Source organism: Drosophila novamexicana, unplaced genomic scaffold (assembly GCF_003285875.2).
Source record: "Drosophila novamexicana strain 15010-1031.04,08,12 unplaced genomic scaffold, DnovRS2.1 tig00004555-arrow-pilon, whole genome shotgun sequence".
Classification (NCBI taxonomy): domain Eukaryota; kingdom Metazoa; phylum Arthropoda; class Insecta; order Diptera; family Drosophilidae; genus Drosophila; species Drosophila novamexicana.
In genome coordinates, this window is record NW_020825052.1 from 4,417,752 (window position 1) to 4,531,484 (window position 113,733).

General features: G+C 40.2%; 10 protein-coding genes and 1 long non-coding RNA gene across 13 annotated transcripts; 7 read left to right on the top strand and 4 right to left on the bottom strand.

Annotated features, from left to right (window-relative positions):
• Positions 1–13,616: 13,616 nt before the first annotated feature.
• Positions 13,617–14,753, bottom strand: LOC115770175 (venom allergen 5-like). The gene is made up of 4 exons (XM_030715335.1): positions 14,591–14,753; positions 14,269–14,535; positions 14,040–14,212; positions 13,617–13,954 (listed from the first exon to the last, which is right to left on the bottom strand). Exons 1-4 carry the CDS (start codon positions 14,738–14,740, stop codon positions 13,729–13,731), a joined length of 816 nt encoding a protein of 271 aa, XP_030571195.1. The 5' UTR covers positions 14,741–14,753; the 3' UTR covers positions 13,617–13,728.
• A 9,335-nt stretch (positions 14,754–24,088) lies between these two features.
• Positions 24,089–27,794, bottom strand: LOC115770193. 2 transcript variants are annotated; one of them, XR_004018822.1, is made up of 5 exons: positions 27,384–27,794; positions 27,179–27,306; positions 26,209–27,108; positions 24,250–24,430; positions 24,090–24,190 (listed from the first exon to the last, which is right to left on the bottom strand). It is a non-coding gene; the product is annotated as an uncharacterized LOC115770193 (long non-coding RNA). The 2 variants fall into 2 exon arrangements; XR_004018821.1 differs by having other exon boundaries at positions 24,089–24,190; positions 27,179–27,794.
• A 10,019-nt stretch (positions 27,795–37,813) lies between these two features.
• Positions 37,814–43,902, top strand: LOC115770341. Its single transcript, XM_030715579.1, has 3 exons — positions 37,814–37,864; positions 42,441–42,707; positions 42,781–43,902. The coding sequence occupies exons 1-3, from the start codon at positions 37,814–37,816 to the stop codon at positions 43,900–43,902; spliced, it is 1,440 nt and encodes a 479-aa protein (XP_030571439.1).
• A 297-nt stretch (positions 43,903–44,199) lies between these two features.
• LOC115770409 (sugar transport protein MST8-like) lies at positions 44,200–46,606 on the top strand. Its single transcript, XM_030715670.1, has 3 exons — positions 44,200–44,930; positions 45,112–45,284; positions 45,351–46,606. Exons 1-3 carry the CDS (start codon positions 44,558–44,560, stop codon positions 46,491–46,493), a joined length of 1,689 nt encoding a protein of 562 aa, XP_030571530.1. The 5' UTR covers positions 44,200–44,557; the 3' UTR covers positions 46,494–46,606.
• Positions 46,607–47,109: 503 nt separating this feature from the next.
• On the top strand, positions 47,110–49,168 carry LOC115770342 (arabinose-proton symporter-like). The gene is made up of 3 exons (XM_030715580.1): positions 47,110–47,476; positions 47,696–47,868; positions 47,931–49,168. The coding sequence occupies exons 1-3, from the start codon at positions 47,110–47,112 to the stop codon at positions 49,029–49,031; spliced, it is 1,641 nt and encodes a 546-aa protein (XP_030571440.1). The 3' UTR covers positions 49,032–49,168.
• A 749-nt stretch (positions 49,169–49,917) lies between these two features.
• On the top strand, positions 49,918–51,848 carry LOC115770262 (D-xylose-proton symporter-like 2). Its single transcript, XM_030715479.1, has 3 exons — positions 49,918–50,093; positions 50,396–50,571; positions 50,634–51,848. The coding sequence occupies exons 1-3, from the start codon at positions 49,919–49,921 to the stop codon at positions 51,747–51,749; spliced, it is 1,467 nt and encodes a 488-aa protein (XP_030571339.1). The 5' UTR covers position 49,918; the 3' UTR covers positions 51,750–51,848.
• Positions 51,849–53,030: 1,182 nt separating this feature from the next.
• On the top strand, positions 53,031–55,303 carry LOC115770244. The gene is made up of 3 exons (XM_030715452.1): positions 53,031–53,364; positions 53,441–53,622; positions 54,052–55,303. The coding sequence occupies exons 1-3, from the start codon at positions 53,271–53,273 to the stop codon at positions 55,222–55,224; spliced, it is 1,449 nt and encodes a 482-aa protein (XP_030571312.1). The 5' UTR covers positions 53,031–53,270; the 3' UTR covers positions 55,225–55,303.
• Positions 55,304–66,198: 10,895 nt separating this feature from the next.
• On the bottom strand, positions 66,199–66,666 carry LOC115770412. The gene is given in 1 exon segment (XM_030715673.1): positions 66,199–66,666. A coding segment is annotated over 1 exon segment (336 nt). The 5' UTR covers positions 66,568–66,666; the 3' UTR covers positions 66,199–66,231.
• A 401-nt stretch (positions 66,667–67,067) lies between these two features.
• Positions 67,068–95,027, bottom strand: LOC115770265 (Down syndrome cell adhesion molecule-like protein Dscam2). Of its 2 annotated transcripts, XM_030715484.1 has the most exons (22): positions 94,718–95,027; positions 90,084–90,416; positions 89,818–89,979; positions 88,787–88,933; positions 88,540–88,657; positions 86,960–87,408; positions 86,720–86,864; positions 82,340–82,491; positions 80,646–80,918; positions 79,834–80,121; positions 75,944–76,063; positions 75,697–75,870; positions 75,484–75,634; positions 75,143–75,423; positions 74,597–75,085; positions 73,221–74,537; positions 72,865–73,152; positions 72,683–72,805; positions 72,463–72,623; positions 71,868–71,994; positions 70,833–70,923; positions 67,068–69,794 (listed from the first exon to the last, which is right to left on the bottom strand). In XM_030715484.1, the coding sequence occupies exons 1-22, from the start codon at positions 94,764–94,766 to the stop codon at positions 69,368–69,370; spliced, it is 5,865 nt and encodes a 1,954-aa protein (XP_030571344.1). In that variant the 5' UTR covers positions 94,767–95,027; the 3' UTR covers positions 67,068–69,367. The 2 variants fall into 2 exon arrangements, with proteins under 2 accessions (XP_030571344.1, XP_030571343.1); XM_030715483.1 differs by lacking the exon at positions 79,834–80,121 and adding an exon at positions 78,994–79,278 and having other exon boundaries at positions 69,720–70,923.
• Positions 95,028–97,416: 2,389 nt separating this feature from the next.
• Positions 97,417–97,977, top strand: LOC115770343. Its single transcript, XM_030715581.1, has 2 exons — positions 97,417–97,452; positions 97,510–97,977. The coding sequence occupies exons 1-2, from the start codon at positions 97,417–97,419 to the stop codon at positions 97,975–97,977; spliced, it is 504 nt and encodes a 167-aa protein (XP_030571441.1).
• Positions 97,978–98,319: 342 nt separating this feature from the next.
• LOC115770344 lies at positions 98,320–98,949 on the top strand. Its single transcript, XM_030715582.1, has 3 exons — positions 98,320–98,385; positions 98,482–98,601; positions 98,737–98,949. The coding sequence occupies exons 1-3, from the start codon at positions 98,320–98,322 to the stop codon at positions 98,947–98,949; spliced, it is 399 nt and encodes a 132-aa protein (XP_030571442.1).
• Positions 98,950–113,733: the final 14,784 nt, after the last annotated feature.

The following is a 113,733-nucleotide window of genomic DNA, read 5'->3' on the forward strand; positions in this document are numbered from 1 at the left end:
CAAACGCATTCTTCTTTGGTCAAAAACTTTGTATTACCCACCGATATTTAATTTGTTTGAATGCCAATTGATAGTAGGGATACGTACGAATTCAAAAAGGTATAACATTTATTTATAAGACGATAATTACCCGAGATATTAAAAAAAAATCATCAAAAAAATTTTGATTTTCGAACCGATTCCGATTTTCAGAAAAAAACGTGATGTAACCCCTTGCTTTTTGGTCAATTTGGGTCAAAATTTAGATTTTCATTTCTTTGATGCCAATTGATAGTACTGATCCTTACGAGTCAAAAATGGTAGAAAATTATATAATCTGACATTATTTGGCCGAGATATGCCAAAAAAAATTATCAAAAAAGGTTGACATTACAAACGCATTCTTCTTTGGTCAAAAACTTTGTATTACCCACCGATATTTAATTTGTTTGAATGCCAATTGATAGTAGGGATACGTACGAATTCAAAAAGGTATAACATTTATTTATAAGACGATAATTACCCGAGATATTAAAAAAAAAATCAGCAAAAATGTTTTGATTTTCGAACCGATTCCGATTTTCAGAAAAAAACGTGATGTAACCCCTTGCTTTTTGGTCAATTTGGGTCAAAATTTAGATTTTCATTTCTTTGATGCCAATTGATAGTACTGATCCTTACGAGTCAAAAATGGTAGAAAATTATATAATCTGACATTATTTGGCCGAGATATGCCAAAAAAATTATCAAAAAAGGTTGACATTACAAACGCATTCTTCTTTGGTGAAAAACTTTGTATTACCCACCGATATTTAATTTGTTTGAATGCCAATTGATAGTAGGGATACGTACGAATTCAAAAAGGTATAACATTTATTTATAAGACGATAATTACCCGAGATATTAAAAAAAAATCATCAAAAAAATTTTGATTTTCGAACCGATTCCGATTTTCAGAAAAAAACGTGATGTAACTCCTTGCTTTTAGGTCAATTTGGGTCAAAATTTAGATTTTCATTTCTTTGATGCCAATTGATAGTACTGATCCTTACGAGTCAAAAATAGTAGAAAATTATATAATCTGACATTATTTGGCCGAGATATGCCAAAAAAATTATCAAAAAAGGTTGACATTACAAACGCATTCTTCTTTGGTCAAACACTTTGTATTACCCACCGATTTTTAATTTGTTTGAATGCCAATTGTTATTAGGGATACGTACGAATTCAAAAAGGTATAACATTTAAAAATCAGACGATAATTACTCGAGATATTAAAAAAAAATCATCAAAAAAGTTTTGATTTTCGAACCGATTCCGATTTTCAGAAAAAAACGTGATGTAACTCCTTGCTTTTAGGTCAATTTGGGTCAAAATTTAGATTTTCATTTCTTTGATGCCAATTGATAGTACTGATCCTTACGAGTAAAAAAGGGCAGAAAAATTTATAATATGACATTATTTAGCCGAGATATGCCAACAAAATTACCCACCGATTTTTAATTTGTTTGAATGCCAATTGATAGTAGGGATACGTACGAATTCAAAAAGGTATAACATTTAAAAATCAGACGATAATTACTCGAGATTTTAAAAAAAAATCATCAAAAAAGTTTTGATTTTCGAACCGATTCCGATTTTCAGAAAAAAACGTGATGTAACCCCTTGCTTTTTGGTCAATTTGGGTCAAAATTTAGATTTTCATTTCTTTGATGCCAATTGATAGTACTGATCCTTACGAGTCAAAAATGGTAGAAAATTATATAATCTGACATTATTTGGCCGAGATATGCCAAAAAAATTATCAAAAAAGGTTGACATTACAAACGCATTCTTCTTTGGTCAAAAACTTTGTATTACCCACCGATTTTTAATTTGTTTGAATGCCAATTGTTATTAGGGATACGTACGAATTCAAAAAGGTATAACATTTAAAAATCAGACGATAATTACTCGAGATATTAAAAAAAAATCATCAAATAAGTTTTGATTTTCGAACCGATTCCGATTTTCAGAAAAAAACGTGATGTAACTCCTTGCTTTTAGGTCAATTTGGGTCAAAATTTAGATTTTCATTTCTTTGATGCCAATTGATAGTACTGATCCTTACGAGTAAAAAAGGGCAGAAAAATTTATAATATGACATTATTTAGCCGAGATATGCCAACAAAATTACCCACCGATTTTTAATTTGTTTGAACGCCAATTGATAGTAGGGATACGTACGAATTCAAAAAGGTATAACATTTAAATATCAGACGATAATTACTCGAGATATTAAAAAAAAATCATCAAAAAAATTTTGATTTTCGAACCGATTCCGATTTTCAGAAAAAAACGTGATGTAACCCCTTGCTTTTTGGTCAATTTGGGTCAAAATTTAGATTTTCATTTCTTTGATGCCAATTGATAGTACTGATCCTTACGAGTCAAAAATGGTAGAAAATTATATAATCTGACATTATTTGGCCGAGATATGCCAAAAAAATTATCAAAAAAGGTTGACATTACAAACGCATTCTTCTTTGGTCAAAAACTTTGTATTACCCACCGATTTTTAATTTGTTTGAATGCCAATTGTTATTAGGGATACGTACGAATTCAAAAAGGTATAACATTTAAAAATCAGACGATAATTACTCGAGATATTAAAAAAAAATCATCAAAAAAATTTTGATTTTCGAACCGATTCCGATTTTCAGAAAAAAACGTGATGTAACCCCTTGCTTTTTGGTCAATTTGGGTCAAAATTTAGATTTTCATTTCTTTGATGCCAATTGATAGTACTGATCCTTACGAGTCAAAAATGGTAGAAAATTATATAATCTGACATTATTTGGCCGAGATATGCCAAAAAAATTATCAAAAAAGGTTGACATTACAAACGCATTCTTCTTTGGTCAAAAACTTTGTATTACCCACCGATATTTAATTTGTTTGAATGCCAATTGATAGTAGGGATACGTACGAATTCAAAAAGGTATAACATTTATTTATAAGACGATAATTACCCGAGATATTAAAAAAAAATCATCAAAAAAATTTTGATTTTCGAACCGATTCCGATTTTCAGAAAAAAACGTGATGTAACCCCTTGCTTTTTGGTCAATTTGGGTCAAAATTTAGATTTTCATTTCTTTGATGCCAATTGATAGTACTGATCCTTACGAGTCAAAAATGGTAGAAAATTATATAATCTGACATTATTTGGCCGAGATATGCCAAAAAAAATTATCAAAAAAGGTTGACATTACAAACGCATTCTTCTTTGGTCAAAAACTTTGTATTACCCACCGATATTTAATTTGTTTGAATGCCAATTGATAGTAGGGATACGTACGAATTCAAAAAGGTATAACATTTATTTATAAGACGATAATTACCCGAGATATTAAAAAAAAAATCAGCAAAAATGTTTTGATTTTCGAACCGATTCCGATTTTCAGAAAAAAACGTGATGTAACCCCTTGCTTTTTGGTCAATTTGGGTCAAAATTTAGATTTTCATTTCTTTGATGCCAATTGATAGTACTGATCCTTACGAGTCAAAAATGGTAGAAAATTATATAATCTGACATTATTTGGCCGAGATATGCCAAAAAAATTATCAAAAAAGGTTGACATTACAAACGCATTCTTCTTTGGTGAAAAACTTTGTATTACCCACCGATATTTAATTTGTTTGAATGCCAATTGATAGTAGGGATACGTACGAATTCAAAAAGGTATAACATTTATTTATAAGACGATAATTACCCGAGATATTAAAAAAAAATCATCAAAAAAATTTTGATTTTCGAACCGATTCCGATTTTCAGAAAAAAACGTGATGTAACTCCTTGCTTTTAGGTCAATTTGGGTCAAAATTTAGATTTTCATTTCTTTGATGCCAATTGATAGTACTGATCCTTACGAGTCAAAAATAGTAGAAAATTATATAATCTGACATTATTTGGCCGAGATATGCCAAAAAAATTATCAAAAAAGGTTGACATTACAAACGCATTCTTCTTTGGTCAAACACTTTGTATTACCCACCGATTTTTAATTTGTTTGAATGCCAATTGTTATTAGGGATACGTACGAATTCAAAAAGGTATAACATTTAAAAATCAGACGATAATTACTCGAGATATTAAAAAAAAATCATCAAAAAAGTTTTGATTTTCGAACCGATTCCGATTTTCAGAAAAAAACGTGATGTAACTCCTTGCTTTTAGGTCAATTTGGGTCAAAATTTAGATTTTCATTTCTTTGATGCCAATTGATAGTACTGATCCTTACGACTAAAAAAGGGCAGAAAAATTTATAATATGACATTATTTAGCCGAGATATGCCAACAAAATTACCCACCGATTTTTAATTTGTTTGAATGCCAATTGATAGTAGGGATACGTACGAATTCAACAAGGTATAACATTTAAAAATCAGACGATAATTACTCGAGATATTAAAAAAAAATCATCAAAAAAATTTTGATTTTCGAACCGATTCCGATTTTCAGAAAAAAACGTGATGTAACCCCTTGCTTTTTGGTCAATTTGGGTCAAAATTTAGATTTTCTTTTCTTTGATGCCAATTGATAGTACTGATCCTTACGAGTCAAAAATAGTAGAAAATTATATAATCTGACATTATTTGGCCGAGATATGCCAAAAAAATTATCAAAAAAGGTTGACATTACAAACGCATTCTTCTTTGGTCAAAAACTTTGTATTACCCACCGATTTTTAATTTGTTTGAATGCCAATTGTTATTAGGGATACGTACGAATGCAAAAAGGTATAACATTTAAAAATCAGACGATAATTACTCGAGATATTAAAAAAAAATCATCAAAAAAGTTTTGATTTTCGAACCGATTCCGATTTTCAGAAAAAAACGTGATGTAACCCCTTGCTTTTAGGTCAATTTGGGTCAAAATTTAGATTTTCATTTCTTTGATGCCAATTGATAGTACTGATCCTTACGAGTAAAAAAGGGCAGAAAAATTTATAATATGACATTATTTAGCCGAGATATGCCAACAAAATTACCCACCGATTTTTAATTTGTTTGAATGCCAATTGATAGTAGGGATACGTACGAATTCAAAAAGGTATAACATTTAAAAATCAGACGATAATTACTCGAGATATTAAAAAAAAATCATCAAAAAAATTTTGATTTTCGAACCGATTCCGATTTTCAGAAAAAAACGTGATGTAACCCCTTGCTTTTTGGTCAATTTGGGTCAAAATTTAGATTTTCATTTCTTTGATGCCAATTGATAGTACTGATCCTTACGAGTCAAAAATGGTAGAAAATTATATAATCTGACATTATTTGGCCGAGATATGCCAAAAAAATTATCAAAAAAGGTTGACATTACAAACGCATTCTTCTTTGGTCAAAAACTTTGTATTACCCACCGATATTTAATTTGTTTGAATGCCAATTGATAGTAGGGATACGTACGAATTCAAAAAGGTATAACATTTATTTATAAGACGATAATTATCTGAGATATTAAAAAAAAAATCAGCAAAAAAGTTTTGATTTTCGAACCGATTCCGATTTTCAGAAAAAAACGTGATGTAACCCCTTGCTTTTTGGTCAATTTGGGTCAAAATTTAGATTTTCATTTCTTTGATGCCAATTGATAGTACTGATCCTTACGAGTAAAAAAGGGCAGAAAAATTTATAATATGACATTATTTAGCCGAGATATGCCAACAAAATTACCCACCGATTTTTAATTTGTTTGAATGCCAATTGATAGTAGGGATATGTACGAATTCAAAAAGGTATAACATTTAAAAATCAGACGATAACTACTCGAGATATTAAAAAAAAAATCATCAAAAAAATTTTGATTTTCGAACCGATTCCGATTTTCAGAAAAAAACGTGATGTAACTCGCTTTTTGGTCAATTTGGGTCAAAATTTAGATTTTCATTTCTTTGATGCCAATTGATAGTACTGATCCTTACGAGTCAAAAATGGTAGAAAATTCTTTAATCTGACATTATTTGGCCGAGATATGCCAAAAAAATGATCAAAAAAGGTTGACTTTACAAACGAATCGTTTGTTGGTCAAGAACTGTATATAACCCATCGATTTTTAATTTGTTTAAATGCCAATTGATAGTAGGGATACGTACGAATTCAAAAAGGTATAACATTTTAAAATCAGACGATAATTACTCGAGATATTAAAAAAAAATCATCAAAAAAGTTTTGATTTTCGAACCGATTCCGATTTTCAGAAAAAAACATGATGTAACCCCTTGTTTTTTGGTCAATGTGGGTCAAAATTTAGATTTTCATTTCTTTGATGCCAATTAATAGTACTGATCCTTACGAGTCAAAAATGGTAGAAAATTCTTTAATCTGACATTATTTGGCCGAGATATGCCAAAAAAATGATCAAAAACGGTTGACTTTACAAACGAATCGTTTGTTGGTCAAGAACTGTATACAACCCATCGATTTTGAATTTGTTTGAATGCCAATTGTTAGTAGGGATACGTACGAGTTCAAACAGGTATAACATTTAAAAATCAGACGATAATTACTCGAGATATTAAAAAAAAATCATCAAAAAAGTTTTGATTTTCGAACCGATTCCGATTTTCAGAAAAGAACGTGATGTAACCCCTTGTTTTTTGGTCAATGTGGGTCAAAATTTAGATTTTCATTTCTTTGATGCCAATTAATAGTACTGATCCTTACGAGTCAAAAATGGTAGAAAATTCTTTAATCTGACATTATTTGGCCGAGATATGCCAAAAAAATGATCAAAAAAGGTTGACTTTACAAACGAATCGTTTGTTGGTCAAGAACTGTATACAACCCATCGATTTTGAATTTGTTTGAATGCCAATTGTTAGTAGGGATACGTACGAATTCAAAAAGGTATAACATTTAAAATTCAGACGATAATTACTCGAGATATTAAAAAAAAATCACCAAAAAAGTTTTGATTTTCGAACCGACTCCGATTTTCAGAAAAAAACGTGATGTAACCCCTTGTTTTTTTGGTCAATTTGGGTCAAAATTTAGATTTTCATTTCTTTGATGCCAATTGATAGTACTGATCCTTACGAGTCAAAAATGGTAGAAAATTCTTTAATCTGACATTATTTGGCCGAGATATGCCAAAAAAATGATCAAAAAAGGTTGACTTTACAAACGAATCGTTTGTTGGTCAAGAACTGTATACAACCTATCGATTTTTAATTTGTTTGAATGCCAATTGTTAGTAGGGATACGTACGAGTTCAAACAGGTATAACATTTAAAAATCAGACGATAATTACTCGAGATATTAAAAAAAAATCATCAAAAAAGTTTTGATTTTCGAACCGATTCCGATTTTCAGAAAAAAACGTGATGTAACTCCTTGCTTTTAGGTCAATTTGGGTCAAAATTTAGATTTTCATTTCTTTGATGCCAATTGATAGTACTGATCCTTACGAGTAAAAAAGGGCAGAAAAATTTATAATATGACATTATTTAGCCGAGATATGCCAACAAAATTACCCACCGATTTTTAAATTGTTTGAATGCCAATTGATAGTAGGGATACGTACGAATTCAAAAAGGTATAACATTTAAAAATCAGACGATAATTACTCGAGATATTAAAAAAAAATCATCAAAAAAATTTTGATTTTCGAACCGATTCCGATTTTCAGAAAAAAACGTGATGTAACCCCTTGCTTTTTGGTCAATTTGGGTCAAAATTTAGATTTTCATTTCTTTGATGCTAATTGATAGTACTGATCCTTATGAGTCAAAAATGGTAGAAAATTCTTTAATCTGACATTATTTGGCCGAGATATGCCAAAAAAATTATCAAAAAAGGTTGACATTACAAACGCATTCTTCTTCGGTCAAAAACGTTGTATTACCCACCGATTTTTTATTTGTTTGAATGCCAATTGATAGTAGGGATACGTACGAATTTAAAAAGTTATACAATTTAAAAATCACCAAAAGAGTTTTGACTTTCGGACCGATTCCGATTTTCAGAAAAAAACGTGATGTAACTCGCTTTTTGGTCAATTTGGGTCAAAATTTAGATTTTCATTTCTTTGATGCCAATTGATAGTACTGATTCTTACGAGTCAAAAATGGTAGAGAATTATATAATCTGACTTTATTTGGCCGAGATATGCCAAAAAAATCATCAAAAAAGGTTGACTTTACAATCGTTTTTTGGTCAACATCTTTGTATAACCCATCGATTTTTAATTGGTTTGAATGCCAATTGATAGTAGTAGCATCGCGACCATCGCGGACTTACGTCGTTTTAGAACTACATGATTCCGCGCTCGGCACAAAACCACGATACCCTTTCAACGCATTTTTATTAAATTCAGGGTATAAAAAATGAGTTTGTAATTAACCATTTTCTGTTTGCTTAAATTGATATTAAAAACATTGTGTTGTCATCGCTAATCAAACAACCAGAAGAAAAGAGAAATAGCTAAAAGTTCTGCTTTGTGTTTATTTGCGTAAATGAGCAATAACAACTTTGAAATAAACGATAAGCTAAAAGGCAAATCAGTAACAAAAGACTAGACAAATGAATATGCAGATGATTTTTAGTTGAAGTTCTAATCAAAGTCTGAACTATTTGCCTTGCGTAACAATTTTACGAACGAATAATTTTATAGCAATTTCAAAATTATATTTAATCTACACAGCTATCGTTCCTTTATGGCACACGAGTAGCCCAATTTATCGTTTATTTGGTTTGGTTCAGTGGGTGTTCACACCCTCCTATACTTCATGACACTTGCTCATTTTCCGTAAAACGCTTCAAGGTAATGTCGGTCCTCTGTTGAGGCTTTGTACGTCTTTCTATTAAACGTGGTTACCAGCTGCTCATAAATTTTGAACCACAGCGGAAAACTTGCCTTCAATTTGAATTGATTACTGTGGCCGACAGGTTACCGGGATGGCCCTGTAATATCAATAACTATCTCACTCCTATCATACTTAATGGAGCAACTTGCTTTAAAGTGCACGTACATACAAATGAATACAGTGAACTGTTACTTCAGACCTGCAATTTTCATTTAAGTTTCTTAAATTTACAGCTAAGTTGCTTTACTGTTTTTTTTTTTTTTTTTAATTTTGTACAATGTGCATGTGTATATCTATGCACATATATATGTATATTCACACATTATCAGAACTTAGTAAATTAATATGGTTATTCGGGCGTTTTTATTCCACTAGCATTTACGAGTATTTTCAATTTGCGTGGAATGCTTTTAGGCGCGCACGTCCAATACCTTTGTTGGGGGCTTTCTTTCCTTTTCTATCAATCTATATTACGCTTTTATAAGAGTATTTATATGCGAGTGTGTGTGTATATAAATGATTGTATGTGTGCGGTATTTAGTTATGTTTAGCCACAATTTTGGAGCCGAATTCGGGGAGGGTTTGCCGTATGAAATGTTTGTGAGCGGCGTTTGTGTTTGGAATATTGATTAAACTGAAACGCTGTCTCGAAACAAAGAACAGCAAAAGGCAAAATTGAAATGTCAAACAATTGCAAGCTTGCATTTAATGTTGGTTGTTCATATGAAAGCTCAAACAAATGCGCCAATTGTGGGGTCGAACTTTCAAGGAATCTATTAAACACGTAACTGTTATTTGTTGAAAAGTGTGGTGTTTTTTTTTTTCATAGCTGCGTGTATAATTAAGCGCAAATGTGCTGAGTTTAAAGTTAAATGACGAAAGAATAAAACATTGACTAAATCATTTTTGCTGGGCAGATTGTGGACTCACCACTCACGGCTCTCAGCTGGCCAACACGCGGCTTTGGGCTACCCATTAGGAGACGCTTAGAGGCGCTCGTTTGCGCATCCTGCCGTTTAGCCAGGCTTTCAGCAGCAACGCCAAGGAAGTTGTTTGTTAAACTCAGACACTGTCTGCCTTTGGCTCCCCTCGCCTCTCTTCACCGGCGCTCCATTAAAAATGCATTTATCATTTGGCATTTGAAAAGCTTCCTTCCTGTTGGCAAGCGACTGACACCTAAGACCAGCACCGCAGCCTTTTCTATATCCAGCTTTAGCAGTCTACTATCTTTTTCTCTCATTTTAAGGAGCAGCTATAACAGCTGCCTCTTTTTGAATGTTTCTGTTTTTTCTTTAACTATTTGGGTGCAGTACAAATTGTATTTGTTATCCCAAAAACTTCACAAGTGCCTTGCGAATTATGCGAAAATTTAGCTTGCAAAAGTAAAAACCAAACACACACAGACATGCACTACATGTGCTGCATGTGCTATATGTGCGTGTGTACGTGTATTATTGTGCACTTGAGTTGAGCGAAGCTTGGGCATGTTTAAGCGTTAAACTGTTACTTCCACATGCGCGCGCACTCAGCAAGGACGAAGCCGGAGTTGGAGGGTCGTGCATGCGGCTGCGGACGGACTCCAGTTGGCCATCAATGCAGTTTTAACTAAGAGCCAAGACAAACGCGGCCCCAAAGTGTTCATAAAATGTTCGAAGCCATAGACGAAGCCCAGTTCCATAGCTAAAGTGAAAGCGCGCCGCGTCCTGTGCCCCTGAAGTAGGTCAGCAGCAAGCACACAAAAATTCACACACACAAACCAAATGGCGCCGCATTGTAAATTGCGGCCAACGACAGGTAAAAGTTACCGCCATGTAGTGCATGTATATCTGTGTATGTGTGAGGTCTACATGTCCTGTAGTTGCCATTCATGTGCAGCCGCATTGCAGCGCCTGCATAAATTTCATTAGATTTTAGCTGTGGGCTCTCTTAGCTGTTCCATTGTTTTCCCAAACAGAATTTTATGTGAAATCAATTGGCTTTCAATGGCTGCATAAAGAAAGAAGTGAAGGGAAAGACGTAGAGCGATGCAAAGAAAGAGAGGCACACAATCTCGTAAATGCCTATCTAATGAAGTCATAAAAAGCCGTCAACAACTAGATGTCCGTGTGTGCTATTATACGCACCTTGCGCCTAGAAGTATGTTAATAAACGTAAACCTTACGCCATCATGAAGTTGCTCATAAAAACATAGGCAGCTTTCGACCAGACCTTCAAATGTTCTTCAAATGAACCTGAGAATGCAAAAAATATGAATACTTTATAGAGCAAAAAGAAGTATTATAAACCTGTCATTAATTGAACATCATTTTTATAATATTCCCAGTTAGGTGCCTTTCTTCTTTATTTAAGTATTAATAGAACCCGAAGTGGACTTTATTTTGAATGGTCCTGAAGGAGGGTTTCAACGCTAATCAGCAGTGTAAATGTTCCATGGGCTCGAATGAGTTTGCTCCATTAAATTTTATACACTCTTCAATACCCGCTGGCTGCAGGCGATAAAAAGCAAATGGGGCCAAGTGGTCGGCAAAAAGCTCGCTTCAGCGCCAGCTTTACGTTTTACGCATTACGTATACGTAAAGTGAGTTGTGTGGGTCAGAGCCCAAATGCAAAAGGAAACCACCGAGAGCGCTCAGCGGACATGCAAGCAGGCTTATAAACGTGATGTGTTGCTCTACAATGATAATGATGTTGGTTGAATGTCTTAATGGCTTTGCGAGAAAGACCAGCGGGAGATGAGCAGAGTTGAGACTTATGGTTGACAGACGTTCTCTAATGCTAACAGTCCCCCAACTTCACCCCACTGCATACCGAGTTGTGAGTAGACAAAAGTGCATTCTAAAGCGTTGCACACTAATGCACCATTATCAAAAGCTGCCCTACAAGACTCGTAAATCTTCACTTGCATCTGACTGCAAAACTTTAATAGATATTTATGTGTGTTTGGGTGTGCGTATGTGCAAGTGAAAGTTGGGGGAGATCTTCAAATAAGCAGCATTTGTAGTTGATCATAAATTATGATAAATTGTTAAACTATTAGTGGCCAAGCAAAGTAAAAGCCGTTTCTTGAGGCGCTTTAACATTACAAGTGCAACAAATGTATCCATACCAAAGCCAAACAAATGGTGGCCTAAACAAAACAACAGCACCTTGGCATACATATTTTGGTGTAGTTGCCCGAAGACTGTTAGGAATTTCTTTTTATCCGACTTTTGTTGTTGTTATACCCATCATGTATGTTACTATATAAGGTTGTTAGTACTTTAATAGTTAAAGCAACTGAAAATGTACACAAACCATATTGTTACTCTTTCTACCTAGGCGAGTCACAGACTGTTGCATATACCTCATACCACCAAATTATATCTCTAAGCAAATTTCTAATATCCATATGTACTCTAAATAGTGCCCATTAATTTGATAACAGGTTTTCAATACGATTAAAGCTTAGCCTGACAAATTAATAATACAATAAGGTTGAAAAAGAAAACCTAAGCAAAGAGTATTTTTAAGTCGAATACGAAGTGCAGTGCTTTTTTATTTGGACTGCAGGAAACCTTTAAAACGAGCAGCGCTTCGAATTTATGTGCTGCGGAAGTGGCGACTTTTAGTTTTTCCAGGTGCTGACAGTATACGGCAAAGCAATAAGGTGAGCAGTTGAGGGAAAGCGAGAGAGATAGTTCAAGAAACCTCTCTAGAGGGTAAGTCAAATGCAATCCAAATGCGCTTTTCACTGGCTCAGCAAAAGGCGATTTAAAAGTCAGAGCTCGCATCATGTTCGCTTTTTGTTTTTGGTTCGCTCTCAGTTAATCTCGCACTTAACTGAAGCGCATTTCACATGCATTTCAATCAAATGAAGTCGCATAATATAATGAAATGAAAATGCGATTCAAGCGCTAATCGGATTGCTCTTAACGGCTTAATTAATCAATTCAGAGATTCTAAAAAAAAATGAAAAAGAGGCTGCACAGTAAATACATCAGTGGGTAAGCATTTGTGTAGTTCATTGGACCATAGATAATCGCGCGTTTTATTAAATGATCCACTGCCTTTAATTTTTAATGTTATGTATTAAACGCGTTACGTTTGACTTTACTTTTGACTCCTCTAGTAATGTCCCTGGCCTAAAAAAATTGTAGAAAATAATAATGCAGTTGTCCAAATTGGGTTAGTATTGAAAATAGATTATAAATAATAAAAAATGTATAAAAGCTAAATAAGATTATATTAAATTTTAGTTTTAAATTTGTGTAAGCACCAACTGCAGCTGCCCCTATGACCCACTGCATATGCTATAAATTTGTTTTACTATGCATATCATTTTCAAAATTATAATGTCTCTGCCTCTAACTGTCTCTCTTTCAAATCCTTTGGAATTCCACACAATTATGCAATCATAAATTTCCTCTTCCTATGCACATCATATTGACTGGCTGGACGCTTTCGTCCAGGTAATTGCTTCAGCATACAACAGCGCCAATTCCCCGTTTCCTGATAGACATTCCAATGCTCATACTCATATCCAGACCCCCTGCCTCACTAGTCCTCATTTCAGGGTATCCCCACCAGCTGTGCTGCGTGCAAAGTTTATTGCAATGGGCAGGAAATTTGCAGAAATTCCATTTTGATGCTGCGCCATTTGAATTTTGCATGCGTAATGATTTCATTTTGCAGAAAGACCGTCGCAGTGGCTTTTGTTATGCGGAATTTATCTATTGCGAATGAAAGCACGGCACGCGCCATAGAAATCGCCAATTCAAATGAGATAAATATGCATGGCGTTAATTTTACAATTATACATACCAAGCGGATGATCATTGGATTTTATTTGTGGCTTGACAGGGGTATTTAGGGGTTATATATAGTGTGAAATATGGCTATTTAAATAGTTCCGTATTTAAGCAAATACTTCCTTTTTGGAACAGAGTCCTTTATATTGTGTGTTGGATCCAGTCAGACAGCCCACGGCACGGAAATGATAGATCGGCCTGCCGCACATATAGTTCTCAGCATAGTTGCAGGTCAGCTTGAAGTAGGTTTTTTCTTTGGACACATATCGCAGCCCAGCGCAGCCAACATGAGTGTTGTTCTCCACGGCCATCACCGCAAAGTGACGAAAGGGTCTGTCGGAGTAAGTGGAGTGGCGATTGCAAAACGGATTTTTGTAGCAGATAATTACTCCCCGAAAAATAGCAATTGGCTACTTACTGATGCTGGTTGGGCTTCTTGACGGAGCATGGATTGTGTTCCACATCTGCTGCGGTCATCATCTTGCTGCTGTTGTTGTGCTCGGACCACCAAGTGCGAGCGCCGATGACGATTAACTGCGGATACATCTTTTCCATCAGCTCATCTTCCACCAAACGCGTCATGTTGAACACCTACAGAAATCGGATATTACTGATTAAGAAGACTTTGAGATATAATCCCCACTTACAATAATGTTTTGACCAGAGTTCTTGTAGTTAGCCGTGTTGTGGCAGTCGTCGTGCTTAGCCCGACACAGGCGTACATTGTAGCTAGCCATCAATGCCAACTCCTCGCTCCACTGCATCACAACCAAGCGCGCAGCTCGTGGCAGAGTCATATTCTTGCCGTTGCCCAAGCGCTGGCGGTGCTCGTTGTGCGCCTTAAGAATATTATTCGAGTAGTCGGTCAAATTCACTAGCTGGCTCTGCTGAATATTACAGGATTTGTTGATGTCCTGGAATTGATGCGAATATTAAACTGTTGACCAGTACGTAAAGTGCAATACTCACGATTGGTGGCTTCTCGCAGGCCACATGACGCTTGCCCCTAGGACAGAGATGCTGCACGCAAAAAGGATTCTTGGGGCCTGTAGTTGGCAGCTCCTGGGCAACTGCAAGCAGCAAGCACAACATTGGTGAGAACAAAAGCAAAACATTCATGTTGATACACTAACTCGATGCAACAGTAACACAAAAGCTCCATACTAGGCCGTTTTATAGAAAAAGGCAGCCACTGGGGCACAGCTGAATCAGTCGATGTGCTTTGGGCTTGCAATTCCAAAGCAGTTGTCAATTGGTTTACATTTGCAGTTTCAAACTTCTGTTTTAAATAGATGAATAAGCAAGTACGTCAGTTATTGGTAGTCATTCTAAATATAACAATCGTCAATTAATTGAGTTTAAACGACAGTTGAAACATCAAAGACACCTCTGGTTGAGAGAGCTGGTCGTAAAGATACCCTGTTTGGGACGTCCATGTATACACTTAGCAAGAACTGGCTTCTCCAAGAAAATCCCGTATTGATTAATTCTTGATGCAAATCTTTTAATTTAAGTTGGCAGCTGCTTGGCTGAAAGCTAAGATGTCGATTATACAAGAGCGGACCACCTTTTACTGGCGTGGGGCTCAAATTCGGAAAAGGTTGAAACGTGTCTGTATTAATATTTAATTAAAAGTTACTTTTGGCCGTACAACCTTCAACCCGTTTGGAGAGTAAAATACTTCATTGAACAAATTAATACATTGCAGATAAAATCCAGATAATTCTTACTAGGTTACAAATACACGCGAAAATCTAACAAATAAATTCGTACATCGAAGTATCTCGTATCGTTAAACCTAGTTTGCATGCGTTTTATTGTGATAGAAGACATTTCCCATTTTTTTAGCTTTTTTAAGATCTTAGTCTATTCATTCAAGCATTTGACATATTCTTAATTCGGCCACAATTTAGCCGCAAAACACTTAGAGAAACAAAATCGTCTTTCACGGATAATTTTCGATCCCATGTAACCATCGAAGTGCCGTCATAGCCTTCGTTGTTGCTGTTGTTGTTTTTTTTTTTTGGTTGTCGTTGTTAACGCTTGACTGCCTGAATTGACAACATCTACGTTTCCGTTTCCAATTCTCTTTGAGTTTCGAGGGCGAAGCGAATGCCAATAGGGTTCACAGTGGGCAGCATTGGATGGCACTTCATGAATGCAAAGGCAAGCCTACAAATTTTTCCTGATAGTCTCGAGTGCCAATAACTCAATATCGCACAATTAATTTAAGAAAGGGTCCTTGGCGCAAGGCATCTAACTTCCTGCCGTCTTGTTTACGAATACAGTAATTGTTCAGCAACAACAACTGCTGCTCAACTGATTTGTCTAATTGGTTTTACCCAAGTCGGCTTAATTAGACATGGCTACTCGTGGAAGACCGTATCGCTATTCCCGGCGAGTCCAGTATTGATTTAAAGTTCCACAGCTAAAAGATATATGCTAAAATTATTCATAATTATTCATGTAGGGAAACTTGCGCGTGCACCCGTCAAGTCTTGGTTGCGTTGCCTTGTTTAGTAGGTTGTAAATTTTAATGCAAAAAAAGATAAACGAAGGGCACAACATTTTTGTGTGATTTATTGTTTGGGGCGAGTCATGTGAAGGGGCATACATTAAACAACAGACAAGGGCCAGCCTCTGGACAGTGAATGCCTCCCGGAAGCCAGAACCATAGCTGAAATCAACAGTATCCGAAGCCGACGCTCGAGGCACGCGCTGCACCTGTTGCCTGTTTGGCCTGTTTGGCACCCAGCCCCACCTCCCGTTTCGGTGCTTGTGCCATAAAGTCAGTTTTGTTGGAAAATTTATGGCTTAATACGTAACCCCAATACAATTTTTTCATACTTTGTATATAATTCATTTTTAATAGAGAAACGAACGTGGTTTCTTTGGAGCTTTGCAGCTTTTGCATCTCTGTTAGCGTATTTCTACTGGGCACATAAATTTTGGAACACCGAATGGCACCTCAAAGTGCGGCTATTGTGCAATTATAATGCCATTATCCAGTCAAAGGATGCAGCTGGAGCTGCAATGCGCCCAGACATTATTGCCCTCTGATATCTGGGCAATGCATCTAAGCATTTCCTGGAAATTGCCGCTGTCTGAATTTTGCAATTGAATAATCAAACCGAATGCCATTGTTGTTAAGGTCTTTGTCTAACCTGATTTATTGTTTAGACAGGTCGCCATAAATTAAATCGGCTTGCGCTAATATTTGCTCTAATAAAATTGAAGCAAACACATTGCGGATTTCAGGATACCCTTGTCAAAGGATTGGCTTTTAGTTTGACTTTGAGCAGAGGCTGTCGCCGGCCCATCAATATGCACATAAAGTTTAATATTTCTCGCAATTCACTGAATCCTGTTACAATAAGCCTTAATTTTATGCAAATCTCGTCAGAGTAACCGCCGCCTAAGTCCCGCATCCCAGACACCCACAACACGCGCTGCCACCGCACTGGCCCTTGCGATGAGCTTAGTTCGCGCAATCCTCTCTGCAAGTCGTTCGGAAAGTTTTTAAGCGGCGCCGTGGAAAACTTGTTCGTGTCCTGCATGACAAAAATGTGTCAACTGCGCTAAGATACTCCCAACCTCAACCTCAACTCAAATCAAATAGAGTTTGCCCTAGTCGCGCCCTTAAAGTACTTCACAGCCGTAAACTTAAAAATCTAGTGCACTATCGTTACAACTTTTAACTCATTTCCTTAAACTCGTGGGCAGAGTTGGGAACCTGCAGAGTAATTTAGATTAATTAGTTTAATTGAAATGAAATCGTTAGAAATTCTGTGGCTATTTTTGTACCCTTCACCAACCGAAAATTTGTAAAAAGAGACCTTATGGACGCTTCAAATAAATAAATGATAAAGGCAACTCGAAAAGTAAATGTGGTATGTATTTTTATATGAACCTCCCTCAGGAATGTGTGAGTGAGCAAGGGATAAGAAATGTTCTTTGTTGGTTTCGAAAGATAAGGACCTTTCGATTATTTGTAATTATGTTGATTTTGTATTAATGCTGCCCAGGATTATATAATCCTAATGTTTCGTTGAAGGTTTCTTCTGGAATTTAATACATTTACACAACTTCAATATACACACATATTATATGTAAATAGGGTATACTAATAGTACTTATATTTATTTTGGATTCTGGCTTCATTGAACTATCTAAATTGTATACTTCAGAAAGTACCCAGCAATTAAATATGTTAAGCTTCGGTTTAACTGTAATTTTTTTTTTAAACTGCAAGCATATCAAAATATGTACGAATTTTTAATTATTTTTTTGGTATTTTTCTTTCATTTATAGGCACGAGCTTTAAAGCCACGCGAAATATGCAAATTTCTGTGCTATTTTTCGAATTCAGCGTGGAAAAGTATATTTGTATGCGAATGTTTTGTTCTTTCACATATATTTTAGGCAAGCGCACATCAACACTTGTGAACACACACACTCGAACGTCTAAATACACATAAGCAGCTACTGGTTTATTTGGGTGAAGGCCGTGCACATTCAAAAAAGCAGCAACAGAGGCAAAAAAAAAATGCAGCAGCTCGCAAACACAACAAAAATCTGAAAATTAAATGCAATTTAGTGCAGCAAAGTGGCAGCACACACAAGCAAGCAAGCAAACATAGACACACATGCCGACATGCCTGGACGCTGGCAACAATCTCACAAAATCAACATAGGCATCAGGTTAACAACAACAACAAGATTCTACCAAAAATGGCAAAAAGAACATTTTTTGTTGTGCTTTTATCGGATCTGGATTGCAATTTGTGATGTATTATATTATGTATGTTTCCCCCAATCAATCCCATCAAATTACGCAATTCATTTTTAGCATAACATGTCAATTTGTATGCTTAATACCAAACGATAGAATTGGAGAGGATTGGGAGCGGCCTCTTGAAAGCCCATGTCATTTGAAAATAGTAAACAAAATGTACCAGCTTAGACGCGCTTACAATGCCATTAGGCCCAAAAGCAGAACATACCAGCAGCAACAGCAGTAGCTGAAAGGCAAAAAAGGGCTTCGTATTCCAAATGCCGATAAGATCCAAGCAATTGGCATGGCCAGCTTAAGATTTTCTATAGATGCTCAGTTTTTAACAATTTGGTTTTCACATTTGAATGGAAATGTCAAGTGGCAGGTGGGGAAAAGTGGGCATAGTACAAAAGACGAACATACACTACATTGAAGCCGAATACAAGTCAGAGCTTATGAAATTACATCACAGATTCAATCACCTCAATCTTAGCTCACCTTGACTGCAGTGTATTTCATAAGCCAAACGCTAAGCCTTTAGCTGTACAATCAGCGTAAAAAGTAAACATCAAGAGATGAAAAACACGAATTGAAAATGCAAATCTTTGGTAAATCTCAAAAATGCAAAGTAAACAATATAAATATAACAATGCCAAAAACGACTCGCAAACTGAATAAATTGTAGCGCACTTTACGGCTGTAATAACGGCCAAGCAGCTGGCAAGAAGTCTTAACCGTTTACTCACCTGGCAGAAGTTTTGAATTGCAGCTCCTTGGCCATGCAAATTTGTGCGTCTTCAGTCAGCTAATTGGTTAAATAAGCTGTGTTTAACTTTGAATTCTTGAATAACGTTACCAGCGGCCAGCAGTGAAATAAATATAATTGCAATTTTATAACGACAAGTTGGAGGACTCCGAACGCGGAGGAGACTACGAAGGTCTCACCCAATAGATCTCCCAGATCGATTTATATAGTTGACACTGTAAATTTGTATATAAGACTTACCAGTAGAATAAGTAGATTGTAAATATTCATACAAATTTAATTTAAGTTGTTCCAGATAATAACAGAAAAATTAAAATAAAGCTAAACTTAATAATAATAAAAAAAAAAAAAAATAACGACAAGCATTGCGCAATGAGCTTGTAAATGTTGGCTTAGTTAACGCGTCGGCCCTGCTCTGCCCCATCGCGTTGCTATCTGCCTCTTCGCTTTTCACAATGTGTATGCTTAAGTCCTTTTTTCCCGCTTCTATTGTGGCTTTGTGTGCGGCCACTTTTTATTGCTTTTTTGCTTTGCTTTTGACACAAATGCTGCTTAATCTTTAGCATTTACCAAAAATTATGCCCCGAGGAGCATTACAAAATGAATTGCATTGTGATTATCATCCAGGGCGCAGCGCTGCCTTAAAACTTTAAGGCCGTCTTTCTCCTGAAGGTATGCAACATAAATTATCAAAACGCAAAATCTTAGTATGAGCACAGTAGACTGGGTTCTACCGAAAACCGTGTTACATTAATGTTTGCTTAAGTTGTTGACATTTCCCTTACAAATGATGAGTAACATTAATGCTTGTTCCAAGCGATATATAACATATAGAGGTGTCTCCTTCTGCCTGTTGCGCTGTTAGGTTTAACAGAAGAATAAGTAGCATTGTAAATATTCATATAAGTTAAATTAAAGTTTTTTCCATAATAACATTAAAATGGAAATAAAGCAAACTAAATGTAGAAGAAAAAATACAGAGAATTGGATGTAAGTACTTAAGCACTTGGTTTTCTAAGTTATTCTCATGTAATAATTTGGTTTTTTTGAAAGGAGTTTCAAAACGAGAACATTGCAGATATGTTTATATAACACAATTTAAACTCTAATGCATTCTGAAACTTTAATAAAGTTCAAATAAAACTGAAATTATGTTCAGCAATTCTTATGATTAACATCAAGCACATGCACAACCACACACACGCTCCGCATATGCCTTATCACATTGTTGGCAGTTATTAACCATCATTGTTGTGGAACTGTTGTTGTTATTGTTTTTGATGTCGTCGGTGTTATCGTCAGCCTGCCAGTGGTGCTTATAGCATGGTCAGGCCACTGTTACCGCCTAGTGGTAGCTGGGTAGCCCAGCTATTAGTTGTTTTATGGGCACACGATACTATCAGCTGGATGAAGTGGGCCGAGTGCAGCGCATGGCAATGGCTCGGCAAATTCAATGCATAATTTTGCACTCAATTATAATGGATGGCAACGCCTGTGTTGGCTGGATAATAAAGTGGCAACTTTGGCGCTTCGAGTGGCACTGGGTTGCATGAAATTAAGAAATTGTGCCACACTCTTGTTTCCACGGAAATGCGATTAAGATGCAGCTCGAACACAGCTCAGAAACTAAAATTAAGCACTTCTAATCAATCAATCAGTCAGAGATTGTAGCCCCTGTCGCTCAAAGTTGCCTGGCTCGTGGTTTTATCTGCTTAAAAGTTTGGGTCAAGTGCTATTCGGCTGGGCACGATTTGGGTTAAGTTATTGCATATTAAAAAACATTTCAAGCGTTTTATTGCTTCACAGAAATGAGTCCAACTTTGAGCGATGTTGGGCGTTGAAGTTGCAACTTCAAAGCTGCCAACTGGCAACTTTGCGAGCGTAACTCACCCAAGCCGCAAACTGCACATGGATGATTGAAACTTTTTCGATTTTATACTCATAATTTTGCAATGCTAACACAACAGCCCACAGGGCAACAGGCAGCGAGCACGGGCGACGCCGCGCACAACTTTGTTCGAAATTAGCATAATTATTGTGCCATAAAGTCGAGTTTTGCCAATGGCAATAAGACTGCTAATACTGGGTTTTATATGCAAATAAAACGGGGACACTGAAGCTCGCACATTTACGACTTGAAACAGGTGAAATGTGCTGCCGCTCTAGACTTTGTCCAAACAGAGGCAGAAACATGATGTTGCGTGTAAAATGGAAGCACCTGCAATTGCCGATTATTTTATAAATTGCTTTTTGCTATTTTTTTCAAAAAATAGTTTGACTGCACATATTTCAATTGGAGACTAACATAATGTTCAGTATGTCGTGTGGCTCCTATAGAAGCAATTAGTCCCCAAGGGTTTTTAATTTTACCTGTGCCGAACCTTTTGGTATTTCTTTATTTATGATTATAACAGATTCCAAGCCTAAAGTTTCTCACTAGGAACTCTCTTTCTTTCTTTTCTTCTAGCTATTTAACTTAATTATACACTCTTATTTTGGCTTTCAATGCCACTCAATATTCGCTTGTTGCCACAAAGTCTTTTAAGCAATTTTATTGCCCTGGAAGCGGCTAAAAACTTTAGCTAACATATTATCCATGCGGTTGCAAAACCCACAAAAACAGCTTAGCAGGCGGCAGGACACAGGTCCTTCCAACTCTCCGTTGACACTCAAATGTTTTGTTGCAACTACTGTGCTGACCAACATTTCTTGTAACCCAAATTGTCAGTCTAGCTAGTGGAAAACACACACACATCCAATTGTTACCGCTACTCCTTTCTGCCTAAGTACGTAAGCCTGGCCAGACATGCAGCTGTGTCCTCAACCTCAACATTCATGTGTGGGATCATGTGTATGTGTGTGTGTGTATGTGGTATAGGTTTAGCGTATGTGCCCCTTTTTATAGGATAGACATGGACAGTAAAAGTGTCTCCGGCCAGCCAGGACACTTTTATTGCTCAGCATGTGACCAAAAAATAGTTGCGGTGGATTTTGTGTGCGATTTCTGGACCACACTGAGACATTTTTATGCACAGCTTCTCGGTGCCACTTGAAGCTCGCCCTGTAATATTGCGTATCAGCATAAGCGAAGCCATGTGCTGAATTGTTAAGTATGTGGAATGTAGAATGCGAAATGTCACCATTTTCCGGCATATTCTAGCCCCATAAATGTCAGTCACAACTTGACCTTCGGCTTGCCGGAGTTCATTGCAGCACTTCTGGGCTTGACCAGCAATCATCAGCAACTAAATCCATATAAATGTCAGTAGCATCTTCACATTGAATGATTCGTTTTTGCTAGTTATGGACTATGACTTGACCATTATTCAGTTGAACACATATATCAAACAAAGCACAAGCTGATGGATATAAATATGTAGAGTAAAATTCTTGAGCCGAGTCAATGACCTATCTATGAAGAATATTAACAGACTGGCAACCAAGCAACTTGCAATATATTTTAGAGATGAATAAAAATAAAGATCTTTAAATTTGTTAGAGGCGCAATTGAATACAATTTGACGTGTGGGCAGACGAAAGGACAGCAGGTCTGACATTACACAAATGAAATACACTAGTTCACTTTTTACAATTGTAATGAATACAAATACAATATGCCTACTTACAAAGAGCTGAGGTCTTTGTAAGGACTGCCCAGGAAAAGGACACGGCAGACCGGGCGGACTACTGCATTAGAAAGAGAAAGGAGAAAAGCTGTTGCAAATAATACAATATCCTGACAGTCTGGTGCGCGTGTTTTTAGCTAAACGCCTTGGATTTAAAATAAATTGAGGTCAACTGAGAGACAAAGCCAGTATAATCGCTGCAGTTTATTTCGCAGTTGTTGTTCTGGATGTCATTGTTGTTGCTACTGTTACATGGCTTTTAGTGTGCGCCCCAATCGTAAAGAGAAATTCGGCGTGCATAATGGTAATTGCGTGTTTTTTCCACTCTAATTACAAGTTATATGCGCTTGCACTTACACTAACACAATAGCGAAAGCCTGGCAAATTCAGTGGGGCACATCCTTGCCAACATCCACTTCCGTGCAAGGGAATGTGGCAATGACAGTGCCGCGGCAAACGGAAGATAGGGAGTGGGAGAGGGGGAGAGTGCGGCACAAGAAATGCCAACCTACATTTGCAGGCTGAGCAACGTCATCGTCGCAGCCTCCGCATATAAAAATGAAAATTAAAAGAAAACTGCATATAAAGTGTTGCATTTGCGGCATGCTCTTGGTTTTATCTTGTTGCTCTTCTAGTTTTCTTTTCATTTTTTCACACTCTCGGCTAATTAAAAGCCGCGTATAGTGCCATTAAAGCCAAAAGTTGACTTTGCATCATTTTGAACCTATTCTTTTCGCGAGGCTGTGATAAATTTGGGCAGAGAAGCACAGCCTTAAAAAACGAAAGAGAGAAAGACAGAAGTTCCCCGTTTGCATCCTGCTTACGGCGCAACGTATGCGTCAGCTGTACAGATTATCTCTCTGCTTGTGATTTTAGTTATTTTCTGTACTTTACAGGGGCGAATCGCAGCCATTTTGCGGCCACAGTCCGACCACGTGACTTAAAATGAATTGCGTATTGAGCCGTTGCTTTAGGCCTGCTCTCTTATGGCGCCCATCTTTTGAAGCTTTTCTCGTCTAACGACACCTTTTTATGCTAAGGTGCGACTTAATTATCCTTCGGCAAGCTCATCCTGTTGTTGTTGCCTCTCAGTCTATTGTGCGCCGCTTTGTCTTGACCGCTTTAAATATACTTCTGCTGCGTTCATGACAGCGAACAGTACAGTAATTATCATCAAGCTGCACTTATTTCTTTATTTCACTCTATATTATTTTATTTATTTAAATACACTCTTAAAAATGTAAAAAAGAGTATATAAGGATTTTTATACAGGTAGCAGGAGATTCCTAACATTGGTATATACAGTCCTATCATTAAGCAATTTTCATTTCAGTTAGATTTGACACTTTAAAGAAAGCTCTGCTAAACAAGACTCTACACTTTGACTTATATTATTTTATAGTCTAGATGAGGCTTAGATAAGTGAACGAATGGCTTTATATAATAAAGTGATTCCACTTACCAATTTCATTATTATTTGGTTACACTGTGTTCAACTGTATTCCGCAGTCGGTTATGCCTTGTTGACACCTGCATATTTGTTTTATCCTCTGTTTGCTTATCGCGGTCATTAAAAAACTTGCTTTGCTTTTTGCGCAGCCAAATGCGCAAAGAGTATAAAGTTTCCATAGACACAAACATTCCTAAAAAGAATTTGTATACTTATTAAAAATGGGTAAAGTATGGTATATGGCGGTTGAGTACATGTAATAGGCAGAAAAAAAATTTTACGAACGTGTAAATAAAAATAAATATGAATATAGATATATACTGTCAGCTTAAATGTCCCGATCTAATACAACACAATTTGCATACAAAGTGGTAACCAAAATATTTGAGAACAATATTTCAATTGAATCCAAAGCCCAAAGGTTTTATAATTTTGTCGCAACATGTGTAGCATATATGTCCGTTTAATAAACAAGTTTTAATTAAAATAATTCATATCTAATGAAAAAATCAGTTTATAAAAACAAAAATGCCATTTTGTGTATATCTCAAAACTGAAATATATGTGCCAGGACATTAAAATTGTACTTGGTGAAATAACTATATTTATTTCATTGGAAACGTTGTGTGTTTTTCAGGATATTAAATTAAAAATTAATAAAATGACAAACAGTATTCGCTGTTGCGAGCTGCGATAGTAAGTATTTTTTATATTTGTTCTCCACAAATAATGACAATTTTTATTGCTATAAGCAAACAATTCAGGCGTAAATTCAGGCAACTGTAAATAAAATTGGTTTATTTTATGCGCGTAAAACGTTGAGGCGGCAGGAGCATATAACCACAACCTACAATAAGCTGAGTTGGCCAGCCGAGAGCTCCCCTAGACCATCTAGACCATCTGACAATAGTTTATGGCACAAGTGTTAAATATTTTTGTTTGGCACGCCAATGCCCCAATGCAACCAGCTACCCAATTTAGCAGCCCAGGAATTTACAAATCCAAAGCGACAGCTTGAGCTTTTCTGCTGGCCCCGATCCCGCCCTGACAACAATTACAACGACGCCAAACAGCATAAATAAATGTAGAAATTATTATTAAATACGACCAGTTCGCAATCAGTTCCCCAACCCATCCGACCACGCAGCCCCAACCATTGCCCATTGATTGCGCCATATCGATCTAACAGTTCTTGGAGTGCTCGGGTATTTTACAATAAATAACCCAGCAATACAATCGCAAAATAGATGTACATATTTGGTGGAAGCCCATAAATTAGTTCCCATTCCATGTTGAGTGGGTGGCTAACAAAAATTAGATACATTTTTGCATTCGCACGCTTTAATTGGTAAATAACAAAAATTCAATTGGATAAGGCAGCAGCCGCCGGCCAAGTTTTAAAACTATTTTTAACTTTTTCAATTGTAAACAAATGTACATTATATGCCCGAAAATAATAATAGCAACCAAAACAAGTGCCAGGAGGGGCAAAAAAGGTACTCGAAATTATAATGCTTAACCTTTAAGCCCCTTTTGGATTGCGTGTTAAGTCGTCTGAAAGTTCTTTCTTACTACTTAGGCAAGTTGTTGTTGATGCCCTACCGTATATTGAAGATTATTAGGGTATTCTTATTTTGTCTGCGGCTATGCAACAAGGCGAAATGGGTGGGCCCGAAAAACCGACAACTAAAATTAAATTTTCAGATAAATGTTAGTCATTTCTATAAATGGCCAGTGTGGTATAAATTGATAAAATATCTATCACTATAAATTGATAAAATATCTGTTCACAATGCGCTCGCCCATCCTCTTCGATCATTCATAAAACCTATCATAATCTCGTAACTTACACATGCTCTGCGTTCTTCCATCTAACAATTTAATATGAGCTTGGCTTAGAAAACCTAGCTTTTTTCCATTACCATAACGAACCACGCCACTTCGATTTAAAAGTCAAAATATTCACGTTACCATTTTTTTGTGTAATGCTGCAGTGTGTACCATGGTCGAGGTCAAGCACTTTCTGCCACATCCTTGCCGGTTTTCCATTTTTCTAGCCGCTCTATTCCACGCTTGTTGGCACCTACGAACTTTTTTCCGTCGGGCGGGCTAAGCCTTTCCAGCTGTTAACGACCTTTGCTAGTTGAAACCCGTTTGCTGCCCAACTGTGGGGGCGGGACAACCAACTGGTGGGATGGGGCGTTAAGCTGCAATTGCGAGCAAACTTTATAAAAATGGCCAAGTGGTTCGCGATGTGTATATAAGTTTTCTAAATTTATTACAATTCGCGCGAAAGCTGAAAGCTATAATTTTCGAGCGGTTTTACGACCACGCCCCGAATGTCGAATGTCGATTTTTGATATTTGCTCTTGACACGCAACACGCTTTAAACTTTTACCCAGTCAGGGCCCGTTTCTTCTCTAAAAATATCCATAAATCAATTTTAGTTGATTCGAGTTGAGTTGAGTCGAGTCGAGTCGAGAGCTGTGAGCGCAACGAGTGTCTTCCACAAATTGAAAGCGACGAGCGTCAGGTTGAAGGGGCGGCTTTTGAGGGGGCGTGTTTTCGCATATCTTTACATAAATTTAACAGAAATCCTTGGCATATTTGCTCACGGTGGCGATTGTGGCATGAGAAAGGGGCCGCTGAGTATTTGCTTGGTCAATAGTTTCAATTCGAAGCTGTCAGTTCGCATTTCAACACTTTGCGCATATTTCCCACGCTTAATTGCAATTTTAATTTTATATATTTTTTGTTCGCTTGCATATTTTAAATGCGCACTCCCCACGGCTCTCTGACGCTCCGGTTCTCTGCAATTGGTTGTTCGAAATCCTTTCGTCATCTGTCCATCAGCATCAGCAGCGTCAGGCCCTGTCAAAAGATTTAACAGTTTAATGAGGTTTGGCAGTGCTCACATCTGCGGGTATATGTATATATTCACATGTCGCCGTGTGTATTTATTGTATTTATGTAACACTGCGGTTCGGTCAATCCAGCCGCTAGCAATGCCCTTTCCTCTGCATCCTGATCGCCCTTCGACTATGTGGCCGCCATTGTCGCATGTCAATGCTGCTGGCCATTGTTGACAGTAGGATTTATGTTTCAGCAGTGTCACTCTTCACACACATACAGAGATCTATACACACCCACATGCAGACACACAGGCACGCACACATAGGCACATACACACAAGCAACTGTAGCAAACTTTTGCCCATTAACATATTGATTTTTATGGCCAACAAATTTACGAGCTTTGCTTTGGCTGGGCATTTTTTTATTTAATTTTTTTTTCTTTTGTTTTTTTTGGCTTGCTGGCGTGTATAAAAGGTTTCAAAAGTAAAGCCATTAATTTGTGCCAAACGCTTTGTGAATTATTTGCGGCATTGACTGACATGCCTTTTATTTCCCAAGAAATGACCGGCTATTTTAGATTTCATCACCTGCCTGGCTCATACTCACTTGCAGAAATTGAAATCGCAGTCTAGAAACTGTTAGAAAATCTTAAAAAAAAATGTTTGACATTTTTTTTCCATCCTTATAATATTTCTAATTTATTCGAATAAAAATAATCGAATCGTATGAAAATATGAAATATGTCTGAGTAAGTTTTGAATGAAACCGTAGCTTACTTAAATCATTTCATAAACATTTTACGAAAAGAGTAATTAGAGTTACAGATTTCTAATAACAACTTGAGAGATTTAGTGCTCTGCATTTGCCTAATGAAAACCGCAGCTCATAACAGAACACGCATCAATCGATGACCTCTGCCACATACCCATAACACACTTCCACACAAATTAGTCACTCACACACACGCACCTGCTCAAAGCTTATGTACACCAATAAATAAGCAAATAGTTTGATAACAGTTCAACTGTAACAACACTTAAGCCGAAATGTGGCTCTCCCGCAACAGAGTCTGGCGGGTAAATATTGATATTTGGTTTGAAATTGAGCAAACCAATGCTACACTCATTGGCATACGGCATATACGTATAAACTATTTAATTTGTGTTTGTGGCAACGAATAGGCCTAAGCATTCGATTCGCATTTCCGTTATGCTGACTTAGCCCTTTTGGTATAATTAAAAGCCGCAATGCATGAAAGTGATTTTTTTTGCTTTGAAGCTTGTGTTGCAAAGGACCTGAATATACTATATGCTCGTATAAATCTATACTCAAATGAAAGTAGAAGCAGAAGAAGAAGAAGTAGAATAAGAAAAGCTTACAAAACTATTTCAAATGCTGTGTGTTAACCGCAGACTGAATTTTGTTTTTGGTTAGCTACTCTGTAAATATTTGTTCACAATTATTTGCGTTAAACGTTTTGTGCTTAGGGCCAAAGTCAGTTTGAGTGCGACTAAGGACGCTTTATTTGGTCCTTAAATAAATTATGTGGCATGCCTTTGGGCTTGGCTTCGCCTTGTGAAGATAGACACGTTCCAGCTATAGCAAACCGCATAAACCTTTACAATTACTTATAAATTTCCAGCATTTATAACATGCTTAATGAATTTCCACTGGTGCAGAAGCCCTGCCCCTCCGGCCTTTCGTCCCGGCGGCTTGGCTGGCAGTACTGCCTGGCTGCCAGTCTGCCTATCCGCCTGGCTGGATGCCTTCCACTTCTTTGCCTTGGCAATGTTTTCGTTGAATTATGATGCTTTTAAAATGTAATTTATTTTTTTTTAAATAAACACTCGGCCCAACTGCTTTCACTCTGCTTCCGCGCTGACTCTTTGGCTGTTTTTTTGCGACGCGCGCCGGCCATCAGTAATGAATTTAATTTAATTTTATTATTTCAGTCAAAATTATGTATTGCTTTGGCTTTTATAAAGATTGTTGGGAGCTGATCTATCCCTTTTTCATTAGTATACAGATTTCTTAATGCATAAATTTAATGTAATTTTACATGCGGCTATGCATATTAACGTTAAGCGACACTAATATATTGTATATATCGTTATTATAGTCTATAAATAAAATTGTGTCATGGTGCAAACAGGACATCAACGTGGTTTATGCATCAAATGACATTCTGAAGGATTCTCTGCACTTATGCTAAATAGATGAACGTCAACGAAGAAATAACAAATCAAAATTGTGCACTTCTTCTTGTTGATTTGTTCATTATGGGCATTGGGCAAACAAATATCTCTCACAATTTTTCTGACTGTCTGCACTGAAAGTGCATAAGGCGAAACCAACTTTGTGCAATCAAATTGCGCAAACAGCGCCGAGTAATATATATACAATTTGAGCAACATACGCCAAACTCTCTCACACTCGCCATTCCAAAACTCAAGTTGTGCATATTTATCAAAACATTTCTGATAGGAAATGGAAAAATATCGCACGTGCATGCCAAAAGCAAATACGAAAAAATTGCCAGCACTGCACATATGCCAAGCAAGTGCTAGGCCAAGGAGATGACTTGCTGATGTTGCCGGCAAAGCTGGCAACGCACTCGACTTGCAGCAATGTGTAAAATATTCAGCATATCTGAAATTGTGCCACGCGGAAAACAGAGCCAAACATTATTTATTGTCTGTATATAGAAAATGAATGTGTCCATACGAATGTTGCGCAAGTCTGTCTTTGATTGATGCAAGCAATAACCAATATGGCGTATGCGTAATGTGGCTATAGATACACATGCTAGCGAACTGTTGCGATAGCCAAGGCAGCAACATTAATGGCAACTATTAAACTAATCGCTTTTGTTGCTTTCTGCTTGGCAATTATCCAGGCCAAATGGCGGCGCCAAAAGCATTGGCGAAAGATTGCACGGAGGCAGCCATTTGAAATGACTGCAAAAACAATTTTACACCTGTCAGCAAATAAAACGTTGATACACAAATACAAAAATCCATTTAAGTAGCAAAATTATTGTTGAAAGAGCGAAATCGACGAAACGGAGCGAAACAGGCGAAACAAACTGGCAAAAAGCATCCCAAAAGCAGTGGCCAAAACCGTTGGCCTTGGCATTAGGACGAAGGAACAAAAAAAAGACAGCTCATTGTTCTTGTTGTGCTCACCTTTTGGGCTTTCGCCCTTTTTTATGTTTCATATTCTCCCGTTTTTTTGCTTTTGCTAAATAAACATTTATAAAAACAGCAAAAGTTTTATTCCTGCTGATGCTGCTGTTCGTCCCTTTTTAGCTCCTCGCCCATCTTCGGGTTGGATCAAAATTTAATTTGAGCTTCCAGTGAGCAATTCGCAGACCTTGACGGTGACGCGTGCCAAAGCTACATATACTTATAGAGGGTTCTATACATTTGGTGAGAGATTCAGAAGAATACATATATGTATGCCAGTATATAAATAATTACACTTAGACAAATAACAGGTGTAAAGCTTGGTAAATAAGTTACACTGACAACAGTAAAGGGAATGACAAATTTTGAGTTTTTTAAATATTTTAGAATTTTAATAGATATGTTATAAAGTAAATGCACAGGCAAATTTAAATTTAATCTATATGTAAAGTTTTTAAAAAGGATCATAATAAATAAATTGAATTATGTTTTATATTATAAGCCATATTAAGCACGCGTGAATGGTTATTATATTATAACTACAAAAAAGTCAACTTATCTAGTCGGCTATATATTATTAAATGCGAAGTGTTTGCAAAAGTTAGAGATAAATATATGCGTGGGTCGCGCGTTTGATGTGCGTGCAGCCATTTGCCTCAAGCTAAACATCTTGAACGAGATCTGTGCCGCACAGCAATAGATTGGCTAGGAGCATAATATAGCTAGTGTAATATATTTGTATGACCAAGTACACACTCACACTCACACAATCACACACACACACATTCATAGTCGTAAACATAGACACACGACTTCTGGTCATACATTTGAGCTGAGTAATGGGCCCCATTGTTTGTTTTAAGCGTTGGCGATGCCTTGGCTCTGATAATGGCATATGAATGCAAGCCACTTGGATATGCAAACGAGGCGTGTGGCAAAACGAGCGGTGGGCGTGGTTATGGCGCAGACGTGACGTCTGGCGCGCCTTTAGCATGTGCAGTAGGCGACCACGCCTCCTAAATGTTGTGCACGCTGCATTTTGTGTTTTTGCAAGGCGCTGAACGACATGGCGGCTGTTGTTGTAGCTGTCTATGTTGTAGTTGTCGTTGTTGAGGTTGTTGCTGTTGCTGCGTTCGCTGATAAGCGTCAAGCTCCACGGCTATCAATGCTCGCCGACAGTGTCTCTGTATGTGAGTGTGCTTGTGTGTGAGCGTGTGACTTGTATGTTCCCTGCCAAGTTGATGTCTAATTTAACGCTATCGGAAAATTGCCAACATTTGCTTTTCGTACTTCTTGTCAATGTGTCAGACCAGGCTGAAATCGAAACTAGTAAGCTGACGCTTAAAAGTACATGTTCCTGGATATCTGTAACATTTCCTTATCTATTGCAGCAAGAGTCGTTGCAATAACTTATACACATTAAGTTCTTATAGTCTGATTCACTTTGGTCTAGTGTTGTGTCCGTCATCCTGCCCACCTATCAGTTTGTTCGTATGAACGTTTTTTTCCACGCTATTGAAGCTACCTGTTTGGACGTTTGTTTATATCATGTACTTCCGCCTCAGATATAGTGAAACAAAAACCTGTTTTGGCAAATAACAAAAACCAATATCTCCTCAACAAATTTAAAGGGTATTCTAACAACAACTTTACGTATATATATATTCTTTTTTTTTTAATTTATTAATATATTTTTGTTGGTATCAAAAATGTTCCATATTACATTTTAAATCAATCATGAATAGATAATACATTTTTGGTTAAATTTAAATATCAATTTTGTTGGCTACAATTTTTATCAGTTTTATCAGATAAGGTATATTACTCAAGCATATCAAACGAACACAAATTCACATAGCTGAACAAATGTCCTTTTCTCCATTACTGACTCTTGACACATTCACAACCAGCCCAATAAAAATAAGTAATAAGGTAAGAATTTTGCGGTCGGGTGCAGCCAATGGCGTATACTAGTTCGCAGTAAAATAAGAGCTTAAAACAGATTACCCGCTAAATTGTTAGGAAGATTTAGATTTGATCTTTACATGAAATCATTCGAATATTTTGGTTACTTAGCCGTAAGTCTGTGTAAGATTTTGATTTTCGCGCTTTGCCACATAAGTATTGAAATTTCTCAATAAATAAAACGAATATACTCTTGTTGCTTTGTAAACTTGTATGAAAGGCCAAAATTTGTCATTACCTTAATCAAAACATTAAGACGACAAATTTTTATATGTGCGCGTGTGTATCTGATGTTTCAGCAAAGTGTCGGAAAATGTTTTTACATTTATAAGAAAACAAACTCAATTTAATTTGCTGATAAATTGACAGTCACAGAGTAACGAAATCATCCAGAGCAGAGAAACTTGCAGCATTTTAACTATATAAATAGGCTTAACACTTTTTGGTTGCTAATCTGCTTGAGGAACAGGTTGTGCTTAGGAAAAAGGCAAACTGACCTTTTTGGGATTTGTACGATACTTTCTTTGTTTTTCCTTTGTTGTTGCCCTTAACCCTTTCGGACTACACTTGACTGCGCCTGTGAAAAAATCTGCATATTTCAGTGTTAATCCTACTTTAGAATTTATAAAATAAATTATTTACTTGACACGGCCCTAGCGTGAGGAAACAAAGCAAAGAAAAATGAATCTCAACATTTAAAGTTGAAAAATTGGAAGCTCTTGCAACGGGCGACAGCAGCTTGGCCAATTGCAGGCCCACGAAATATAGTTGGCGTCTATTGTTTTTATTCGTAGCGAACAACTGTTGTCGGGCTTTAAGGCCGCTTTGTCACATGTGTGCGCTGACATAGCACAAAATGAATCGCACTTGATTGTGGCAGGCACCAGTCGCAGTCGCCAGGTAGCAGGCAGCAGCATCAAGCAACCAAACTCAAGCGAATTGCCAGTGCAAAGTGCATCGTTAGCCAAAATTTACGTGGCACCTTTACACACGGCTGCCAAAAACAAGGCAGTGCTCGCACAAGTCTGCCCACCCCCGCCTCTACCATTATACATTTTATGCTGGTGAATTATGAATGGCATCTTGGCCCACACATATACACGAATACACCCACTGAGGAGCTCAACTTTTTGGTCTTTTGTTGAAATTTATTTCAAAGTCAGCTGCACAAAATGTACTCGCTTGTGCTTTTATTATAAATTCATATGCGTCGCCGATTAATTCAGTTTCTTTCACATTTTTTCCATCCTTTTTGCTGCATACACTCCTTTTTTTCTACCTTAGATATTGCCCCATTAGTTATGCCGTTTTTAATTTGGTGCGCTTACTGCACGTGCCAACTGTCAGGCGGGGCTAAATGGGAGCAATGTCTGCCATTTGAGACAATAAGCCATTTAAGTGCCTTGTCTCAATTGCACTAAATAAAAGGCATTCAACACAGAGGTTATAGGTAAAGTACAGCTGCCTTCATCTCAAACTTCATTTTTTGGTACAAATTTCTATGAGAAAAGAAAGTTTGGAATCATTCAGGTAATTAACTTGAAAAAGGTTATTTAAGATACTTATTTCTAGAACGTCTAGAAAGCACATCTCAATTCACAATTCAGTCATGAGCATTAACAAGCAGCATTTTAAGAATCTAGGCATTATTTATATTAACTTAGTAGATCTCAGATACAACTATCCCTACTTTCTACCTCTAGCTTTAGAAAAAAATGTGTTTAGTTTTCTAAAACTCCTCAGGGAACTGTACTCCGTATTGCTAACAGAGTTTTAATAATCCACCAGAGTGTGATTTCCATTAGGATAAGAGATTCAGATAGCTCGAATTTGGATTACATTCTATTTGGGAATCATTGTAAATCATTACTCCCCGCATTCTCATTTCCCCAGGGCATTTGCTGGTGGGCCACTCTTTTTTCTGTATTTTTGCTTTCATTTTAACAATCAAATAAAAATCCAATGTAATCCTTTGGCAGCCAAGCGCAAAAGGGCACCCAAATTGGCAACACAGAAAGTCCCATCAAATATTTTCCATCTTAGGCCGAATTTTTCGCTCCTCCATTTCCCATCTTTGTCTTTCAGCGAAGACAATTGATTTTTTTTGTCTTGGCAAACGTGTCTTAATATTGTCACTTCCGGTTTTCCAGCAATATTCATTATTAAGCAAACATTTTCTGCGCTTGCCATATGCAATAATTTTTGGCTTTCTATGCATAATCGTATTGTGTTTCATTAGCAGCTCAACAGCACATAAACACGCAACCGGAAAACTCTCCAATATACAGATACACCCACACACTCTATTAATCTCAATGCTCTTCAAATAAAAAGTAATAAAAGAAGCACAGAGGATAATGCGATTTTAATGGCAATGAGTTTGGCTTTTGTGCTCTTCAACGTATTTTTAGCTTTTCGCAAGTGCAACTTTTCTTTATTTTTCTTTATTTTTTTTATTACCATTGTACGGTGAGAGCAGATAAAAATGGTTAAACTATATTATTTATTTTTTGAATACATAAAAACTTCTTCAGCCTGAAGTTTATTGGCGAAGCTGGGTGGCAACTGTGTAAAAAATGTAATTAATTTTTCACCACCAACGGATGGGTTAGGGAAAATTTAAAAAGCATGTAAACAAATTATGTAGGTGAAAGTGCAAGAAGCAGGACGAGCATCCTTGTTGCGCTGTTGGCAGACAAGCGGCAGGCAGCAGACAGAGGCAGCCCTTGTTAACGCCCACACGTGTTGATTAAGCGCATTCATTTGACTTTATTAAGGACTCGGGCACGCCTGGCGAAAGTTTAAGTCAGGCGCCTGACAGGGCAGAGCCTAGCAGGTTGTGCCAGATTGCAATTAAGAGTCAGGGGAGGCCCACTTTCTGTTGCCAACATTCATCTGGCCAACTAGGCAACTCTTGCTCTCGACAACAATTTTAATTTTGTGTAATTATTCAAATTTAAGCCGAAAACTTGTCAGGCTTCTGCTATTTCTTGCTGTTGCTGTTGGTGTTTTTGCTGCTGTCGCGATCTCGCGTGCTTCATTACCAGGCAAAGACACTCATACACACAAACACACACGCATAATGATTCTCCAGCGAAAATGTTGATGGCACGTGACTACTCATAAGCCATTAGCCGGCCATGCGCACAAAAACCTGAGCTGACAACTTGGTCCAGCTACCTGCTGCTTGTTGTTGTGATTCCTTGCAGACCAACAGTGACCAGAACAGTTTGTATTGTCGTTGGTAATTGTTGACTAATTGAAGCGGGCTACGGCCAGTGGGCAATGATCAAAGCATTGCCCGGAGCAGCCAATTCATAGCCTGACAGTCCCAGTCCCAGTCACAGTCAATTCGTGTCAAGTAGTGCCGTGTCCAGTGATTTAGAGCGCCGTTTAGTAGTTCGGACATGTGTCCTGTCCGTGGTTGCTAATGAGCTGCAAATCGTGCCAACTTGCGTACGTGGTAAAGCCCTTTAATGCCAGAAAGTCATCAGACGCTTCAGAGATTCCTTGCCCAGATCTACCTTAACATACGAGATAACTCACGCCAATTTTAAATCGCCTCAACACATATATATATACATAAGCAAGGCAGTGGCTAGCTTCTCAATAAGTGTATTTGCCTCTTCCAATGTTCAAGCCGCTATCTCATCCATAGTTTAAACCGCCTCCTCTTTTGCTTAAGCTACCGTCTCCTTTAATAAAGACGCTGCCTTCTTTAAAGTTGAATCCGCCTTCTCCAATGTTTAAGCCGCCTCCTCCTCCTTAATAAGCAGGCTTTTCATACATACATACATACATACATACATACATACATACATACATACATACATACATACATACATACATACATACATACATACATACATACATACATACATACATACATAAATACATACATACATACATGCATACATAAATACACACATACACACGCGGGCGGGAACTGCCCAGCTTGAAACGTGCGCTGGTGCACTAGTTTATGATAATCAGATAATCATATACACAATATTTCTACATAACTAAATTATAGATAACCTAATTAAATAATGAAAAGCTCAAATTAGCCAAATCTCGCAAAATAATCACAAATTATTAAAAATTTGTAGTTCCTATGTATTTTTGATAATTTAAATATGAATTTAAATAGTAGAAACACGTTTTTACAGCTGAGTGCCACTTAATTTACCCTGTACCATTGAAAATAATAATGAACGGTAGCTTAACAAACATTTTAGCAGGCATAACAGCCCACTACCATAAAGTATGAGTTCTTGATAATGGAGTGTGAGTTTTTCTTTCGGCGTTTCTACGCTCAAACATTAAAGGAGGCTAGGAATTTAAATATTGTAGTAGGGTCGAACAGGGCGAAATGAAGAGTGCCGCTTTCAAAACGGAGTTTTTGGAGCGTAACCCATAGACAGGCACGCCCAAATAAAGCAATGATACATATTCTTATTAAAGCAAATAATGCGTAAAAACCAGCTTATTAATTTATGCATTTGATCATTATCCATGCCATATAAAAATGATATTTTTAATGTTCAATGCACAGTACAAAAACAATATGTAGATAAAAAAGCAATCGAATCAATTGATTTTCTGAATTAAATTTTGCTAACGGTCATTTGGCAGGATTTTGTTTCAATTATTCTCTTCCATTTAGGCCATGTAGTCAAAAACACACAGCTATACATTCATTCATGCACATGCACACAAAAACAGTCACTAGTTCAAACAAAGCTGACAAGCAAAATGTTGCTTTGGTGCTTTAGCTTTTGCTTTCACTTTTTATTTGGATTGGGGTGGGCTCGATTTGGCTAGTTTGAGTTTGGTGCGGTCAATGAATTGTTATGCAAATCAGCGCATTGGCAGAAAATCAATTAACTAAGGTAAACACGCGGTGTAACCAGCAACAATGAGACCAAAACCAGACCCTGGTCGAGCTCCTTTTGCAACATGTGAGCCTGTCAAATGCTTTTGTGGGCTTAAAATTAATTAAAACCCATTAAGCCGCATCTTTGGGGCTGACAAGTATTTTGGTAATACATACATACTTTGAAGTTTTGCTCACTGCCAGCTCACAGGACAAGAATTAGAGCCTGTAAACGTCAAGCATTAGGGCAGAGCAACCGCCCAAAATTGACCCAAACTGCACAAGCACACATACGCATTAATTGTACAATGGGTAAGGCATTTGAGATGGTTATGTGAGAGATGGGCAGGGGCGGGTGAGTGTGCGGTTATATATATGGCATGACTGTCATTTGCTTTATGCACGCTGTAATATTCATGATTGTAGTTAACAAGGACAATTATGATTGATTTATGTTCAGGGTTATGCGCGTGCCATCGTCCTGGCCATTAGTTTAAGCCACGGCAACAGAGCAACTAAGTTGAACTTTATGTCAGGTGGCTTAAGATTAAAGTTGTCCATAATGCCAGCCATACATTAAACACAGCCATCATTTTAAGACAATGTGCTCATAAAAATTATGACTTTTACTAGGCCTCAAGACGCAGCATAAAACTTTGAGTACCTCGTTAAATGTCAGGCCAGTGCAAGACCACATGATAGCCCCAACTATGCTGGTACTGAACACACGAACTAACACTACGAGTGTGAGTGTGTGAGTTGGTATATTTAACTTTTAACATAAACATAACATTTAATTAGATTGCTCAAACGCCGCGCACGACGCCGTCGCTGCTTTAAATCAAATGCTACGCCAAAACTAATGTACATTTTGCAGCGCGTAGCTCCTGCTACGAATACTCCAAACTTAAGGGTAGGTGTTTTGGAAAGGTGTTAGCTAATAAGCCTTTATTGTCTTAACTTTATTATTGTCTATGTAAATATGAAGCACATACCGAAGGCATGTGAAGTAGAACTTGTTGGCACAGTAAATTAAACAATCGAAAAGATAGAAATTGCATAAATTACTCAACACTTTGATATGCTACTTTACTCGTGTAAGTATAAATTGTGAAATTAGCATCGTCTTTCTCTCTGGGGTCGAGGGTTCATGTAACGCAACAACTCTTGGTCATCAATTCTCATAATCGCTTCAGGATTACTTTTCAAATATTTGCTCACTAATCCCAGAGGTTATTGGCCTTAATTAGTATAATATCCTAGCACACATATTCTCACACGCACACTGACCTGTTTAATTTGTATATAAATGTTGATTATTTCTTTTATTTCCGGTTCTCTTGGCTAGTTCAATTTTTGCCAACCGCTGTGCACATTTTAATCCGATTGTTTTCAATTATTTCTAAACCTGTTTGGCTGCCCTGCTGTGCGCTCTGTGGGTGTCCTGGCGCCCAAGTCGCTCGTTATGCATAATTAAATAAGAGCAGCAACAATAACAACGGCCACAGCAACGTCAGCCGGAGCGAAGGGATTATTAAAATGTTTACGTGCAACATTGGCCAGTTGTGTGGAAACTAAAATAACATCAGTTGTTTCCACTCGCATAATGCGATTTTAAATGCATGTCCGTACACATTGCATTGAATGTTGCTTGCCATTCCTAAATGCTATTTATAATTTTCGCGGCATCTAAGCTAAAAGCCGTGACATTTATCGGCACTAAAGAGAAGCCGTTGGCCTTTAAGAGGCCAGGACAACCCTTTGGGGCGGATTTAAAATTGGGGCGACCATGTCGTTTGCCACAATCGATGTCGTTTATCTTCTGATTTGTTGCCAAACGAAGCAAAACAAATCACTTGGTCGAACGACTGCTACTCCGGCTGGCAAACTAACAACTATGCGTACATAAGCTACATGAAAACTGAGCCTCGCGAAGGAGCTGCAGCTTTAGACGTAGCTGCTGCTTTGACGAGATTTCCACTGCGACTGCTGTTGGGCATTGCAAATGAATTGTTCCCATTTTTCAGGCATCGTTGGCGCATGGCGAAGTCGCTGCGATTCGCATAGCCGGCAATAAAGACAACAAAAAAATGGCAGCAAGGACAAAGGCGAACGCAAAGGAATTTGGTAGGCATCGCACCGCCTTGTGTTAACAATAAGAGCACGCCCCAGAAAAAAGGTACAAATGTTGCTGAAATTTATTAGCACGCATTAACCAACACACATCCACACACACGCACACGAAGCATGCAAGGACAAGGATATGTGAACATCCATGTATTCCTTCTCATATAGCTTTCACAATTGTTTTGTTTTCCTGGCGGGGAAGCTTCTTGCCCTTTTTTATTATGCGCTGTCGCATATTCCATGCCTTGAAGTTAATCAGGATTTGTGTTGCCTTTTTGAGATAAATTAATTTGTGATCTGACTTTGGGCAACTCCATTGAAATTTGCATAAATAACATTTGCCGTGGATTGCATGTAAATCTCAGCAGGAAACATAAAAATTCTATAGCCTGTCAAATGAAACAGGGCTTGGGGCAAGTAAAATTAAACTCTGCACTCGATAAGCAGGTCAAAAACACGCCCACACGCACACAAGAAAACTACAAAGCATTATTATTTCAGCACATTAAGCTTGGTTTATGGAAGAAGCTAGCGGAATGTTAGCACACATTGGCACCATTTGTCACTCAGTCAATGGTCGCAGGCAAATAAACTTCCCATATACTCTTTCTAGTTCAACCATCTGGGAAAACCGACTGCTATATGAAGTTACCTACACACAGCAAGTTTCTAAATTTGCTGAGATGTTTGAATTCGACTTATTAAGGGCCAAAATAGAGATTGACTTTATATCCTTGCAACTCAGCACCTACTGACTCCTTCTTGCCATGTCCCTTAATCCACCTGAACATGTTTTAATTAGCGAGTCTTCAGATTTGGTGATGAATCTACTCCTTTTGAGAGAACAGATTACGTTTTTATTGATAAATTTCCCGTGTTCCTATAATTATCAACATTTAGGCTGCACTATATAAAACAGCTAACATAGAAAATAAAAGGCAAAATATAATTTAAATATGAAGCACCTTTGGCTCAAGTCAATCAAGCTCAGCAATAACTATACTCCTAACATTAGATCAAGATCGGTAGAAAAACGAGACAGTTAAGTATAGAAATATAGTACACATTTGCAGATATATATCCTGCCCGACTGCCCAGAGAAAACGATTTTTCTTGTTTTTTTCTTTATAAATTGCATTTGGATTTTGCAATGTTTATGATACACATTGAGGCCAAGGCTCGTAAATCTGAAAACCGACAATTGCCCATTTTGTGTTGGCATAAAAATTCTCCAAGAGCAGGCTCGTAGCCAATCAATAAAACATTTATTTATATATTAGTTTGAGTGGTCATGAAAATGCAACAATATATGATGAGTCTCCAGTTCAGCCTAATTAATATATATGTAGGCATCTGCAAATCTTGTACAAGATAAACAAAACATTAACTTTAAGTGTTTCCTATAGGATTTACGGCTTGCAACTCGGTAAATAAAAGTAAAATGTGGCAAGCCACAAGCAGCTAAAACACAGAAATAAAAATGCCAAAGAAACTTCCACGGAAGTGTCACTTGGAGAGTCGATTGGCTGCAAGTCATGGCAGAAGCTCCAAACTGCGAGTCGGTCTGTTGCTGAGCATGTATTTATGTAGCGATAAAATTAAATTTATTTTAACGCCGCACAAGCCCACAAAAGTCGCACATCGCCCCGGACATAGCCATTCCCAGTGCTTGTGGGCGTATCATGTGCTCACATAGTCAAACATTATCGCGAACTTAGTTGCTCGTTCAAAACTTAGATGCCAATGCCCGGCTACGTTTGTCTATCCTTCCTCTGCAGCGGTTGTGGGCGGAAATCGCTTAAATTTGCCGTAAAAGATGCGAAAGATTTCACAACACAGGCAGGAAAAGCACCTGCGATAAAAGTTTCTACGCCATTTTCCACTTGCCTTATATCACATTCCGTGTGTGCAACTCCCTCTGCCTGACACTATTTCGTTGGGTTGGGTCAGCAAACGCATGAGTCCGACACTTCCCTACTGGCCACAGGCTCCTAGCAACGAAGTTGGCTAATGCAACCCATAAACAAGCTGACAAATGCAATGCAATGGCGAATGGAATTCACGTCTGTAATAACACCAAGCGGGCGCAGCTATTTTAATCAACGCTCACCAGACAATATGACAACGCATTGCAGACACAAATGACAACGATTTAAAGACCATCATTTCGAATGAAGTATTAGGCTTGAAGAACTGTATCTCCCACCAATTTGTAGAACGAGAATCCTTCAAAAATAGAAAGAAAAGTTATCTTCGGGTGATGTATGCTTGAAATTCGGTGGTAAGTTAAAAAAATTGCGAACTTATATACAAATTTCATCTTCCGACAAATTGTTTTATATAGGGTCTAAATTATATAGCGGCTTGATAATACTTATTATATTGAGCACATAAGTCTTAATGTCTTGATTAGATTAGAGTTATTTTCTTGATGCACAACCAAGTGACAGATGTTTTATAAACTTTCATAAGTTCTTTGCGAATTATATATAAAACTGTATATAGTTCTTAAAAATATATAATACGAACTGAACTTTCAAACCTATTTAAGCACTCTAAATTAATGCATACAATAATAATTGGATATATTGCTAAGAAACTGCGAGCATTATCTTTTGTACTGCTAAATAACAGTTTATTGTTGGAAAAGCACAATATTTGAATACAACATTATTGCTTTTAAGTATACCTACAAGCCTGCAAAACTTAATAAGACCAAGTATATGCACATATATTTGGTAATTATTTATTAGCAGTCTTTGCTTTGAGCCCAAGCAGTCAATTATCCAAATGAGCATAATTGTTGTGAAGCGTGATTATTCAATGACAATTCCGCAGCGAACTCGTACAGTTGCTCTTCCAGTGCGCATGAGAAGGGCGTAATTCGGAGAGCTTATCGCATAGTAATGCACGTTTATGGCGTTTATGGCCGAAATAGTAGCTATTAATTAAAAGTCTTAATATGGTATTATATTGATTTTTTGTGTTTAGATTGATGAGCTTAACGGCAGCGGGCTTCGCTTTATGGTAATTGCCCGCGATAAGCTGATAGTATACGAACAGCGCAGCGGTCCGTGCGTGACTTATAAATATAAATAGGATCAATGGGTTCCTGGTAGTACGCCAATGACAGGCGATAAGACAGGAACCCCGCGTGGCTCCTTCCAGCAGGAGCAGGAGCAGGAGCAAGAACAGAAGCGAAAGCAAAGCCCGGAGCACCACAGCTGGCTAAGTCGTTGTCGCAAGAATAAGCCGCAATGGAATGCGTTGGGCGCTGGCTCGCTCATCTTTGTTTCAGGCGGCATGAGCCTGGCCTGGGGCGCTGGCTTTGCGGCACAATCCATGCATATGGAACTGCTCACACTGACGCTGCACATGCAAATCTGTTGGTATGGAGCGGCGCTCCTTGGAGCCGCATTGAGCGTCATATTGACACACCGCACACCACAGCGACCCGTTTATGTGAGTATCGATGGATTGATAATTGGTGGTGCAGCTGAGGGTACTAAACCTATTGACACGATGTTATCAATAGGTGTTCAGCTCATGCCTGGTGCTGATCTGTGGTGTGCTCTTCCTTACGCTGCCTGAGCGACCAAATGCCATTATTGCAGCACGCTACTTGGATGGATTTGCCAATGGCTTGGTCTTTGTTCCCACTCTGACTACTGTGGGCGAGCTATCTGTTTGTGAGATGCGCGGCGTGCTAGCCGCTGCCGTGGAGCAGTTGAGCTACAATTTCGGCATCTTCATCCTCTTGTTCTACACGGCCATCTGGCAAAGCGGCTGGAATGTGACTATTGTGGCCGATCAGGTGCATGGCCTACTCAGCATCATATATGGTGTTGTGGCACTCGCCTTGGCACTGACCTGCTGCATCGAGTCGCCCGTGTATCTGCTGCTTCGCCGCAACGAGCAGGCTGCAGTGGATGCACTGCGTCATCTGCAGCGCCCATCGGTGGTGACCAGCGAAACATTCCTGCTGTTAGATGAGCACAAACGCTACGTAGCTGCCAATCGGGATCTGAGTTGGAGTCAGAGCATACAACGCGGTCTGGTGCCGTTGCTGAAGGTCGCCGCACATCGTTCACTGTATGCATTGAGCATGACTCCCATCATATGGAGCGCTCTGTTCGAAACAGCAGTGGAACTAACACCTGAGTTTCACACATGGCCCTATGTGGTATTTGGCACTTTGCGCTTGAGCGGCTGCATCTCTGTTGTCTTCCTAATGGACTCCGGTGGCCGAAAAAAGCCGTCGCTGTTTGGCACCTTTGCTGGCGGTGTCTTTGCCATTGCCTTTGCCACATTATTCCAGCGTTTACCTCGCATGATCGCTGCTTTGTCCCTCTTATTTTGTTTTCAGTTTTTCGCGGGCGTGGCGTATGCAGCTTCCGCTGTGTACCTGACCGAGGCTTTTCCATTGGCAGTCAAACCGTATTTTGTTGCGCTCGTATATGCCCTTGAGTTGCTGATTAGGCTGGGCTTTTGCAGTTATACGCCAACGCACTCGGGCATATCCATCTATTTTTATATATCGGGTGGCATATCCTTAACCTTCTTCTTGCTGGGCATCTTTTGTTTGCCGGAGACGAGGCTGACAACGCTTGCAAAGGGTCATTTTAAGATTCGAAAGTGGTTCAATGAAGATTTCTGATATAAAAGCATATTACTAAACTTAATAAAGCGCGTATTTGTTAAAAGCTCTCCATCAAAACACCACATAAGAAGTGATTCAATTAAAAATCTTAATACTAAACGACCTGAAACCTTACTAACTATAGTTAAATATTTCATGCAACCCTCAGCCGCATGAGCTCACGTTTAGTAAATACTTGAGAAGTCGAACACCGCAATAAATGCCTTAATAAATTTGATAAAAGTGTTTCTCGGATATACTAACCTGCCATAACCTGTCATGACTCAGTTACCTAGAATTTACTGCTAAATAATCACAAACAAAATAGCAAAATTATTAATCGCTTTTAATAAGGGAAAGCACATAAGCAGACATCTAATAAATTAGCCATATTTCAAGTATTAGTTTGGTCTTCATGTCCCGTCTTAATCAAAGTTTATGAACAGCCTGATAAGCTATGTTATCACCAATTCACATTTAAGAACGCGCGTGTGATTTTGTCCATGGTTCGCTTATCGCAGCAGCGATAGGCGTTTATCTAGCCCCCCTATCAATTTACCAACGAGTTTTACCAACGAAAAGTTACAAAAATGACTTGACCGTGAGTTTGAGCATTCAGTTACCAACAGGTTGCAGTTAGAAACTGTTGAGGGAGTGGATCACCAAAACCAAAATGAACGATAAATATTTGCCACCTGATCCACCGTCATATGGCTTCACATCGGCACCACCGGGCAGTTCACAAAACTATCCACCACAAGGTTATCCGCAGCATGGTTATCCACCACAAGGATATCCACCACAGACATCTTATCCACAGCCAGGGTATCCTCCCCAGAATTATGTACCACCGCCACAAAACTTTGGGGCACCACCTCCACAGAACTATGGATCACCACCTCCACAGAACTTCGGCCCACCACCCCCACAGAACTATGGACCACCACCGACACAGCCACTGCCGTCCTCCCCAATTGTGGTGCAGCCCACTGGCTGGTATAACCGAAACCAAAAGAACAAACCACAATCAAATGCCGCGGGCGCGGGTATGTTTAACCACTGAGAATTAGTCAGCTGGCCATAAAAAGACCTGCTGTCGATAAGATAGTCCCTGTCAATCAGCTTTGTAGTTCGCTGACGTGCAGGTTTTGCCCGCGCCTGTCAGTGATCAACTGATTGATCAAAAATGTTCCTGCATTAATTTAAATTATAATTCTATTATTTTAGCTGCACTCATCTTTCTATCGGGCGGCATGAATATAGCGTGGAGCATTGGTTTCCACAATTTTTATGTTCAATACCTTCCTGTACACACGCGCGTGGCTTGGTTTATTGGCGCCATCATTGGAGGAGTATTCAGTTGTTTTCTGGCAAACAAATTGCCAAAGAAAGTTGTTTTGGTAAGCATACGGAATCAGTTCCACACCGCAGCTACTATTTTCTAATGCACTGCATCAATTCTATAGTGTTTCTGCTCACTTCTGGTTATGATTGGTGGAATTGTGATTGCAAGCACTCGGTACAACATCAAAGCCATAGAGGCGAGTCTCTATCTAGATGGCATAGCCAATGGATTGGCATTTGCTCCCACTATGGCACTGGCCGGCGAGGTTTCAGTATTTTATATGCGGGGCGCAATTACCGCGTCCATTGAGCAAATGTGCTACACGCTGGGATTCTTTATTCAGATTATATATGTGTCATCCTGGTCCACGAGCTACAACTATAATAGCTTTAATGCAGAGCAAATGCATGGCGTACTGGCTGGCATCTATGGGCTGATTGGGCTAGTAATTGCTGGTATACTCTGTATTGAGTCGCCAGTGATAACGCTGGCCAATGGTGAAGAGCAGAAGGCTCTCGATTTACTACGCCGTCTGCAGCGGCCGTACACGATCACCACAGAGACATACGCGCAGCTGGAGGAGCACAAACGTTATCTGGCGCAGAACAAGGATTTGTCGACAAGCCAGAGCATTGTCCAGGCCTTGCCAGCTTTTGTAAGACTATGCTATCTGCGAGCCCTAAATGCCATGAGTTTTTCCACCTTTGTGTTTTACGCCCTGATAGTCTCCTTTACGTCCAGCTATTATCTAAGTAGTCTTACTTGGCGGTTTATTGCGTTCGGCGCTGCTCGCTGGCTGGGCACATTCATCAGCAGCTTTTGCATGGAGTCAGCAGGACGCAAGGGCCCAACGCTTTTTGGCCTCGTGGTCTGCGGTGGCTTGTCCTTTGGAATTGCTAAATTAATCGGTGACGTCTATTCTATTCACTACGCTGATGGAGATACAATCCTTGCCCTGCTATGCGTGTTTCAGCTCTTTGCAGGCATTGCCTCTACGGCCACCTCTGCCTACCTCTCAGAGGCATATCCACTGGGCGTTAAGCAACACTTCATTGCATCAACCTTCATAGTCGAAATGCTGGTCTTCATTATCATTTCATCTGTGAAGTACAGCATTCAAGGTCATGCCATTTTCTTTTACTTTTTGGGTGCCTTGTACCTGATTGGTTTTTTCCTGGGGATCTTCTGTCTGCCAGAGACCCGACGAACCACTTTACGTGAATCACAAGACAAATTTAAGGGTATGATAAGCATGGGCTTTTAATTAAGTAAATCTCATTACTTACATTCCCATCAGCATAACAACATTCATGATTAGGCGCTACTTTGAAGTAAATGGCTTTTATTATAATAAACTATTCCCATCCAATCATTCAATCAATGCAGCTATTTTTGCTGTAGCTACTAGAATTATCGTATATACTGCGCACATTATAGAACAGAAATGAAATATGCGACCTTTGTGCTTTATATCTGTATGTCATAAATTATAAATCAGCGTCTAAAAATACGACTTGAATAAAAACATACCGGTATTTCACCACAGCTGTTCCCTTAACATATTGATCCTTTTTTTGAAAGGGGAAGTACAAGCCGCTTTAATGTGTAAAGGGCTATAAATTACTTGATCGCTATATCGAAGAACCTATGCGAAGAGCCTAGTTTGACGCGATATTAGCAAATTTTATGGGCATGGTTATGCCAACCGCTCTTATCATTTTATATATGGTCTTATCAATAAGAGGGCGTAGGTGTACGGCCTTATCAGTTTTTCCAGCAAAGCAATAAAGCATAAATAACGCTTTGGTCAAAATTGTAAGCATTTAGTAGCAAAACGCACTCCAAAATAAAATATTCTCTGGATGCGTTACGAAAACAAAATGAAGAGCGATAAACATTTACCTCCAGAGGCACCTGCATATGGGTTCCCGTCTGCACCGTCAGAGGCACCACAGGACTGCCAACCTCCTGGTTATTCTCAACATGAATATCATAGGTACGATTACTCCCAAGCCACCCAAAACGTATTCCCACAGCAAACGCAGCCCCAACAGGTGTATACTCAGCACCCATACCCACCGCCGGGTTACGCACCACCGCTGCAAAGCTTTGGCTCCCTGCCTCAACACAACTATGGTCTGCCCGAGCCGCCACAACCACCACCGCAGAGCATAGTTCAAGTGCGACCCAGTGGCTGTTTCAACCGCGATAAAACCAATAGGCCGCAAATGAATGTCTTACGTGCAGGTAAGTTTCACCAAGCCACTGATAACAATACTTAAAAATAATTAAATCATTTGGCGATTAGCTACTTTAATATCTTCACTTTGGCCTAGTAGACTCTGTGGCTGTCCTATCCAAACCTATGAAAAGTAAAAAACTTATTTTGCGCAATTCACAGAAATTTTATACTCTATAAGAGTTTGCTGCATTTACATGTGACTTACCAGTTTGATATTTTTTCAGCTACGCTCATCTTCATCTCGGGCGGTATGAACATTGCCTGGAGCATTGGATTCCGCAGAACTGTTTACTCTTATCTAACAACGCATCTGCGCATAGCTTGGTTCATTGGTGCTATTATTGGAGCGGCAATTAGCGGCTTTCTTCCCAAGGTGGTCCCAAAGAGGGCGATCACGGTAGGCATATTTGCAAACTTGCACCACTGCACACTTTAACTCTATTTTCATACCTCTGGCAGCTATTTTGCTCGATGCTGGTGCTTATTAGCGGTATATTGAATGCCAGCACCCATCAAAATATGGATGCTCTGACGGCTGCTCTGTACTTAAATGGCATTGCTAATGGATTGGCATTGGCTCCAACACTGGCGCTTGCCGGGGAGTTGGCCGTCTTTTACATGCGCGGAAAAATTTGTGCAGCCACTGAGCAGCTGAGCTTTAACTTGGGCATTTTTTTGCAAATCTTAATATCCACCACATTGAGTACAAGTTATTATTCAGATGGTTCCAATCCCGAGCGCATAAATGGCATTCTCGCTGCAGTGTTTGGATTTCTTGGACTATGCTTTGCCACACTGCTGTTCATCGAGTCGCCGGTGGATTTATTGGCCAGTGGACAGGACCTTGAAGCCACCGATGCACTCCGTCGCCTGCAACGTCCCTATGTCGTGAATAGTGAAGTGTATGCTCAGCTGGCGGAGCACAAGCTTTATGTTGCCGAAAACAAGGAACTGCCACCTGAGCAAAGCTTTGTTCAGGCAACTCCAGCCTTTACAAAACTTTGCATACTTCGTGCTCTTAATGCCATCAGCATATCCAGCTTCATGTTCTATGCCGTGCTGGTAAGCGCAAGTACCTCTCACAACTATTGGGAGACGAGGTGGTCTTATATCCCATTTGGCGTCTGTCGTCTGTTGGGTAGCATCATAGCCTGCTTTTGGATGGACTCGATCGGACGCAAGAAGTCAACTCTTCTTGGGCTCGTCGCATGTGGGGGCTTGGCATTTGGAATAGCCAGTCAATTCCATCATCCGCTCTACAATGGAGTTACAATTATGCTAGATATATTTCAGTTATTTGCTGGCGTGGCTTTCGCTGCCTCCTCTGCATACCTGGCCGAGGCGTATCCATTAATTGTTAAACAGCACTTTATTAGCGTAACCTTCATTGTCGAGCTGCTGGTGCTTATTATCATATCCACTTGCGACATCACTAACGATTTCTTTTACGTTATCGGTGGCATCTACCCGGCCGTCTTCATATTGGCTATGTGGTGCCTGCCTGAGACACAAAGAACTACACTACGCGAGTCACAAAAGAAATTCAGAGGCTGCTTCTAATTTAGACGACAACACAATGCGTTGATATAAATACAATAATAAAAAATATATATGCGTAATATTATTTAAAGTTTATATCACGAACGGACTGTAATTTTGTTAAAGTATTGATTTAATGCATATCTGATAATGTGTCTTCTACTTATTTCCTGTAGCCATTGAAAATGTAAGTATAAATATGAATAAACAGAAAATAAAAAAATAAAAAAACAAGAAATTATGCAGCTTATTTCTGACCGCTTACTTCTAAAAATACTGTTCGATCCGCCTGACATATTTGCTGCCTGCAAAAAAAGGACACACTTTGCATACTGATAATTTTATATTCAATAACTCAAAATTTATAGTTTCTATAGAAGCTAAAAAGAATCTTGGTTATTAGTGAGTTTTAACAATAAATGTTGAGTCATAGTCGATACTGAAAACATTAAAACCTAAGAGTGTCAAAGAGCGCGCGTCATAGGCTCGAAGAGAGAAGAACAACTCGCCGAATGATAGAAAAAGAGAATATGTGTGTGTAAAATCGCACAAATCGCTAATATGAAATTTACATGAGATAACTATCAGCAAAACTATTATCAGCCCAGAAATACAAATCAAAATATCAACATACAAAAGGTAACAAATGCGTCTATCGAACGTGCCTGCAATCCAATATAAACATTCATAGATAAGTGACTGGCTAAAAGGTTGCGCCATGGCCACTGCCACTGATAACGATAGTAGCTGCGATCCTATGGACTCTAAGCGTTTATCAATCAATGCGATAAGAAACGTTTACTAATGGATAAGTCAAACGGAAACCTGTTCGACATAGAGTCCAAAATATTTTGTTTCGTGTAGTAGTCTCTTGTACCTCGACAAAGGTGGTCGTACACATAACCGACATGGAACAAAGGAACGAATATCAGCGAACGGCGTCACAATCCACAGTGGGATACTCACCACTGCCAGAGCCAAATCAGGAGCCACTCCCACAACGGCAACTACCATATCAAAGACCAGCCAGCTGCTGCATCCGTGATATGCGCAATCAGCCACAGGCAAATGCCTTGGGTGCCGGTAAGTATGAAGTAGGCATACTTATACCTTCCAATAAACCTTAAACAAAAGATAATCGAATGTACGGTACATGCATGCAAATTTTTGGAAGCACTCAATGGGTCTTATGCCTAGTAAAACTTTGATATACTTAGTAAAAAGATATATCAAAAAGTTTGAACAGTTCTTACAAGCTTTTAAAGCAACACGACCTGGATACTTAACCAGTTTTCTGAACAAACCGTCGACTCCAGTTAATAGCTATCAATCAGCAATCAACTCTGCTAATCCAATAAACAATAATAATGCTCCTCCTATTATAGCTGCTTTGATCTTCCTGTCGGGCGGCATGAACATAGCCTGGAGCATTGGCTTTGACAGCCTGGCAGACGAATTGGTGATCAGTACGCATCTGCGGATCTCTTGGTTCATCGGAGCCATCATCGGGTCTTTACTTGGCATTGTAGTTGCCAGGCACCTCACCTACAAATTACTCATGGTTAGTGTATGGTTTCATATAAAGATAAATATACTGATAAACATACCCTTCGGGCTTTTCAGCAACTCTGCTGCCTGCTCACAATCATTGGCGGTATTCTGTTCACTGCGACACAGCTGCAAGTTGAGGCTATGCTGGCTGCACGTTACCTTAATGGCCTAGCAAATGGGCTCGCGTTACCGTCCACGCTGGCCATAGCCGGTGAGTTGGCAGTGTGTTATAAACGGGGAACCCTGGCCTCCGTCACGGAGCAAATGTCCTGCACTTTGGGCATATTCATGCAGATTGTTTTCAGCGTCAGCTGGAGCCCGGACTCTGATCTGTCTGTGGACAAGCTGCAGGGCGTGCTATGTACCATATATGGTGCTAGTGCATTGTGCCTGGCCAGCATATTCATTGTAGAGTCACCAGTTCGTCTGCTGACTCAGGGCGAACAGGAGCTGGCCATCGATGCTATAATCCGCCTGCAGTATCCCAGAGCTGTCACGGCAGAGACCAACGATCAGCTGACTGAGCACACTTCTTATATCACTCATAACAGGACACTGGGAGCTAGCCAGGCCTGGTGTCAGGCGCTGCCTGCCCTCTTGCGCCTCTGTCTGCTCCGGGCCCTCTATGCCATGAGCACAAGCATGCTGGTCGTCTTTACGCTTACATTGAGCAGCAGCAGCGTCTATGGCCTAAGCAACGGGCCCTATGTGCTCTTTGGACTTCTACGTTTGGCCGGCAGCTGCAGCGGCGCCTTAGTTCAGGATACGCTTGGTCGCAAGATAACCCAGCTGATTGGTTTCATGATCTGTGGCGGTGCGTCCATTGGCCTAGCCAGCAGGTTTACGGATGTGGAGTTTGTGCGGCTTCCAGACTTGAAGACGGCTTTGTGGCTTTTGCTAATGTTCCAATTCTTTGCTGGACTTGGCTTCGCACCCAGTTCTGTCTACCTATCAGAGGCCTTCCCACTTTCTGTAAAGCGTATGTGCATCTCATTCGCTTATATTTTGGAGTTGACTGTACATTTGTCTATCTGCAACGTGGATCCCAGCGTGCACATTGATGGCGTCTATTTCTACGGTCTTGGAGTGTTCATGCTGCTGGGCTTCTTATTCAGCCATTGGTATCTACCAGAGACAAAGTTCTTGACGCTACGTCAAGCACAACAAAAGTTTCGCGACTTCTCGTGACCAGCCCAAAAGTAGGCGCACCAAGACTTTAAATCATTTAATGCTAGCTAAATTTAGGCAAATACCTTAGCTATATAAACAATATTTTTTGTACATACATTTATATATTAAACGACTGATAACCAATAATATCAGCAAGCTTTCAATACTCTTGCATTTAGTGTCTAATCAGCGCCCAATTAGCCGCTAGTCCACGTCTCTAATGGTTGCTATAAGAAGGCAATACAGTAGACGCTCCAAAAATCAAAAAGGTCTTTATTAAGTATATAAAGATTGCTTTAAATATAATAAACTATTTAACATAATACAAACTAACGACTAAATTTGTTTACCTCAAAATTCACATCAAACTGCACTAGCGGCACATACACCCAAAATTGAAGTTCAGGTTATAAGAACCTAAAAGTTAAAAGGAATTCAAAACGAGAGAGCTTGTAGGAATTAAAAAGATAAATCGTGAGAGGATGCAAGAGAGTTAAAAGTGACAGTGTGAGCAAATGTAAAGTAAAGTCGATTACATGAAAGCCAGTAAAGCTTGCATAGATTGTACTCATACATCGCTTAGAAGGCCAGTATTTATAAAAAGGTTATTTTTAGAACACATCGGTAAGTAAACTTAACTAAACTCTAACACCCACAACCCGCTCATGAATTTGTTTTAAAATGACCTTCATATAGTCAAAAGAAAATAATACTTTTTTCAGCCTTAGTCCCTAACTTTGCACTTATTGCGAGCGACCACTGTAATTAAGAAAATTAATCTGAATATATACAATATATAAGTGAAATGCCAATTGCTGATAACAGCTGATCAGCAGGAGGCAGCAGTTGCCCATATCAAAATTTTGAAATAATATTTGCTGAATCTCATCATAGGGTGTCAAATTTGATAACAGCTTACTGAAGGCCGAACTAAACACTTTAAATCGAAGGAATCCTTAAATTAAAAAGATGCTTTTCAAGACCCTTAAAATATTTGTTTATTTAATATGCTGTCCTTGCAATATTTAAGAATATTTTGTTCAGTGTAAAAATTCGCCTGGTAGTTATTGGCGTTTGTGTCCACTCTACCCACTTCTGACGCCTACTATTCAAATTTAATTAATTTATTTATATCCAGTAATCATATTGATAAGAGAGCGCGCAAAAACTTTTGTGTGTTTGCGTGTTTGTATTTTATTTATCTTATCAGAGCTTCGACGTTCTCGCCTCAAGCACTTCAGACAACTGTTGTGTGTGCTTTCCGTTTATCAACTGCACAGGCAACCGGTCGGTCAGGCGAACAGCAACTGCCCAGCTCTCAGAGGGCAAGTGTATAGAACAGCGCGAAATCAAGCCCCAAATAAAATGACACAGTATGTGAAAATGACGGCTACAGTCACAACAAGTGATCTATAACTTCTAAAGCATAAAACAATATATAAAACAGTTGCCAGTGACAGTGTGAAGCAAGCAAATAAATCAATTGACTAAAATTAATTGCAATCAAATATTACCAATATTGGCGAAAGGAATTCCAGAATGCCGCTACTGCCGACCATTGAGGAGGAGGGCAAACTGTCTTGGCTGCGTCTGATGTGGCGCTATCGCCTGCAGTTTCAGTCCCTGACCGCGGGTAAAAACGCATCCAGTCAGTGTGGGCAAAGCAACATATCCTGATCCCCCACTTTCCATATCTATCTATACTTCAGCTGCGCTCGTGTTTGTGGGCAGCGGCATGCGATTGGCCTGGTCCATATTTGACACGCCCGCGGGCAAGTTCCTGAACGACTACAATACACACAATCTGATGATGAGTTGGTTTATTGGCGCTGCTGTCGGTGCTCTGCTGGCTGCTCTGTTTGTTCAGCGCGTTACCAAAAACGTGGCCTTTGTAAGTGCTCCTGCAGTCATTAGCTGCTTATCTCACTTCCATAAACTGATAAATATTGAATCGCATTTGCCATTAGCCATCAACTGTGATAATCTTTCTGAGAGCTTGTTGCCTGCACTGAATTCGGGGATATACCACAGAAAACATAGCCCAGCTTGCGAATCCATTCTCATTACGTTCTTGACTCAGGTTCCTTTCAAAGGTGTTACAATTTTGCAAAAATGTAGTGTTCCCAGCTGAGATCAGTTCTTCGTCAAGAAGAGCATCAGAATATTGATTTTAATTTTTTAGAAATAAACTGCATTTCATACAAAATCATATGAAGAACATCTTGCCGAATAGTTCCTTTCAAATAGGTTTTAATTTTAGCCAGGTTGCCTGAACGGCCTTTGAATTTGAAAATCTTATCACTTGGCTCTTTATTTGCAGACCTCTAGCGGATTTCTGTTGCTTGTGGCTGGCATATTGAACTTGGCGCTGCCGCGTCATTTCATCTCCGCCTGCTACAGCAGCGTCAGCGTGGGCGCCGCCTACGGTCTGACCCAGGTGCAGGCGCTGGTGACGGGCTCGGAGATGGCACACAAGTCCATTCGCGGCATGCTGCTGAGCTGTGAACGCATCTTTCTCTGGCTGGGCGTCTGCATACAGGTCTTCTATACGCGCGTCTGGTATACCTTAGAGCCAGTGGAGAGGGGACACACCATGCACATTGATCAGTTGCATGGCATCTTGTTGGCCGCCCTGGGCGTAGCCGCAGTCATCTTGTCCCTTTCATATCGCCTGGAGTCACCTCTATTGCTGCTGCGCCAGGATCGGGTTATGGCAGTTGGTGACACGCTAAAGCAGTTAAATGGCTATTCGCAGTCCGGCACGGAGCTACTGCGTCTGCGCGAGGATTGCCGCCAGCTGCACAATACGAGCGACTGGGAGCAGTTCGCAGATGGCTCCCTGGATTCTCGCTGGCAGCGCTGGTCACGTCGTCTGCTGCCGCTGCTGAAAGTTCTCTTCCTGCGCTGCTTTGCAGCACTGGCGCTCTCCTTGCCCTATAATCGTGCCTTTCTGGTGGTCAGCTGGCACGGCCTCGAGTGTGACATGAACTGTCTGTACTGGCTGGCATTCTGCGGCCTGCTTGGCAGCTTGGGCGGCGCCCTACTCGTGGATTGGCAGGGTCGGCGCAAGCCCTGCTCGCTTTCGCTTTTTGTAGCGGGCATTGTCATTGTCATGGTTGGCGGCGTCTTTGAGCATCTTGAGTCGGTTAAGAAGACCTACTACGACATCAATCTGCAAGCAATTGCACTCCTCATGCTGCTTTTTGAGGTAATTGTAGCTGCGGGCGTGGCTGTGCCCGCCCTGGTGTACTCTGGAGAGGCCTTCAGCGTGGCGCACAAGGCGAGATGCTTGGCGGGCGTCCTCATCTGTGAGCAGGCTCTGCAGCTCGGTCTCATGGTGGCCGCCTTTGAGCACAATCTGAGGGATTCGGTGTTCTTTTTTACCTTTGGGGCCATGAGCTTTGCCTTTGGACTGCTGGTCTTCATGCTAATGCCTGAGACACGACAGTTGACGCTGTACGAGTGCCTGCTAAAGTTTAAGAAAGTTCCTTAGACCTTAACCTGATTAACAATCGGGTATTCACAAAAACCTATCTCTATGGATGTACCATTAGTCGTATACATTTATCTCTGCTAGTAATAAAATTATCGTTCTATGTGTACTGATCCGCTTTATTGCTAAAATATTGAGGCTGACGAAGAAGTCTCCCGTCAAAACATTTTCCCACACATTAACAATCGAGCTTTTTTAAGTTTTTTTAAGCCAAGGGTTAAGTGTTGCTTACCATGCTAAAAGCTTTGGAGTTGTTGCAGCTTTTCTGTGAGCTTTTTTATAGCACTGCAAAAACTGTTACCAGTATTCGATTTCCACAGCTTTTACTGGAAAGCTATCCCCGAATATACCGTTATTTGCATTGTAAACACACTGTTTTCGCTCAGCCGGCTTCTGGGCAGCTTTCGTCCATTCAACGGTACGTACAACTTATTCGGATTGCCATTGCCCTCAAATACGCCACTTGGTGCTTTTGCGAGTTTAAGAGGCAGGGGCTTGGCCCAGCACTAGTGTGAGAGAGGAAGAGGGAGAGGGAGAGAAGGAGAAAGAGAGCAAGACACATGGCAAACACAGAAATCAAGTTGATGAATATGGCGTGAGATGAGTTTGAATGGCACTCGCAGCAGTACCCAAAACAGTTGGTGGGAAACGCGTTTGCTTAAAGCCAACGAAGGCTAGGAAAAGCCAAGGAAACAAGTAAAACAACTCCCCGGATAGCTCACTCGAGTGCTTTGCCACATCTAATGATGTGGAAAATTTGTTCGCCCACCCAAAAATAAAGACGTACACGCACACAGCCACACACTCTCACATATGTATATGTACATACATATATAAATTTGAATGGCGACTTATTGATATGCAATATTTGTGTTTTTGCTGCACACATCTTCATTTGGGGGCAAACTCTGAGCACTTTGGGGTCTCGTTTGTGCATAACATACCGCTGGTTTCTATAGTTGGCTGCTTGACTTAAGGATCGGCTGGTGCCTTCTGCCCTGCGGTTGTCTTGGTTGCTTTGAGCCTGGACCCAAGCAAATAAGCCCACAATTAGCAATTGTGGTATAGGCCGATACTCACAGGCCAATAACATTCGGCCAGTGGCCGTAACAACAGCAACAGCAACAGCAACAACAACAACAACAACTACAGTGAAAGCAACAACAACAGGAGCTGAGACTAAACGGACCCTAGAGACGCTGCTCGGGTAAATGAAGCGTCGGGAATTGAGTTTAAAGTTATTTAATTTTTAATTGTATTAATTAGCGTGCGCCAAAAAATATGCAAACTTTTGCAAAATTTGTTTGTTTATGCAGTTGTTGTTGTTGCTGTTTTTGTTGTTTTGTTGTGTACACGTTTCCCGGCGGCCTTACCGACTTACCGAAAACTTACAAGTTGAAAGCTTATTACGGAACCTGGCCCACAAAAGTTGCTACACAAAAAAATATATACGATAAGGCCTGAAATTAACTAGACGGCACAAGTTGCATAATTGCTTAATTCTTATACGCACACACACACACACGCACACTCTCATAGACAAGTAGGAACTCGTGTGGGAAATGTTGTCAAGCTAAAGATTAAGTTAAGCTAAGTCAATATTATTATGATAGATAAATAATGAGGATAAACATAGGGAAATCATCGCATCTAATACCTCAATTATCAGTTTTGATTAAAACATAGTAATACCTATTATTATTGCTACTATTATTTTCTTTTATTAAATTTATATTTTTTTCAATATTATTTGTGTTATTAAAAACTGTTTTTATTAAAAAAGACACTTCAAAAATAATGAATTTTGCTCTCCTCAAGATGAACACCCAACTGTCCGTCGTTTAATTATTTCGGCTTATGAAAATATTCAGGTGCTTTTTTCGTAAAGCACACCTGCTTAACGTTATTTCAACGGTTGAAGTTTCACCTAGCTTAACGAAGAGTTACACTTTGCACTGCATTTCAAAAACTAAAGCATACTCTTCGACGCAAAAAGCATGAACTAAAGCTGTATTAATTTGTATACTTTGCACAAAACGAGTAAGAGTATATTGTTTTTTGTGCAATGTCTATCTGTCTATATAATTCCATCTGATTTACTTTGAATGCAGTGGAATATTTTTATACAAAAGAAAATCATCAATTGATGTGTTACACAATTTTCTCCGATTGAGACGATCTATTTCTCTAACTTCTCAAATTTTAGCTGATTATTGGATGACAGTCTTAAATTTATCATCTGCGAAATAATCAAGAATAGTCTTATCAACTTATTTAAGCTGTTAATTAACTGCGATGAGAGTATCAGGCAGTCGTCTGCAACGGAGCTCAACTTTCTCACCTATTTTTTTCTGAACTAGCAGAGCTCAAAGTGAAAGCAATGCCAGCAGCGTCCAAACTTTACTTTGAGCTGAACATTTGAAAACAGTGGCAATAAAAAGCATAGAAAAATATAGAAAAATTTGTACTTTTGGCACTTGGCAGGCGACAGGACATGGCAAACGTTGCAGAAAATCTTGTCTAGCTCTGGCTATAGGGCTGCCTTTGTATGTTTCAATTAACTGAAATGGTAAACGACAATAGTAAACATTATCAGCTTTGAGCTGCGTGGCCCATGCTGGGCCCACATGTGGCGGGGAGGCGTGGCCGCAGCATCTGGAAAACCGACAAACAACAAGAGAATTGCAGCAGAGCAAATCGTTTTGTGGCGGCCAAAAACAAAAAACAGAAAGCATCGTTGACGAGCAAGCGTCAAGAAAATGCATTTCAATAAGCCAAGAAAATGGACTAAGCAACAAAGCGCGACAGATGCTCAATGGACGCGAGCCAGAAAGAGAGAGGGAGAGAAAGTGAGAGAGAGTGAGAGAGAGAGTACTTAGAGAGAGTGAGTGGAAACAGGAGAGCGTGCGTGCTGCCGTGCTGTCGTAAATGAAAAAAGCAAACAAACGTAAAATTTTATTTGTGCGCAATTTTCTATAAATTTTCATCGATTGCCATTGGGATATTGGCGACATTTGCGTTTGGCATTTTACTGCTTACTGCGTCCTTCGCAAGCGCACACATACACACAGGCACCCACACACAAGCACCCACTCACACCTCTCAGAGGTTGCTTCTTTGGCGCTGGTTAACGCAGCTCTTGAGGTGTTGATTTTCCCACCATAACTTTAACTGCACTTGTTGTTTGTTTGTTGTTGTTGTTGTTGTTGTTGTTCTCGCTCGAAATTGAAAAACCCTTGCACACTCGTGTATGTGTGTGGGTGTGTGTTGTAGATTTCCAATCAGCTACCAATACCGACAAAATATGAAGTTTCTATAGCAGCAAAACGAGTGCAAATAAATTATGTTCCCTCGCCTAGCGGAAACGTAAAACCTGTAAGCAGCAGCAACAGCAGCAGCAGCAGCAGCCACAACAGCAACATGGACATTGGCACCGAATTAATGTCTCAGCAAGCCACAAAATGGCCAACGTGGCGGAATTTATGGCAGCTGGAGACAACTCTAAAGTGGCCAACACTGCGGTGTGACAATAAAATGGCGTCAAATTGCCATAAAAATGAATCCTCAAGAAGGAAACCCAAATCGTTGGCAAGCCACAAACAGCGAAACGCTGCCCATATAAAAGTCAAATAATAAATAAGCACATAAACAATGGAAAAGTGGGAATGTGTAGGACAAAGCAGCCAGCAAGTAAAAAAAGGGTTACTCACTGGCGATCGGCTCATAAATTTGCCAAAAACGCACACATTTTCAGGACTGCAGTTCATAAGCAGCTTAAAGCAATGGGCCAATGCGGCTTTAATATAGAAGGAGATTGCCAAAGAATGTCTTTTACTTTAATAAAGACAAGGTATAGATACATAATTTACTATTAATACGTATACGCATCTTTGGCTGCCTGTCTACTTCAATATACTAGCTTGACACAAAAAGCTTTTCAGTAATGAAATATTAACAAGTAAGAGATTCTAGTCGGGAGCTCCCGACTTGGGGGATACCCTGAACCCTCTTCTTCCAACATCAACTGCATATATATATTCTATTTTAGAAGCTATATGTCAAGTTTGGGGACTCTAGCTCTTATTATTTACCAAAATTGCCCAAAAAACAGGATATCGATATCGATTTTTATCGATTGCTTGGAAACGGAGTAAGTTATCGATTATCGGAAACAAACTCGATCTGCGCGGGAACTAGGAGCATCTACATCTCAAGTCTAGCTCATATAGGTTCTGAGATCCTTGCGTTCATACATACGGACGGACGGACGGATGACTCGGCTATTGGTGCTGATCAAGAATATATATACTTTATGGGGTCGGAAATGCTTCCTTCTGCCTGTTACATACATTTGGATTTTGCACGAATACAATATACCCTTATACCCATTTTTAATGGGTTCAGGGTATAAAAATAGCTTCCATTCAGCAGAATAAAGAAATGAAACAAATAAGTCTCAAATATCAAAAAAATGTCACTTATTTCCTTTTGAGTCGAAATGCCTTTTGTCTCATAAAAACTGACACGTTTGTGTTTTTGTTCCTGGCCGAATTCTTGTCTCTACTAGCTACCATGCATGGTCCAACTTAAGTGTATTGCCTATAGGTTTACTTTGCCTAAATCTTAACTTACTCAATGTGGACTGTTCTTTCTTGTTAGTTATGACTTACTGCAACTGCCGAAGTGTTCAAAAATTGAAGGCTACGGCCAGCTGCCACAGCTGCTTAGACTGCATTCTGACATTCCTGGCTGCCAGATTCCGAGCCGACCTTCCATGTACTCTATTCATTTGCAAAATGTCACACAAGGCGCATTAAATTTAATTAGCTGACAAAAATTTCTTACACGAAATCGGAATCTGGGGCTGAATTTGAATCTTGAGCTGGTGTTGGTTTTTCAGGTGGGCCTGGCACTGTGGCTGTGGTCTGGCATTTGCATCAAAGCGAAAAGTAAAGCAAGCACGAAAATCATTCGAGTTGACATTTTTAATGGAAGAAGAACACGATGAGGAAGAGGAAGTGGAAGAGGAAGAAGTCTGCGCCATTTTACAAAAGTCTGGACGGGGCCTGTCGAGCTGAGTGCATGCATTTTCATGACTTATGCAAGTTTTGACGACAGGTGCACGTGTCTGTGTTTGCAACTGGTATGTGTGACTGTGCGTGTCTGTGTGTGCGTTTGTGTGTTCGTGTTAAATCAACTGTCACTTCCTGTCGACAAACTTTGTCCTGCTAGGCAGCAAATCGAGCTGTCGCCTAAGAGCCACTTCGAGTTATGATAGCTGCATGCGTTTCAACAATTTACTTAACTGTTAACTACTCTAAAAAATATGAAGAGAAACTGAAAATCGCTTAAGTCAACTCCGAGTAGAAGATAACGAGCTGAAAGCCCGCTTCAAATAATAATAAGCAGATAAAACAAAGTATTAAAAGCGGACTCCGCCCACGGGCAGAAAATAAACTAATTTTCTTTGCATTTTAAAAAAAAACCAAATCCTAGCAAATCCGTTCGTCCTTATACTTGTTCCAATGTATATTGATTGCATTTTAAACTGTCGCCTGATTATTTGTTATATTTTTTTCTGCGCGTCCAACTGTTGTTAATTAAATATTTTGATTAACACAAAATTGAGCTGATGGCTCTGCCGCGGACTATCATTTATGGCATGAAATTAACGCCATTAAAAATCACTGAATACTAATTAACTGCAGCTACAGCATTTTTCTCATTTTTCTCGTTTTTTCCTCTGCTCCCATTAAAATTGATTAAACAAAAGTATGCCCACGCGTTCATACATACCGACAGACGGACGGACAGATAGGCGGACAGAAAGACGGAGAGATAAGCGGATATGGCAAGATTGACTCGACTTCATTGACCAAGAATATTTATACTTTATGGTGTCGAAGATGCTGGCCAGTTACATGCATTTGCACAAACCCAATAGACTCTTTTTACCAAATTTTCAATGCATAATGAACATGCGCAAAGAAATGTAAGAGGCAAGGGCCAGTATTCCGGAACCAAATAGAAAATATCTAACTGATCAGCAGCATGCTCTTCGGAAACAATTTGATCTTAGAATAATAATAATAATAATGAAAATAATAATAAATACAACAGAATAGATTAGGTATGTTTCGATTTCGATGTTTCGAAAAGGGGCTGAAGGTAGGGGTGTGCATGTATTTAGAGAAGTACGAATATATGCTAGGGTATGTACAGGGTATATGCTGGCCGGGATCGGCTGAATAACTCCTTACTTGTTGTACTTCCTTCTGACTTTTTGTTGGCTGTCGGTCAATGCAACAACGGACGGTGAGAATCAAAAGGCCGATTGGAAAGAAATTTGCTTTGTGGCAATGTTTAGTCTTTGACACGCGAAGAAATGGAGAAACGGGAAAATTTCACATCCGCAGCTACCATTTCCGCAGCCAGTGAAAGGGGGGATGGGTTGGGGCGGCGGGCAAGAACAACACTGATAATGTCTGTGGAGGCATTGACAACTGCAACAGCTTCGTGTATTCTCACCGTTATTTGAATTAACTGACAGCGGAAACAGGTCGCGACGAGTTCAATGTTGTTCCGTGTATTCTGTGTGCTCTGCAATTCCCCAGGCCTCCCCCCGCCGCGCGACGCGCGCGCTTGTTTACAAAATAGGCGAAAGCTGTGCCAATAAGCCTCAACGTCGCCTGCACTTAATTTATTTGCAACAAAATGTGAAGAAACCGAAACTTTTACGCAAGTGCAACTTTGCTTTACGTGTTTTTCCCATCCTCATCCGCATCACTTGGCTTGTTTTCAGCACATTCAACCTGAGGACAGGCAACTCGCTTTTTGGCGACCGCAAAAACGCAAGGGACGGCAGCAAGTCTATCGAATTGCAAGGATGTGGAAAATTCAAGATGGGACATGCCTGCAACTGGGCAACTGAAATCGATGCCCGACCGAATGATTTTTTATGTAACAGCTGTGAAATTAAAGCATTTACATATCTGCGGCTGCATCTCAGCGAGGAGCGACACAGAATAAACAGATCCACAGCCCACAGCACTGAGGCGGCTTCAAGCAAACAGAATTGTACAAACAAAGGTGTCCCGCCCCTCCTTCCCCCTGGCACATGAGTTTGAAGCTAGATACAAAAGTGAGGGGTCTGGGCCTTAAAGTATGAAGGTTTCTGATTTGTTTCACGGCCTCCAGGCCAAACGTTGTGTGTCTTCAATGTTATTTTAACAAAATCATTATCTTATAGACCATTTTGTATTGTGTTGTGGCCCGTGAGCTTACCTCGATTACTTTTCCTTCTTGGTGTCATTTGCCAGCTGGCAATTCAGACACGTCTCGCCTTGATATGTAATCAAATAAAATATGTCACAAGCACACAGAGCGCTCATTTATAAATATTATTTGCTGTGCAGGCGTAACAAGTGTAAGGAGCGCATTTTCTGCTCTAATTTTGCATATAAATTACAAGCAACAAATAATCAAATGCAAATATGTTCTTAAGATTCAATTTTTGTGCAATCAACACACTTAAACGCATCATCACCAAATGCCATCAAGAGCAAACGGCAAGCTGGCGGCTGGAGAGAGAGTGGGAGAAAGAGAGAGAGAGGGACAGGGAGAGTGGGCGGTTGTGGGAGACTTGCGTTGAGTGTAGCTGCTGACAGAACATAAGGCTTCACAGTGTGTGTGTGTGTGTGTGTGTGTGTGTGTGTGTGTCTGCCTGTCTGCCAGCTGTGTGTGTGTGTTTGTGGGTGTCTGTGTTTGTGTGCGCCTTCCTGGATGCTCTTCAACTTTACGCGTTGTTTGGCAGCAGCTCAACGTGCCATCAAGGAGACACTGTCCTTCACACTTGTCGCCAGCGCCCCACTTTCCCGCATGCAATCAAATTTAAAATCCTGCCTGCACTGAGCAGGCTAGCCATGCAGCTAATAGTTGCCATGACTTTTGCTTTAAGCTAATATCAGCTTAAGTGTCAGCGATGTTGGTTGAATACGTTGCGATTAATCCTGAGAGCAGCTCGGAGCCTGATTGGAGCGAAGGCAGCAAACAGAGCTTAGACTCAATGCAAGCATATTTGCAACTATCCAAGCTGTTTGCCTATTCGTTTAATTTGCACTTTCAGCTCGTGTCATTTAGTTGACTGCTTAGCAAAATTAGCACTCGGAATGGTCCCGAGTGAATTGAATAGCTGATTTATGAGCGCACTTAATGTGTAAATATGTAACCAGGACGCCCAGTGGAGCCTGTCCATTCGTCTAGCCAAGCAGCTTGTTTGTTTATGCAGCACACATAGGACAACACAGATAAGAAGAGGTGGCCAAATGTAGGCGAAGAGGGAGGGGGGAAGGGGAAGCGGAAAGGAAAAGCGGCTGCTTTCCCAACTGGATTGACCAACATTTGCTTAAGCAGGCGTGTGAAAATTGACCATTAGCAATGCAATATATTCTCAATCTCAGTATGATATAACTTGTTGGCTGCGCATGTGTAAGTGTGTGCGTGTGCGTGTGAATGCGTGTGTGTAAGTCTGATAATTGGTGTAAATGCCGCAAAGCGTTGGCCATGCCAAAGCGACAGAAATAGGCTCACGCATGCCCTCTCGCTCGCACACACACACATGCACACGTCCTTGCTTGTAATATCCAGCTGCATAACTTATGGTAGAGGGAGCCATTAATTTGAGTCTGTAGACATTCAGGCGTGCAGCTAGGTGCGTCTGTGTTTCTTTGTGTCTATGTGTGTGCGTGTGTGTGTGTGTGTGGCTGGTTTGCAAGAAACGTTGCATAGCCACAGGCGCACGTGCATGACCAATGAATGCGGCCAGCTCCTCTGCCTCTCACACCTGGCAAGTTGCAGAGCCTACACACTCACACACACACACACATAAGCAAGCGGTACATATTTTATTTTAATTTGCTTGACAATAACCCAAACGAAAGCAAAAGTTGTGCTTATTTTTATTTTTACTTTTTCGACTCGCAGCGGCCCTGTCGCATGTTCATCGTCATTACGACTGCTTCATTTGCCTTATTGAATCTGGCACACGTTTCCCAATAGTTGAGGCGCTGAGGAAATCACAATGCCAGCGCAAAACAATATGCAAACAATTTTTACCACTACATGACTGAAATACACAAAATGCCAAAAGGAGACGCTGCCAAACAGACGTATTTATGGTCACGTGCGTGCTATGCGTGTGTCGGTGTGTGTGTGTGTAATATATAGTCATATATACATTTGTATATAAGTAGTTCACAACTGACCAGACACGAAATCGTTTGGGCGTACAAAAATTGCTTGCAAAATGACAAGGGCCAACAACTTCACAGGCTGCCCCTCGCCTGCCCGTCGACCCGACTTTATATCTATTTATATTGATATCATATATATAATTCTTTTCCTCTGCCACGCCCCAATTCATTCATATTTTTTCTAGCTAAGAAATTATTATTTAACCCAACTTATGGCGCCAAATTTTAACTGTGGTGAAGAGCATAGCTGACAAGGCTTGGAGCCCTTGGCACACAGTTCGTAACTGCTTTGCATGTTAATTAGCTGTAAGTTTGCACAGCTTGCCAATTTTTTATTGGCCATATCTTAGCTTGATCCACATTTTACTCTTTTTATTTTTGACGCACAAAAACTTGTCTGTCATGGTGCAAGTATTCGAAAGGTACTGAAGGCCTGGCCTACGTGTAAACGTTAACTCATACCTACCCCCCTCCCACCCCTCCTCCGCCACACACACACCACATTCCATGCGGGATCACCGCAGAGTAATACTTCGCCTTGCCTTTCTTATGGAGTCTCCATTCTATGCCGCTCACTTTCGGTTCTTCCCAAATTTCTCTGGATGCCTATGATGAGCTGGCTGAGATCTCTACAGTTATCCTGTCCTCCCAACATATATGTCTCCAGGCTGTCAGGTGGAGGCACAAATCCAACAACGTCTCTGTACCTCATGAAGATACTTTCTGAAGCCATTTCCCCTGTCAGTTACCGAGTTCTTTGCTCAAGATTGGCAATTACTTTGTGTGTCTATCTCCATCGTGTTCCATCTCTCCGCCTGCCTTTGATTCTGCTCTCTCCGATCTGATCGGATGATGTGCCATATGTCATCGCTATTCGGCCTACTGTAATTGCTCAGGGGCAGAATCGATCTGGCCATTGGCAGGTTAATGGCAGTCGGAGTCTCTGCACCTATTAGAGGCACCTCTCCGAGCAATTACATTGCCGTGTCATTTTAGTCGCCTTCTACGACAAGCAATGACGAGCTGTGGTAGTATTCTGTATGCCGCTTACCACACGGCTGACGGTTAGTCTCCATTGATTGATGGTCTCCAGGGTAGGGCCAAGGACACGGCGACGGCCAATCTTGAGTTGACAAGGTAATTATATTATATTTTGTACATTTTCTAAACGCTTGTTTAAAGTACCACCGCGTAAAAGGAACATCCTTTGGGCAGGTACTTCTTATGCCTATTCGCTAAGTATAACAGTCAATGAGGAGCAAAGGCATTTCCTGTGGAGCACATCCGCTGCGTGCTAAAAACTCTGCTATGAATTCTTTCGTTATTCTTGTAACAGTGTGGAGTAGATTCAACGAACTGTACGCGTTCAATTTTAGTTAAGTTTGGAGTCATTTCGCTTACTTTAGAACACTGTTATAACTTACGTTAAGTATGGAGTGGGAAAAAAAAATAATAGAGTGGCGAGTGACTTTGCTAAGGCAGGCCATGTCACAACTTTCGTTAACTTAAAAGCACCCAAGACTCACACCAAATGATGGGCTGCCAGATTATTTAAATGAAATGCCCCAAAGATCAGAACCTTATAATTCTGTTAACAACATGGTGCCTGTTAGAGTTAGCAGCTCTGTTAAAAATACCGTTCAAATATTTAACAAATTTATACTTAATTATTTATTGAATACAATTATGGAAATGTACCTTCATCATTGTCCATTCATTCATTTCAAAGTCAAATAACCTTCTTAGTAGCAATTTGTTAGCCGAGCGCATTACTTGATTGGACAAAGTAGCTGAAGCTGTTGCTCCTGTAACGACCTCGCCCGTAACGTGATCCTCTCAAGAACTTTGCCTTCTGTTTGCCGTCCCTGGGACACCTCTGACTCGCCTGCAGCTTTGTTAGCTCCTCCATTATATCCGTCAACATTCACTGAGCAATCTTCGCCTTGCTTATGAGTTTCTCCACGCCCGATTTGCCCATATCCTCCACATCCACCAGTGCTGGGCGTGGCTGTAAGCCACTGCAGCCCCTACAAGCCTCGGGCGGCCCCTTCGACTGCGCCGGCCCACGCGGCGTGTTATCAGCATGCGACATTTTAGCACTGGCTTTTACACGTTTACACACGTCACTGATAAGAATTGAACTTACGCTGTCGCTGCGGCTGCTTCTGCTCGTGCTTGTGCTGCTGCTGCTGCTGCTGTTGCTGCTGCTCCACTTGATACCCAGCACATACTGATGGCGTGGGCGTCGCAGCGCCGAGGCTTAAATAGCCAGCGCGTAAACGTTTGCACAGTGTCGTCGTTCCCAGTCCCCGCCTTGCCCCACTCCCCGCATTTAATCTTGTGTTTGCCAGGCAAACATTTCCAGCGCAGAGCAGCCGCGGGCGTTGACTAAGTGCGTTAAAGAAATAAACGTTTTAGCTTAAGACTCCAAAAAGTAGAAAAGTACTCAAAATGTTCTGAGCAAGATTTTGGCAAAATTATGATTTTTTGTATGATTTTTATTGGTTTCGTTTTCGTTTGTTTTGCTTTGCTTCTTTTACGTTAATAGTTTTTAATTTGTAGTTTTTGTGCTAATTATATTGTTAAACGTAAAAATGTTGTTTGTTTACTTTACCCATACATACATATAAGTATATTGTTTGGTTGTTTTGCCTTTTGATTGTATTTATTGGTTTTGAGTAAAATGCCACCTTTTGATTTGTAGACTTTCTTTCTTTCTATGTGATTTTCATTTTGCAACTTTGTGTTAAATTCGTAAAATTCGATGTTAAATTTAATAAACCATTACATTTATTACACATTATACAAATAAATGCATATAAAAAACGGATTTAAAATGCCGCAACGCGTTTGCTTGAACATACGTAAATAATATTTGTTTAAAAAGTGCTGCATATAAATTTCATTAAATGACTAGTTCTCTGTTTAAATATCTTTCTTTTCTCGCATGAAACTGACGCTGCAGCAAATGAAACTCGAATGTGGTATGCAGACTTTTTGGCTGCCCAAGGTTCTTATTAATGCGCTCGGCTCTTGACTTTTCCGACTAGCCAGACGCTTGCCTCTGCACTTCTTGTGTACTTATTAATAGTTATTTGTTTAATTCTTATTTTGTTTCTCTTGTATTATCTGTCTCGCTAATAAATCCATTTGAGGGCCTTATTTATTGTATATTTTGTTAATACGTTTCTTTTTTTTGTTTGTTTTTGTTTTTGTTGACCTTGCTCTTAAACAAAATTTTGGCACATGTTTTCCTAAACGGTTTTTGAGAGTCCTTGGCGCTCGCTCGCGGGCCTCGACTTCAATCTATTGATCTGTTAAATTGCTAAATTTCTTATAAGTTTTGTTGGCTAGTTTAAAATACAGCTAATTAATATGTGGATTATTCATATAAACTAATGGTAATTTGTAGTTTGTTTCTCTGCTCCTAACTTGGCTTATTATGTTCGAGTGTGTTTGTATGTGTGTTTGTTTCAAGTGTCAAACTTTGATTACGACTTGCTATTTGATTTCTATACTTTGGTGTTAAAAACATTTATCTACACGTTGACGAACGACAGTTTATTGTAATGGAAACACTAATTGTGTAGATACTGCGATATCGTGTCATATCATATATGAATACTGATTCATCTGGCGTTTCGTACTCGTGTATACATCGAATATATCAAATACATTTAGTTAACATTCTTCATTGTATATCTCTTCTATATATGAAGTATTTTTTTCTCGTTCTCTTTTTGGTTTCAGTCAATTTTCACGTGTGGCTATTTACAAAATTTAATTTTAATAGTAGCGCTAACAACTAGAGATTAATCTGTGTCTGTATGTGTTTGTATGCATGTGTGTGTATGTGTGTGTGAGTACGCATATGTACATGAGATAATAATAAATACGATTAGTATTTAGACATAAATATAGATTTGTACACAGCATATGTCTTGAGTTAATTATTTGTTTAAATTTCATATTTAAATTCCTCGTTTTACAAATATGGAGAATGCAGTTTTTGAAACGGAATCAATTCGACGAGAACTTACAAAAATATTTTTGAATACTTAACATTAGCTATAACTCAAGGTATCAGTACTATACATAGAAAAAGTTTTGACCAAACCGCAAAATACTTACAACCTCTCTACATACAAAAACAGTTCGATATAAGTAGTAAGTAGTTCGAGTAATACGCGTTACAATACGATGCGCAGTTAGTATTCAATAGTTAGTAGTTCGAGTTACATAAGTCAGTTAAGTACTTAACACTAGGTTAGTAGGTTTAACGTATAAGTGTAAGCATACAAATATATGAATGTATATACAACATATTGGAAGTTCGATAACTGACCTGGGTTCTGGGTGCATGCCTTACAACATGCACAAATCGTAATTACCTAATTGTTATTATTATATATATATATATATATATATAGATGTATAAAGTATATACGGTTATATGAGCTTTATATAGATACTGGGGGAATGGAGAGTAACGAATGGGAAGTGTTTCGATTTACCTTATTTGTGATTTCTTCATTTTTTTTTTTGGTTTGTTTGTATGGTTGTGCAAATAATTTAGATATTGATTGTCCGAAAGTTTTTCATTTAGTGTCTTTTGATTTGTTGGGGGTAGGTTGTCAAGCTGGTTGCGGGTCAAGGCGAGGGCGGTGCGGACTTAAGGTGGAGCGGATATAACAGGAGTAATTCTGTGTTCGGGGCATTACAAAAATGTAGGTACTAAAACGGCTCAGCTGTTGTTATACCAAAAATTCACTCGGGAGTCTCGAACTCGCGAGTGTTGCCCAATCTCATTTCAATTGAATGCCATCTGGTGGACCATTGGCCAAATCTCATCCTAGCTGCTGATCATGCTTTGAACAGATCTTACCAATGTCTCACACAGATATCGAATAATCCGATTTTTCGCTTAGCAATTTTTGGCCTGGAGCGGGTGAATGCTGCTGTGGGCGTTGTTGTTGTAGGGGCTGCTGTTGTTGCGGCTGCGGCGACTTTGAATGTGCTCGTTTGTGTGGTGGTTGCTGCTGTTGCTGACGCTGCTGTTGCTGCTGCTGCTGTTGTTGTTGCTGCTGCTGCTGCTGCTGCTGCTGTTGATGCTCCTGCTGCAACTGAGATGTGGTAGAAGCTGGACGCGACCACAGCGAGGAGCGCTGGCCCAGTTTTAGCTTCTTGATTGTATCCACATCACATTCAACCTCGGCCAGCTCGATGTGCTCGCCAGCATCGCGTTCGCCATGATGGAAGGCACCAGCACTGCACTCAGCCTGCAGCTGCAGCGGATGCAACGTGCGCAGGATGCCAGCTCTGCATGGTTTGTAAGGGGAAGAAGAGTATCCAGAGTTGTTTGATACTATTTTGTTTGGCTAGCAACCACGCTCAAGCATTCAGAGTTAGATAGAGAGAGACTTAGTTGTGTTCAAGTTGTTGTGTTGGTGGTTGGTTGTTGGTTGTTGGTGGTGTGATGTGCTGGCTGCTGATTAATGGGCGCCCTCAGGTCCGCACACCTCACCGTATGCCAAGTCTCATGTGTGGTCTATGGGATCCATATAGGTGCACGATATTTCGCCGCCATTATAGCCAAAGCTGCTGCTATCGGCCCCGCCACCGCCAGTGTACTCACTCCCCCCATTGGCCGTATCCTATTTGGGCAACGGCAACGTTGGTGCCGTAAAGAACTTCGAGGACAGCAGAGCCGTCGAGGGATTCAGCAAGGCGGTGCCAGAGACACCGCCCTGATGCAGTTGCTGATGGTGGTTTTGGTGTGACTCATGCGCGGGCATTATGGACTTGTGTGGTATGGGTCGAAACTGTGAGGAGGGTGGCATGCAAGTTACGGGCACAACAGATGCTAGGGTACTAACGCCTCCATCCAAGCCCAACAGCTCCTGGCCATTAGCATGCGTTGGCGTTGGCTCAAGCTGATGGAGCTTGGGCTGGATCAACAGTGGTTGCTGTTGCTTCAAACTACTGCTACTACTGCACTGGGTCTGGCTGTGATTGGGGTTTTGGTTTTGGTTCTGGTTCTGGTTCTGATTTTGGTTCTGACTGGGTTTACTATTCGACTGTTGTTTGTGGAACTGTTTCTGATGCTGTGTGCTTATCGATGGCGATTTGACCAACGTGGGTATGTGGCATTGTATGGAGTCTTGTGATTTGAATGTGCTCGAAATTGATTTCAAATTGCCGCCGCCGTTGCGCGGCGATAGAATTTTGTTCGAATTGTTTGCCGATGTGGCTGTATTTGTGTTTGTGGCATTGTTTGTAATGTTATTGTTGATTTTGTTGCTATTGTGATGACGCGGTGTTGTATTGGTGGAAAACTGATATTGCTGATGATGATACCTGGAGCGACCGCGTCGTGGTAATGATTTTTGTTCGGACATTGGTGACAGATCGGAGGATGTGCTTGATTGTGCTCCATGGTAGATGATGCCTGCATCGCATAGAGCATTTAGAGTTTGGAAAGAAAGAAAGAAAGAAAATACGGGCAAATAGAGATTTGGTATGTGGATGGGGAACACACAAACTTAATACTAATTTAAAGCTAACTAACGCACTTAACAATACTAAACTTTAGTTTCTTAGTCTTCAGTTAACTGGCAGTAAGAAACTGCTCAAATTTATATGTATATAAAAGTTAAGTGCATTGTGTGGCAAAAGTTGTGCATTTCTCGTTCATCTACTACAGATATGTTATCGATATGTTGTGATTTGGAAAATGTTGTATTAGTCTAGAGTCTGGGTCTGCAAAATAAAATAACGCAAAAAGAGAGAGAGAGAGAGCCAGTAGATTACTCCATTTGATAGCCTAATCCACTAAGAGCTAAACCATTGCAGCAAAATATATTAATAAGCATCTGGAAGCGTCACGATAAGAAGGTTAATTTGCTTGCAACTTTTAAACTTTTTACAAGAACTCATGTCCATTTAAAAAGCAAATATGATTTTTTTATATGGCAGCTATATGATCCGATCCAGCCGGTGCAACAGAAAGACGAACCGATGCACTAGTTCGTGGCTACAGCCTTAAGACTAAGGTTTCTCAGTACTTGCATCGCAACAGACTATATTGACTAGGCATCTGATACTGATCAAGAATATATGTATTTTATGGATCTGCATCTATAGGTTGCACTTTTTATGATAAAATTCAAATAGCCTATACAAGAGTATAGCCATAGGCAGAGGATAGCTACGAGTAGATCACCTCGGCTATGGATGTTGATCGAGAATAAACTTATGTTGCAGGGCCTTAAGGGAACTGCTTTATAGCCTTGATTACTGAATTGGGTAACGGATGCAGAAATATAAAATAGTTGACCTTCTTAAGCGTTATCTTCCAGATGCTGAAACAGAGAGCAATAGATAATGACTTACTGTGCTTGATCTTGCCCTCATGCTGATTGGAAGACTCGGTGCGACTGGAAGTCAGTTGATCCTGATCGGATTCGGATTCCTCACTCTCGGGCTCCGTTTTGCGTGAGTGACGACGTCGATTCTTGGACTGCGCATAGAACAAAGCGTGACATTAGATGGGATGGTACTTGTGCGCCAAGTGCGACTAGCGACTACAAAAGCGCCTGGGGATGGTAAACGCTTTCAAATAAAACAAAGAAGTAACCCAAAATTGACAAGTGACACGAGGCAGAGCGCTTCGCTCAATGCCCATGATATGCATGATATACGGCATTGCACTTAAGAGAACTTAGATAAAAGTAAGACTCGAGCAGAGAAACAACATAAAAAGCACGTAGTAGTCTATTGAAAAGTACACACTAATTGTAGGTCTAATGCCCCCTACCAAGAGGGGGTCACAGAAAAAGAGAGAGAGAGAGAGAGAGCTAAAATCAAAGAAATGAATAAACAAACGCACGATATTATGAAACGGTGAGGTCTGATAATAATTATGAATTGTCTTTTGTGGACGTTGGTTGTGGTGGTGGTGGTGATGGGTGGTGGTTGGTTTTAATACCGCAGCTGGTGGTGGCGACGAGCAGCCCTCGGCCAGAGCCCTCTCATGGTACATGAACGAGTGCAGCAGAGTATTGGCTGGCCCGCCATGATGCGGCTGTGACATGTTGCCCGCCTCCGACAATTGGAAGGTGGCATACGGCGAAATGTCCTCAGAGGTTTCTGTGAAATAGCCCCAGGCTTAGACCCTTGCCCGATAAACTGATTGAGCAGTCGCTTACCCGGAATTTTATCATTGTTCTGCATGGAAACCTTGTGTATGGTAGCATAGTAGCGTTCACGTTGTGCCGCCTCAGAGTTGGCTCGATTCTCGAGCGATTCCTTTTGTATATGATTGCTTTGTTCTGCAGCAGGCAAGGAATTCATAAGCATTTCTATGCAAGCTACACTAAAGAGTACTTACTGTGCCGATAGCAAATGATAACCAAGGCTATCGTACATATCATGCCGGAGACAGCAGCAATGCTGGGAACAAGCAGATTCACATTGCCATAGAAGACACTCGGACCCCGCTGACCGCGCTGCACAATCTCTGGAGGTGGCGGGTCGCCATTCTTGGTGAGTGTAACAAAGCTGAACTCGGCTTGCGACACGCCCGCCACATTGTGCGCTTCCATGCGCAGCTGATAGAGCGTTGATGGTTGCAAATTAGAGATGACCACACGCCGTTGGGGCTTCAGAGCATTTGAAACTGAGATGGTCAAAATAAAGTTATCAATATTATCCTATCGAACTTTTAAAATGGGAATTCCAGCTCACCTAAAATCCACTCTTTGTCGGGATCATCTGTCACCGCACGATACTGGAGCACAAAGTACATTAGGGGGCAGCCATTGTCCGGCCAGGTGTGCAGGCGTATTAGCACGGATGTCGAGTTGGGAGCCAGCAGACTTGTCGTTGCCGGCATGCCGGGCGCCTGGCCTTGAGTGCGCACGTGCAGCATGATACTTGCTGGGGAGCTGCCGACCTTATTGTGGGCAGTCAGATGTATCTGATAGGTGCTGCCGCAAACCAGACCCTTCAGCTCATGACTGGAGGCGTGACGTGAGAGGTGCATCTCATCCGTGTTGCCTGTGGCACGCCGATAGAACAAAGTGTAGCCTGTGATCGGCGCGTTGCCAGTGAAGCCGCACTTCCAGTGCATTAGAATGCTGCTCGAGGTGGCACTGGTTACATAGAGCACAGGGGCTGAGGGTGGCACCTGCACGAGCAGCATGTGCGTGAGACGATCCGTGCCGATGCCATTGTCCACCTGGCAGCTATAGTTGCCACTGTCGGCTAGCTGCAGGCTCGAGATGATCAAGTCGCCAGTATCCAGCAGCTGTGAGTTGTGCAGGCCGCCTTGACGCAGTGCCACGTCCGATTTGAACCACTCACGCTTGGGCTTGCCCACAGCTGTGCAGGGCAGGGTCACTGTAGAGCGCCAGGGACGCACCATAGAACCTCCGAAAGATATAATTCTGGCCGGCACCCGATTGGTGGTAATCTGTGAGGCAACGCGTGAGCTCTTACCCTCACCTACGCGTGTTGATGCTGTCACCCAGAACTGATACTCCATGTGGGGATGCAGATTTTTGGCCTCGTAGTAGGCCTGCTGTGAGGGCAGACTGCGTTTCTCGTTGTTGAGCTCCTCGCGGCCATTGACAACGCGGGTGTAGAGGCTGTACTTGGTAATGACACCGTTCGGCTCGTTCGGAGGCAGCCATGACACATAAAGCGACTGCGGTGAACTGACAACCACTTTAATATCAGACGGCGCCTCAGGCACATCCTCCTCGGTGTGGCAAAATAGTGGCTTGGAGAGGGCGCCATCGCCCATGCGGGTGTGTGCCAATACCTGAATGCTGTAATTAGTATACTTGCGCAGTCCAGTGAGCACAGTTGTCAATGCAGTGGTCTTTCGCGACTCAACCTCATCCTTGTTGGGCACTATGTCATCAATGATGGGCTCAAAGATTAGCTTGTACCCCTGCAGCAGTCCATTTGTATGATAAATTGGCGGCGGCTGCCAAGAAACTTGCAGCGATTGGGACGTCAAGGCGGCACAGCGAACATCCTCTGGCGCACGGCTAGGCACTGCAGAAACAAAATTGATTAATAACAGAGTTCATGCGATCAGAAACCTCTTGGCTTACCATCTTCCATGGTCTGCGCTGCAGTTGGCTCTGACAGTGGACCTGGGCCCACCTGATTGAAGGCCTGCACTACAATATTGTAACGCGCAAATTTGGAGAGTCCACTGAGCAGCAACTCCCCGTTGCCGCCTTCACCATCGCCCGAAACGGAGGTAAAGTTGTAGGCAGTATTGCCCGAGCTGGCCAGCTTATAGCCCACATTATAGCCTTGTATATCGCCATGCCGTAGCTCCGGCAGTGGGGCTACCCAGCTAATCAATAGCTCCGTGGAGGAGAGCGGACGTGCAGACAGATTCAAAGGCGGCCCAGCGGGACGTTGTGGCTCTGTGCGTACAATCAGCTCCTGACTTGGCGCACTGCGTCCTGCATTGCCCTCAGCTATGACCCTGAAAGCATACCGCGTCGCTGGCTTCAGATTTTCAATCAATGCATTAAAGCTGGGCGGATCTTTGACTTCCACATGCTGCCACTGGTCGATGAAGAGCACGGCTAAAAATAAATTGGTTTAATCGAGCACTCAAAAGGACCCGTTGTCAATTAACTTACGATCTGCCTCGCGGTACTCCACTATGTACTTAGACACATCGCCCGAGCTGACCGCCTTGGGCTGCCATTTGAGGTTCACAGAGCGGCTGCTTATCATGGCCGCCTCCAACACACTGGGTGGCTGCGGTGGCTCCTGCACTTGCAACTGGACCAGCTGCTGATCATTGCCATAGAGGTTGCTGGCACGGCAGAAATACGGACCACTATCGGTGGCATCCACAGTGCGTATCTGCAGCTCTGCTGAAACGCCATCTGGAGTGGCCTCCTGCTTAACCGATATTCTGTTTGGGGGGGATAAAGATTGCCAAGTCAATTCATTGGCTTTGGCTCACTGCACTCACTTGTAATTGGTTGATGGATTCAGTGTATTCTTGCCCGATCGCATCCACACAATGTTGATCGGCTTGTCGCCGCTGACAGCGCACTGCAGCAGCGCCGTGTCGCCCTTTTTGACGGTAACCGAGCGTGAGGTGGAGGAGAAGTAAGGTGAGGCTGCAAAACATAACAAAATATGAAGTTAACAAATACACGACGCATCACCTAATGATACTCACAATTAACTTTCAGCTGTATGACCTTTCCAATACCCGTGCCAATGCCATTGTTCGCCTGGCACAAATAGAATCCCTCGCGATCCTCCTTAACATGCTGCAGCAGCATCGAGCCATTGCCTAGCAACTTGGTGAAGGGACGCTCTCGAACTTCTTCATACTCGCCAGATTTGCTGCCTATAAGTAAGGGAAAATAATTTGTTGATTTAATTTATGCTTTTAACCATAAATCAAGCTATATATTTCTGACCTGTTGCCTTTTTCCACACAATGCTGGGCGTCGGCACGCCCTGTGCCTGACAATGCAACATGATGTGACGATTGCGTTCCACATTCGCATCGGCGGGCTCGACAATCCAACGTGGCGGCACTACAGGACGTATGAGTAATATTAAAAATGGTCAATTTGCGCAGAGCTATTAAGAAGGATTAAAATTAAAACCTCTAGGATATACAGAAAGGATATCATTTAGAAAGAGAGAGAGAGATAGATAGAGACAGACAGAGAGGAAAGTGAAGATATTTGGCAAAGTAAAAACGGCAAAATAAAGTTGTGTGACTATTTAAATTGGTTGAGAGTAAAAGAAAGATTTTTGTAGCGTATAGAAAACGTTTCAACTAATGTACAGTTGGGCTTTTCATATTTTGCTTATAAATGCAACAAAAAGTTTTTATGCAACTTAATCAAAATGGAATTAATTTAAAAATTCGATGCTTTTATAACGGATGTTTAATCTTTCATAAGATCCGTGAGTTAAACTCATTTATGAGGTTGGTTGTTGTGCAAGGATTTTTTTAGTCATATTTAAATTTGTTTTTATTATTGTTGTTCACTTTGTTATTTGATTTTTGCACACGCTCTGCGGCTCGCTGTTTCGCTGTTTGTTGTACAACAAAATTACAAAAAAAATGCCTCTCGTTGGCGCGTAAATTATATGACAAAGGCATGCCAAAAACGTATTGGAAAATATTTGCATTGAAATTATATTGCAACATAAAATACAGAAATCTTTTATATGCACGATTATATGTGTAGAATAATAAAGCACGCAGATGGAAATAAAAAATATATATTGCACAAAACAAAAACCAAATAGGCCTTCAATAATTAGGTTTCAATAGCATGTGCCACGTCCCAAGCAGAAAAGCATCGCTGCGCAAAATTTCATTTCAATTATTTATAAGGCCAATAATTGCTTATTTGAATCGCATTTAATAGCCAGCCTTTTGCTTGTCAGGCCATAATTGAAAAATTAAAAACATAAAAGGAAATTGAATGGTAATAATAAAGAAAATTAACAGCATTAATTAAAAAGCATTTTGTGGTTTTGTATGGATTGGTTCTCTTATGTTGCACATAAAGCGGGTTTTGGGTATACGGCAGCGCGTTGGTTAATAGCGACTAGTTGGAAAAATCTTTGCACACAACAGCAGCCTGGGTGATTGGACATTCAAAATAAATGAAATCAATGTACACGCGTGTTCCTGAATTAGTTTTCACCTCCTTTTCGCCATGCGCAACAAGAAAAACGTTTCCTTTCCGCACAGATTATAGGTGTATAAATAATTATTTAAGCTTGGCGAAATTGGAGTGAAAACAGTTTCAGAAACCAGCAGCGCTTAAGAACAGATCAGAGAGCAAGCAAATCATAAATAAACAAAATTAAAATACATTTTACTAAAACTATGCGCATGCAGTTGACAGATGGCAGCTGGCATAAAAAAGAAGGCAATTTATGTACACTAACATGCAAAAAACAAAAGCAAATAAATGGAACGTGCAAAATACTCTGCTGCTGCCACAACATGCCATTCCTATGGAACATTCATTCTCAACTACATTAGCAAATACTGCGAAGCTTTAAATTTATATATTGTTTGTAATTTGGTTTCATTGTACATTTTGGTTCTGCAAAAAATATGCTTTTACATTTTGTTAGCAGCATAAAAAAGGTCCTCGCACACACACAAGCATGGGTAGAGAAAATGCCCGTCACACTCACACACACACACACACACACACACACACACACAAACACACACATTCACACAGAGCATAGCAGAGTGTAAGCAGTTAAACAGAGCCCAAAACCAATTTGAAGCATAAGCAGCGCATCTTCTGTGGATTTACAGCTGTCTCTGCATTTTTCAGTTAGTTTATATTTTTGTTAATTAAGCACAGCACATTTATAGCTAAGGCTTAGCCATTCAAGTTTTTTATGAGATATTAAGTTTTTTGTGGGGAGCGGCAAACAGCAGCCGTTGTGCGCTAAGTTTTGAAGCTGCAAGTCAAAAAAATGGATATAACAAAAATGGGAACAAAAATATTTATGCATTGTATTCTATACACAACGATAGAGATGGTAAAAAAAGGAAGTAAGCGAATAAGCAAATTAATCTTAAGCCAGCTTTTGTTTTCTTATTTATGTTTGAGCATTTCTTATAAATAAAAATTATCGCTAATTGTGAATTATGTGCCCTTTTCCAATGTATGTATGTAATACGAGCTCTTGTGCAAATGAGATATAAAGGATAAACCTCTTTTCTCAAAGAAACTAAACAGGATTTAAATAAATTAAATCCTTGAAGAGCAACTTTCTTCATTTGAAAAGCGCATTTCAACAACGACAGGCCGTTGTATATAATCTCTATAGTTATTCATAAAAAGCGGCAGAAATTATATAAGCAACTTATCAAAATATAAATTCGTAGTTAATTTTCTTTTTATTATGTGTCTAAATACTTAAATTTATATGATAATTTTGCAGTTTTGTTTACGAAGCGAATAAGAAGCAGTGCAGTTTATGAGGTTACCTGGTGAAACTGTTGTCAAAAAAACCCACAGCGTGCCAAAGCGTCTTAAGGGTATAAGGATATATATAATAATTTCATGGGTGTTTAAAGCAGGGCAATTCCTGACATTCGGTTTAGTAGGGAGTTTTGTTTTTATATTAATTTTTGTTGTTTTGGTAGAGTGAAAGCGTCAAAAACAAAGCACCATTTGCTAAGAGCAAGAGTTAGGCAACGTTCAGTTACGTTTTAGCTTGTAGGACACATTACAAGCATCAAAAAGTTTATTTCTTAGAAATAAAACGAATAAAATGAAAAACTCAAAACCATTAAGAAGCGCTTTTCTTGAATACATCAGCGAGAAAGCAAAAATTATTATTATTTAGGGGCAATCGTGAAAATTTGAGTTAGTTAAGTTCCTGTTAAGTGTATTAAATGCGGCAAGTGTGTTGGTATATGTGTATATGGTTTGGTGTTGTTTGTGCTATGGGTTGTAACCTAGTACGCTACCTTTGACCTGCAACAGAGCGGTAAACTTGATCTCAGCTGCCGGATTCTTAGCCACGCACGTATATTCGCCGGAATGCGTGGCCGACAGCGAGGGAATGCTCAGCAGCGAGCTATATTGATCTAGCATGGTGACATTGGCACCCAGCAGCTCGGGCAGCGGCTCGCCATCTTTAAGCCAGATCAGCTTCAATGGCGCATCACCGCGGGAGACACCACAAACAGTGCGTGTGCGCATACCCTCGGCCAGGCCATCCTGAAAGGCGAACGGTTCTATGATCGGCGGTACTGCAAGAAGGAAAGAGCAACCAGAAACGTTAAGAAATGTCACTGCAAACACCCACAACCCTTGACTGGTGTCGTTGTTTTCGTAGAAGTTCACGATGTCGATCCCACGCTGAGCTGCTGTTTGCGGTTTCCTAATTGAATTAATCTATATCTCACTTATGATATACATACATACATATACATATACATATACATATACATATGTACAACTAAACCTTCGCAGTTTTGTTAAAGGATTATTAAACTCTACGAAATTGTATTTTACTTAGTTGTACAAACATTCCAAAAATTGAAGTGAAAGTGGTTTTAAAAGACAAACGATATGTTTAATAACAATATTGAATAACTAAATGCCGCTTAGTAAACATAATTTACAGGTGTATAAAGGTTATTGCAGGACAAGTGAAATTTCGTTTGTCGATTTTTTTGTGATGTTGTTGATTACATTAAACAAAGTGCATACGAAAAAACGCATTCTACTTTTAACTAAAGATCATAATTTAAATATATTGTATATGTTTGTGTAAGCGTGTATTCGCAAACTCGTTTCTTTACCATTGACCAAAAGCGCCTGTGAGTTTTCCACCTCCGCCGCCGAGTTGCGCACCACACACGAATAGTTACCCGTGTGATCGCTGCCCAGATTGTCAATGACCAGAATGCTATTATACTGATCCACCTGCTTGACGGACATATGCTGTGTGGGATCGATGGGGCGGCCGTCCTTGCGCCAATTGATGGTCAACGGCAAGTCGCCCTTGACCACGGAGCAGGTCAGTGAGGCGCGATCGCCCATATTGAGTTGCAGTATGGATGTTTGAAAGGGACTTAGACGCGGTGGCACTGAAAGTGGTTTTGTCAAGGCAAACGTAAGTAAGAAGCGGGAGAAGCACCCTGTGCTGAGCCAGCAATCGGTAAAATTACAAAAAGTGAATCGCAAGGGCAAAAAACTCAAAGAGGGTTACAAATTATGTACATTTAATTAACGTCGCGCTTCATTAGCACGCGAATTCGTTAATTAAAACGAAAAAAAAATCGAAAGCAAAAATATAACAACAAAAGGCAAAGAAAGGGTCGTTTTTTGTTGTTGTTTGTTTAAATTTCAAACTTTTAAGCTTGGATTATTGCGCATATTTAATTAGGGTATAAGCAAAAGGCAGGCTACACGCCAAATAAATAAAGTATAAAGGCAAAATCAAAACCTAAGCCATCATCCTGTGTACTTAGTTTGCTGTAAATAATTAAAATTTAATTTTCACTTGGCGTCCTTTTTTTCGTTTTTGTTGTGTCCCTTGCCATCGTTGCTGTCGCTGTGAAGAAAACAGGCCAAATGGCCGACAATTGGTAGTTCATAAATATATACTAACCTATGACCGTCACCTCGCCACTGCGACGGGCGCTGTGACCCTGTTTGTTACGGGCCCAGCACGTGTAGACACCCGAGTCCGTGTGCTTCTGCACCGGACTGATGGTCAGCGAGCCATCCGGCTGCACACGCTGGCGTATATCATCGGGCAGCTCGCGTCCGCCGCGCTCCCAGTGTATCTCCTCGATGGGATAACCGGCCACCGGACATTTCAGATTCAATGTCTCACCCGAGACAGCGGTCACCTTCGGTATGAGGCGTATGTAGGGCAGACCTAGGGAGCAAACGGTTGACAAATTTAAGTGCTTAACAGATTTGTGCACACGTTGCTCATTTAATAATGCAGCTAAAATGTAAGGCACACAGCAAATATAACAACAAACAAAAAGGTTGAAGCAGGAAGCGAAAAGGAAAGGCAGGAAGCAGCGTACAATGTAATATGCATATCCTGGCAGCCAGGGACAGACTCTGTGCGATGCCGCCGAAACACTTTTCGTTGTGCCCCTCCAAAATGCGGAAGGAAACAATGCAGCAAATGCCGCCTGCCAGCAACAACAACTAACACAACCGCCGTTGTTGCTGTAGTTGTTGTGCTGTGGCTGCGGGTTGTGCTTGTAGATTTCTGCGGAGTATGCATAATTTTCGAGCATGTCATACGAGTGCGCTTTAGTGTCGCTGTCTGTGTCTGGTAAAGGCGAGATTTTTGTAATCACCACCATTACCAAGTCGCGCAATCAGCGACAAAGCGAGGTTTCCAACAAGATGAACGTTGCTGTGAGATATTTGCATTGTTTAAGCTTTAACAGCGTTTCTGTCTTGTCTCATTTTCGTAACCATGCAGATTTCGATTGTGTTTGCGTATAGGATAATTGAATGTTCTTTAATGAAATCTCGGTATTTATGCATAATACTGTATTGATAATTGTGCAAATATTATGTTTATATAATATCTGGCAAATGAAAAAATAATTATTTAATATATTTCCACTTCAAGGAATTTACATACAATAAAACCATTATAAAAATACAAAAACCATGTAAGTTCCAAAATGATAACTGAAAAAAAGATTCTAAAAATCTCTGATTTTTATATGAGAGCTTAGCAATTTGGTAAGCTTTCTTAAGCATATTGAAAATTTGCAAAGTGCTTGCAAGGGTATCTAGTGTTCGGCTTACAGAATAAACATACTCTTTTTTGTTTAACTTCAAGCGCAAACAAATATGCCGCACTTTTTTTGCTACGGCTTTTATTTTGCTTGTGTTTCCCTCTGCTTGGCAACGCCATTTTGTTTGCTCGGCGACACAAAAATATTTGATTTTTTACAAAAACAAGGTAGACGAGGCCCTCAGCGAGCACCGCACTTGAGTATGTGTGTGTGTTTGTGTGCTTGTGTAAGAGTATGTGCCTTGAACAACACTTTAGAGCTGCAAAGTAAACTGCAGTCAGAGACAAAGATAGACAAGGTAGGAGAAGGGAACGAAGAGGTAGAAACATGGCGAAAGTGTTGTAAAACAAAATCGAGCAAAAGTAGGCAACAGAAAATCGCCAAAAACAGAGACTTACAAAAAATAACAAAAACAAAAGCTCACAGAACTGAAAAACATTTAAGTGCATGTGTAAAGTAGCTGTTTACACACACAGACAAACACATGCATATGGTGGGGCTGTTTGTGTTTTGTGAATGTAGCACATACCATAAATATTCAAGCGAGCCGCATGCTCCACACGACCCGCACGGTTCTCAGCTATGCAGGAATATTCACCGCCATCCTCGACCATGACATGGCTTATGTTAACATGACTAATTACATCTCCATGCACGGTGATGTATTGTCCGATCATAAATCTGTGAAAAAGAAGACAGGAAAATACCATAAAACACATACATTAATACCAAAAGCATTTGCGTGGCCCGCGCGTCGTATGCGCAATGCGATATGCATTTTAGATTTGTTTTTATTTTTTACATATTTAAGCGCTCAGGCCAGGGGCATTAACGAGCAACTACATGCATGTTAGTGAGTTTACGAGAGCATGTACACGAACACATATTTGTACACACTCAACAAGGCGCATCTCATATGCAGGCAGGCTGACCCAAATCCTTTGGCTGTGGGCTTCATTTGTTTTCGACACAACACGGCGTATACGTAACATTGCATTATTTAGCTGTAATGAAGGCTGTCCACATGTCAGATTGTCGTTCTGTCAAGCTGTCAAGCTTAGCATAGTTTCAACCCCGTTTTCAATGTCATGTGCCACGCCCATAAGTAGCAGTAGGAGCAGCGACAACAGCGAAAATGCCATCAGATAGGAGCTCTACTTAATGCGGCCGTTACGCTGCTATTGCAAATAATGAAAAAAGGATTTTATGAGCACTCAAGCTGGCATTAAGTCTGTTTGTTTGCATGCCGTCTGCTCAGCGTCTTATTGGCAAAGACATTAATTACAGCAAACCGTGTTACGCATACGCCATGTGGCACACAGACAGGCAGAGCTGCCACATGCACACACTTGTGATACCCATCCTTACAGCACACAAGCGGCTTTGTAGCGTCTCATTGTTAAACGGAGCATCTCGGCAAGCGGCTCATTAGTTTGTGGGCGAGGCGCTAGCTACATTTCAATTGGCATTAGAGTTACAGCAGGAAAAGTAATTACAATTTTAATTAACTTTTGCAGCTGCCTTGGCAGGGTTTGTGCATTCACATTGGCCCACTGCTCGTAAATGCACTTTCCTGGACGCTGATTTCCCCAGAAAGTGGCAAAGTCAACCAAAAAACTTGCCGGCTGGCGGTTGGCACTTTATGAAGTGGCCCACAAGTCGCGCGACGCTTGTTAAAACCAACAACTGTAGTTAAACGAAAATGAAGCTGCTCAAAACTCAGACGCGCTAGCACACACATTCATATTTACACATATACTTATACGCTCAGCCATGGACATGGCTGCTAACTGCAACACTTGAGCGCATTGAAACAATGCAACGACAAAATTGCAACAAAGTTGCACATATCCGCACATGGCAGGACGAGAGCTACCCGGCATCATCCCACCATAGAGTGGCAGCTTAAGCGCCATTACAAAACTTTAAGCGAAAGCGTGTGTGTGCTTGTGTGTGTAAGGTATAGGGGAGTCTATATGTCGGGCCAAAGGGCAGGACAGGCTGTGGCATAAAGCGCTTTGCTTGCAACAAAATAAACCTAATAGTTTGGCGCGGCTTTTGTATGCTGTTTTAGTTGATTGCTGTGTAAGTCTGAGTGTGTGTATTTTCGTGTGTAGGTAGGTGGCTTGATTTGGACGGAAAAAAATTGTTGAAGCTGCAACTTAAAATTCAGTGCGAACAGAAAAAGTTTGTCTGCAAACTTACAAAATTATGAATTTCAATTTGTATAAACAGAGTTTCCACTTGGCGTAACGCGCTTAGAGTATAATAGATTACAGCTAATAAGACTGACTTTTTATATACTTTTGAAGATCACAAATAAATCCAATTAAATATTTAAGGCAATTAGATTCACAATAAGGTAAATAGAAAAGTTTCATATTTTGAAAAGAAGGTTTTATAAATTTAACATATTTCTATACTCTGCATACAAAGTGTAAATGGCTTGCACGTAAAATCAGTTGGCAATTCTTGCTAAGCCTTCATCCCTGCAAATACATACTTGAGTAAAAGGTCTTTCATTTCAAAGTCAGCCCATAATCGGGAAACCCTTTATCTGCATTTGACTAACATCACGTTGTGAAGAGAATAGTTGACGCTTTTAACATTGTACAACACAAAACAACTACACTAACTTTAGTGACCCTAGCAAGTGGAGGATAAATCCTTTGCTTATTAAATTAATTCGTACAACTTTCTATTTGGGCCGCACTTAACGCTGAATTATTCAAGCCAAAATTACACACACTTCTTCAAGAATGCCTGCAGCTGTAGACAAGCGCATCATGCGCACACATGCCACAAGCAGGCACCCTGAGCAAGCGGCACCGCCTTCGATGTTGCCACATGCCACAGACAAACTTTTCCAAATGGCGTAAAATGAGCGTTTGAGTGTTACGTTACCTCGTGCGCGCAATCATTTAATTTCCGCCCCAAGGCGTCTGCTTCAGCTCCGGCTCCTCGCCGAGCCCCGTCATTGCCTGCCTGCCTCTTGCCAATCTCTCTGTCTGTCAGTCTGTTTGCATGGCTGTCTGTGTGGCTGTCTGCGTGTGTATTAAATAAATACAGTTACCAAGTTGATATACCTTTAAACCGAATACTGTAAACCACTTAAAACTCGGCAATTACAACAAGCGACGTTAGCAACGGAATGTATGCAGTATTGCCGAGCACTTGCAAATTAGGTTGCCAGCCCCTCAAACACTCCGCTTCACTGCAGTATAATGCCTAATGGCATTATTTGACAAAATTGTGTTGCTTAAATAACTTTTAAATTAAAGCCACGGGCGACAGGACCAAGTATCTGCAAGTTTTTGAACAAATTTCTGCACTGGCCACTCGAAAATACTTGTAATCAATTTGTGCCTTGTGGTCAGCCAAACTCTTCACAAGCTGCTGGACATATTCAAATGAGGGACAAGGAAAAAAGAGCTGAGCACTTTAATAAAACAAATTCATGACAAAGTCGTGATAAACTTTCCGTTGACAGTCTCAAGCATTTTACATATATAATTTTTTTTTCAATTTATTTTAGCTGCACTTTATGCATAGTAAGCCAAAGTGTGGCATATGCTGCTGACAAAATATAGGGTTCAACTATTAATACGCACAATTAATACGCACAATTAATACGCATTTTTATTCAAACATGTTAATCAAAAAGTGATAAGTTCCTGATTCATAAAACAACAATGAAAACGGGCTTTAATTAAAAATCACTTGTTGTTACGTCTAAAACAAGTTATGTACACGCACAGAAAATCTCCGTGACATGATTTACACCATAAAATGACTATATTTATATCTTGTAAGTCTTTCAATTTTTAAATGGGTCATTTTATGGTGGTGTTGTTATATTTTGTTGTAACTATAAAGTTACCCTCAGGTCAGCATGTGCCATAAGTTTTAATTAAAATACAGCAGCTACAACACTGGACAACAATAAAGTGCAGTTGGTAGCTAAAGCGCTGCTATGATTTTTTATTGGTCTGCAAAAAGAGCAAGCCAAATGACAGCCAAAGTCAATGCTAATAAAAAGAAGTAGATTTTTTTTTAATCAACAACAGAAGTCAACAGTCGACGGTCAACGGACCAACTTTGACTTGCAAATCATTACAGACGTAACTCAAACAATTAGTGGCAGCTGCCAACAAACTGCAAATGAAGTGCAGACTGCAAGGAGCAGAAAAATCAGTAGTAAAACTCAAATGAAATGCCAACGACAATGTCAAAGCAGCATCATCAAAGCCAGATCCCTCACCAGCAGGATTGCGATTGCGTGGTTCGAGCGGGAGTGGTATGTTAGAAGTTAGGGGTTAGAGTTTGTAGCAGAGGCTCCCAATCAATTGATGTGCTGTTGCATTTTATTTGTTTGTGCCAAACAAGCCAACTATTGCGCAGCTTGACTGTTAAATGCAAATGTCAATGTCATTAAAGAGCCGCTGAGAATTTAATAAGCAGTCGCCAGTTGGCAGTTCCCGCATTTGGCTCTTGGCCAAACTAAAAATGTAATTAAATGCGTTAGGCAAACAACACACTTGCCAAGCCTTAATTAACAAATAGAAAGGCAAAGTCAAAACCTTGGCCAGACACAAGAGTGGGCTACACCAAGTCTTTAGACTGTGCCTGTGTGGCTGTGCCCCTCCACAGAGTGAATGAACGCTGAAGCCGGCGCCGAGCCGCCCACTCGGTAGGCATGGCAGTCGGCAGTTGGCAGTCGGCAGCCACTTTCTATACGTGCGATGTTTTAAAAGCCAAATGCTAAAAAAAAAAAGATGTAAAGAGAAAAAATATACACAACGAGCGCAATAAATGCAGCTTCCGTCGCATTTTTATTTTTTTGCAAAGCCACCCGCAGAGTTGGCCGCCCAGTGCGCTTGCAGAGCCCATTTTCAACAAGTTCAATTACCTTCCGTTTGATGGCAGCGGAAATCCGTCCAATGTCCATGAAATTTGCGGCGTTGGATTGCCGGCTGCAGAGCATTTGAGACTTACAGCTGGTCCCGGCTGTAGCGTCTGCTCAATGAAGCTATAGAGCAGCACGGGTGGAGCATCTGTAAGGCCAATGTGGTTGCGGATATTCATATAAATATTTTAGCTGCAATTACTTGGCGGCTCCTCGTTTTCTTTTTTGGTCACTGCTACTTACCGCCCAGCTGGAGCTCAGCAGTGGCCTGAAATGTATCGCCCTCGGGCCGTCGCACCACACACTGGTACATGCCGCGATTCTCACGACTCACGCGGGGCACCACCAGCGTATCCTCGATGCGACCGGATGAAGGTAGCTGCCGTCCGTCCTTGTACCAGAGTATATTCTGCATGCCAACGGGGCTGCCATTGCTGGTCACCAGGCAGCGAAACTCGGCCGTGCCCCCCATATGCACACTGAGCACATTCGGCGAGATTTCCACTTGTATGGGCGTGGCCACCGTGAGCCGCAATTCGGCACTGGCCTCGCCACCCACATTGCTGGCTGTACACTTATAAACGCCCGAATCTTCGCCTGTCACGGCCTCAATGGCCAGTATGGGGCCCAGCAGTCGCACCCGTGGACCGCTTAGAACGGGCAACGGGCCGGCACCATTTTGAGTATACCAGCTGCAAAGAGTACACAAAAGCGCACAGATACATATTTTTCATAAGTAGTTGAATTTTTGACGTTAACAACTAAAGACTTAAAGAGTGTGCACTTTAAGATATTCTCACTTTTCTAATAGTATTTAATAGTCAATTTAAGCACGCACTTGATCATTCAAAAAATTCAATTTTTCAAGCAAAACATATTGGATACTGCCCACCATTTATATGATTTAAATGCATTTTATTCACAACAAATACAAGTTCAGGTCCTTCGTATTTCATTTCTGAACAATGCCGGTTGTACACACCTACCCCTTTCCCTATTCTGGATTGTTTTATCTACTCTCGCTTTGTTTAATGTTGCATTAATCCCAATGGTTGGCTCATTTGCCAATGTCTCCGTCGCTGTCTACCCGCCAGTCTACCGGCTTTATTAATTATGAAATGGCTACAGTTTTATTTTCTATCTCTTTTTTTTTTTTGTGTTGTATTTGCTACTCAGCAATCTATCCATCTATCCGCCTGTGGTTTGGCTTCCCACATAGATTCTTTTGTTTCACGTTTACAGTCTGGCATTGTATCTCGGAAATTTGCCCCCGCTTCCGCTCTCGGCTCACCGCTGCCGAGCTGCAAAAGTTTTTTATTACTTGTCTGCTTATCAAAGCGTAATTATGTGTGCACATGTGTGCTACACCTACCGCCAGACAGCCTCCCTGGCTGCTGAACAGCTACATACATCTATATCTGTCCCATTGTCTTTAATTCAACACACGCACACAAATTACGCAAGCTCACCGTTAGCTACCGCAGAGCGTCGAGTTCATAGTTTAACTTTAAGGTAGGCAACGCACTAACTTCATATTTTAATTAACGTTCTGTAGTTGGCAACTCTCTCGACACATTTTACACAATCACTGGCCATGTTCCAACGCCGGCTCTATTTATGTGGTTGGCAGCGCTAAACGCTTACATATTTAATTCATGTATGTGTGCGTATATGTCTTTCTGTAGGTGTGAATGTATATACGTTCCAATTAACCCACACCACGGCATCACACAAAAGCAATGCTGTCAACGTCAAAAGTTTCGCCAGTAATGTGTCTAGCTGGCTGGCAGTGCCATCGATTTTATGCCCTGCACGGTACCTACCTATATTCAGGCGAAGGGCAACCCTGTGCCACGCATAACAGCACCGCGCCCTCATCCTGCGACACCTGCACATGAGATGTGTGCTCCACAACGCTCGGCGATATGATGCCGCGATGCGCTGTATGAGTAGAGATTGACATTGGTTAGTCTTCGTGTTAGTTCTCTGTCGGTGTGTATCTGTGTGCATGCTTGCATGTGTGCTTGTGTCTCTGTCTAAGAAGTCAGTTACTGTGCTTGGTTCACTCACAATTAATACGCAATCGTGTGGGCGAGCTGACAACAACCTGACGGGTTAGCCGATGCATGCTGCGACAACGGAAGGATTGAGACTCATCGCTCTCTTGCAGATTGTGAATGAGCAGCTCGCCAGTGGGCAGCAAATGGAATTTGCCATCTGAAAAAGAAGTAAGTAAATACGCTTCATTAAGACAGTGTTACCCCAAATAACGAAAACAGTTTCCTACATTTCTCGTATTTGCGTTACCAAATTTTGGTCATATATCTTCTCTCGAGAAATTGGACAAGTGTGTACAAACTTAGTCTTTGAAGAGGAAAACTCTTATATTTAGTGTTAAGTTAATCAATGATTCTCTATCAGTAATTTAGTGAATCAAATTTTTCCACATTTATTTATGAATACAAAATACTAATAAGGAAATAGACAATAAGAAAAGAAAAATGCAATTTGATAAATACTGTAAAGAAACTTTGAAATAAGGAAAATAAAAAGCTTTTAAAAAGCAAGCTACAATTAATATGCCTATCATAAAGTTTATGTTATTATGTATACAAAAGAAACTGTAAGATACAATTCACTTTGAAAAGATGCATCCCTATGCGCCTGCCAAAGGCTAAACTGCTTATCATTGCTCAAAGTTGCACCTTAGTTGGGGCAGGGTTAAGAAAAGTTAAAAGCTCTTCTCAAATTGCCAAAGGACAATGTTAATTATGCATCAAAGCACAGGGCAAAACACACACGCATACTTAAATACACACTCACACACATGTGCACGCACACACACACACACACACACGTACTAATGCATGGCCAAAGCAACGGCAGTTAAGCAGGCAAATATGTGAGGCAAATACTGAAAACAAACAATGCACTTTGTTGGCTTGGTAAGCCGCTACAGGGACAAGGATGCAGACGAGGGCCGAGGCTGCGACTTCAGCTGAAGCTCCTGCCGCTGCCACGTCAGCAGCAGACATGTAGACAGTGAGCCAGATAGACGTTGCAAGTACGACACCCCATGCCCTTTTGCCACCATTACTTACCGCCTTGCAGCGAGGGGTAGATGTAGATAGCGGGTTCATGAACCCACGAGACCACTCGTACCAATTCCTTGACAAACGTGGGCACCACACAGCGCAAAATGGCAGTGCAGCCGCGCGAAGCGGATAATACCTCCACATCCACTTTGTAGGCCTGTGCCACGACTGCCACAAAAAGAAAAAAAAATACAAGAAATGTAAAAACACAAAAATATACAATTATATATTGTGCATTTCGGCTGACTATTTGGCTGGCCCCAAAAACTTACCCGCCCGCACTTGCACATCACGCGACACAATGCGGCCTACGGAATTACTGGCAATGCAGCGATATATCGTATTATGTATATCCTGATGATAGGCAGCCGCGGCGAAGGGCATCAGCACGAGTGTGCCATTACGGAGGACACGACGCACGCCATGAATCTCCGTAACCGCCGTGCCATCCGCATGCACCCAATCGATCGTTGGCTGTGGACTGCCCGAGGCGGAGCAATCCAGCCAGCCGCCGGATGAATTGGAGAACTCAACGCGACCCGGAGGTTCCATGACAAAGCCGGGACCACGCAGATGTGTTTCAAAGGGTTCGCTAATCGTTGCATCTAGAAAGTCAATAAGAGAACAAATATATAAGCTGCATATATTAAATTGTTTTCTATATATATATATATAAATTATTATCATTTAATTTAATAAATAAAGCCATTCATTTGCATAGCTGAGCTTGCTCAAACGAAGCACACTTTAATAAGGGAAATAAATCTCAAAAATGCATTCAACAAGGGAAATTAAACACAAATATCTTAAAGGGATATTAAATTGTTTGCATAAGCAAATATGGAATGCCACTTAAATATCCATATTTGTATTTGGTTACTCAAAGCTCAATTTGACTGCATTGAGCTGTACTCCTTTAATGGGTACTTGAGGTATTGTGTATTTCATCTGCCAAGCTTTCCATTTAAGTCCATTTCAATGGGCTTTCTTACTTTCAACCCGCTTCGCAAACATATTTTGCCTTATCTTAAATTAGAATAACATTTTTGTCTATGGCTTCAGTGTACTTTTTTTTAAATACACATCATACTCGTATATTTTTGTATATAGACATATATATGTTGCTATGTATATCTAAAATTGACATTTCGCTTCAAATTCCACATGAATACGCCTCGGCTGTCAGTGCCATCCAAACGGCTCTCCCTGCGGCGCTGTGCAAATCCTTGCAACTCGTTCTGGTACTAGGAGCCTCTTACTCCGCCCTGCCTTCTCTGCTCGCTTGGCTGTGCCGTACCGCCAAGTCATTGTGTCTGCAATTAGAGTTGTTTTTGTTCTTTTTGCTTTTGTATATTTTTGTTCTTGTTGCTCCTGCTGTTGTTGTTATTGTTGTTGTTGTGCCTGGCCAGGCGCTTTTTGTTTTATGCTTGGCATCATGGATTTTTATGTAACTTCTTTCTGGATTCATTTTTCTGCTCGTCTCTGGTCTCCGGGTTCTGGCCGTGTTCGTTTCATTTCGCTTTCCCCGCTGATTTCATGGCTCCCGCTGCTTGGGCCGAGCGGGACGAGGCCTCTGTCAGGCCATAAAATTATTGCAAGTATGTCTTGAGTACGCTTGGCACTCGGTATATTTTTTTTCGGTTAGAAAGGGTATGTTTTACGAGCATGCCACACTCACATGTGCGGGAGTGTGTGTGTGTGTGTATACATCCACTTGTAGGTTTTTTTATGTTTTCCTGTAAAAACAAAGAGTCTGCGCTGCGAGCGCTGCTGTGCGTGTGTTCCGTTGTTCCTGTTGTATATATGTTTTATCCCGAAGCCAGTACGTCTTCTTCTTCTTCTTCTATTTCTTCGACTTTCGCAACATTAGCGTCTTCCTATTTGAGCACCTTATTCCTGCGGCTAATGCGAGGAACTCAACTTTCACGCGATTACTTTCAGTCAGTTGTGCTACATTTAGGGTCATGCGGATTTCATGCCTAAGCCATGAAAGATTTTTAGACTTTTGGGCTTCTGTATGGCACATAAAAAATCAGCTTAGGTTCAGTATTCACGCTCCAGGATAGCTCCATCCAATTTATATTATTAGAGAAGAAATCTTTGCAAAGTACTCTTCATTAAATTTTTGAAAAAGTGTTTACCTAGGTTGGCTCCCAATATTGACTACTAAATTGCAAGCACCTAGATCAAAAATGGGATTAATATGAACGAATTTTAAAGCTGTTGCTGTTGCTTTTTAGCAACTTGTAAAACTGCCTGCCAGTTCGTTGCACTCCCACAGCTGCAACAGCACGGCTGTTAGCTTCTCCACCTCAATTCCACAGCGCTTTTCTTCGCATTTCCGCTCGTTTTTTTCATCGCACGTTTCCACTGGCTTTCATTTGGAATGTGTATTTCTCATCAACTTAGCGATAGCGTTGCGACTTGAGGGGTTGTTTTGCGAGGCGTCTCAGACCATATTTTTTTTTTGTGGATTATGCCCTTTTGGCACTTTTTGAAATTATTTTTTTCCTTTGAGCGAGTGCGAATGAGTGAGTCTGTTCGTCGGATTGTCTGCCTTCGCAGGCTCGCAGCTCTGTATTTATGATGCTGCAGCCATAATATATATGACCGTAAGAGCCGGTTGAAATAGTGCTGCCTTCTGAGGTTTTCGCATGAGCTGACAACAAGAAAACTAACACACTTTTTGTTTCCAATTCGCATTAAAGCTGAACTGCAAATACTTTAAGTGACTTTCGAGGTATCGGAAATACTCAGATCAGATGCTGCCTCTTGGTAATGGCTACGCACCGGAAATAATGGGCCTTGCCTTTTGCGCAATCAACCTAAAAGACAGGAAATTCAATTTTTATGCTCTAAAACAAGCAAACGAAACGTCAACACATACAAACTCGCGCCCACACAATTGTAGCAATGTGTATTTTCAAGTAAATATTGTTGCCGCTAAAGGTTGAAAGAACTTAAAACGTTTACAGACCAACGCGCATTGAGCAACAACAATAATAACAGCGGCAACCGTAATAATAATTGTAAATAATTTTTTATGTTGGAGCAACTCGAAAGCTAAAACATGGCCCTAAGCCCATTTAAAACCAGAGTGCACACAAACCAACCTCGGAGAAGCAAAGCCTAAAAAAAAGGCAACGAAATGTGAAAATGAAAATGATTATTGCGCAAATTGTTTCTCATGAACTAATAAGTAACAATAAAAGTACAAATGTTGCCAAATACAAATATTGACGAAGCTACTATGCTCTCACAAAAAGATATTTTTGATTTAAAAAAAACAGAAACTGATCTATTAAATTTATGAAATCACAAACATACTTTATCATAATAAATCTTTTAACAAAATACTTAATGGAAAGAAAAAGTAATAATCTTCAATAAATAAAGATGTGTTAATCTTGTTTGAAATTTACTTTCATAGAAAGTCACTTGCTAGCCTATATAAGCTGAAAACAGTTTATATAAAATTATTTTAGGATCATTTTTCTTTTCAATTTCATAGCCAGCTGCGCTCTTACTAACCTCTGCCTAGAAGCATCATTAATCCTACCAATTTAAAGCTTTTGTCACAAAAGATTTAAAGTACAATCAATCTAAGTGTGCAACAGCCCATTTTGAGCCCAACACAAATAATTCATAATTTTGTTGTTCCCACGTTGAGGGTGAAGCACTTTTTGGGTTAAATTGGGTTGGATTGTGTTGGGCTTAATCGAATTTTTGTTGTTCTTGGTGCTGATTTTATGCAGCGCATTATATTTTATGTTTATTTTTATCCGCATGAAAATGAAATAACAACGTAAAAAATGTGAGCGCCCCTTAGACATTGAACAACAATTTCATTTGCATATTTTTCATTTGGTTCAACCTCAGCTAGAGTGCGAAATCCTACTATGTATATGTATTCATGGAATATAAAATATCTGTATGGCATTTTAGTAATTTTTTCTGGAATAAATATGTGCGTCAGTTGTTATTGCCGTAGCCATCATAAAATGAAAACACCCAGCTAGGCAATGAAAATTGGAAAATATCAAATTTCCAAAAGCCTCTTGCCATAAAGCGTATGTGCTTGTGTGAACAGTTTGATGGGTCTGCTGTGGTTCGATCGAGTGCTCTGACTCTGTTCCTGACACATTTCATTAGTCCGCTATGCACACACAGCCAGCCACACACCAAAATTTTGTGGTATAAATTGACGCCTGGATTTTTATCATAAGGCAATTTCTTATTATGTATACGCATTTTGCGCGTTTGCTGGTTTAGTTCTTGTTGTTATGACCGTCATTTTATGGGCTTGCCTATATCATAACGTGGCTAAATCATTTGCACTCAGTGCGTAGCGCAAAATACTCAGCCATAAATTATGCTAACACCTCTCCGAAATCGTTTGTATTCATATATACTATTAAGATTTATGTGTGTGCTTGTCTTAAATCTCTGCCTAATGTTGCAAAAATTGTTGTACTTCTTGTACTTAAAACTATGAAGCTATGAAGCTTTAAGCGGACCACAAATATTATATTTATTATAAACAAACATAAACATAAATTGTATATATTTAGCTGAAATAAATAAATTATTGCATTATTAACCAAAGAGTTTGCTTTCCTGTAATTCGTAAGACGCGTTAAATCTTCAAAAATCCCCTTGAGCCTAAGCGCCTTTTAGAATAATAAGTTTTCTAGAGCATAAAAAGGAAAACATGCCGTCAGCTGTTGATGGGCATACCAAAATACATTCTTGCACACATTCAAGCACACACAAGAACGCCAAGCTAAAATCTAAGCATACTTTGCGGCACGTGCTTAGCGATTCGGCTAAGTAAGGCTGGTAGCAAGGCTTAAGAGTTTGTTAAGAGTAAGAGAGAAAAGTGAGAGAGAGATGGAGTTGCACCTACCGAACCTGAGCAGCAAACAAATCACAAAAAGGCGGCTACTAATCCACATGCTTTCCGGTTTCCTGTTGTGGTTTTGATTTTACTTTTTGTTTGTTTGTTTTTCGTGTGTTTTGTTTTGATATTTTTGGCTTGGCGAAAATTGCTTCTTGGTTCACACAACAATTTGTTGAGCAATTTTGATTCGAATTGTGTAGCACTCTTCAAGCGAATTTACATTATAGACACTTGCTTTTAATTGTTGTTGTTTGGCACCATTTTTGAAGAGATTTCTAAGACTATTAAATGCTGATCATTTGTTAATTTGTTTAAGTTAGCGACAGCCGGCACACTCCGAGCACAAAGGCGCGCGCTCACACAACCACACTCAACACTTCTGTCCAGGCAACTGCACGCGTGCAAGGATTCGATTTGACTGCGATGCCTGTTCCGCCAACGAGCCTGTCAAGCTCTACTCTGCGATTCTCTGGTTCTGTACTCTCTTTAGTGTGCTCTTTGGTGGCGCCTATTCACCACACTTGTAAAGCCACCGCCACTTGAACTCGCACTCGAACCGCTCGCACTCAAAGCACAGCACAGCACTCACTTACAGTAGTCACTACACACTCAGCTGCCGCATTTTATAAACCGCCAGAGCCAGAGCCAGAGCCGTGCGTATCCTACAAGCCTCGAAAAGCAACTGACTTGAAGACCGCTCGGCGTTTGCCACCGCTATGGTGTTTCCGCTTTGCAGTGCAGTTGGCAGCACTGCAAGCTCGGCGCATGCGCCCCGCACAATGTTGTCTGTGGTTAGGCACGAATACGAAGCGGAACAGAGGTCCGGTTTGAGCTGGGGGGCCAAACAGCTGTGCTCACTGGGTGTATGTTTACACTGGGTGGTCAACCAGGCCGCTAGAGGCATTGGGCAAATGCCGTCTTCCATGGGTGAGCGTTTGAAATGATTTAATTGTTTTGCTGCTGTTTGATGCCACATATTTGCACATATCCCTTCGTGTTTACGAAAAATTCCAAAATTCTGAGTTAAGGCAATTCTCAATATTCATACCGTTTGGGCTGACACATAGAAAATAATACGAATTAACTTGAATTTCTTGAACTCTAAGAAGCATAGCAATTTGCAGGGTTGGCCAAATAGTCTAGAATATTAAATAAATCTGTGTTTAATTTGAGACCTGTGCGGACATATTTATGATCTCATAATTTATTTGCATAATTTACTTGACATTAGGCAAACAATTTCACACTTAAAGCACTGCGGTCGCGCATAAATATTGCCTGCTTTGGTACGGGACGCGGCTAATGAGCATCAAGGGAAATTATGTGTAGTGTGTAGGAAAAACCATACCAAATGGCTGCCAAATGTTGCTGGGTGCCAAAATAACAAAAAAAAAATATAATTACTTAGCCTAAAAGCATGCGGCATATAATTTTGTTTTTGTATTCTTTACCTTCTGCTGGCCAATTTGGGCGCGTGAATGCGTAAAAAGCATCAGAATAAGAGTTCGCATCACAATCAGAATGAGAAAAAAAAAACAAAGAAGGAAAGCCGCAACAACAGCATTGCCTGCCGTTGACACACATTGGGTACACCAAGGACAAGCAACAAAACATCAGCCGCAACGGCAACAACAACAATAAAACATAAGCCAAAACGTGTTTGTTTGCCAAATTTATTGTCGGACCCGCTCACATTTCCCACAGCGACCAACATACAACAGCAGCCCGGCCAACAAATGAACGTGTATATACATGTGTGAGAGCGTGTGTGTATCTGGTTGCTTGTATGTGTGCCTGTCAGTGAGTGCGTGTCGGTGTTGTTACTAATGACAACGAAGCCGCGTCGCGCATCAACGAACGACACCAGAAAGTCATTGACTCATTGAGTTTTCCCTGTGTGCGATAACAACCGCCAATGCCACGCCCCCACGCCCCCACAACAGCTCACTTACCACTGCAACACTCGTTGGCTTCGGCAGCGTTAGCTTGTTTGTTTGCTAGGTGGTTGGTTGTCTGGTTGGTCGGATGGCTGCGTGTCTGCACGTAGCCAACATCAACAGCACTAACACCAACACCAACAACACCAACAACAACAACGACAACAACAGCATCAATAGGCACTGCGTCTGCTGTAACGTTATGGCCATGATTATGTAGTGGCTGCTGCACTTACTCCATCATCATTAGACATTGTCAGGTGGCACTACATTGCGTTGGCACTTTGGGACATTCGCCCGTGCCAAAAAGAGGGAGACCCAAAGAGCTGGCAAACTAAGACGAAAGCTTGACTCGATGGCCAAACGGCCAAAAGCGACAAAGTGAGTATAAATATTAGTTTGAACTCATTTTGTCTTACTATATATGGATAGATTAATCGCATTTAATATTAATAACTTTTTAATTGATCGTGTAAGTTGTTGTTGCTCAGCTCGAATAGTTTTGAAATTGCTCTCAGATTCAAAATATTATTATATTATTTGTGCAAGCTAATTAAATGGCTTTATTCAAAGCATTAGCAACTAATGGTCCTACAGCTGCTTATCTCTTTATGACTTTATAAATATCTGTAACATTCATTTGGTATGGCAAAGTATGGTTGGGCACAACATTTTGTATTTTGTATATTGTATTGTAGTATTGTCAGCTACTTAAAGAAGAGCAGCTTACAGTTTAGCATGAGTCCACTTTTGGCTTATTTTTTATGGATGTTACTGGCACTCGCAGTTGAGTCGAAGGAAAGAGTAAGGTCGCCTTAAGTACAGAGTTTCGTTGTTCTTTAACCTATCATTATTGAATAGGTAGCTATACAAGGCAAGCGGAAATTAATTTTGGAATCAGTGCAGACTTCCTGCGATCATGATTTTGTGGAATATTTCCGACTAGTGCCCAATCAAAATATACTATATACTTTTCGAGTTGTTAAAACAGCTCCATCCTTTACAATTACCATTATCATGCGCAATGTGAAGTCGCAGCGAATAATGTACAAGATCAAAAACTTGGATGGCTGTGAGTTTTTGAAAAACCAGCTAATGAACAAAGTCCTTTCTCGGACTTACCGCGCTTTACTTGTGAACAACACATTCTTCAAGTGCCCGATCGAGCCAAAGGTTTACTTTCTAAGAAATTTGACAGAAGCCATGATAGTGCCGAACATTCATCCCGCTGGCTATTATCAACTTAGCATGCGAGTTCAGATGTCACAGAGTTCAGCACCTTTTGTTATGGAGATTCTCTGGAAGTATAAAATAGTATTTTTTAAGTAATAGTTTGGACAAAATTGTTGTGGAATAAAATAATAGTAAAAAAGTGGATTGAATTGAAAATTAATTCATGAACATAATTAATTGGCGTTTTAAGAATACTTGGTTACTCAATATGAATATATGCGAGTTTTATATGTTTCCCTTTAATCTTTGACAATTGATCCGTGGTTAATGAGCCATGACAAAAATGCGATCAACAACACAAATTATATCTAAATGACTTTATAATATAATTTATTTTGATCCATTTTCGGACACAACTGTAGTCTACTCAAAATATTCATAAGAAATTATTTTCATTGCCATCCAACAATCGAAAGTTGGTAGTAAGCATTTATAAGAATGTTCCTGATTTGTCTTTACCTACTCAGCACCTTACCCGTACTCTTAGTTGATTCCAAAGATGAGGTACGTAAGCATCTATAAAAGTCTTCTCGCTTCTGTTTTGCCTACTGAGTACCATAACCAAAAATCTGCTAACCCATATGTAACATTTTTTAATAGAGCTTCGGACGTGGTAAAGTGAAGGTGTTGCTCGAATCACTGCAAACCAATTGTGATCACGATTTTGTAGAGTACTTCCACAAATCGCCCGTCATAGAAACTCTCTACACTTTTCGTGTGGTAAAACCGGCGCCTACTTTCTCCATTAGCATAATTTTGCGTGCTGTGGCGTCTCATCGAATTATGTATAGGCTTAAAAACTTAGACGGCTGTCAGTTTATCAGTAATCCAATAATGAATAAAGTGTTTGCTCAGGTCTTCAACGCAATAATTGTAAATAATACCATCAATGGCTGCCCCATCCTGCCAAAGGTTTACTTCCTTAAGAATATGGCTGATCCGAAAGTAATTCCAACATTTCATCCCATTGGCCGCTACCAAACGAATGTTCGCATTCACATGTCACAGAGTCCAGGACCCTACGTAATGGAAGTTATCTGGAGGTACAACGTAGTAAATGTAAAGTAATCACAAGGCCACATAATAATATTGTATTACGCTAGACTTTTTATGATTGCAATGTACAGAAACACAAAAAAAATATCAATTTTATAGGCTCTTCATTACACTCTCTGTTTAAATATATATTAATATGTGATAGCAAATTAACTTGTATTCTTCAATTAAAGGAAATGGATTTGAAAACTATTAGCATATAAAGCATATAAAGCGGCATATAAAGGGCTTTTGTTTGAATCGGCAAGATAATGAGCTTGGGGTAGAAGCTTACCTCAACTATGATGTAATGCAGAAATTTGGTTATTATCCAAAGAGTAGAATCAAATATGTTCAGAAACCTCACTGAGCGGCATTCTTATGAGAAACAGTGTATCCGCAACGTTCACGGAAACCCAGCCATTTTAAATAAGTAGATAAAAATGAAGATGGTATGGCCTTCATTTCAAAAATATTTGTCACCACTGTTGAAAAGATAATTAATAACGATATACCTTTAAAAAATCTATATTTAATACAGTTTTTCCCTGCCCTGCTTTAATGGCAAATCTACCGCTGGCTACTGGACACCAAGGCTGCTGTCTGCAGCCTGAAGCTTGAAAACTGCCAACCCAATTCTATAAATCTACATAACAATTATGATGCTGGTTAGTATTAAAAACAATAACGGCAGGGACGATAGCTATAGGTATAGCTATGACTATGTCCGTCATATTTCTAACAATGCGTTGGCAACAGCGTTGCTGTTGCTGTTAGTATTAGTGCTCTTGTTGTTATTGTTTTTGTTGCTGTTGTCGTTTGGCGTAGCATTTATGCGCCTGTTTGCTCGGCGTTTTGTATGTAGGTCAACATTTGCACGCTGTGTGACTGACGTCAACATGGATGGGCCTGCACAGTCCGTTTCCGTTTCCCCTGTTTATGCCGTGCTGTTGTTTTTGTTGTTACTGTTGTTGTTGTTACTGCACCTCTTTTACCAGCGTTGCCGTTGCCGTTGTTGTTGCTGTTGTAGGCTTGTCGTTCTGATTATTGCTGCTGTTATGACAAATGCCCACACTGCATGGCGAGCAGCAGCTGACCAGAACGCCTATATGGTATACTATGTACAACTCTTTATGTGTAATATGCATATGCATACATGTGTAATATGCATATATGTATATAAGCGTGTATCTGTGTTAGTGTGTGTGTGTGTCGCATACGCAGCACTATCGATTTTCATTTTTGCGTGCTTTTCAGTCGCTTTGTTACATTTATTTGCGCTGTCATTGACAGCAGTTGCCATTTTTTAGCATACTTTTTTGGGCGTTGTCCGTTGCATTTAATTGGTATACATGCTTCTTCGCACGTCAACGCCAGGTATGTGTGTGTGTGCCTGTAAACGTGTACGAGATTGTTCGTGCATATCGCAGACTCTTTAAAATTGCACGCGAATACCACAACCACCATGGACCCCTTCATGTGGCTGTGCACTTCAAAAATGCAATCGTCAACGCATTTCACATGAACCCATTAAAAATGTGTAAGAGGGGTATAATGTTTTTGAGCAATTTTATGTAATAGGCAAAAGAAAGCATCTTCGACCCTGTAAAGTATTTATATTTTTGTTTGGGACGACGAGCTGAGTCGATCCAGCTATGGCACGAGGGTTTCAAGGTAGTTTCTAGTCGGGCACTCCCGACTAGAGCGTTCTTACTTATTTTTTTTAACCTAGGAAACTCCTTTGACAACATTGAGAGCTGCGTTCATATAATTGCAGCCTTGAGGCTGCCGCTCAGCCCAACAATTTACATTTTTTTTATACATTGTTGATTGTTTATTGATTTTTGCATGCCACATGTAATTTGCATGTTTTTAATGACTTTTTGCCAGGTTGTTACTTCATTAAAAATGAATGCCTTAAAAATGTTGCATATTTTTTCAAATTGCGCTCAAGTGGGTCGGCACTTGAGCCGAGTTGTCGTTTCGCTAAAGAGATTTCAATAAACTGATAGGCATCAACTTCTTTTGTGTACCCTGGCATAAAAGAAATCATATACATCATTACAATATTTATTTGCGCTCACTCTTAACCTCCCCCACATGTGCGAGGACCCAAAGACAAAGAAACCCAGCAGCAGCAGCAGCAACAACGTCAAGTTGTGAGTTGTAAATCTTCTGTTCTGGGCAGGAATCGCATTTGCATGTAACACGTGAGTTCACAAAGGCAAGTGACATTGTTTGGGGGGCACATGGGTCGCGCTGGCTGGCACAGAAATTAAAGTGAGAGTGCAAGTGCGTGGTAGGGTTGCTGTTTGGCAAAACATGCAGACAAGTGCAACCCCACACAACCCCAGAGATGCAAGGGACGATGCACTGCAAACATGACAGCATACAAATAGCCTAGACGAGGCATCGCAGCAGGATGTGTGTGAGACTGTGTTGATGCCGCTGCACGCCTCAACGCACCCAACAAATTATGTGAAAAGCATTTGCAGCTGGGTGAAATTGCACATTAAATGATTGAAAATTTTGAAAGCGATGCGTCACTAGTAGAAACCATAAATGTCAGTTTCATATAATTAAAGTTGCTTAAAATGTGATTAAATAGAGAAGTTTCGCAAAGGAGATACTCTCTGGCTCTCCCTTGGGTGTCATTGAAATTCCCAAAACCATGGTTAATGGTGGTTCTGGGAAACGAGGAAATCAATTTATGTTATTTTCCCATGTCAAGTCAATTGTATGCTTGCTCTAGAGGTCATGCTAACAGTAGCAATATTTCCCGGTATATAAAGCTCAATAATGAGCTACTCAGACATTTATGGCTAACTAAATTTTTAAATTAAGATATTAATCAATAACCTTGAGTAAAGCTAAGAAAGCTAAAAGCTAAATATTCAAAAGATTTACATCAAGCCTATGTTTATTTCCAAGACCCCTTCTATAAACAATCTTCAAAAAACTCTTGCATATTGAAGTTTTTTATTATAACATTTAAAGCTTTTATGCTTTGTATACGAAACGCTTCAAAGTTTGTATGTCAAGCAGAGTATTTTAAAAATCATTTCAGAGATTTTTTATGTTTTGCCAAGTAATCTGAGCTGGCCATATTTACGTCCAAGCATTTTGATCAGTACAAAAGCCGCTTAACACGCACTTTTTATTCACACACACACAGCACATATACGCGGGCAATATGTGCGGATATAAAATAAAGAATGAAGTGTTGCTTTTCGCCCTGTCATGTTATTTGCAGGCTTCAGAGAATATAATAATCACGCATTAAGTACCATTTTCAATTACTGTCCTGATGCTGCATCCTGCCGTGGCGTCCAGCCCTTGGGCTGCCACTCAAAATGTCTCTCAGCGCTAACCACATAAAAAACTAATCAACTTATTTATGAGCATTTGCGGTGAACAAAAGGAGCGTGCAGAATTGCGTATTCCGGCCACCTAGATAGTAAATAATGTTAAGGGACGAAGTAGTACATATACTTCAAGTCTGAAAATAAGCTTAAGACAGCAGTCCAAATATAAAGCGCCAGCATTACAAGCGAAAAAGTGGAAAGTGCAAAAATGTCCTGACGCAGTTTATAATTTTTCTGTTAACTGAAATTACATTTTATATAACACGCAGACGTGAACTGTCATATTTTACACTCACAGGCACGTTCACACACGCGCTCATAAAAAATCGTAAAATTGCTTGCAACTGTAGGACATTGATCAGCCACACACACACATACGTACATACGACAAAGTTTCGGTTGGCGCTATGTGGCATTGTTTCTGTGCCACGTATAGCTGGCATCCTCTTGACCACAATTTACGCCACTTACATTACGTATCGAGTCCCAGCGACCATGTGAGACCATAACTGCCCGATGCTGTTCAGTTTATCAGCTGCGGCGCGTGTGGGGCATATCAAAATGGCATTGGGATTGCGAGCGACGACGTTTTTATGGCTGGCCAAAAGCCTTTAATGTTGGCTCGAGGCAAATTTTATGATTTTATTAAGGCAACTCGCAAACGCGCAGCTGCTCGTATCGATGGACACTCAAGGCGACAGGAGAGAGGAGCTATTGGTTGAGGAGGCGGTTATTCGGCACGTTAATTAGTCATAATTACCCGCACAGCTTTTGAGCTTTGTCAGCTGCCCTTTGTGCGCCGTCACGCCTCTGATTTATGGCCAGCAACGCGCTTAAAGCCCCACAGCTTTAACTCAAACAAAATTGCCGCACACTTACGGACACACACACACACAAGCGCACTTACACACTGTCAGCTCTCATGCGTGTGCTTAATGACTTGGAATTGATTAGAACCATTCCAAAAGAAAGAAAGAATACAACAGCAGAAAAAAAGAAGCGCACACAAAAACTGTGGGAAAATAAAAATAAATAAATTATCAAAGCAAGTTCAGATGAAATTTTTATGCCAAGAGGGCGAACTTTATTGAAACTTCTGGGCAGTCGCAAGAGACGCGTCTGCTTATGGAAAAGGCTTCTGCTCTTGATAGGGTTTCATAGTGTTGGGTCTGCCTGGCTGTGCAAGATAATAAGCTTCAGTAACAACAGATAAACAAGAGCAGCCGGAGCAGCCGGCTGATGGCGTTAAAATGCTAGCACATCTTGGCGGTTTTCACATCTTCTCTTCATCCGGCTGCCAAATAAACTTCCAAAATGTCGGCGCTTGGCGCTCAGTTGCTGACAGTTTCAGATACGAGAAATATATGATAGGACAGGATAGTTAGCAGTGCGACATTTGGCTTAGAGGCAAAGGAAATTGGGGTTTATTATACATAAGTAAGTATGCATAAATATATGTAGTATTTCCTTGCGAATAATAAATTTTGATTGAAATCTGCAATAGTTATATTATATGAGCAAGATTTGAGTGTCAGGCCTCAATAAGCCGAGGAACTAACTAAGATTCAAAAAAAGAAAACAGCTTGCCCTTCCGGGTCATTTCGTTTGCGCTGGAAGGCAACTAGAAAGCGAGGAATTCTGACAAATATCCCAGAATACCAGGCATATTGAAAGACCCAAAAAACGGCAGAAAAACTCATTCCGTCCATCTCAGATTTTTTAACCGGAAACAGTAGAATGTGCATGCATCTGCACCATATAAAAATTGTGGAGAATAATCTGCGCAAAAGCTGCCTTAAAATCGAAGGGACTCTGGATTAGGGAGTCAGATAATTAACACTTAAGTAATTTGAGCAGTAAAGCCAGGGAAAAGTAAAGAACTTTGCCGTCAAATCTTTACCAAATAAATGTTTAAAATGTTGTAAAAATGCAGAAGTATTTTATATGAATATATATGATACAATCTCAACATTCAGTGCATATCCCCATGCGTGTCTATATGTATCTCTAGATAGTCGTTTAGTTTCGCCTTAACTGTATCTATTGAAAAGCTGTTTTTTCTTACTCTCGCTTATTGGAATTCATTTCTACAAGTCTCCCTATCTTTTTGTTAACAACAACATATCACTTGTCGCCCCATTGTGGGACCCTTCGCCAATCTCTATTAGTTTTATTGCCATCATTTTCTGGCGGCATTCTCAGCCATTTTGTTAACATGATGTTTTCATTGATATTGTTGTTGCTGTTGCTGCTGCTGTTGTTGATGAGTTTGTTTGCTGTTATTGCTGATGAAAATATATTCAATTTATTATATTCTTTATAGAGACACTTATTTTCTGTTCGCATAATGATACACATAAAGCTGTGGCTTCCCTTCAATCTCGTGTGGGAAATTCAGAGATATTTTGCTAGCCATAGTGGCAGGCGATGCCCTAGACGCATATGTGGCTGAGTATCAGCGGGGTACACGCACATGAGTGTGTGTGTGCGCGAGGGGAGTTGCTAATATTATGTATGTGTGGGTAATGAATCTATTATTAAATTGTGTTGCTTATGACAACGGCAACAACAACCGCAACAACAACCGCAACAACAACGATAACACTGACAGCGTAAACAAACAAAAGCGTCGTCGTCGTCAATGTCATCCTCAACGGTTGCTCTGCACATTTCGGCGGCGCTGTCGACGTCGCTGCCGCCGACAAGTATCAATCAAACGCAGACCTCACCACTTGCTGTTCCAGCACACTCTCAGAAATTTATGTAGGATCATAAATGTGTCGCCTGGGTCGAAAAATATCAGCAGCAACAACATCAATATTAATATTTTTCGCTCAGTTTTGGTGGCACGCCAAACACTATTATTAAGGTTTTTAGAGTGTCTTTAGCAAAGCACATTCTGCGTAGTTGAAAATGTACGAAATTGCGTTGAAAGTGGATTTATAACTGTGATTTTGTTTAGGGCGACTCAACTTTAAGCCCGGCCCTGATAATCACTGTCGCCTTTCAAAGCTCTCATTAGCAAAACGTTCAGAACTCTTTGGCCAACTTTTGACTTCATTATGTCGCGTTCCCTCGCATCCAGCACCCTTTGTCATTGCTTTTTCTCGTTTTCTCTATCCCTTCCCGCGTCGCTGTGTCGCCGCAAAATTGTGCAACGTTTCCGCTGCTGCTTTTGGCGCACATCCGCTGCCGCCATCCTGGTCCTGTTCGTGCTGCTGCCCCTACTCTGTGGTTATTCGCCATTTCATTTTATTTTGCACATTTTATTATGACTGCCGCTTGCGAGGCAGCTCATACATTTTTTATTATTATGTCTGCTTATCAGCATGTGGCAAATATACTCCAGGACCACCGCCTGTGCCAGCACCAAAGGTCCTCCCCGGCATCGTCTGCGTTGAGGAACCGCATCGCGTCGCGCCAAGCCGAGCCAAGCTAAGCCATGCGTTGAAATGCGCGTTTAGAGCCGCTCGTTTGGGCGCGCCGCTTTACAGTTCGCTGATTGTTTGAATGATGACGACGTCAGCAGCTAGTAAAGCCCATAAAGCTGCGCTTTGATGCTAACTGGCATTGAATTGTCACGCCCAGTTTAACACTGGGTTGCAGCGTTACAGCCTCAATATGTGCAATGCATGTATTTAAAATAAATTTCCTTTAAACTTGTTATATTTATCAAACTATTATTTAATGTAAAGCATTGTAAAACATTAGAAAACACACCGAGAGCTTAAAGAGTAATTCTTTCTGCTAGTCAATATTATTAGGGGAAACAAAATTTCTTCTTTGCAATTGTTAAGAACTTGAAAGGAATCAAATAGGGATTAGTTATGTTTACCTATTTAAATTGGAAAGAATGTGAAAAGGCAAGTTACGAAGTAGGTTGCCGATTCAAGTCCAAGCTGAAAGCATTGATTTGAAAAGTGAACCGATCCGCAGACATTTTTTATTTCAGGTTAAAGCTATGACTTAAATGATTTTAAAAGTATTGTTATTTTATGAACATTTTTTCTGTTTAGACATTTTCATTGCGTTTTTGTTTTATAACTGGTAAATATTTTGCAACTTTCCGAGCTTTTAATATCCGGTCGGCCTAAAAGCATGCAACAGCAATAACAACAGCAGCCACAGTGCAAAGCCAACGGCCATTGACTGCGACGCGAATGCGGCCGCGACCGCCATTGTCATTTGCTGGGGCAATGTCAGAGACGCGGGCCGCCAACAAACTGCCGGCACACCAACACCAACAGCAACAGCAACAGCAAAAACCGCAGAAAACACTCACAATCACACATACATATGTGCACAGGGGCAGCTGGCGAGTGTGAGCGGCCAAACAGCAAATAACAAAAAGCACACGGCAAAACACTCAACCAACATCCATACGAACAGCACCAACAACAACAGCAACAACAACAACAAGAGGAGCAACAACGGTAGGAGAAGCCAACAGCAGCCGTCAGCCAGCAGCAAGCAAAGTAATTTTAATTAAAACTTATGGCAACGTCTGCGAGTGAGTAAAACACGGCGAAACGAGTTGATAAAAGCGCGCACAAACACAAACGCACACACACACACACACACACACACTTGCACACGTAAATACAAATACGGTAAAGCTCACGAATACAAACATACAATGGTCGCACATAGAAGCTCAAGGCCCCGTTGGCTTAAACGAGGTAATTAAAAAAGCGTAAGCACCTACATACCCAGCCGGCTACGCCGATTCACCGAACCCGCTCCTTATGCCAACTCCCTTCCTCCCTCCGTCTCTGTCGGTTTCTCTCTCTCTCTCGCTTTCTCTCCGTGTAATTTCCATTTTATTTTATGCGCGCGTTTTTGTGTGCTGCACTCTTTTTTTTTTTTTGCTATTTACCTTTGTTGTTTTGTTATTTTGTTTTATTTTATTTTTTGTTTATGCTTTACTTTTGTTTGTTTGCCTTTAAGCCGGCGCCGTAATCTGATATTACGTATACGGTGAGAGCGGCAGATATTTAATAGAAATTCCACGTTTTTAAGCTTGGCAGCCAATAAAAACTGAGATTTATTTTTAGTTTGCTTTTAATATTATCTTTTTTTACAGATAGTTAAACTGTCGAGATTACGGGCAGCAGCTGGACGGCTGTTGCAAAGAATAGTAAGGGTTCTGATTATGCAGCTTTATTTTGCCTGCATATATGAAAGTAAGTAGCTTTCAGCAATATATTATAAAAGAATTAATCGTGCATAAATTTATGCAATAAATTTGTAAAATAACCCCAAGCTTATTATAAATACAAAAATAACTTAACATTTTCACATATACTAATTAATTTGTGTGACTAAAATTTGTAATGGACAAACAATTTAGTTAATTTTCCGGTCGTGAACGCCAGGCAGGCAAACAATATATAATTATTGTGAAATAGAGCTTAACATGTAATATGAAGAGTATAATATATAAGCTCTTGAGGAATCTTCATATTACAATTAATTATAATTACAAATATATGCCTAATTTGGCTTGCTCTATTCACAATTCAATGTGATACAGCAATTTATCGAACTTATCGGGCCAAGTGAAACCATTCATTAGACATGCACACAACTAGTTTTATGGTCCCCATTTCCTGCTTCAATAATCCCTTTATGAACTCTTGTACTTATTATAAGCTCCTTTAAGGCTGAGCCTGTCCATTACCAAGCCGCACCTTTCTGTACTCGGCTAATTTGTAATATGCGTTTCGTTAATATGCGTATATATACAAATTTTGAAGCAGTTAAAAGGGAGTTACTGCCCCCTTTACACACGAATGAGTGCAACAGCAAAATGAAGCCAAAAGCTGTTCAAGCCGGGTGCTTGATTAACCATTCATTGCTGTTTTATAGAGCCTCAATAGCTGAAACTGGACCTGATACTGAAGCTGTAGCTGTGCTGCAGCTGTAGCTGGCCACTGGGTTCTTGCCTGACTGGCTTGGCTTTTGCTGCTACCCTCAGCCCACACTTAAGTCGCCTGACTGCGCGGCTTTGTGTGTTCCGCACTCGGACTCCAACTCTGATTCTCACTCCGACTCTTATGCTGAAGCTATGCAATTTACGCTCAAGTAGCAAGCAGTCTGTATTCGAGCCGAAGCTATAAGCTGCATTCTCTGATTTCGCATTTGCCAGCTGTAAAGTGGCAATCCGTGCAGAAATTATATTTAACTTTATTTTCAAAGCGAGTAGCAGCAGTACAAAACAAATTAAAGTGCTAGAGTCGGCAATGGTGACTGTGAGATACCCTGTATTCCGATTAAAAAGGCTCTAACACTGCTATTCTTCGAAATAATTGTGGCCTTCCAAAAATGATTTAAAATTTATATGAATATATCAAAAATATAGTTTCAGAAGCCAGCAAGAGGGAGGGCACGTGGACATAGCTATACAGACAATGTTTCGAGCTTCTATCATTTACATGTATCTACGGGTACATGGTATAATAAGCGTCTACTAACAGTTTCTCAGCAAAAGGCAAACTGCCTAGGCATGCCCTGTTAAAAATTTAATTAACATTTAATTTGGCTAAAGTTGCGCCTTAACGTATGGCTTAAAGGCCCAGGGCCAACACCAGCTAAACAAAACACAAGCTTGGCTAGAAAGTTGTGCAGAAGTTTTTTACTGGTGACAATCACAATGTGGGATGCTGTTGCCGTACAATATGCACTATAACATTGCATTGCAGTTGGCCAAAAAACAGAAATTGCTTATGTATGCAGCACAGCAGCTATGGCTATGAAATCTGTGAATCTGTGCCAAGCAACTGCAGCCTTAGCCTCGGCTCCAGCCTTAGTGAATCCTTACACGTAGCGGAAGCAATGATCTGGCAAATTTTAGTTTTACTTGTAGTAGCTGCAAAAAGTTTCGCTTGCTCTCACACTAAATAGCGTTAGGAGCAGCAACAGCAGACGCTGTTGATGAGGGCAACGGAGAGCAGAGCGGATGGCACGGCCACCTGGGGACTGCCAGTGTTGTTGACGTGCTTAGGTGTTGGCTTATGATTGCGCTTGCGGCAGCTGCTGCTGCTGCCGCTGCTACTGCTTCAACTTCTTCCACCTCGCTTCGCCAACGGATGCAGCGACAAAAACTGCAAGTAAGTTGCTTAAATTGCAGCGAATTTGAGATGCTACACTGCGCTTACCTAGCTCTAGGGCACTGAGTATTTATGTGAGCGTTTAGAACGGGTTCAGTTTGCAGGATACTTTAAAGTACGACGTAAAGCTAACAAGTTCCGTCGTTTTTATAAACATTTTTGACGTTTTCGAGTACTCAACGTGTTTACACACTTGCAAGTTATTTTTAAATAAAACTTCGTGCATAAAGTTACATGAATTCACTTCTCAAATATAAGTTTATCTCGTTCTATTGTAATATTGAATATTACTTGTAATAATCACTTTACTTTTAAGGGGCTTCCTCTCGTTTTAAGACAATTTGTGCAATAATATAAAAATGGTAGTTTTTTAATGGATATAACTTATTTTGTGAATTAATTCAGTCGCTAGGACCATATACTAAGTTTACAGAATTGATATGATTGATATGATTAAGACATCAGTAAGAAGTTCTCGCAAGACATTCTTACGATAGCTATCCATCTTCGCCATACTTCTATGTGAAAGCAGGTAATTTAAACTGTCGTTTCTTGCAGTGCACAGAAGACGCAGCCTCAAACGCACAGATACAAACAGATAGAGTCATAACCCCTGCCACGTCCGCTTGAACATCACGGCCACAACTTATAGTTACTTTCTACATGTGTATGTGTGTAATTTTGCAAGATTTTATATTCATAGCATAATCCTTGAGTATAAAATAGAAAAGTTTTTAGTGAACCAACGGAGAGTGAGATGTGAGTGGGGGTTAGTTGGGACGAACCCATGCTCACGCAGATCACGCAGGATGCAATTTTCAATTTGTTGGTAATTTTATTTTATATTCCACAATCTAAGTCAAGTCAAGTTTACCGAAAAACGTTTTACCGTGCAAATGATTTTCACTTTGCCCTGCCCGGGACGTGCAACTTGTCGTTGCATGAACAAGTTGTAACTATAGGCAATGAGGCAAGGGATAAGCGAATGTTGGAGTGAGCGACTGGCACCAAGCTAAACTAAAGGACAAAGTTTTCATCTTCGTTTCTGCGGCATTCGCCTCATTGTCATTTCCCATTTCGAGCACTCAGTCAGTCAGGCAGGCAGGCAGGTGAAGTTGCAAAAGCAAATGCGAATGAGAATTTAAATTTGAATGCGAGCAGCTGAATTCATTCATGAAACAGGAAAGCCCAGGCAGCATACACACGGTATGCAGCTGGGAACTGGTGGCACCCGCTACGGACGGCCAAATGCGTTTTTTGTCTAGGAGCAAGTTTCGGATGGAGCGAGGGGCTCTTCTGGATGCAAGCAAATAACAACACAATTACCCCAGCGACGTAGCTGGGTTTTTTGTTTAATGTTAAAATTTTCAACGCTTTGCGAATGTGATGTAGTAGACACAGCGTCAGCCAACGCCGCAAAACGTGTGTCCCCTGGCATAACAATTACACAGATACGCACACACACACTCGCACACCCATTTTCGCAATTTACGTGAGCTGCCTTTTTGACTTTCCCCGCAGTCATTTACCAGAACCTGCATCACCCATCCGATGGTGGTTTATTAAATCAGTTGTAAGATTTGAGTTTCATGCGGAAATATTTAATTTGGATTTTAAATGCGTGCCACAGCGTAATACGAGACCAAGCGAGCGACCCTTGACGCACAAGCTCCAGGTGAAGCAGCTCCGGTTCTTGCCACAGCTGTGGCATGACGGCAGCGGAACACGAGACAAATGTGGCACACGGCGCAGCGGAAACGCCAAGAGAAACTTTTTATGGTTGTATGCCTGCGGCAGGCGAGTCTCGCCCTAGGTCGGAGTTCTGAATTCTGCGGTCTGTCGTCTCAACTTCAGGTGTGACTGACTAGAGAGTTAACAAAGTTTGAGAGCTGGTGTCGCAACTGCGATAGCTCAGATTTCTCCTCGTGTGGGCGTCCACATTGTTACTTATTTTCTCGACCCATGTCTAATTGATTATAGGAACTACTGGCTGATTGCTAAGACTTTAAGCCTTGTTTGAACATGATATATGGGTTATGTGCACGCCCATACATCTGCCTGTCTATATGTATGAATGCACTTTTTTGTGGACGATATTAAAGCTGGAAACTGTTATCTCTAAACCACAATGCCGAAGCTAGGGAAACGAAACTTGTCAGGCAAATGATCAGTTCAGATAAACCGGTTAGAGCCAACTACTTTTTTGTCTCTTCTATTTATGTTTACATTATATCTACATTTTTGTATTCAAACTTTAAGAAAATTACAATAAAATTGGTTTAATTCGTCAAGATTATTGTACGTTATGACCCGCTTACTTTATATCTCCTTTCTATTAAACGTCTTTTTTTAATTTATTATGCTCTATTTATTCATATCATTACTTTCATGTCAAAGACCAGCTCTTGAGTGTCCAGCAGGGCATGTAAAGCCCTAACACAATTCCTTTATGAACTATGTCACTTCATATTCCACTTTTAAACAAGCTAACCCATTTGAACACGAACGGGGCAAGCACTTTTAGTAGCTCAAAACCCTTTCAGCTCTATACATTCTGCTCCATATAACACAAGAGATACTTCGCTTACACAACGCACATTTAATTTGCTACATAATTACGTAATTAATAAAACACGCTACGCACACAGACATACACTTGCAACGGGTGAACATAGAATGTTCGTTGTAAAAGCTGTGTGTGTGTGTATGCCTCACATTACTTGAGTGATGGTGGCGTATACGCAATATTGACAGCGACAAAGATTTACAGACCAAAGTTGAACTTTAACTTGCGGACACGCACAGCAACAGCAGCCACAAGAGCAAACTGGATAATAACAACAACAATCATGAAGCGCTTGCAGGCAATGCTTACATTTGATTACAATGTCATTGAGTAATTAATGTGTCCTTGTCAATAAAAATGCCAGCAGGCATACGCATTGCTGCCTGTCTGGTTACAACAGCAACAGCAGCAGCAGCAACAACTATAATGGCAATAACAACAAAAATGCCAAGTGTGTATACATGAAACTAAAATCCTTTTGTTTGCCTTGCCTTAATTAATCTCATCAGTTAGCCCAGCTGGTCGTCCTTCTGACCGGATGTAACTGAGTCTTGTTGTTCAGGTGTCAGTCGGAGCCCCAGAGCATTGTTCACATCCTGCTGCTATCGTCGCTGTTGCTGCTGTTGTTCGCCTCCGGAAATTGTATTTCTAATTAATGAGCATAAAAAGTAATTTTCGAAAATTTATTACGTATACGATTTCGTAGTTTTTAACAGCCCCCAACAAATACATTAACATAAAGCCTTAACATCGCCCGCAACGTAGAGAAATGTTAAGGCCCAGAGCAATCCAATCAAAATAATTGCCGTAGTTTTGCGGCACTCGTAAAAGCAATTCAAATTATAATTAAGACTCAAGCGCCCCCAGCAAAAGCAATTAAAAATCACAACATTTTCGATATAACGTCGAAATAGTTTTGCCAATGTGGCAACAGGATATTAGTGAAAAGTTCAGGTAAATAGACTTTGTCTGCCAGCGGTACACAATTTGATAATACCAGATAGTTATTGTTGTTTTTGTGGTGTGTGTTTTTAGAGCGTATAAGCCAGAATAGTATTGAAATTTACCAGCTAATTTGTTTGCTTGACAAACAGAGACCGACCAATTGATGAGAACGGCTGAGGGGTTTTAGAAAGACAACAAAATGTTGTTACAGATGCAGTTAAGCCAACAATCAACAATTTAGATCAAGCAAACCCTGACTTGATTATCTGGCAATATTAGGCAAATTTATAATATATCTATTCTATTTAAAAATTAAAAGTGCATTCAACTTAATATTTCCGGTTTCAAAGATATGCAAATTAACTCAACTAAGTCATTAAATATTTGTCTGTCGTGGACTCAATAGGTTGATGCGAAAAGAGGTTGTTTAAAAACAATTTTCTATTCTTTAAGTTTAGCACTAAAGCTGTTAAGCGAAGCAGAACATAGATGAAAAAATAATAGCATCCGTTGTGCGGTTTATACGTTTGATGTTTTTAAGCGAATGTCAATTACACGCAATTAAATCGGATTTCTATGTATTCGAAGTTTCATTTCCGCTACGGGCGCTATTAGCTATTCGATGTCAGTTCTAAACGAAATGATTGCGTTTCTATATGTGTGTGGGTGCGTCGGCGCTGGTGCAGACAAAACGGAAATTAATTTCATTTTTATTTATTGTTATAGAATATCTGATTGATTTGGACAAAGCTTTTCATTTTACGGCTCAATTTGCTCCACCAGAGTTCAATGCACTGGACCACTCGATAAGCATATTATTATAATGCGACCG

Excerpts from the sequence above, each read along its gene's own strand:
- LOC115770175 (XM_030715335.1), bottom strand. The coding sequence starts at position 14,740 with ATGAATGTTTTGCTTTTGTTCTCACCAATGTTGTGCTTGCTGCTTGCA. Across the intron at positions 14,536-14,590 it reads CCTGCGAGAAGCCACCAATC|GACATCAACAAATCCTGTAA; the intron begins GTGAGTATTGCA and ends CATCAATTCCAG. Across the intron at positions 13,955-14,039 it reads AAGAAGCCCAACCAGCATCA|ACCCTTTCGTCACTTTGCGG; the intron begins GTAAGTAGCCAA and ends TTACTCCGACAG.
- LOC115770341 (XM_030715579.1), top strand. The coding sequence starts at position 37,814 with ATGATAGCCCCAACTATGCTGGTACTGAACACACGAACTAACACTACG. Across the intron at positions 37,865-42,440 it reads CACGAACTAACACTACGAGT|AAGCGAAAGCAAAGCCCGGA; the intron begins GTGAGTGTGTGA and ends GAGCAAGAACAG. Across the intron at positions 42,708-42,780 it reads CACCACAGCGACCCGTTTAT|GTGTTCAGCTCATGCCTGGT; the intron begins GTGAGTATCGAT and ends TGTTATCAATAG.
- LOC115770409 (XM_030715670.1), top strand. The coding sequence starts at position 44,558 with ATGAACGATAAATATTTGCCACCTGATCCACCGTCATATGGCTTCACA. Across the intron at positions 44,931-45,111 it reads ATCAAATGCCGCGGGCGCGG|CTGCACTCATCTTTCTATCG; the intron begins GTATGTTTAACC and ends CTATTATTTTAG. Across the intron at positions 45,285-45,350 it reads TGCCAAAGAAAGTTGTTTTG|TGTTTCTGCTCACTTCTGGT; the intron begins GTAAGCATACGG and ends TCAATTCTATAG.
- LOC115770342 (XM_030715580.1), top strand. The coding sequence starts at position 47,110 with ATGAAGAGCGATAAACATTTACCTCCAGAGGCACCTGCATATGGGTTC. Across the intron at positions 47,477-47,695 it reads AATGAATGTCTTACGTGCAG|CTACGCTCATCTTCATCTCG; the intron begins GTAAGTTTCACC and ends ATATTTTTTCAG. Across the intron at positions 47,869-47,930 it reads TCCCAAAGAGGGCGATCACG|CTATTTTGCTCGATGCTGGT; the intron begins GTAGGCATATTT and ends TACCTCTGGCAG.
- LOC115770262 (XM_030715479.1), top strand. The coding sequence starts at position 49,919 with ATGGAACAAAGGAACGAATATCAGCGAACGGCGTCACAATCCACAGTG. Across the intron at positions 50,094-50,395 it reads GGCAAATGCCTTGGGTGCCG|CTGCTTTGATCTTCCTGTCG; the intron begins GTAAGTATGAAG and ends CTCCTATTATAG. Across the intron at positions 50,572-50,633 it reads TCACCTACAAATTACTCATG|CAACTCTGCTGCCTGCTCAC; the intron begins GTTAGTGTATGG and ends CGGGCTTTTCAG.
- LOC115770244 (XM_030715452.1), top strand. The coding sequence starts at position 53,271 with ATGCCGCTACTGCCGACCATTGAGGAGGAGGGCAAACTGTCTTGGCTG. Across the intron at positions 53,365-53,440 it reads GTTTCAGTCCCTGACCGCGG|CTGCGCTCGTGTTTGTGGGC; the intron begins GTAAAAACGCAT and ends TCTATACTTCAG. Across the intron at positions 53,623-54,051 it reads TTACCAAAAACGTGGCCTTT|ACCTCTAGCGGATTTCTGTT; the intron begins GTAAGTGCTCCT and ends CTTTATTTGCAG.
- LOC115770265 (XM_030715483.1), bottom strand. The coding sequence starts at position 94,766 with ATGTGGATTAGTAGCCGCCTTTTTGTGATTTGTTTGCTGCTCAGGTTC. Across the intron at positions 90,417-94,717 it reads TTGTTTGCTGCTCAGGTTCG|ATGCAACGATTAGCGAACCC; the intron begins GTAGGTGCAACT and ends TTGACTTTCTAG. Across the intron at positions 72,806-72,864 it reads TATCATTTGCTATCGGCACA|AACAAAGCAATCATATACAA; the intron begins GTAAGTACTCTT and ends TGCCTGCTGCAG.
- LOC115770343 (XM_030715581.1), top strand. The coding sequence starts at position 97,417 with ATGTTACTGGCACTCGCAGTTGAGTCGAAGGAAAGA. Across the intron at positions 97,453-97,509 it reads CAGTTGAGTCGAAGGAAAGA|GTAGCTATACAAGGCAAGCG; the intron begins GTAAGGTCGCCT and ends ATTATTGAATAG.
- LOC115770344 (XM_030715582.1), top strand. The coding sequence starts at position 98,320 with ATGTTCCTGATTTGTCTTTACCTACTCAGCACCTTACCCGTACTCTTA. Across the intron at positions 98,386-98,481 it reads TAGTTGATTCCAAAGATGAG|AGCTTCGGACGTGGTAAAGT; the intron begins GTACGTAAGCAT and ends ATTTTTTAATAG. Across the intron at positions 98,602-98,736 it reads CTCTCTACACTTTTCGTGTG|GTCTTCAACGCAATAATTGT; the intron begins GTAAAACCGGCG and ends GTGTTTGCTCAG.